The sequence below is a fragment of the Streptopelia decaocto genome, assembly GCF_964273445.1.
Source record: "Streptopelia decaocto genome assembly, chromosome: 6".
NCBI lineage: Eukaryota > Metazoa > Chordata > Aves > Columbiformes > Columbidae > Streptopelia > Streptopelia decaocto.
The window spans coordinates 15978433-16102253 of record NC_138660.1 but is presented as its reverse complement, the minus strand read 5'-3'; the positions used below and the strand labels follow the sequence as shown (position 1 = coordinate 16102253).

At 37.2% G+C, this 123821-nt stretch overlaps 3 protein-coding genes across 7 annotated transcripts; all 3 read right to left on the bottom strand.

Moving 5' to 3' along the window:
* Positions 1 to 4094: 4094 nt before the first annotated feature.
* GK5 (glycerol kinase 5) lies at positions 4095 to 33683 on the bottom strand. 2 transcript variants are annotated; one of them, XM_082054944.1, is made up of 16 exons: positions 32671 to 33683; positions 29344 to 29437; positions 26840 to 26915; positions 26303 to 26396; positions 25224 to 25355; positions 23098 to 23173; positions 22297 to 22358; positions 22136 to 22209; positions 21754 to 21814; positions 20499 to 20625; positions 17134 to 17238; positions 14442 to 14527; positions 9865 to 9968; positions 8817 to 8876; positions 6396 to 6529; positions 4095 to 5113 (listed from the first exon to the last, which is right to left on the bottom strand). In XM_082054944.1, exons 1-16 carry the CDS (start codon positions 32704 to 32706, stop codon positions 4977 to 4979), a joined length of 1458 nt encoding a protein of 485 aa, XP_081911070.1. In that variant the 5' UTR covers positions 32707 to 33683; the 3' UTR covers positions 4095 to 4976. The 2 variants fall into 2 exon arrangements, with proteins under 2 accessions (XP_081911070.1, XP_081911069.1); XM_082054943.1 differs by lacking the exon at positions 32671 to 33683 and adding an exon at positions 30592 to 30819.
* A 2539-nt stretch (positions 33684 to 36222) lies between these two features.
* On the bottom strand, positions 36223 to 70616 carry XRN1 (5'-3' exoribonuclease 1). Of its 4 annotated transcripts, none has more exons than XM_082054939.1 (43): positions 70476 to 70616; positions 67594 to 67826; positions 66196 to 66293; positions 65724 to 65833; positions 65525 to 65635; positions 65171 to 65253; positions 62754 to 62841; positions 62459 to 62627; positions 62188 to 62255; positions 60731 to 60865; positions 59348 to 59411; positions 58492 to 58597; positions 57987 to 58076; positions 57673 to 57829; positions 57220 to 57339; positions 56049 to 56218; positions 55108 to 55228; positions 54912 to 55010; positions 54379 to 54482; positions 53726 to 53857; positions 52799 to 52961; positions 52220 to 52333; positions 51657 to 51755; positions 51385 to 51500; positions 50387 to 50533; positions 49929 to 50018; positions 48804 to 48939; positions 48038 to 48094; positions 47243 to 47375; positions 46057 to 46126; positions 44703 to 44928; positions 44399 to 44500; positions 44002 to 44097; positions 43658 to 43772; positions 43082 to 43146; positions 42571 to 42681; positions 42114 to 42239; positions 41640 to 41796; positions 41158 to 41336; positions 40838 to 40951; positions 40640 to 40757; positions 39480 to 39631; positions 36223 to 39283 (listed from the first exon to the last, which is right to left on the bottom strand). In XM_082054939.1, the coding sequence occupies exons 1-43, from the start codon at positions 70548 to 70550 to the stop codon at positions 38993 to 38995; spliced, it is 5310 nt and encodes a 1769-aa protein (XP_081911065.1). In that variant the 5' UTR covers positions 70551 to 70616; the 3' UTR covers positions 36223 to 38992. The 4 variants fall into 4 exon arrangements, with proteins under 4 accessions (XP_081911065.1, XP_081911066.1, XP_081911067.1 ...); XM_082054940.1 differs by having other exon boundaries at positions 42114 to 42236; XM_082054941.1 differs by having other exon boundaries at positions 48038 to 48091.
* Positions 70617 to 71092: 476 nt separating this feature from the next.
* Positions 71093 to 111969, bottom strand: ATR (ATR checkpoint kinase). The gene is made up of 47 exons (XM_082055107.1): positions 111868 to 111969; positions 110898 to 110989; positions 109441 to 109584; positions 107995 to 108884; positions 106811 to 106998; positions 105602 to 105796; positions 105161 to 105387; positions 104248 to 104400; positions 103896 to 104094; positions 103028 to 103287; positions 102443 to 102633; positions 102223 to 102323; positions 101735 to 101906; positions 100859 to 101026; positions 99801 to 99995; positions 99262 to 99447; positions 98654 to 98746; positions 97148 to 97278; positions 96820 to 96963; positions 96496 to 96589; positions 95608 to 95733; positions 93887 to 94093; positions 93557 to 93670; positions 92545 to 92660; positions 91563 to 91683; positions 90547 to 90684; positions 89289 to 89496; positions 88649 to 88827; positions 87997 to 88161; positions 86727 to 86818; positions 86055 to 86146; positions 85517 to 85694; positions 84126 to 84302; positions 83653 to 83812; positions 82929 to 83108; positions 81473 to 81615; positions 80947 to 81044; positions 79528 to 79760; positions 78601 to 78735; positions 77817 to 78017; positions 77348 to 77491; positions 76469 to 76619; positions 75488 to 75644; positions 75202 to 75355; positions 74124 to 74275; positions 73772 to 73877; positions 71093 to 72386 (listed from the first exon to the last, which is right to left on the bottom strand). The coding sequence occupies exons 1-47, from the start codon at positions 111924 to 111926 to the stop codon at positions 72213 to 72215; spliced, it is 7983 nt and encodes a 2660-aa protein (XP_081911233.1). The 5' UTR covers positions 111927 to 111969; the 3' UTR covers positions 71093 to 72212.
* Positions 111970 to 123821: the final 11852 nt, after the last annotated feature.

The following is a 123821-nucleotide window of genomic DNA, read 5'->3' as shown; positions in this document are numbered from 1 at the left end:
TTTCAGTTTTCTAAAGCACAAAGTCACTTTAATGCCACTGAGCAAGCTGAGCAAAACAAGGTTTATGTGGATGCAGAAACACGTTTTAGAAACCTCTAGACCATACATAGAGTAGACCAAACATGTTAAAACTACTAAAACCCATGTAACTATTACATTTATAGGGTCCTAAAATTACATTTGGCCCTTTGAAGGCAACTGCGAGGCTGATGTGGCCCCCGGTGAAAATGAGTTTGACACCCCTGCTCTAGAAAGGCATCCTATCTCCTTTACTAAAAAAGGAAAGAAACATCAAAAACAGACGTTGAACCTCTAAAATAGTTATTAAACAAAGGACTAAGGCAAAAATTAGTGAGCAAGAACTGTATGTTTACTTCAGTGGGATAGCTCACAACAGAAAATTACCATGTGCCCAGGAATTTGCTGACTTTGTGGTTTTAGTTTCTCTTCATCCAAAAAATACCTTCATCACATGCAACAAGACCTTTACCAATATTTGCAGTGTTATGTAACGTACTTTCGTGACAGCATTTTAAATAAAGCAAACTATTATGTATTCTCCTGGAGAGCCCCCTCAACAGGTACAATCACAACAGGCAACTGAAGCGTGCTCTGACAGAGGCAGCGGAGGCATGTGCCGCCTTAGAAAAGGAAGCAAACCAGAAGCAAACCAGGGTGGCTGGTTTATTGCACTATTCAGTACTTTAGCTCGCACTGAGCAAAACAAATACTTGAACTCAAACCCAGCCTAAATAAAGGCACTTAGGCTTCAAATATCTTTTTTAGTTCATTCATTTATTTACTCTTGTCCAAGAAACACTGATGAACTGAAGTCAGATATAGTAACGGATTATGAACATGGAAAACAGGCGTTTTAGCCATTAAAGAGAGAAACAGAGAAAGGTCACTGTTGTAGTTTCCATTTGCTTTCAACAGCAAACTGCAGAATGAGATGACTATAGATATATACCAGTCAGCTGCTGAAACAATGATCAGTTTCCATGAGGGTAAGTATGCTACTTCTGCAACACTGTAAACTAATACCTAGTCTTTCAGAACTTATGTAAATCCCAAACTTATCCCAGAATGCAGGCCACAGTGAAGAACATCTTGAATTGTTTTATTAGACATGCTAAAGCATGAGTTTAGCGGCTACTTATAGTAAAACTTGCACTGCAGGAAGTTCTCATGTCTCCCTCTGGAACAGTCAGTGGTATCCCAGCCTTAGAACAAGGTCTTGCTCCATCTGGCTGGTCAGATCCCTTTCAGATCCCTCACCTTACCTGTTCACATGTTACTTCTAAACCTTTGCTAGTTGCATTGCTTTCCTGCTAGCAGGCAACTGTAGCTGTGCTAATCTACATAAGCACCAACCAAAACCAGCCCCCCCACGTCTTTTCTAGTGCTGAACTTGCCCCTACTCCCTGTAAAACCTTGAACTAAAATGCTGTCCAACTTCTGGATTAGAGCACTACCACATTCCCTGATTCAACCTGCAGTACTGACATACCTGTTTGTTTGAAGAGGTGATCACAACCTTGTCCCTACTTTTTGGCTTGGACCAGTAAGCACAAAACCCCCGCTATTCCATGCCACACTGACTGGCAAGAAATGGTTGATACCTTTTTCCACCATGCTGCTGTTCAACTGGTGAGGCTCTGTGCTGTGCCCTGAGCCTGGAAATGGGGGAAGTTGAAGGATCTTGCTGCAGAGATGACAGAAAAAGCAGCTAGCTGGCTGAAACTGCAACTCAGTATTTTCCTTTTTCACCTTCTGACAGGGAAGCAAGTACAAATGCTCTTGTCAAAAACAGATGAGAGTAACTGAATTAATTTTCATAAAATTAGCTGTTACAGGAGAGACGAAAACACTGCTTAAAAGAAAAGAGTACCCCAAAATATTGGTAAAGTTCATTAAAGCAAGATTTAAAACATAGCTGACTTGATTATTTTTTTACTTATGTAAGAACACACATAGGTTGTCTGCTCAGTATTTTCAACTATCTGAAGACTACTTCATCTGCCCTTTCTCTTGCATGCAGTAATTAATCCAGTAGTAGTGAGATTCCTCTGTCAATAGAGGGATTTTTCATGCTGTGTAGTCCCTACATATATATAGGACTATATGTTGTTCCGAATGATAGAATTGCCAAAGTGGGATGAAATTACTGTTGGCACCCTGTGTATCTGGGGAGGCAGGATGCCCAGAGATCATTAACATTTCTCTCAACTGAATTTCCAACCTTCACATGCCTGATGAGGTGCATCACTACCCAATTCTAAGTAAAACATTCACACTCTCAACATGGTGTATCTCTTATAAAGATACAAACTAGTTAACATTTACAATTTTTATATTTTTACCTTTACTATAAAAAGTAAAGTATTTTTACCTTTACTTACTCAGTGGATAGCAAATGTAAAATTGCATATATTTTTCAAATTGATAAAAACCACTCCTGAGGCCTCCACTCTTCATTTCAAATTCGTTATGAATTAACAGGTACCACTTTAAGATATCAGTGCATTAAACATCTCCTGGGAAGACACAATAAATATTTCTCATAACAGATAAGCAAAAGAGGCTTATTGATCAGCAACCAAATTTCTTCAAGATGTCTATTAGTCTGTTCAGTCTTTGGGCAACTACACATCACAAGCTGTGGCAAATGCTCTGACCTCCACAGGCTGCTCTATCTTGGTAGACTTAAAGATACCTGGTTTGTTTGAGAAACTCACTACTTTGAACCTCACCACAATAGAACAAACAACTTGGCAGATAATTTGAAAGGCTCAGGTGGTGAATATAGTGAGGCCTTTTGGCATCCTTAATTTGCAGTGAAATTTCTCTTGGCTAGTGGAAGGAGAACAGGTTGAATTTCCCATTTCAAATTAAATGGTGACAGTGGTAATCAGTTCTCCAGAATAGGTCCTCTGGGATACTACCTGGAGCAAGAGGACTACATAATGTCTTGGTTATCTTCTATCCTTCTAGCTGTGCTATGGCCAGGATGAAAATCACCAGTATATAAAGGTGCAGTATAAAGCATGTGGCTGAGTTACCTTCAGCAAAGTGATTTGAAAAGAATCAAGATCCAGCTCCCTTTAGAGCTTCATCTGGAAGCATCACAGGAATCCTAATAAAACCCAGCAAAACCATAAAATTAGGTGAACAGAAGTCAAGGAGCCTTCGTCAAGAGGGTAGCAGTAGACATTATCCCTAGGCAGACTTCCAAGTGAACTTCAGTGAGAACAAAGTGTAGAATGTCAGTGACTGAGGCCACAAACTTCTGCTCAAAGTGCCAGACTCAAAGCCTTTCTGTTTGGCCCAGTGTTATAGAACCTTCTTTAGCAGTGAGGTTGAGATGACAGAGAAAGTCACAAGCTGAACACAGGGGTTGAAGCAAAGCAACTGTTGCACGTATCCTGTAACTGCAGGTTCTTACCTTACAGCTGGAGGAGTGGAGAGAACCTCATCAATGGATTTTATATTAGTCTTGGCACCTGGAAAGCCATGTTTTATGGTCCAAAAAGAAAAACCAAAAGTATCTATAGAGCTATCAACAACATAGGTCATACAGTCTGCCATATTACTAGAAATCAGCAAATGAACCTGTTTCCCATTAAAGTAGGTTTAGGAGAAAATGGTCTCTGCAACTTGAAAAATACCCAGAGGAAAAAAAAAAAAATGTGCCAAGATATAGCACAGCTTGAGGGACAGAAAGTGGCAGAAGAATAAGAAAAACAGTACATAAAGCTAAGTGAGACAGGCAAATGAGGTCTAGACTGAAGAAGAACACAGCTAGAATAGATGTTCCAACTCATGGTAGATAACTGCAAAAGAAATTGAGGGTATGTTGTATGATTTGGCCTTCTGTGTTTCAGCATGAGAAAAAGTGAATTTTAGTTCTTTGGCCCTCCTCAATAACGTTATATCTATAAACGTTTCTTGTCTCCAGTATCTGGGGACCACAATCACCCACAGCTTGAATTTGATACTATTCTGAAATGAAAACGTTAATTTGACATTTTTGAAACTGACTTACACACACTCCTGAGAAAATTATAATTTAAGTTTAGTGATAAACAAATACATAAGATTAACTAGATATTTATTTAATTATAATTTGTTTAAAAATATAAAAGTAATTCATAGCTTCAAAAATAGACTTTTGACACCCTTTTAGCAAATAATAATAGGACTTAACAATGGGCTTGAAAATACTAATGTTACAGATTTTTACAAGTAAGAATACTTGTAACTACTTTTAATGTCTTTGTATTAGGCATGTCAGGTAATATAGCTTTTTGATCTTTATAAAATTAAAAAAAATTGAGCTACAAACTAGATAGGAACCATCAGCTACCAAAATCCTGGATTTTTTTTTTTTTTTTTTTAATGGAGTACTGAAAGCCTGCTTGCTTTTGTATTTCATCTTAATTTAGTGCACAAACACATGATCACAGAGCTGGGTCAAATGCTTCCTTACAAAGTCAACCAAAAGGTGGTAACAGGCTACTAATAACAAAATATCTTTGTAGACAATCAAGTTCATCACAACCCCCTTCCCAACAATCATTTTATTTTTCTTAGAAATGCCTAGGGAGGTATATGTGCCTTTTACTCTTCCTTAATGATTAACATATAAAAATTTTAAAGATCAGAAGGAACACTAGTTCCTCAGCAGAAAACAGTCCCCATCTCTAGTACATGGTAGGATTCAAGGAGCTGGGCCACCCAAAGGAGGTCACTGAAGGGACACAAACGCTGCAGCTGGAGTACAGCTGTCACAGGGACGGTATGAAGGTTCGCTGTGGTGTGGTAAGTAGTCTGGCAGCAGGGGGGTAACTGAAGTACCGTATAACTTTATATATACACCATCACAAATTTTAGTTATGGCTTTTACGGCCCTGTTAAGGTCAAGATTATAAATATGAATTAAAAAAATAATTCTTCTATAATTAAAATGCCAACTTCTACCAGCGGAGGGAGCGCTTCATTGCTTGTAGCCAGGTATCCATAGCAGGTTTGTATTCCTCAGAGTCCTTCTGGGGCTCAAAAACAGCTTCTATCCGCCTTAGCTTCTTTAGTTGTTCTTTGTCAGACCAAAATCCTAAAACCAGAAAGTTCATTCTCAATCTCAACTGCAAGTATGTTATTTTTGAGTTGTTCTAATTTATTTCCAAGGGATCCAAAGCAGAAACACAGTAAGAACTCATGACAGCTCTTCTTTACTCAGTCAACAACTTTCTCAGAGGGAAGCATACTTTTAACATGTGAAACTCTTTTCCACTAGCATCCACTTGTTTGGAATCCTGACAAGAGCACATCTGCTGAACTGGGACCGTTTCCAAGGAACAGCTCTGCTACACTCACATCCCCTTAGGTTTCGTCCACACTGATCTTTCGGCTGCAGGTCCCTCCCAACAAAGAAGCGCCACAGAAACAAAAACTTAGCACTAGTTGCTTTCTAGTGTCTTAACAACTGCATAAATGGCAGAAAAAATGCTGGTGTTATGTACTGAGATTAATTTATGCTATTGAATCATTCTTGTCTATCAAGGGCTGCAGCTTTCTTATAGTTCTAATTGCTGAGTAAGTCTTACCTCAGTATATAGTTTTTATCATACAGATATTTATGTATCAAAACGACTGAATGAATTTAATATCCACCTACAAAACACACTTCCATTCAGCAAAACCATTGCCAGTTTGTAGTTTTAAGTCTGGTTAACTATATACAATTCCTTGTGAATAGAGCTGCATTTTTTCCCTGTTAATAGTTTATTTTTTACTTCCATTGTGAAAACCCCAAAGAATAAAGACTCGGTTCACAGATGAGAGGGCACAGCTTCAGTATGAGTGACAGGGCTGCACGTTAGCACAGCAGTTTGTTACGTGATCCACCCCCACCGGGCACCATTCCAGACACTGCAAACATGGGAGGGGATGCAGTGTCCAGGTCAAGAAAAAGGGAGGGTCACCTCTTTCTTCTCCAGCAGTATATCCTTCTAAATGTAAATTAATCTTACAAACACATATGCAGATACTTTTCACATTAAACTCATTGTCACTATTCATTTATGTAAAACCAACCAAGCATGCGACTGCTCAGTGAATTGGGACATTGTGTTAGAAATACAAATACGGTCCTTCATTTGGTTTATGTATGACTATCATCTGTTTCTTTAGTACATCAAATACAAGTACATGGGTACAAAGAACTACACAGAGAAACATAAACACTGCTTACCCTGGATTCCCACAACAATGGCTAAAGTTTGGGGAGGTTTTACAATTATTTGAAGTTATGAACTTTTTTTCTGATTTTTTTCCTTTATTCACAAATGTGCATTATGAAGGGGAAAACAAAACCCCTTTGAAGGTATACATACCTGAAGCAAGGCCTGCTAGAAAAGCTGCACCAAGACTAGACATGTCTGCATTTGCAGGTTTTTCTATTTTCTTATTAATTAAATCTGAAGTCATCTGCATGACAAAACTATTATTACTGACACCTCCATCAGCTCTATAGTGAGAAGGGAAGAAAAAGTAAAAAAAAAAAAAAGTGTTTAGTTCAAATGCTTATTGACAACATTTCAGAAAACAACTTCTGGCGTTTCATACCCATGCGTAAATCTTCCTGTCACTCATGCACAAATGCATTTCCATTTCATGGGCAAATTTAGAGGCCTGCACAAGGTGCCTATAAACTGGGGGCAGAACAGTAGACAGACACAGGCCAGACACATTATCAAAATATATGAAAGCTCTGTCTTCTAAAACTACATCAACCTGGTTGAAATGTTGGGGTTCAGAACAGAACCTTTACATGGGTATCACCACATGACAAGAGTCAAACTCATTACATTAAACAAACCATTTCAAGTGTTCTCAGACCTAGAAAATACTTCTTTCATTACTACCAAATCTTTGTAGTAGTTCGTTAAAATACTTCACAGTTGCTTCTTTTTATGAGGAATATGAGAACGAGGCATCTATTTTCCTAATTACATCATGAAGACCCTTGTAATGGATAAAACTAGAACTTATCAATGCTGATCTTTAATCATTTGATTACTAGTGGTGCAAAATAATCACTCTTGCAAACAAAAACCAACTATAACAGAAAGCAATCTTTGAATTGTCACTGACTGGTTGGTTATGCTGTTGGACTCCAACAGCAGCCAGGTACAGAGCTGTTGTTCTATCAACTGTGGTGCTGTAAAGACATCTACTGTTTATTCTTAGTATAGAAAGTGTTGGGTAATAAAACTTAACAGTTGCTTAAAAATCTTCATTTATGCCAGCTGAAATCTTCTCTGTGACGTGATGCCTCAGAAAACTTTTGCATAAATGTTTTGGCTGTTTTTGAAAGTAAAATCAGGAGACACTGCCCGATCAGTGATGGTACGTGGTTTTGCTTCTTTGTACATACAGTTAAGAAGGGTTACCACCTGTACGCTATGGCATAAAAACCTTTAACTGGCAAGCTCACTTCCTTAATGCCAGTGACATGCATTTTCCTTTGTCTGTAAAAATAAGACAACCTACAACACAGGACACGAGGACTAAAACTGAGGGTTCCTTCCTTGATGGTGTTGAGACAAGCAAAGAAAAGGAACAGGAATGTAGAGGGCTAATGAAAACAACTTTGTAGGAGCCAGAGACTGAGAAGAAAGGAAAGATACAGGAAAAGAGATAAAAAGAGAATGAACATATTTCTGGGATAAAAACGATTAAAAAAATCAAAGGTAACGGACAGATACTAAAGATGTGTGGACAAAAGCACGGGAGAGCAGTTAACAACCCTACTGGAAAACCCTTTAAGTGTATCTCAGTATCTCCTAATGCTTAATCCAGAAGCTGAATTGCTACTGATCATATTTAACTATCACAGTCAGTATATCAAACAGCAATTTCATATTAATGAGTAAAACAGAACATGATCATACAATTTAAAGTTTACATTACAAGGTAAATGGGTTCAGAATTCTCATGTTCCCTAAGCAGCACCTCCATACTTCCCATTTTTCAGTTCGCAGTCTTAATATGACTTCTCAAATTTTTGATGCAATTTTCTATGTAAAAAAGCTTCCTAAGGAATCAAAGATTCCAATACTTCTCAAATTTTCCTCGTAATTAAAACCCCAAGCCTGGATGTTCCTCATCTTTGCCTATTCTGTTCCAGTACATGATGTAAGGCAGAAACTTTTACCTCCCCCCACTTTGTACTATCATTTTTTTTCCACTTCTCAAAAGTCTGATTTCTCAACGTGCCCACCAGTCTAAATCCTTTGCATGGGCATCAGGAAAAAAGCTGGAAGAGGGACAGGAAGACTCTCCTCTCTGTTCTTGACCATGGTATCATGGTGACCCCTGGCTGCCAGGAGAAATGTTGGAGAGCTTTCTCAGCATGAGAAACAATTCAGCTAAATTTTTCCAACACTTGTGAAAAGTGTATACTAGGGATCACAGTTACCTTACTAAATTTCATGTGCTTCTTTAAAGACTGAATCAAAACCAATGTATTCACAATTGAATTGCAAAAATATTCTTCCTCTTTCCTTCATGAATAGATCCAGTTTTAACTAACGTCTTCACAAAATCATGTCAGTTGAAGAGACCCTCAGGGTCACTGAGTCCAACCATAACCTAATCTAACTCTGGCACTAACCCATGTCCCTAAGAACCTCACCTAAATGCCTTTTAAACCCCTCCAGGGATGGTGACAGTAAAATAAAATGCGTAATAAAGTTCACACCTATTTAATTCAAATTCCCACGTATCAAAGTTAAAAGTTACATAGAACTTACCGAATATTTTGAAGAGGAATGCGTACGTCCTTCACAATGATATCATAAAGCTGCTTGTTTCTTCAAAAAAAAAAATAATTAGTTGAATTAAGCATTATATATTCCATAAAGTGTTTCCAGTATCTACATAGTCAGAAAATAAAATACAAGGCAAAAAAGGCCTCAGTTGTGTGAGAAATGCTGCATTAGCTACAAGTTTCAAAACTGCATTAAAAAAAAAAAAAAGGACTAAATCCCAGCCCATTCTGTAACAAGTCCCTGTAGAAGGTACATTTATTCCCACCTGAAAGTGATGATGGGTTTCTACAGATATGATGGAGTTGTTGATGAAACAAGTGGTTTAGAATGAGGAAAGCAGACTGACAGTGTTCATCAGAGTTCATCCAGCTGTTCTTTAAAGAGAACCTCCAAAGGCTGTAAGTTTGATTTGTTCTGAAACCATTTCATTTAATAGGAGAAAATCTACACACAAAGGATCTCTACCCTTCTCTAGTCACGTATTTGAATAAAATTAGTTTCTCAACATGCCTGTTTTCAAGAGACCTGTGCTTCAGTTCAGGAATTATTGCATGTCATGTTTCTCTTACAGTGCAGAAAAAAAATGTTGTTGTCCATTCACATCTTTAAAGATGCCTATTACCATGTTTTATAACATACCAAAAATTCAGACTTTACCCACAGAACTAACATAAAAATTTCAGCTTCAGGGATACTTTAAACAGAGCCGGACTGGGCTACAGCTTCTGACAAAACACTGTCAGGACAAATGTTAAACAGAAAACATTCTTAGAACATACAGAAAACAATAATTAAGTAATGATATAAGAGTTTTTCAATTATAAAAATGACCTAACAAATACATATGAGTTTATTTGTAAAGTGTGAAAAGAAAAAAAGGGAAGCAGCTAAAACTTTTAAATGTAACAGTAATGAATTACTACACTTTATATTTTACAAACTGCAGAAGTCCATGCATCCATTTAACACTGCTGATCAAAATAAAAGTAACTGTAGGAAAATAAAAGCAAGGTAATTAACAAAGTAGTACCTGAAAGCTACAGATTCCAATATAGCTCGTACAAGATGGTTTCTGGTAGTGGAAGGTTTCAGCCCCATGAAAGAAGCACATAAATATGGGTCATTCACAGAAACCTGCAGAAAAGATGTCACCGTGAGTTCGGTGAATTGTATTTGTTGGCTTTTGAGAAAGAAGTCAAAGAGTAAGAAAAAAAATAACTTACGACAATTACAGGCAGCATAATGAAAGAAGAAAATTGAAAACAATATGTAAGAGGTATATAGTGTTATTTTAGCTAACTCAGTGAACAGTTTAAATAGCTTTTTTCAACAGGTAAAAGGTTTAAGTGACTTCTTCCAAATTTGACATACTAACACCCAGTAATCTGCACGACTTCTCTTTAAAATACATATAGTGTACACTTTAGGTGTGTAGGACAGGGCACACTGGTATTGCTGTTCTCTAGGAAGGTTTCGCACACACACTTTTTTTTTTAAACACTTCTGAACTGCTGAAAGATAAACTGAGTTTTAAAAGTAACACTGAAAAGGATGGTCATACTTGGTTATTTTATACTACAGCCTGTTTTCAGTGACACTGCTAAAGAGTTCAGCTAAAATTCTAATGATCACTGTCTTCTTTTTGCAGAACTGGAGGACTGATTGATAATCTCCTCTTCACCCCTTCGATGAACTTTATCACAAAATATGAGTTTGCTGGCCCATACCTGGTTTGTGACAATGGTACATCTTATTTTCATAGTAGACAGTAATTTTTAAATTGAAACAATCCTGTCCAGTTGTGTTGTGCTAAATATCAATTATGACAACACTTACGAGAAGTTTGAATTTCATGCTTATAGAATACGTACACACGTATTTAAAAATTAAGAAACTGCTAACATATGTAAAAAAAACCAAAACCAACCAAACCCACACACAACAAAAACCAACAAGAACACGTATGGATAGGTACACACAGCCTAAAGGAAAAACTGGAATTTTGCAAAAGTTCCTAAATAGAAGAAACTTAAAGTAAAAGAAAATACTGCTTTTTTTCCATGTATAACTACCTTTCCCATTCTAAGAATGGAACTACTTGTCCATCCCAGTAGCACAATAAGGATCCATGGCTTCCAAGTTTGCTGATTTTCATATAAAAAGATAATAAACTAAAAAGTGCAGGCTCATATTCTATGTAAGGGTGAGCATCCTGAAAGAATCAATCATAAAAAAAAAAAAAAGATAAAAAAGTAGCAGTGCATAATATCTGCATACACTCCAATGAAGAGTCCTAAGTTTTTGGTGTTACTACTCACCACAGCAAATTAACCCTGGAAACACCTATTTCTAGCAGAATAAGTGGAAAAATGATTGAAGCACATATTAACTTTAAATACACTTTCACAATGATGCTCCTCTCTACGCTGCATCACAGCAGTGGAATTCGGTAAAAAACAAACTTGTTCTTATTGCCTTAATACGGACAAGTACAGAAACATTTTACTCTGTAGGAAACCAACATGTAGGCTTCACAAGAACCCTCCCCAACCACTGTCATTTTAAGGTCTAAGAAACACGACCATACAATCACTTTGTGTTACCACCTGGCCATGAAGCTAAGCAGACACGTTACAGTCCCAGGAATGTTCAGCTCTGTTCATGTCCCTTTTCACACTGTTTTTACTCCACTCAGTTTCTAAATTGACACAGATTCTGTTACTGTGTTCAACTGAAATACACAGGGCTTTTCAAAAGCAAAGAAATCCAGATTGGTGGATACTGTTAGGTAACTAGATGTCACAGCTGAAGAGAAATCCATTCAGTTTTCTAAATACAGATTCTAAAGTTGGACTAGGAATATTAGAATTGGGTGAAAAAAGACTGAATCAATGTTTACCAAGAAGCCAGCTCAGGTTTCTTCTGGAGACAGTGTCAAGAAAGCAAGGGAGAGACAAACCCGCAAAGCAAAACAAAAACCAGCCAAACAAAAGAGAGGTTTTACCAGCATCTGTAGAACTTGAATATTAATAGGATTAAGAGTTCAAAAAAGATTCAGACTAACATTTGTCCACCTCAGGATTCCTGTTTGCAAATATTGAAATTCGGTGTGGCTCAACATTTACTTATCCACAGCAGAATTACTCAGAGTAAATGCTAAATGGAAGCATCTCCACATAATCAAGTTTTATACCCTTAAAAATAAATGTAAATGATTAGGTCGGCTGGTTGAAAGAAAGTAGCTGAGCTACCAGCAGCAGAAGTGAAATTTTGCTTTGCTTTGTTCCATTACCATACAGGACTTACACAAAGGTAAGGTTAAAGATGCTAAGTTTCTTTAGGAAAAAACCACTAGTCCTGGGAACAATCAAACCAAGCATGGTAGACCAGTGAAGATCAAAATTAAATGTACTTTTCGACCCACACAGAGACATAAGCTGTCACAAACATGCCATGTAGCTCTAAAATATATGTATTCAAACTAACACATTCCTATCTAAGACTTCTAAGAGAAAATAGAAGACAGTGATTTTTGAGCAAAACCCAGAATACTGTTTTTATCTTAATGGTTTTTCTTTGTTTGCTAGAGCCACAAAGATAATTAAGGGAGTAGAGCATCTCCCTTATGAGGAAAGGCTGAGGGAGCTGGGTCTCTTTAGCTTGGAGGAGACTGAGGGGTGACCTCATTAATGTTTACAAATATATAAAGGATGACTGTCAGGAGAATGGAGCCAGGCTCTTCTCAGTGACAACCAATGATAAGACAAGGGGTAATGGGTACAAACTGGAACACAGGAGGTTCCACTTAAATATGAGAAGAAACGTCTTCCCAGTGAGGGTGATGGGGCCTGAAATGGGCTGCCCAGGGAGGTTGTGGAGTCTCCTACTCTGGAGACATTCAAACTGCCTGGGTGTTCCTGCTCCAGTGGGGGGATTGGACTAGGCGATCTTTTGAGGTTCCTTCCAATCTCTGACATTCTGTGATTCTCTTTGGGCAGCACAGTGGCACCTGACAGGTTCAAACATCAGCTGTCTATGCATTGAAGAACCAGGTGATGACAGACCTTACTCAACTCCCAGAGCACAGCAACAGCTTTCCCTTCATCTTGCCTGGTCCATCTGTCCAATACAGTTTATAATGCTAATATTCCAAATGACAAGTTGAAGACCAGGGCTACAGCACAGAGTCTTTCCTATACAGCAACACTGATTAGCAAGACAACGTTTTGTGGAGACGTTGGGTATTTTTATGTTGACAAACCAAAAATGTAGAAACAGCTATGCTGCTGAACACGGGCTTTCAGTCAGATTGTCTCATACTGCTTAGGAAAGTGGCATAAGCAGATAAGGTTTCGGGGCTCTGCACAGTCCCCAAGCTAGCAATGGCTATATTAGCAAAATCTGTTTATTTTCATTCTGTATGAAGGTTTGTCCAAGAGCTCTGACTTGCAGCTCTGTCACACTTTGTGGTAACAAATTAGAAACTATTATTAGAAACTATTATTACCAACTGTCAAACATATACTAGAAGCAACTGCTTTGTAGCTGAACAGACAGTATGTCAGCTCCTCTGCTATCACAATTTGCCATTTAATGTAATGTATTCACTGGAACTCTCATCAATTCTAATCTAGACTAATATGCTAGACTGAACTGCGGTATCAGTATCACCCTTGTCGCTGCCTCTGCACAGAGACAGGAATTCATACCTGTAATGAAACTCAAGAGGGATCACAAATCAGAGGTAGAAAGGACAGATATGAGGATACATAAGTCTCTCGCACAAATGGAAAGCAAGCAAAAAGAACTCAGAGCTTGTGACCCAGAGGGCATCAAGTAATTGCAGGAAGTTCCTCAAATAGAGAGGAAGGTGAAAACAAGCTACTGGGAAAAAGAAGGGACAAAGTGAAGAACAAATATCAGGAGCTCCTTATGACACATTGTGCTCAGCAACAAGGCACAAACTTTAAAATAAAGGGAAAAATCTAATACAGACTGAAATCTGCATATCAAAGAAGTGTCTAAATATTACTGTCTATGCCTTTTGTAACACCAGGACACGGCAGTCTTGCTCATATTTAAGTATTAATTAATTGCAATCTACATGTTTAAAACAGGCAGAATAAAATGAATTATTTTAGAACAGCGATTAGAAGTATTGTCTCGATGAAGGCTTTGCGTGAGGCAGAAAGGCTATGGGATCGGTTTTCATCTCTGCAGGAACTGCCCGAGCTACCGTAGGCAAGTCATTTAGTTTATCTCTCCCTCAAGTCTCCATCTGAAAAATGGAAGTAATTTTCTTGTTTCACAGGGTTTTTCTCATGGGGGGGGTGGTGTTTAAGCATTCTCATGGGACAATGATCTCTATATATTGTGGTAAGGGACAGAGAATAAGAACCTGAGTAGTATAGAATGAATCATAGGATACCAGGTTGGAAGGGACCATAAGGATCATCTGGTCCAACCATTCTTGGCAAAAGCACCATCTAGACAAGATGGCCCAGCTGTGGGAAGATGAAAGTTACTACATTTAAACATGTAAAGGTTAAAATTTTAACTGGGTTATTAAAAATATATTCTCAATTATATCAAGAATAATATTTTTACCTGAAAACCTGGAACAAAACAAACGCCTTGAGAATCAACAACACTCCGTGCCATTTTTTCTGTTTCATCTACATTGGTGAAAAGATCTGTAAAGATGCATAAGTCATATGCTTTTATTATTCACTTCAATTTCTTCATGTATTACTAAGAGACAAAAATCTAGAGTTAGACTATTTCTTTGTGTAATATTCTTAAAATATATATTCCAAGGGAAATAATCACTTCTGTATTTCATGGCTATCAGTCACATTAAAAAAAAGTCCTATTCAGATGAAGACTAAATTCAAAAGGATTCTCTCATCTCCATTATGCTATAGCCTTTTAACTTCCAGATCTTGTAAGAGGTCATTAGCTTTCCAAACAGACATGAGAATTGAGAACACTAACAGTGGCACCCTATGTATGCTAAAAACCAAAACCAAAAAACCTGGTTTTCTCCCCAAAGATGTTGTTATTGTCAGCCCAAGCACCAAATGACTACAGAGACAGTCCTTAATACCCGTCATATTTTCTCAGCACCCTTAATATTTTTACAAGTGACTGAGGTCCTAATATCACCTGTTTGATAGACACTACTTTCATTGCCTTGCATAGCTGGATGTCTCCTTTCACAACTCTATCGACATCCCTCTTCAGCTTGTTCTTTACCCACATGCAGTTCTTGTACTAACACCCATCTTCTGTAGTTTTAACTAATTATGTCTTATGTAGCCACATAACGTATTTTTACAGAAGACTAGATATCTGCTGTAAATGAGAGCTATTGCTTTTTCTTGTCTGAAAAAGAAAATTTTCCCAATCAAAGACAAATTAGATTAATCTAGCTCAATTTATCTTCGAAAAACCCATCTTGGTAACTTGCCAGGAGTTTCAATTTACCTTTGTAACCTTCATAAATTTCTTTGAAAGCTTTGGATTCTATTGTGCCCAGACTAATAAGCCTAAATCACATTGTTTCCTTCCTGTTTTATTTGCTGTTACTGAACTACATATAGTACCTCTATGTCACGACAGAGAACAAAAATGTTAAGTAAGGTTTACTTCACCTTGAAATTCCACATACTATTTTTTCAAAATTCTTGGAAGTGATCTTATCCCACTAAAAGAAGCCCATTAAACTAAGGTTGTCTTGCTGCAGACATTCCTATTTCCAAACTTTTACCACTATTCTATGTCTCATCTTCATCCACACTGAGTCTCACCATCCTTACTGAGGCCATTAGTTTACCTTGTGTTTCAGCCCAATTCCTTCTGTAGAGCAGTTTTACCCTTCTCTTTATTTGTAAAGCTGATAAAAGTTTCTGAATTCTGCTTATCTGAAATAATATTTCCAGTAAATACAGGTCTTGCTTATGAGAGAGTTTATAGCAGCATGCCTATTTTTTTATCTCCCTCTAAAACTTTCCCAATTTTTGCCTGTGGTAACAATTATAGGTCATATCCATTCCACTACTGGCTGGCTAAAAAATCTCTTATACTATTCCTCTGCATATACCAACAATAACCATTTTAAGTATGGATAAATTCTATATGGATATGTATCAATTTTAAGCATGTAATTGGAAGTAGCAAGCTTATATATGTACCACTGATACTTTCATCTGCAGCACTGAACCGTGTGATGAAGTGAGTTACTGCCTCAGAACACCAGTGGCTGTTACTCTCTACGCTCAGACAAAGACACGAGGACCAATCTGAGTCACAACTAATCCTTAAGGGCACATATGTGAGCAGTATATGCACATATGCACCAGAAATGGACAACTTCAAGAAACTTGGAATTTTGTGGTCAGCTACACTTCAGGAAGACCTTTTCCAGACAACCTAAAGTTTGAGGCAGTAATTCCTTTTTCTGCACCCCAGTAAAGGTGTACTAAATTTATAAGTAAGCAAAGTAAATAGTTTATTAGAACACTCAGGAAAGTTATCCTACAAACAATCAGTGGCTTTGGATATCAACTACCATAGAGCTAGTATTTTTCTTAGTCTTTTATTAATCTGGAATGCAAATCTTGTCATTACATAGTAGCCATAGTCCAAAGGCATATTACTTCTATGCGAAGCAACATACACACCACTGTTACTTTCAGAAATGAAGTTCTTCACTTCATTTTCATGTAACTCAAATCTGTTGTTAATTCTGAGAGGTACAGCTAAAGATCTCTCAGAAGCATTAAAACAACTGTTTGTGGAATACTGGATTTACAACCATGCTACCTAGACTGAATCAGTAGGCAATTTCTGTGCTTCTCCTCAACTGAAAACTCAAGTTCAAATACCCTAAACCAGAACACCTGTAACTTTACACAGGTCTCCTTTACACTATTTCTATTCGAGTCTGGATACCAGGTTAAAAAAAAAAAGCGCAGGCATCTGGAAGTTTGTCATGCTCAAGAGAAAGCAAGTGAGGAATCAAATGTTTCAGGAAAATCAAAGCCTACACAGGTAGGAGGGTGTGAGAGGCAGAGTCTGATGAGGAGATGACTGTGCGAACCAGACTCCCCGCAGTAAACACGCTGGGCAGAGAACTCACTAACGAGACAAAACATTTTGCACTGTCCAAGACATGTAGTCTGGTTTCTTCAATTGTGGATAACAAAGCCAAGCCAAATAACATAACTAAAGCCCTATAAAACGTTTTCTTGAAAGTAGTAATGTATTTTACCTTCTATAAAATTAAAGAATTACTTACTTATATCCTGAGCCCATTTTATGGCAGTGCCAACGTCAGACATACAGCCTTCAGTTAAGTAAACAACTTCTTCCCCAATCTTCCAACCAATGAGTGGATACAGACCTTAATAATTTTCCATTAAACAAAACACTTAGTTAAATTAAATGTTTCCGGACAATAATCCAAATTAAAAAAAGTAGTTTTTATTCAATTCTTTTGCAGAATTCAATCTAAAAAAGTGTTACTGATAGAGGTTAAATTGTTTAAAAATTAATGATGGAATTACAGGAGACTTAAACAATAGTTTGTTAAAACAAAGTTAACCTAACAAAAACCCACTATCAAATCACAAAAAAAAAAAAAAAAACAAACAAAAAACCACACCTAAAAACCACAACTCTCTTTAAGGTAAAGAGAAGAGCTATCTGCACTTAAAAAAATATAAGAGATTCTATGTACTACCATAAAAAAATAAAAATGTTCTCCTATTTGTTTTCAAGCTATATAATTTTCCCCAATGGTTTCTAAAATATCAGAATTTACTTCCTCAAAACATAAAACATGAATGCTGGGCTTTCAGATGGAAAGCACAAATACTAAACCAGACATATACACACAAAAAAACCCCAAACTATACAAAGCTAGAACATGGATCTTATTCATAGAACTGGATGAAAAAGCTAATACTGTTTTAGTCCTTTTTCAATATGCAGTGCTTCCTCACACAGAAAGCAAACAGAGCAAGCTAGTTTCACAATTTCCCCACCCTTGTCCCCAATAAAGGCTTCCATCAGTTAACTATAGCATTTTACCTGTACATTTGCCTAATATAAACAACAAAAGCAACATCCAAACTCATTAAAAATATTTGGCAACATACTTTGTCTATAACTGCTAAAGATTAGCACTTCTAGGCTTCAGATGATTGGATCTGCAGGAAGTTACAATTGATTTCCACCAAATAGTTTTGACTTGGCAGTGACTCAAAAAAAAAATAATGACTCTGAAATTTTTTGTTTTCCTTATCCCTCCGAAGAAAGGCAGAAAAGCATACGGCAAACACTGTTAGTTGATTTGATAACACAGTTATGAAAGAGCCGTCTGCCTGAAGATACTATTACATCAGAAATCAATAGTGAACAATGAAGATAAACCTGACAATTTGTTTTCCCCTTCCCCCCTCAATATGTTGAAACTTTGACAAAGACAAGAGAAACATACTATTAAAAATTGTCAGTGTGAACCCAAAGACCTTCTTATCTGATATCTGTATTAGTAAGGACATAACACAAAAGTCCTGCAGAATTCTGCTTGTATGCTAAAGCAAAAAGACTTCGTTATCTGGCTGAATAGAACATGTTCTCCAGCACTGCAGCTGGACAAACAGTTTTCAGGCCACTCGATAAGGACCTAAGCATTCAGTGGCCACTGCAATAAAAACTTCACCCAAGCCAAGTGCTGTAACTGCTGGAGTGAAGAAAGCACCCAGACCTTGTGGGACCCTGCAGAGGGTTCGGAGATCATGAGTAACGCAACTAAAGTAAATGACTCCCAGTCATTTACCAGAAAAGCATCAGAAGGATCTAAGGATAATATCTACTTTCTCAAGGTGACTTTGCTGATATACAAGTATCTCTCACTGAATCATCTCCAGTTCACTTGCCTGTGTCCAAAAGAGTGGCACGGTAATATCAGTGCAATTGCAGAAACTGGTTTACTGCTGGAGGCACTCTGGTGCTTACAAGGAAAAACAATTAGCAGTACCTGCTTAAAGTTTTGTCTCTTGAAAGGAAAAGGTGATATACATATCTCCAGACCCTTGGTGCAGGTCTCCCTTATAATCTTTATTTTGTACCAAAGGTGAAGCTGCAGAGCAGCAAGAGCAAACAATGCATTGAGGCAAAAGTCCTAGAGAAAGACAGCTAACGAGGGCCAGAGAAGGCCGTCAGGTAGCCTTCCTGATGCCACTCACCCCAGAATCGTTGGTAATGTAAGATCATCTACGTCCAGAGAACGGATTGACATGACGCTTGGCCATGACCACAGCTACTAAGATCTAACAGACTACCAGAGAGGTAGATTTAGAATCTATACAACATGCTTCCATCATTGAATTGTGAGAAGTGCTTTCTCAAAGGAACTATTTTTTTTTTAAACTGTTATATATAGCAACTAAATGTAGATCAGAAACTAGACCAGCAGCTAATTAATAGCTTGCTCAAGGATACTGTAGGGATTCATCTTGCAGTCTTAAATACATATGTCAACTTTAAAGATTGAACACATTACATTTCATGGCCAGGGCACTGAGAAAGCTAGGCAACTAACTTGTCCTACTAACTGTACCACAGACAGCCAAAGAACATAGAGAAAATAATTTTAACATAAACAACAGCCTAAACAACAGCCTAAAGCAGTATGTTTCAACTCCTGTCAGGTCACAACAGCCATATATTTTTTTAAAAGAAAACAAAATGGAAAAACCTCACAGCATGTTTTTGCTATTATGTTTGCACAGATCACATACATTTGATTCCCTAAGTAAAAGTATCATTGCAATGACATCATTAATTAGCCTAAATGCATTTGTATTCATAGGGAACTCAATGTCCCTGCTATTCAGTTCCGACACAACTCCTGTATTTGCCAAGCTCCTTCCTGACTTTAGCTGGTGAAAGTCTCCTTGGGACACCACTGTCCTCCTCCCCAGCCCCACCCTCCCATTTTAAATTGCAGGCTTCCTGAAATTAGTAACCATGGAAAAATATGACAGAGACTGTGCAGGCAAATTTACTTTAGTATCATCTGTTGCTTTCTTGACAAATGGCCATCTATGACAAACTAACACGCTTGACAGACCACAAATGTTCAAAACAATGAAGTTTTAAACACTAGAAACACACTGGGGAGCCCCTTTCCGGTATTTTAAAAGAAAAGTAGTAATTGCTAATCCTGCACTACCTCAACTGCAGGTACTTCAAAACATAAGGGCTCAAGAGGAGGAAATTACAATGATCCACTGAACATTTTGATCTGAGAAACCAGAGGATGAACCCCTTTTTTCTCCATTCCTGGACTGTATAATATGACTATCAAGAAGAATAGGTGAAGGAAAATTAAAAAAAAAAGTAAGTATGCAAGCGGTAGAAATAATCATTAGTGATATTACTTAAATTCTCTCTTTGAGAATCATATTTCAGGATAACTAAGATCTACATTTTTCTAATTAAAACTTTCCGCAGCTCTGAAAACACTTTCAAGCTGTTTTTCTACAACTGAAGACAGAAGAAAAGCATAACCCTTTTTATCTCTTTTTGTCTCCTTATCATCAACAGCTGTCAAGTAAAGTGAAATACTCTACAAGTAAAATTTCACTAGCTTACCTCTCTGTGATGCAAAGAGACGCTCTCCAGTATTCACACTCCAGAAACCACCTGTTCCCATGGTCAGTTTGGCATCTCCTGGGTGAAAGCAGCATTCTCCAAACATGGCTGACTGCTGGTCAGCCACCTGTCGCACCAACAAACACACAGCTCAGCTGCCAACCACCAGCCTACAATCCTGCTGCAGTTTAAAATATCTATGCAAACAGAGTTCTGACTACAAATGACCACTCAGAAGGGAACTGAGCATTAAGAGAGGATTCTCATACAATTTCTGAAGGATCTGCAGACCATTTTGACAGACGGATTTATCGCTAGAATCAAATCACACCAGGTTTGGACACAACGTGAATGCCTGTAGTATTACTTGCAAGACTGAAAAATATGTTATGGGAACAGAATAAATATTTTCTGTTTTAGTATTTGATAAGGATAAACAGGGCAACTGCAATGCCAAGGAGCAGAACAGAGTAGCTTGGCTTGAATTCCCCTTCCCCCAAGAGAAGCTGAAGTTTTGAGGTCTCACCTTTCTTTTTCCCCTGCTACTTTCTCCTGTACCACATTATTCCATGCTTAATTTTTATTAAGTGTATTTACTTATGTTTGTGCCTTGGTAAAAAAGTTAATTTACAGAGAAATTGAGTCTACATGTCTTTAAAAACAGCAAGGGAAAGTAATGTTAGATAGATGACTTTTTCCATATACCTGAATTCCAGCAGATTTTTCTACATGTCATCACTTTACAAAAATAATGGGGTTTTCTTATCCAAATCCTAACTGCTGAGGTGAGAACATGTAGTTCTCCATTATTTTTACTGAAAAAAAAAATAAAAGGCACCACAAGTGAACCTATTAACAAATACTGCTACATTTGTGTAGAGTCTTACTGAAGTCAAGCCAGGATGGACCCCATTGTGCAACTTTATACAGAACAACTGATTACTTGCCAGAGACATCAGCACAGCCTGGAGCAGAACCCAGCTCTGCTCAGTCCTCCATTCAGTCCTTAATCATTCGGCCATCTGACCTTCACGGACCTCAACCTCTACAAACCCCTTCCTGTTCCTCTCTCCTCCTTTGCCCCTAAGGTCAAAAACTGAGTTTTTGGAGAAAAATTGAACAGCCAATTCTACCGCAGTTAAGTCAGAGAAGGAATAGAGAACACTCTCCAAACAAGGAAGTATTAAATCAAAGCTAAATAAACAGAATACAGGTACAAATGGGCAGATTTATCTACAAAAATATTTTCACTCACCATTGCCATTATTGGAATAGGTGCCCCAAATATTTCAGAGTCAGCTGATCCAAAGTTGAAGCTTAAAACAAATGTTATGGAGAAACATCACAACACTAAATTGAACGTTTTGTTAAAATGAAATCTAGGCATATAAGGCCCAAGTCTGAATCACATATGAAAGGGAATGCTACCAATTTATGTTAAAGAAAGCATTAGAACTATCACTTTCAGAAACACTGATAATAAAAATAAAGTTTCGGATGTTGTGTTAAAAAAGTAAATCTGTATATTAAAATATTTTTGTGTGTAGCTGTGTATTACTTTGTGCAGATTATTTAGCATTTTTCTAAAGGCCATTAATTCAACAGGTATATTCTTTTAAATATGCCTTCACAGTTACCTTGTGTCTTTCACTGAAGGATAAATAGATGTTGGAATGGAAAGTAAGCTACACAAAGTTGGGTTCCAACATTTCTGAAATAATACGGAAAAAGTAAAAATGTCAGCAACTCTCTCATAAATACGATATATAGAAACAACATTTTGTGGAGCAGCACATACCGTATAGGGTTCAAAAATGCCTGTAGCACTGGCATTTGAGTAATCTGTAGCATACACAGAACCTACCATTAAAAAAAAAAAGAAGTAAGATTTTAGATATCCAAATATTTAAACATACTTCTTCTTTAAACATCTCTTGAGATATAAACTGAGTGTCTATAGGAAAAGTCATGATGAGACAACTGAGCACACAAACTTTACCTGCCGCTCACTATAATGTGTATATATTAATTACCTTATTTTACCCTCATGAAACTGGCTAGAAGAGAGTTGGTACTTTTGACACTGTGTACAACACTGACTGCATCACTGTCAATCATAACCCATCCAATTGCTCAGACACTGGCCCACAGGACAGACAGTTGTGATTCTTTCACATTTGTAACAATTCTTTGTTCTTTTCTCCCCCGCCCCGCACAGGTACTTTTCTCCAACCAATGCCAATTAGTTCTGGTAGTCCTCTTTAAATCTGAAATGCTTGAAAGGTTGATTACACTAAGTCCTTTCTGATTACACTAAGTCCTTTCTGACTACCTTTCCAGGCAGGCCCAAAGAATAATTAATTCAGAAGTTTAGTGGGTTTTCTGTTTGTTTGTTTCTAGGTGTTTGTGGGGTTTTTTGGCTGTGGTTTTCTGTTTGTTTTGTAAACAGTAAATATACTACAATATTCATCAATTATTAAAAAAGCAAAAATTGTCAAAGAAGTCTTTGAACTCTAGAAGATATCAATGACAGTTATGAATGTCATTAACCAGATTCCAGTATGTTTTATTCATACTTAAGAGAAAATGCAACATTCACCTTTAGTCAATCTATAGAGTAACCACGTGTCAATTGTTCCAAAGCAGCAGTTGTTTTTTTTTGCAGCTTCTTCTGCCTGAGAACAAATATACATTTAAAAAAAAAAAAAAAGTAGTATTAACAACTGGGTACAATAAAGAGGAATGTACTTCCTGATTCCTTTTTTCATTCTCTTCATGGTTAATGATAATGCCCCCAGAAAATAAGTCTGTGATTGACAACGTTTCTTCTAAAATAGAGTGAGTCAGCTTTATAAGTAATGTTATCCTACGGTTCATGCTCCTAGAAGAGGATAAGCACAGTTTCTTACAGTTGCTGCTAAAGAAAGAAAAGCAATTAATCTCCTACTAGAGTGGCATCAGAGACTTAAGAAGGGAAACTTTGTAGTCACAATTGTAACAGTGGTGAAGGAGCGGTGAGAAAACAAGGTCCTGCACACTGCGCTTAAATAAAAAATCAACAGAAATAGAAGAAACCAGTGTATTTTTAAACATGTGCTTGACAAAATACAGAGACATCATTTTCTGGTTTATGTAATCTGTAAAGAGTTCAAAATATTATTTTCCTTGGGATTTTTTTCTCCCTTAAAACAGGAAATTCAGGTTTCATCTAATTACTATTAACCAATGCTGTGCATAACTACAGAATTCAGAAAAAGAACACGCAAAGTAGTTCACTCAAAACATGACTGAATATATTACTCTCTGTAATTAAGAGCCTTGAAATTTTGAGCTTCTTGGTTTGATAGTCACATATTTTAGGTATCAGTGCCTGACAAAATGTGGAAGAACGTTCATCTCACAATGAAAGCTCAGCAGCTGCGTAACTTTCAATTCTATAATCCTCCAAATTCACACCTTACATTTTCAACAGGTTCAACCAAAACATGCCAGTAAAAAAATTCTACTTGACCTTCTCAACGGTTAGTTTTGTGACAGAAAACATCAGATAAAATTCAAAAGATTTTGGGGTTTCCTTACACAGAGTAGAAAATCAATTATAACCATGTTCTTCAAAAATAACTTGAAAATTAACATAGAAAATAAGATGACTGAAGTCAGAAATACAATAGGAAGAAACAAGACAATTCATAAGGATTAGAACAAAAAAATAGAAAAAATATTTGTTAAATAGCTCATTAGCCCATTAGATTATTCCAGCATAACTTATTTTACATGTAGTTTTGAATTTACACTACAACAAAATGCAAAATAAATTGCAGTGTTTGATTGCTCAGCACAACATTATTTGTGAAACTGTCAACACTGGAATAATGCTGAGTGGAAAGATGGGAGTGCCAGTTGAAAATAAATACAATTGCCATGCAAAACTAGAGTGCAAACAGCTTTAAAACAAATTACTATTACAAATTGTGTAATTGTATGAAGTGAAGTAAGGTGTGGGAATAGCAAGAAGTGCGGTTTCAGGGACCTGGATCATAAAGGAAGATCAATACTAACGTGACCATCCGGATAGCCAAAGAAGAAATAATACTAAAATAATTAAATCACATCAATTTGTCAAAACATAAAGGGCCTTGGACAGATTGTTCTGAAGTATGTTTTTCATAACTGTAAGGAGTGACAGCCCAGGCTCATGGTATCTTGGGCTGGAAAACCGCCCCCAAGTATATGTGACGTGTGAATGTTGTTGGGGCTGGTCTGGGAACGTGACTGAAACAGACACAACACGAGTGTGGTGTGTTTGGAATAACAATAACTGAAAAAACATCCTGTCTAACCTCTTAGTCCAGGCCCATATCTGTAAACATATAAACTGTGAATGATTAATAAAGAGAGCCTCAGCCTGGCTCAGCACCCCCTCCTGAACATGACCTCTGCCTGTGTGCACGTCGTTCCTCATCGCATAAGGTGATTTGATTATGTTTCTTATGCATGAAGAAAACTTATTACTACATGTTTTGAGAATCAGAGGAAAAATTTGTACAAACATGAGCAGATATTAAGGTACACAGGCTTCAAACATTAACATGGATGAAAGTCTTTCATTCTGGTTCTTCTGAGGAAAATAACAAGCAAGACAAAACTGAAGAGGTTACAACCAACCTAAGTCACTAGCCGTTATTATGACTTAAGAAAGGTATTATTTTTCCCTTTCCAACTTACCTCGTATATGTTTTTAAAGACCCATGACAACTTCATAGAAGCTTGTTGTGTTGAAAAAGTAAGAAAACTTGGTGCCAAATATCGATCATTCCCAGTCAAAAAATGAAGTATTGTAAAAATAACATGGACTACCTGTTTCAAAAGAAAACAGTTACCTAATTTTTAACCTCCCCCTTTAAAGGTTTCTGATCAAATATCTTTAAAGGATGACAATACAGATGAGAGCTGCTGACAGGAGATTAGATTCAGAAAGGTAAAATTCTGTTAGGGAGTCTTTACATAGGATTTCACCAGGCAGCCTTCCCACAACAAATACCACAGGAAAGATCAACTGCACGAAATCAGTCTGTTTTCCTTACTTCTGCTGGCAAATTTAGAGAGACAGCTCGGCATTATGAGGGCAAGTCACCTACATGAGCCCAATGCCTGACCTGATGGACTGCATTACAGTTATTACAGTGCAAGCTATCCTGCAGTAAACAGGCTTACTCATGTTAATAAAATGTAATAATTAATCAAGTTTTCATTCACAAAAGATATCGGTGGCAAACCGTAGAATTTAACTTCTTATTGGGTGTGTGCTAGGCAGTTTCCACTTACAGGAAAAATAACTTGTTTTCCCTCTTAGAGCAAACCTTTCTCTTCTAAAGGTATGCAGCACAAGGTATGAGCAGCGTAAGCGTACCTTCTGTACATAATCTGAGCAAAGAGTACATTAAAAAAAACACAGGCAAAACCCACTACCAATGAAAAACTGCCTATATCCAAAAAATAAGCTGTAGCAGTGTTAACATGCAACATCTTAATATAACAAAGAGACCAAAAAGTAAAAAAATGCATGCTAGACCGAGGGGTATCTTTTCCCATAATTAATTACCTTCAGGCCATCAGTGCTACATTTTTCCTGGTACTATCTTCCATGTTGATCTTGCTCAGGTAAATGTTTTTAGGTCACAGTACCTCATAGTAACATGTTAACAGGACACTTACAGTATTTCATATATTGCCCTAGTCTTCATAAAAATGAAAAAGTTCCAATATGCCATGTCCAAGCAGTATCTAGCTCAGCACAGTATTACCTTCAGCAGAAGGGACTTATTCCAGGAATTCACAAGTTCAGCACTTCTTGAGTCTTGCCAACTTATGAAATTATGAAAAGGTTTCCCTGTCCTCCTGAAAAACAATATTTGAACATTCCCATTTAAAACTACAGAACATACACTGCCCCCAAAATTCAACATCATTCACCATTTCCAGTCAGGACATTTAACACTAGGTCTGTTCCTAAAATAAGTGCATGTCCTCCTGGTGGATTTGAGGAATTACTAATAGGCATGTGGAGACTTTGGGTGTGAGGCTTCTCACCAGAATTACAAAAGAAAAGTATATATTCATCTCTTCCAAAGTACTAAGAACAAAACAAGAATGACACACATCACTTATAAACCATTCTGAACTACTATAAGGTATGGCTGTGCAAATACAAAAGAACAGGAGTGACTGACATTCGTTGCTTTCAGGTTGTGACTTCACTGAGTTCAACGTTTCTTTCTACAGCTTGTTTCCATACAGTCCATGAACACAAATTCATTTTAAACAACACACAATATACATACTTGTGCCATGTAATGAAAGTTCCTCTCTGCGTTGAGATGCCAAGACCGGCAATTTGCCTCATGTGAAGACCTGCCACTAAAAAAAGCAAACCATATACACAAAAACAAAGAAGAAACAAACAAAACTACAACTTTTCCAATATAACTGTAAAACCTGTGGAATATTAAAAAAATAATTTAAGAGAATATAAACCTCTACAGACTGGCTAACTTAGCTTCCCAAGTACCTCCATGCATGCTTCCAGAAGCAAAATTATGTGGAAAAAAAAATCCCATTAGGAAAAGTCACCTAACTGATAGACTACCTATTTTGTCCAAAGTACTGTTACTCTGAAGGGCTCTCAATCCCACTATTTGAACAAATCACAGGTTAAGCAGGTTCTTCTCATACATGTTCTTATGTTAACTTTCATGTGCAAAGTTACTCATTTGCATAAGGATATTCTACAGCCCACAACTGCCAGCCACCAAAGGGGTTTCACAGACAAAGGGCACGCCTTGTTCTGCCAACCTTGACACGTGCTTCTGCACCTTCTCTTACCCCGGTCCTCGCATGCATGCAGGCAGTGCTATTGAGGCCCTCAATCAGCTGAAAATTAAATCTGTGCTTTTGCAAAGCCACCTGCTCCAGCTGCCCGCACAAGTGCTGCTGGTAGCGGGAGCGTACAGGAGGAGGACTGGGGAGCAGGTGGCTTGACAACAGCAATTTTTCTTTTTCAGTAGCAGCTGGGTGTAAACTGAAGGCAAGACCATGCCAGTGCTACCCCAGCTCATTAGTGGCATGTGTTACTCCTCCCCATCTCCACAACCTACAAGCTCCCACCAATTTCACAGTGTCAACCATCATGCTCTCTAAATGTCTATGTGAGCAGAGCTAACTTCCATTATAGAGAAAAGTAAAACAGAAAACACAGATGATCTTCAGCTAAGCCGCCTCCTGGAAGGACTGGACTAGTTTCAGAGTGAAAGAAGGCTGGGGCCACACAGCCACGTGCAGTTTCCACCCTGAGGTAGTACTGAACTACATCAGCTTATCCACCTGTGCATGGAATCCCATGTTTTAGCTCCACAAACCCTGTAAACTGAAGTGCTCCTATGCCTTCTTTCTGCTTCCAGACAGCTATTCCTGCCCATTACCACACCCTCCCTTGTGCTGGCACAAATATTCATGAAGCTTTGCTGGCATAAACAACCAACTGCACAGTGATTTGTCCCAGGAAACTGCTCTGGACTTGAAACAACCCTGCGGAAAGGAGGGTGGAACTGCTTCTTTTGACAGCAGTGTGGGCTCACTTACATTACACAACCACTTAAAAAATGACTTGCCAACAGTGCACACAGCTTGGCCACAAGAAAAGCTTCCCATTTTAAAACTAACTGAAAACTCTTGCTTCCTGATTCGCCCTACAGAGTGGGAGTGGAGAAAGCTAGATAGGCATTTAGGGGATGAGGTGGCATTGCTATTCTTGTGACAGAACAGTTGTGGCCGCTGAGAAAACAACAAGAGCCCAAAATAATCAGCTGCAGCTTACAACTGGTAATGGTTCCTTTCCCTGTCCCCTAGGCTGCCTTCCAAAGGAAGAGACCAGAGCACCTTTGCCTTGATCCAAGCTTGGAGGCAGAGCAGCACTTGGAGACCAAACTGCCAGAGGAGTTGAGCAGAAGGAACTTCAGGCACTGTACGAAAGAGTATGATGCACACACATGTGACAAGGAGGCTGAGGCACAGTGACAACATGAGCTGGGGTGCAGCTGACAGGTCCAAGGCACCAGCATGGCACAGAAGGTGATCCATGCTGCACAGCAGAATGCCAGAGCTGGCACAATGGGAAACACGTGGGAGTTGCGGAGAGTAAGTGCATAGTTAGATCAGCATCCAAAAAAGTGGGTTGGGTGGGAATCAGAAGTTTGGGAGAACAGGGAATTGTTTGTGTTTAGTGCACATAGTGAATACTAGGAAATTTTAGGCTAAAGTACAAATACAAACCAACAAGAAAACAGAAATCAGATGGTAAGAACTGTCTGCAGTTTGAATGGGGAAAGCAGGAGTATCAGGTTGTAATTGAGCAAGTGTAACTATGCAGCATGCTGCTTCCATTCTCTCCTACAATCACATACACACACAAGTGGCAGTAGAACAATGGGGCATTGCAAAAGCAAACAAGTCTACTCTGTTTCTGGAGAGGCATCTGGAGGAAGGGAGACAGGCACTGGGGAAGGATACATACACAGAACACTGGAACAAGGCTGTCACTGATGTGTACACTGACTAAGCACCTTGCTTCTAGTTCTACTCTAATCCTAACCTGACCCCACTGAAAGAAGTAATTGAAGTGTCCTATTTACACAATGACTCAGGAGGCCTTAAAGCATGTTGTAGACCTGCGCTTAGTGATGAATTTTCAGTACTTCAAAAAATAGATAAAACAAGCCTTATTATCTAATTAACTACAGTAATTTTGACAAAAAATGAATTAGCTTCTCCAACTTTTAGAACACATTACCTTGTACAGCCTCTTTTATTACACCAACAAACTGACTCCATAGCACTTCAGGATCTAATTCAACCCAGCCAGGACGAGGATAAATTGATTCCACCTGTTCACAAAGACACACAGCACTGTTATAATCCCTAGTACACAGGAACCAGCATGCTTATCAAAGTTTGTGTAAATACATTTGGGTTTATTTTTTATTGTTCTTAATTTCCTGAATCTACTGCAAGAGGAGAAACAACAGTGTTTGTCACTTTTGAAACACAGTCGAACATGGGTGCGTGTCCTCTAGAAGACTCCCTCAGTCCAGAGGTGATACAGAAACCCAAAGCCCCAGGGACTGGGGAGCCTGTAAACCCCTTTGGGGGCTCCAAACTGGAAAGGAGGTTTCTCAGAGAGCCTTTTGGCTTTGCTGCTGAACTCGGATGTCGCTGCCCCTGAGCAGCTGCTGGCAGTGCAGCACAGACCTGGGCGCACCCCATGATGGGCTACTAGTGAGAGGGAGGGTCAGCTCCACTGACCAGCCCCTTCCATCTCTGAAAATCAATCACATTTCTTAAGCTTCCCCTTGCTGCAGTTTTTTTTTACTATACCAGCTAACAATTAAAAAAAAAAAGTTAATTCTATAGATCGTCTTTGATCCTAAAATTATGAGCTATGTAAACCAAAAGCAGCCTGAAATCCGTGTTTGAAAGCTCACGCTTTCTCACACGGCACTGTTATGCAATGGGACGTGTGTAAATACAAGTTCTACCCAAGTCTCAGCCAGGCGCTACCAACAAAGGCTGTTTTGTTTGAGGAGGGATCCGTGCACAAGCGACTAAAGCAAAAGGAACAAGGAAAGGTGGGCGGAGCAAACGCTGAGAGGTGCCGGGGGGAGCGCAATGGAGGTGGCCCCGGGGTCTCCGCCGGACCGGGGTTCCATTTCCCACGGGAAGCCGTCCCGTCCCCACCCGGCTCAGGAATGCCCGTGCACTGGAAAAGCCAAGCGGGGTGAGCGCCTGTGGGCGCTGCCCACGCCGAGCCCCGACCCGCGCCCCGCCTGGGCAACCGGCCGCCTCCTGGGAGCCCACGGATGAGGGACCCGGAGACCCGAAGGCCAAAGCCGCCGTCGCTCGGGGGAGAGCGGGCACGCTCGATCCCGCCCGCGGGCAACAGCCCATGAAGTAAATACCGCCCGGGGCCGCCCTCGCCCGTGAAGGGCCCGGGCCAGCCCGCTCGTGTGGTGAGGGCGCCGCCCCGCCGACCCGGACTCACCCTCCTGCAGCTGGAGCCTCTGACCGCGGCCGCCCGGTCATAGACGTGGCATTTCACCACGGTGCTGCCCACGTCCACCCCCACCACGTACCGCGCGGGGGGGGCGCCGCTCTCCTGCTGCTCGCACGGCATCGCCCGCCCCGGCCGGGCGCGCAGGGAGCGCGGAGTGCGCCCGGGACGCGCCCGCCCGAGAACCGCCGCGGGGCGGGCGCCCCGCCGGCCTATGGGCGCGGGAGCGCGGGGCGGGAGGCGGGTCACGCCACCGCGGTGCCGCCAGGCTGACAGGTGGCGCCCGCCGCCTCCAGGACGGAACTCGGCGCGACCTCCGCCCTCCCCGGCCCTGCGGCGGAGACCAGCGCGGGGCGGGTGTCCTGGCAGCCACGGCACCTTCTCGGGGGGGCCGGGCCCTCGGCAGCGGGATCCCACACACCGACCAAACCACCAACACAAACCCCGTATTTAGTGTGTGCAAGTTCTAGATGAATTTACCAAACGCACGTGAAAGGCTTTTAATTAAAACACCACATATTACAAGGTTTCTGAAAGGCAGAATTCAGCGAGTACCACTGGGTGCTAATCCTGACCCTAAGGGAAATGCGCTGCCTGAACCCATTCCTCCTGCAGCTGCACCAGGGGGAAACTCTGCTAGGAGCTGCTGCTTGGTAAACAACTACTGACCTACTGGAGGTACCGAGCATCTGTAATTACAGGAAACCACATTTAAAATTACTATTGGAACAGAGTTAGTGACAGAAGTGTTCCTGTACTGTCCTTAGATGGGTGGTAGTTTTAAAACAGGAACAACCTGAAATATTCTCAGTTAAGCAATAAAGTTCAGAATGCTCAACCCTAAACTAGTATCAGTACAATTTAGTTTTAACCCCAATTTAATTAGAAGAATTAGTAAGCTTTAACTCATTTAATTAGAGCAAGAAAAGCAAAACATACATAGAACATATTTTCCCTTTGCTCTTCTGTTTGGTCTCTTACAAAAAGTTGCACTATGAACAAAAGGATATTATGTGGGATGAGGCTCTTACGTTACTGGATCTTTAAACCAGGAACACCAAAGACAGCGAAAGCCACATGAGGAGCAGCAGCTTCCAGCTCGCCTGGGCAGTTGTAGAGGTCACTGGGACAAAGGTTGGGAACACTGGGAACCAAAGGGACATGAAACAGAAAGGCAAGAAAGAGCTGCTTTACCTTTATTTAGAACTCCTGAAGAAGGCTCCCTAAATAAGATTCAACGTATGTAACTGGTATAAAAGGCTAAAGCCTCTCCCCAAACATTCAAAAACTAGGAAGCCTTAAGTAAAATTAGGAAAATGTATCTAGACATCCCTTCATGTTTTTACAGAATCAAAACAGGTGGGGCCCATCTCACTGCAAGATGAAGCAAAAGTTCAAAAAAAAAAAATGAAGGTGCTGGTTACTTTTTTGTTTTACAAGCTCTTAATGGAACAAATACATACCCCTCTGATGCACTGCATGGCATGCAAGTGACCATAAGCCAATTTCTTCACTCAAATCTTAAACTCTGTCTAATATGCTAATAAGAACTTAGATGCATCATGAACACCTATATACATTAGAAAAAGAGAACATGAACGAACTTGCATAGTTGCAGTCCATACATAATCTCAGGTATACAGCATGTATTGGAATTGCTCAATTTATGAGAGGCGTATGAAATACAAATTTTATATTATTGTTCTGTTTGCATTGTGATAAAAACAATGCCATAAAGGAGGCAACAGGTTTTCAGACACGCATAGCTTGTCCATACATGACTTATCTGGCATGAGCTTATGTTATTTTGTCATAAATACCATCCCCACACAGGCACTCTGTCTGTTCAGAACCTCTGTCACCCTCAGAGAAAAATCTTATTACAGCATGGGTAAAAGCCCCAAGTTCATCTTAGCGCACACAACACCCTCCTCTGGCACAGCACTGCAGTGCTGATTACAAACCTGTGTAACTTTTACTGACCGCCGCAGTCTTCCTGCCGCAGCAAGAGCAGCGGGTGCCAGTGCCCCTTTCAGAGGGCAGAGAATTCACACACCTGGGGTCACATACCAATTCCCGCAGCAACTGTGTCCTGTACTTCTGCATCTTCTCTGCTGAAATCCTCCATTTACTTGGTCTCTGGTCTTATCTTTTACTGGACTACCAAATCACATGAAGGAGTGGAGGCACCCCAGGGGCCTGTCCAGTGCTGTAGCAAAGGAAAGAGTTACTAAATAAAACCAACCAAATAGCAGAGCATCAGGCACAAGAAGGTCCTCCATCACTGCAGCATTTTCTAGGACTAGATTATTCATTAAGATTTCCAAATTATTAATTAAACTGTATTTGGAATAGGTAAGTTATTTTTTCTTTTAAATAGAGCTACTCTCAGGTGCATTTCTGTTGTGCCGCTGATCCCTAGGAGCCACTTCGCGCAGCCCAGGCTTCCAGTATGAATCAAAACCTGCCATTGCAGCACTGCAGTGCTAACGGGATTCCAGCTACTGGAATCTAGGAGAGCAAGACCCAAAACTTATAATGCATGTTTTTTTTCTTTAACTTCCCTTCCTTAGCTGTCTTTTGTCAAGATGCATCTACCTTTCTACTGCCTCATCAAACTCTTATTTACTGTTTTACTCATTTTTTGGCTCTACAATTTTAACAATTTTTAACATTATGAAAGCATTGACCTCAAGGTGCTCAGTAAGTTTTCATTTAAATAAGAGCTCACTAATTTCTATTGCTCCATTTGGTTGGTACAGCCCACCTAAAACATTCATTAAGCCTTGCCTGGAAACTTAACAGACAACCCAAAATTCTGGCAAATTTTGCTGCAATAATTTACCATATGACCATTCGCAGCAGTTCCTCCTGCACACCTGCTAGAATTTACCACTCTCCTTGATGTCAACAGATAGAACTACATACAACGACATCAGTTAATCTAGCATGCCAGATTTGTGGGTGATTTTAGGTAGTGATGGGATGTTTCTCAGGCAGTTCCACTCTTGCTAAATCATGCCACCCTCACACGGCATAGCAACACAGCTGTTCCTCTGGCTCCCCAGAGAACTATCAGGCTGAAAAATAACATGGACGATAGAGCTTCAATCAAATTAATTCCTTGATATGGTTCATAATGTGGCAATACAAACAGTTTGGTATGATCCATTGGAAACAGACAATAAGAGACTGGCTAAGCCAACATTTTCCCTAGAAAATTACCCATCAAAACTGTGCCCACATCCATGAGGTTTTGCACTGTGTCTGGGGCGTGAGCGGTCCTTCCTTTCTGCCAGCTCTGCGACAGAAGTAACCTTTGACAGAGAATGAGGTGGACTTTAGGATAATCAAGTTTTAAGCCAAGAAGTTATCTACCAAAGCAAGTGAAGTGAAAACTGGTGTACTTATTCAGTTAATGTCTAGTTGTCCATGCTTTTAACCCATCCTAAGTAGTATCTGTATTTGGAGATGTGCAATGTGTATATATGAGATAATGTCCATCATCCTCTGGTGTTTCTTAAGGAATTATGATGTGGACTAAAAATAACAGACAACTATGAACAACTTTGAGGAAATAAGAGATTAAGTCCCATATCTGTGTATATATGTGTGTGTGTACATGTGATGAGCAGTTATTTGTACCTACAAAATCCGGGGCTGAACAGCTCTTTAAAAGAACATTGATTTCAAAGTCTGGAAATTCACGGGAAAAAAAATCTAGAAATAAAGAGAGGAAAATGGTCATCAATGAAGCTTAAGTAGAAGAACAAGAGAAAGGATATACGAGAGGCTAAAGGGATTATAAAGCACTTAAAAACTATTGTTTCAATAAGATCTGAGGACTTAAAAAAAAGGAATTAAAAAAAAAAGCAAGAAGAAGGAAACAGAAAACATTTAAACACAGAAAAGTCTAGAAAAAGAACTAATCATCTCAGTACAGGCTCAGTAAACTCAGAGGTTCCAGCAGCCTGCACTACTCTCCACTTACCCTGCTGGGTTAGGTTTCAATAACTGACAAAGCATTTCACCTCTTTCAAAGAAATATGTACAGAAAGAAACATCAAGAGCTAATAGTAAATGTCACATTCTAACCCAAATTAGTACTAAATCTAAAACATACATTGCTTACTCTGAAATAGATCACTTACTTGCACTGGAATCGCCATTCTTGCTTCACCCCATACTCTCAACGTGCCAAAAGTGGATGACTTAGACTTTTATTGCTATTGTTACTTGCACAGAAATTACATTTTGGCTTTTGATTGCCAGGTTTTGTCTTTCTTGCAGTTACAGAAGAAACAGGACTAAGGGTGATTATCAACTTTCATGAAGCACTGCTGATGCAGTAACTCTTACTGACCAAGTTTTACCAGAAAAATTCAGTTTCAATGAAAAACACTTTATCTTGTCTTTTCAAATATCAGGAATCAGGTTTACTGTTTGCACTTGATGGCATCACAGCTCCTTCTGTTCTCTTTACTTGTATTGTCTTTCAAAGCAGAAATGAAACAGGAAATTTGTAAATTACAGAAAAATAACAGTAAATAAATACCCCATCAAAAATTGGCAGCAATAAGGAACTGTTGTTGGAACCACAGATTGTTTTGTTAATAAACAACAGCTACTTACCTCATGATATCCAATTCTTCAAAATATGTATCAGTTACAATCTCAATATTCATGGATCCTCATGCACCTGAATTTGGATTCTTTTGGCCAAGAGTGTGTATTCAGACTGCCCTTATGCCCTTGGTGTCACTGTGTCCCCTTTCCAGAGACAGAAAGAGAAGAACATAACTGTCTCTCAGTAGTAAGGAAGGCTGATTATGGAATACATATGGAGGTCACATCTCAAATAAAAAGAATAAAGAGATCTCTTACTGTAAGTAACCATTCCTTCTTTGAGATTCCTCACTCTCAGGGGTCATCTATATAGTAGTTCAGATGAAATAAACTACATTGAACAGAGGTCACTTAATTTTGAAGTAATTCCTTTTCTTAATTTGTTTTAGGGGATGCGGAAACCTAATCACGAAGTGTAATTTGCCATTTGTCTCTTAAAGAAATTCAGACACATTACACTGGTTTTAGTGCAGTTTGTCATTATGCTTCACTCAGAAGCCTCCTTACAAATGAGGTAACTATTCTTGCTCTGGCAAGAATCTCAGCACAATGTTTTGCTCCAGGTGCAGAAAAAGGGCATCAAATATTTCCATGCACTCACAGCTCCTCCTGCTTTTCAGCCATCAGCTGGTTTTGGACCTTATTAAGAATCACTAGGAATGAACTTGCTGGAAAGCAATCTTACTGCCTGTTCTATAGCTTGCTTTTTCCTCCTTAAATATCTAAAAGGTGACAGAAGCCAAAGAAATTTTGGAAGATCAGTATCTAGTTAAATGCTTTTAATGGCAAGGTGACCAACAGCCTTTTTAACAAACTTTGTATCTGTAACTGAGGAGTAGTTGAAAGCTGTCAAGAAACAGCTCAGAGATGGGCAGTCGCTGCTTCTGAGAATCACAGAAATTTGGCTTAATGAGATTTAATTTATATCTTAAAATCTTGGTTTGGAGCGTACAGAAGTTCCCATGTAGTATGTGGTAATAAAACAGTGAAAATAAGTAATGTTTCTTGTTTCAGTATTTAATCCAAGCAGACACAGACACAGTTTATAAAATTATTCTATCGCATTAAAGTTTCATATAGCGTTTAACTTTCATGAATGTTTTTCCTTCAGTGTATCATATATTCATATTTTAAAATATCTTTGCACACTCCTTTGTGCAACTACATGCTAAAAATCTGCAAATGCACACTTAACACTAAACAGCACCAAAAAATACATTCTGTATCCATTCATATGCAAATTTTAAACATTTCACTTGGCAGATAAACAATGGAAAGTTATTTTAAAAAAATCAGAAACTACAAAAATGCACACATAAAAGTCTTCCCTTTTGGATTTTTAGTAAAATACTGCTCTGTATAAGATCTAATGAAAAACCTCCAGTGCTTACAAAATACTTTATATCTATGAGAAAAACAAATGCTTAAATTTATATCTGTATGAATTAAACACAATCATCTTGTTGAAGTATAAAACTGAAATAATAGGGGGCATGGCATAGGTCAATGCAGATGTCACATCTACCGGGACATGTAAAACTGTAATTAACTGGGCACCAGGCAGTCAGTAGCAGAGAATATTTAAAATTAAAAACCAGGGACTAATACAATATGCAGTAGCTACAGAAGAAAGTGTTTAACCAGCTGTATATACTAAATATAGCAATTCTCCTTGAAGAGGGAGAGGAAGTCTTAGTCTGCAGTAATTAATAAAAAAACTGCTGTGTTTAATGGTGTTAAGAGCATAGTGTCCTTCATAACTTTGTTCCTAAAAAATCTGCATAAATTGGCTATCCAGATACATCAAAATTATGTGATATAAGAATCTAACATCGCCTCATCTCCATCACAGGGATTTCTAAACGGATCTTTTCTCTGATGATCAGATAATTCATATAGGATATAGGGGACTAACATCTGTGTCTCATAACTAAATTTCACATAAACACATCTAAAATATTTGCCTGTCAGCATCGTGTCAGTTTCATGTTGCTTATAGCAATAAACCACCAAAACGCACAACTTTCCTTTCCCAGAATATGGCTTCAAACATATTCTTGAGACTAGATGGCTCTAAAGAGAACAAAACCAATGTATTTTAAGACTGTATATAGACTATTCTACAAGGTTCGTGATACTAAGTAAAATGAAATAAAATTTCTTAACCTTGCTTTTACTTCTCTGACCTTTTTATAGGGCTTGCTGTTAGCCTTCAGATAGTGTTTGAAGCAACAACTGTTTTGGAAAAATCAATGTAGAAAAATCCTATAACATAGTAACTATGTGAAACTTGGTACTACACCAAGAAATGCAGGCAAAGTCTACAGACTTGCAGATCCAACATGAAACCTGTTTGGAGACAACCAAATTCATCACTGAAGTATGCTTTATGTCTAAGCTTTCCAGGCCTTAGAGGAAAAATATTTATTCTAGAACAAATTAGAATAAAAAAGAAAATATAAATTTAGTCAACATCAGTAAACAGGACCAATTGAGGTTTCAAATTTTCTTGTAGACTGAAGATTTCTTATTAATGTCAATAAAAATGGTACATGTGGGTTAAAAATAGTACAGGGACCTTTGAGCCTTCTTTTTTTCCTATATGAACCAAGAACGATGGAGTTACTTCCTTTACAACATAGCTGCCTCCAAAGAGACAAGTCAACTTTTTGTCTCAATATTCTTAGGGAACCAGCAATCACAGTTCCTGATAATTTAATTTTGTTACATGGAACTTCTATCACAAAACTAAAAAGTAAATATTAAAAGACACTAGCAACAAAAAAATAACCTACCATAGAGAAGGTTTCAGGGTGCAGACTGTTAGCAGGAGAAATGGACTCCAAGTAAATAAACGTAACTCTGACAGCCATATTACACAAAGGGACGTGTTTAAACTCTGGCCACTTTTATAACTTAGAAAAAAAAAAAAAATCAGCATATCACTAGCATTTAAGGAGGCTACGCAGATCTGTAGTAGATATCTATGTTATTTTATCATCAGAAAACAATGAAATTAATAATGCTGCTAGATTAAAAAAATTAAATGTACTTTACCAAAGAGGTCTCTACTTTGCAATTTTTTTTTTCATTCAATACATCCTATAAATTAATCTCCTGGAACAGATTCTGCATCAGCAACCACTTTTTGCCACTCTGTGGCTAGAGATACAATAATATCTATATTTTGAAAGCTGTACAGTTCTTGTACCTAGCGGTTCCTAGTTAAAATAAATTTGGCAGTTCCACTGTAGTTAAGTTTTAGTCACACCGATTCAACTCAGAAGGACCTGGAGAGCCAATATAAAAGCTGCACATAAATAGTTTTTCCTTAGTGTCTCATCACACTATTTAAAAATAAGCTGGAATACAAAATGTCACACTAAGCAATGTTAGATGCCCAACTTATTACCGCTCCATATCCCTCCCCAAAAGCACAGCAATTCTGAATTAAGGTTGCCACTGTTATTGCTGCTTACCCGGTACAGTCCGTAAGCCACTGTTTAAGAAACCTAGGCACAAGGGATGGCATGGGAACCTTAACTCAGCATTTCCTGGCTTTTGCTGATTTAAGTCAAAATAATTAATTTTAACATAATTTTTATAGATTTCATAACAAACTGAAAATAATAGCAAATAAAATGTTTTTCATTCTATATTATACTTAAAGTGGCTGGTCTTTTTAATAGAGCTTTCTGATTTTTTTAAATGGTGGAACATAACAGTGGGGGAAGAGTTAAAGATAAAATACACCTAGCTACCATATTTATTCTGAAGATTTTGGTGCGCCAAAATTGACAGCCAGCTTTCTTGGCTTTCGCTTGCTGGAAGTGTTTGGTGTTGATTTGTTATGAGGAACGCTTGGAGTAGCCACATTGTCTTGAAATGAAACAGTGGATTGAGCAGCTTGAGGAGATTTTAAAGGAGCTGAAGAACTATCTCGCTGAATGTGGTCAGAAGACACTGGCTGTTCATTCTTTAGTGGTGCAGCTTGAGGGGAACTCTGAAACTCCTTGAGCTCAAAGTTTTTCTTGCTAGCAGCCCTTTTTTTAGTTACCTTTAAATTAAATAAATATTATTTAACAGAATGCATTCTCAAAACCTGTAAATATTCCACTTTTATAAAACATGCATACAATTTTTTACAATAATTTTCTAATACTAAATAGCACTTCACAGTGGGGGTGTTGCATTCATCCCATAGGCACATTTTTTACAAAACTAGAATATGAAGACAAACCTGCCAATCTTACCTGCAGGGGTATAAACTGGTTGTGAGAACCGACTGGTATAGCTCCCCCAAGAGATACATTTCCTGGATAGGCGCCAGGATAATAATGTTTAGACACCGGAGTTCCCCAGGACACTGGACCAAACACGTGAGATGATGGAGGCATTATATTAGCTGTGAAAATAAGTAACTTTTAGCTCTTTTTAGCTCAGAAAGAGGATACCAACTCCCCAAGACTCCAAAAGTACCCCAGCCACATCTGTCTGCGTGCTGTTTCTCTTTCCAATAAAGCCTCATATTCTTTGCATTTACTTGAAAATGGATAAGTATTTATTTATCATCAAAAAAGTCCCAGAAAAGCAGTTCTGCTGTTTCAGAATTACACCTAGATGACAGCAGAGTTGAGACCACTACGCCATGGCAGCTGCACTTCATAGCGCACATAACTTGGGATCTTCGCACCCTTAGCTGAGTGAACTGTATTAGCAGGAGGTCGCAAGTTCAGGCCATCCTTTTGAAACGAGCCAACAATATAGAAACCCTGGGGAACAGAGATGCAGCAGCTGCTGTATGGGTTACTAGGATGCCGCAGTGGTGCTGGCTCACTAATTACTAGCTGTGAACGTGAGCTTTAGTAGAATGAAAAAATAGATGGGAACCAGAAACGCCACCAGGATTTTTAGCAATTTTTGGGTGGTTATTTAAAATGCTAATGTTTGGCAGTGTTTCTCAGTGAAAGTTGTTTACAAACAAATAAAACCACTAATGCATGGATAACCATTGGCTATACAGGGCGGGGGGAAATCCATGTAGAAAATCAAATAAGAGATTTTTTTACAAATTCTGGACAGGACCTATCAGCTTTGAACTATTGTTTCGAAGGAAAAAAAACACAAACAACAAGACACCAACACACACACACAAAACCACAACCAAAATCCCAATTAAGACTGAAAGGACAAATACATCCTTGAGGAAAAGAAACGGTTCTTTGTATTGAATTGATTTGCATATTGATGAGAAGAGGTTAATGAACTGTTTTCAAAGCAGTTCAGACATACAACTACATACATGAAGAACAAAACTGGAACTTTCCAGAAGGCATTCATTTTCATATAAAGAACTATTAAAATTATAGGATATCATGACAATATCTGAAATGTGCACTAGTCAAATACTTACCAGGGGGTTGTGCAAATACAGGAGGAATGGACCCAGGTGGTACAGGAACTCCCAGCGGCTGATAATTTGGAAACACTGGGGGAGGTGGAGGCAAAGGGAAGTTTACTCCTATAGAACCCTAGGAAGAGGGAAAGGGAGGATTACAAACAGACATGATGCAATAGAGACAAAGATTTAAAAGACTCTCTGCATACTCACCAGACGCTGTAAAGCAAAAAGTGCTGCTTTCTCCTTTGCTTCAGCTTCAGAATGACACTGTGGTCCATGAACCAACAAACCATTCGATAATTTTATGTGACAAACTGTCATGGTCTAGAAAAATGAGGTAAGATTTTTGAGAGAATTTGTATTGCTGGCAAACTGTGAGACAGAAATACTGAATTTGTTTGTTTTGAAAAAGGTAACAAAAGGAGCTAAGGTTTATTTTTAGATGGATTTCAGTGCCCAGACCAAATGTCTACTATAAGATAGCTGAAACAAAGCTGAGAACTTTAACTTTTGCAGAAAAAGGTTTTTACCTGTGGTGTTTTTAGGAAAGAGAAATCTGGTTGTGACATTCCAAGAAGAGAACAAATACGAGAAAGTTCAGAAACAGTAGACGGTACAGGCTGTGGACAAGGGAAAGGGTGACCTCCTGTTTCAACTGCTGGTGTGTTCTGGGGGCCTCCAGTGCTGTGAGGCTTGTTCATATAAGCAGCTGACCAAAAAAAAAAAAAAAAAAGGAAGTGATATCACAAGCATTTTGTGCACTGAAAAGATAGCAACTTTGTTATTAGCAGAACAAAAAGCATTAGTTGATTTTTTTCTGGTATTTTCATATCCGATTAACAAAACCCAGGAAACTATATATAAAGAGATTTTTAGATCTAAATAAAGAAGCAGAACTAAAAAAGAGACATTTTATTACTATATCTTGAAAATAAGTACTATACTGTTAGCTATGTTCTAAAATGTCACTACAAGGGGAAACTCTGAACTAGGAGCTGATGTCTAAACATACCCATTTTTTTTGTTTGTCTATATGGCAAGGGAGCTCCATGGCAATCCTGTCTACTAGGGGGAGCAGGAACATCATTTACTTGGGATTTCACTTCATTTTTTGTTTCCAGGTCAGAGCCATCTATCTTCAAAATCTCTTTGAGCATCTGTGTTCCTTTCTTTAAAAATAAAAAAAAAACATTCAGGGACATGATGACATTCAGATAACAATACCTTCTTACTTAATTCTGAATTCTTAATTGGTAACAAAATCTGAATTCTTGTCCTCCTGTCAGCTACATTTTATCAAAGCACAGATAACAACATCTCAGCATAAACAAACGTGTTTGTTAATTTTCTTTGAGAATAGCTAATTAAAACCTCATCAGTGTTTAAAAGGCAGCATGAGGTTTCATGGAGTTTCTTTAAATAGAAGCACTGATGCTAAGATAGCAGACACTACACTGCAATGTAATGATTACTGCAGTATACGAACCATAGCAAATGATTGTGGTGACAGATGTTCTTCATTTGTAGCTGTTGCTTCCTTGGAATAAGTCTGCACTTCATTTTCTTTGGAAATTTTCAAAGAAGCTAGAAGACTTTCAAGTTCATTGCCCTTCTTAAAACAAATTTTAAAAAAAAGTACGTCAACTTAGCACATTACAAGCAGATGCAAAAGGAAAGGTATATTAGTTTGAGATTAATTTCATCCTCATTCAGGATAGTTTTAGCTTAGGCAAATCAGAGTCTGCTCAGAGTGTGAACAGATATCCACAGACCGCATCAAGTTTTGCATACTAAAAAGATGGAAGTATCGACCAACAGAGAATTGATTTAAAGAATGATCAAGGTTATATTGGTTTGCCTTGTGTCTGTTATGAATTTGCACACAAGTGACCAGGAATAACTGGCACAGAAGAGCACAAGAAATTCAACAATCTATATCCTACCTTTCCACCTGTACAAGGACCATCAACTGCTGCTTTCTGACTTGCAGGCATGTTGGGACTTTCATTCCTCTTCAAAAGTTTGACATTGTACTTATTCACACCTGCAAAATTCTGAAATAAACTGCAGCATTTATTATTGAATACTAATACTCCATTACTCATTATAAAACAATCATATTAAAAATGCATCTGCCAATAGCTTTCACAAGCTAATATTCTTGAAGATTTCAGCTTACTGAAAACCCAGCATTTGTGTCCTCCCATTACAGCATAGCTTTTAGAGTCTGAGAGGAATAGGAAAATCATTTGGTATCATCATTACACATCTTAAGCACTTTCTCTCATTTACTGTCTATAAAAAATCTCTAGAGAAAAAAAATCCTCCAAAATAAAATTTACCTAGTAAAAGAATCAACTAATATACCAGTTAAAGAGAAATCTGTAAAATGATGCATCAGATTAGAGTAAGGGAAAAGAAAAAAATACATTTAGTCAGTACAGAAGAAATTACCTGTTTGTTTGATACTTTGTTATGTGGCTGACTTTCACCCCTTGTGACTTTGGAATCTTCTTTAACTACAAGAGAATGCAATCTTTTGAAATGCTTTAAAAAACCTTAATAACAATCAAGACTCAAAAAAAATTCACAGCTCCATACAAGCACACAGCATTGCATTAATTTGATGGTTGCATCTAGCGTTTAATTCATACTTCATATGCTGTTGTATGCTTTCCTTGTAGGATAAAATGAAGTATATGCAATTAGAGAACTAATTTTATATTCTACAAATATGATCACAAGCAAATTTTCAAAGCCAAGTTGTAGGGTTATTTTGTTTTGGTTTTATATCAGATGTGTGGAAAGGCAACATAATGCAGAACAGCTTGATTAAAAGGTTCAAGATTAAGTGTGGAATAACCTAATACGCACACCATGGACATTATTTGACAATAACAAGTGCAATGTAGTGTTCATATAACTATAACATACTCTGTCAATAACTACAAAAATCTCAACAGGCATTTCAGTGAAGATCAGATAAAGCAGGTAGTCTTCCTAAACAAAGTTTCTAATGATAGTACTTACATTTTTTATATGGCTCCTGTTTTCTTTGCTGACCTTTAAAGCTGCCATCATTGAATCCTGGCTTATAGAACTGACTGCCAGTTCCCAGCTTGATATCCTGAGGTAGAACTGCACCCTAGAATTTCAAACATCAAACCTTAACCAGAAAACCAGGTATCTATCATTTACATAGTAGTTCCATATAATTAACTTTTTCCAGAGCTACGGGTACCCTGTGTAGGAACACTTTTATCCAGAGGATTTGTTTGTAACAGTAACTACAAACCTTTTTCTCATGTAACCAACTGATATATAAAATTGAGTATCTTCATATTTTGAACCCAGGAATCTGTTTACATACTAACCTTCTCATGCATGTTTTGCTGAATGTGGTGAGACTTCCCAGAACTCTGTAATGATTGCCATATGCTGCAGAATTCATCTTCTTGCTTACTCTGTGCCTGACAAAATAAGAAACAACATCCCCCAACAAATTCAGCAGTTATAAAATCAACTTTGGAACAGCTAGTCGTATACAAAGACATTCTGAAAATTGTCAAGTTTAACAGTGCTCATATTACAGAAATTTTCATGCTGAGACACGGGATATTACACTCATTCAAGAACTGCGACAAGTTCTGCTCTAGTCTGTATCTGGACTAAAAACATCTAATGTACAAAAACACTGCTCTCTCTTAATCATGAGAAATGGAAACCTACTCTAACTATTGGGTCCAATACTAAATGAACCAGAACACTCACTTTATTTTTCTGATTGCCACTCACAAATGATCCTTTCTGGGGTGAGTTAGAGTTGCCCTGATTTTCAGCCCTGAGATTGTAATGCTGTCTTCCATTCAGTTGCTAAATTGTAGAGAGAAAAAAAAATCAGAAGTGTTTCATTGCCTTAGATTTTCTTCTGGAAAGCAGTTTTTCTTGTATAGACTTAAAAACATGAGACAATTCTTCTACAACACACCTACAGCAACATGAAGTTACCCATTAAGCTATCATAATTCAGCTTCTATGGAAAAACATTTTTGTGCAAACAAAAGAAAAGTCTTACTTGAGTAGGAACAAAAAGGGAGCGAGGAGAATGGTTGAGGCCTCCCAGATGCACCTTTTGTGAGCACACAGATGACTGATCAGATGCATATGAACTGTAGTTATTTGCAGCTGGCTGAGGTTTAACTATGGCCGTCAGTTTTTGATTCCCCATTTCTGACCGACTACCATGAGACAGGTTAATTAAGGCACTTGATGGCAGACGATAACCTCTGGCAGGTGAGCATCTTAAGAAAAGTGAATTACACAGTTATTTCATGTAGTTTAATTGCTCACATTTCAACATATCTGACTTAACAATACTGTTGCCTCTATGGCAGGAGATAATGACTCAAGTTTGAACAGCAGAGGTTGAAAACTGTATCCAATATTGATATCTAGTACCTTTACACACAATATTAACGCCCCCTTGTGCTCTCCTTTGGCCTCCAGTCATCAAAACCAGAAAACAGCAGTAATTACTACTACTCTGAGTTTATATTGTGCCTTTCAGTGCTGAGCTCAAAGAAATTTTGAAGATGGGTGAATTGTTACAGCATAGTTCTGCAGTAAATACTTATGTAAAAAATTAAGAACCTGAGATGAAAACTGAAGCCAGTAGCAGAATTATAAATGGAAGTTAGGCAGCATTTAGTGAGTTTTATATCTTCCTTTATAATTCTGAACACTGAAGATTATCTGTGTTACTGGACATGTTCTTGCAAGGGGTAGCATTGTGTTATGCTTGCTGAATGCAGGGAACAGGTAAGATTTTCCTCTAAATTCTGTCATAAAACAATTTATATAAGGACAACAGTGAAATGAAGCCTGTTGGGTAAATTAGTGCACTTTGAAGTTTACTTGCTTACTTAAATACAGAAGAGTTATCACACTTTTTAAAAGAAAGGCATTAACCATGCCTGCACCTCCTGATAAGCAGTTTAGGTTTTTAATGGTGGTTACAATTTAGTTCCTAAGTATAAATTATTGATAGTTTAGAGTCCCTCCTTCAAAGGATCAGATGTTCACTGTTTTTTTCAATCTATAGGTTAAAAAACATACTGATAACCTGTTTTCTACATATTTGATTTAGAAAGTGATTTGGATTTAGTGGTTTACTCTGCTGGTTCATATTTGCTTTCTAAAACCAGAAGCTTCTAAATATGTAAAAAAAGCCTAAGGAGCATTTCCAAAATATAACATGCTTCATAAAAATTAGCCCTACTCAAAGAGAAAAAACACACAAAATAAATAAAAACTGTTGAGAAACAAAGTTCTAAAAAGAGGAATTAAAAATATTTGACCAAACCAATGGCAACAATTTCATGCCATCTATACCAGCAGCATGAAATTACTATGAAACCCCCTGCACAAACCTTATAGTTAGGCCTCCAAGGAATTCTTCATCAAACAGAACTTCAAAGAGTACATCTGTTTCTCTACTGGCTGTAGAAAACAAAGTAAAATACCATCCTATGTATGTTTTCAACTACATTATATAAATATCTATATTAGTTATGCAATAAATAATGAAAAGATCAAATCCTAACTCATTAGCAACAACAACAACACCACCACCATTATTCTTTAAATGAGTGATTTCATTAACAGCAATTTGGAAATGCTCCTCAAAGCTATATATGACTGTCATTTTAGATATACTTCCAACAGAAATGTACCATGCATAACAATTTAGCAACCTGCATTAATAGAGCTGCTATTTATAGCAGCATGTCACAGTTGTCAGAAACAGCCAGAAAAGAGATGCAAGCCATCTTCACATTCAGACAGTTGGAACCAACTGCGTTAACACTACCTTGCTGCACAATGATGGACTAATATTTCTTTAAAATTACACGAGTATATAATCATTACGGAGAAAAGAACACCTCTTTAAAAAAGCTGCACTCAAGTCTAGTCTACTCAAGACTCTCTTGGATGCAAATTGAATGAGAAAGCAACTACTTAACTGCCAGGTAAAAAAATAATTTCTATTACTAGATCTCAAACTGCTACACCTGATGTGATGTAGTAAATCCTTTTGTTTACCTGGAACAGATTTATGGATAATCTTGTCAAAGAAGGTATAAATCCATGCCACTTAATAGAACTAGAGTATCACAGAGTAGAAACCTAATTCCAAATAATTTGAGACAAATAATATTTGATTAAATGTTCAATGAAACGATTAAGGCTAATACTTGTTTTTATTGCTACTTCTCTTTGCTCATATCTTCCCATAACTTCATTTTGTTCGTTGTTTGCAGCCTGTGTTATCTGTCTTTCTGCCTTCTTCATACGAATAAAGAAAAAAGGCTAAGTAATTTTGTATTCAAAATACAGCTGTGAAACATAAGAAATGAAAATAGTATGCCTGCAGGTTTAATTAAAAAAAAAACAAAAAACAACCTCATTAGTGCCTTCAAGGTGTATACACTTCATAGGCGAGAAATTTCTGTGCATTCATAACCATTATACAAAACACTTTTCTGAAGCCTGCTTTCACATCACCAGCTGTAGGGTTCTTTAGCTATAACACTACAAGTATGAAGAAAATATTACCTCCTTTGATTCCTATAACGGTACCTCGAAGGCCAACCGGAACGGAAAAGTTCTCTCTCACATTGACAACACGGTCAAACAGCCTATACTCTGCATCTCGGTCTGGAACAACCCCATTCTGTTGTTCTAATGGCTGACAATAATCAAAAGATTGTGTTAATGTTTGCAAAAAAATAGAGATTACAATCAAAATGCTTGTATAACAATATCTGAAAAACACTATAAAGCAAACTTTCTGAAAAGAAAATTGTTTAACACCATAGAACCTTCCCTCCCCAGACACAAAGCAAACTTTCATTTTTTTCTTGCAACTCTAACTGCTTCTGCCTGAGAAACAGCAGCGCTCTACATGGCCCAAGGCAGACCAAGGGGATCAAGACAAAATAAAACCATCAAGTGTAACCTGCCTGTATCAGTACCATGGGTATCTGCGAAATACCAGGTAAGATAAGCCGTTGGTCCTATGTCAAGAACTGAACAAAAAGCAAAAGAGGGAAGAAGAGACAAATGGGAAGTACTTTCTATTTTGCCTTTGTTACGTAGCCAATAAGAACTGGAGAAGTAGGAAGGACAGAAGGTGGAAAAGAACTGAAAGTCAGTTCGAAGTCAGTAGAAACTCCTTCTAGGCACAGACTACCATTCTCAAATTGATTTTCTAGAAGGCATCATAAAATTTTTCTTCCATCAATACTGTCATAAAATTCCACTCTGAAAGGTGGTAAGCCTTGGTAGAATAAATACAATCTGGACAACTTAAGTTTAAAAAAAAAACCAAAACATTTTCACATCACTTACTCTGTACAGCAAATGGGGTTTCACAGTTACTCGCACCTTCTTGTTGCTCTTTCTCTGCTAAAGGAAAGGCATAGAAAGTCATTACAAACTAGTGTAGGAACCAACACTGGATCTCAGGTACAACAAAACACCTGAAAAGATAAAGCAGTATTCTTTTGTTTACTTTAGACAAAGGTAAACTGCTTTCATTAAGTCTTTAGGATGACTAAGTCCAGTTTTTAAAACATGACTGATTTCTTACTAAAGCTTTTGCATTGTTTGGTTAATTCCATAATCTGCACCAATTTTATTACATGTCCTTACAAGTAATTTCAAAGAAACTAGACCATTATCTCATGTGGCTTTGCCTTTAGCTTTTGCTTTAGTAATTTCTTTAGCCCTTTTTTTGATCTGTGGCATTCAGAAAACAACTAATTTTCCTCAGACCAAAAAGAAAATGCAAGGGAAGAACAGCTCAATCGCACTTAGAAACAGCACTTCAGTAGCTGAGAATAGATACTAACACCTGTTCCTTTCTGAAATCACAAAAGGCAGAGGTTCAGAGCATGGCCTAATGCTGCTGAATCACCTCAAAAATAGTCAATTTAAAACATCAATAATGAGCTGGGACAATTTATATTATAAATTCAGATATTACATTACGTTACATTCTGTATTTTTCTTTCAAGTGACAAGTAACCTTCCATCTTCTAATTCAAGAAATTGGAAAATAATGAGCAGCTGCTTTTTGGTTCATCCCCACTCACCATGCTGTCAAGCTGCATACCTTGCATTTCTCTATTTCTTCTTCAATTTTCTCAACAATGGCTGCATCCAAAATTTGCAAGTCACAAGATGAGCGAGACAAAGCAGACACAGGATGTGCCTTTAACCAGGCAACAATTTCTTGAACTTTCTCAGCTCTAAATAAAAGACAACATGAATTATAACTTTTAACTGCACAAACTAAGCATTTTACCCCAATTTAATCGGCCAAGTATTATCATATAGGCATAATACTTGTATACACTCATAAAGTAACAGAATGTAAGAGTTCTGTATGAGTTTACTATAGAGGTTAAAAAAAAAATCTCAAATCATGTAACACTGTTTCAAAACTATAACCTGGAGTTGTGTCTCAGAAAAAAAAAAATAATGTAAAAGTAATCAGTAAATTATGTTTGCATCCAACCAACTAACCATGTCCAGCTGTGATTAAAGGTTCTGTGACCAGCTGTTTCTTATAGCACAGTAAGAAAGAACTTCAGTACATGCCTCTCTAGTAAAATGGAGCACAAACCTGAGATTCTTATATTAATAACAGAAGAGTCCCACAATGGTACATCTGCCTGTTAAGAGTCCTGTGGAGCGCAGCATCATGCAAACTTACCAACTCAAGCACGTGAATAGGGCTTACTAGCTAATAATGAAAGCTTTTTCAATGTTACTACACTGTATCTGGAACCAAGGTTGCTCCTTGTGTCCCATGAAACTGACTGAATGTATACTAAAAACGTGCTTTAAATTCTGTACATTATTTTTCAAATTCAAAGTGATCTTCAGCAATTACAATAATTATTGCTTGTTTTCCAAAAGTGATCTTTTGCTGACTTTGTGACTCTTCATAACTCTGCTTACTGAAAGTTACTTTAAAAGCAAGAGTTATGAAGTAGCCATCAAAAATTACATTTCTCACTTATTGGACTTGAGATAAGAGTCTGACAGACACTTGGACTGCACAACTGGAATGTAGACATTCTGATAATTTTTGAGTCATCACTGAACATGCTACTCAAGGAACAGCAAAGTTCCAGTTACATACCAGCCACTATATGATCACCACCAATTTAACAATGTTGTCAGCTTTTATTTTACTTATTCTAGAAAAAAATAAAGGAGAAAGATGGCTTACCCATTCTCATCCTCTCCAGGCCAAATGTCATCTTCATAGAAGATATCTTCCTGGCTGTTCTTGGCTATGTAAGTAAATAGTTCAGGAACCCTAAAAAATGAAAAAAAAAAACAACAAAACGGAAGACAACTTTAGTTTCACATCAGCAAAGGCCACAAAAAAAGCCTCATCAAAACAAACTTTGATGAGCTTTTTCTTATTTTCTTATTTTTTAGTTAATCTAGCATCATGCTGTTCATTTGCCAAGGTTAAGCTGCTGACAAAATTACTCTATCCTAAAATAAGCTTCTCCTTGGAAGGAAAGACTGCTGGAAGGAGAATATTGGAATAAAAGAAATTTCATCAAGCAATCTCCAACAGTAAACTCGTGTTTTTAGAAGATCTGTGTCCAGAGGACAAAATCCAAAAGACTGATGCAAAGGTGGATAATTTGGATGAAATTCATATCCAATATTTACCTTTCTAAATACTCAGCAAGTAGTTGTTCTACCGCAGAAGAATACATCCATTCATTTCCAACTTTCTTAGTATAGCCAGGAACTTCTTCATTTTTCTTATTGAACTTCAGGTTTAGCCCCACATTTGCTCTGTGATCTCCATGAGGACTGAAAATAAGAAAAAGCTTACTAACTTGCAATAACATATATGTGTGTGTGTACATACATTAAAAAACAAGTAAACATACATCCTCAGCCTTAAATCACAGAAAAAACTAAATTAATTGTATTGTCTACTTGTTAACACCATGATAGCTGTAAATGCTGCAGGACATCAGCTGTGCTATGGTCGCTGTCCACACGCATGCCCACACCATATTGCAAACAAGGACAGGGAATATTTTACCCTTCCTCCTTAATTGAGATCTAATCTACCTGGTATCTACCAAGATGTACAAGGATGTCCCCAAAAAAATCAGTGGGGAATAAATGTACATGTTAAATCACAAGAAGATGCTCATGCACCAACCACTTTAGTGAACTGTACCAGGAAACCACAATTCTGACATTCACAGAACTATAGGGATTTCCTTCCTTGCAGATTTTAAGCAGTTTTAGCGTTCACCGGTTCTTAAAAATGTTACAGGTACAATTATTATCCCTTTATACTAACAGTAATGGTAAGTACAATGAAATCAGATCCCGATTCCACTTTTTATTCTCAGTGTGGCAAAGTCAGTCCAAACTCCTGCTTCAATTCTGCAAATAGCTAACCAGGAGTGTCAATGTATGTCTTTTTACAACACTAAAACAAACAGAACAACTCTCCAGTAAACAAAAATTAAAAATGTGTTTAAGATAGGAGAGAAAAACACCACATATGAATGGAATTTACAGCTTCACATCACAAAACAGTTATACACTTGGTAAGAACAGCACTTAAACATAGCAGAAATTCTGTAGAGATGCATTAGAACTTAGAAGCTTCTCCACAAGCAACATTCGCAGAGAAAACTTACTTTTTCTTCGATCCTCTTCCAATAAAGATACTCCCTGTAAATCTGGAGACAAGATATCCACTTACTCCAAGACGGCTGGCCAAAATATATGCAGGATTGTATTTCACAGAATATTTCTTTAAAACAAACAAACAAAAAATAATGGCAATTCTCAAAGGATTTTTATACAAATGGCAAATTAATAACAATGGAAGGATCCCTTAAGGACATATACCATGGCAAAATATTCGGCACATTGTTTAAGCTTTTACTAGAAAAGCAGAAGCACTTACATGCTGGTTCTGTATTAAAGGATCAAGCTGGGGTTCACATGGAATATTGAAAACTACACGAATTCTACCTTCTGCGATCACATCACGTGAGTCTTGAACCTTGGAGAGAAACACAATACATTAAAAACGTTATTTAAAAACAGCGGTCTTTTGATACTAGACCTCATAGTTTAGCATTTTATTGCAGTTGGCACAGAGATACTTTGGGATTAACCATCTTGCCTTGACTTGTACACTGCTTCCTCATAGACGCAATCAAACAGTATCATTTCAGAGGAATCCATAACTGAAAAATAGTCCAAAATGGGAACTCTGTATTGCAAATTCTCCCAAATACTTAGTAAAAATAAGTCTGCATTCAAGCAATGCTACCTTTTTCTTGTTATGCCAGCAACAGTGATAGCGGAAGCAGAAGAACCCCCTCGTCCTCCAACTAAAGCATCAGGGAACCTTTAAAATTCTGGCTAGCAAATCACCACTACTGCCACACAACACCTTCGATTATTTTAGGCTTGTAAATAAAGAAATCTAGGGGAAAAATATATGACATTATTGGAACTAACTTCTCCCATGCAGCCATAGTAAGGAGATCCCAGCATAAAGGCTGTAATTCCAGGAGGAAACAAGTCATCCAGAGTTTTGATGTTCGAAAACCGAGAGTCAAAGGCTTTGATATCCTACATGAAAAAGACAAATTTGATAATGTTAAATATCACTCAGTTCCAGTAGAATAATTACAAAGTTTATATAAATAGATGCTTATTCTAAAACATCACCTGAGTCTCAAATCATTCATTGAAGACAAAGAAGTTAATGCTATATTGCAAATGTTGTTACACAAGCAACCATGCTACCCTGCAGAACACCACTACTGTACTTCATTCCAAATATCACCAGTAAAAAGATGACAAAAGCCATTTATTCTGTAAGATCTCTAAACTGTGCAACATGGCCCCAAATTTTGTGACAAAATACTTCTCTAAGCACATTACGATTTCTATACAATAAATTACACTACTTTAAGATGCTATTTTTGTTCACCCTTTTGTTTTAAAGAAGCAGGCACTCCTTCCTCCACGCACTCCTTTACCCCAATGAAGTAAGGAGCTGTGTGCAAGAAAATAGAGAACTTCTGTATTTACCTTGACAACAGTTTGGTAAACAAAAGGAAGAACTTGTTTGGACCACTGCTTCTCCAAGTAAACTTCTCCATTTTGCTTTAGTTGATATCTATTACCAGTGAGTAACTGAGCATATACAACTATTGATGTTTCATGAATAATTATTCCTTTTCTTCTCTGGTACCTGAATACAAAGTAGAACATGTAATTTGATTACAATAAATGGAACTGAACCAAGAGGGTGGAATTCATTTCTTGAAAACAAAACAAAAAACAAAACACAAACCAAACTCTATCCAAAAGGATTCTAATACTCTGTTTCCTGTTTTATAAAAAAATACCTACAATAAATGGATTAACCAACTGAGTATCCATTGTTGCACAGCCATCACTACATAGCTAAGTGTGTTAATTTAAACACATTTTACATTTATAGTGGAAAGGGTTAGATGTAATTAAGGAAGTTAGCTCAAATGACACATAATAGAACGGCAAGACACTGTAACTCAGTCGAGTTTCACTGGGCAGCCACATTCTAGGAGAGGAAGAGCTGTATTCAAATTTAGCAGTTCTAAGCTTTGAAGTTCTTACTTGATACTGCATGACTCCATTCTATATACTTCCTACAGCTGAAGATTACTAAGACCAGAACAGAAAATTGAGTGGGAGAGTAAATACTCTTCATTTGAGAGTTCTTTTGTAACAGCATCTAACTTTAAATACTTAGGGACTAACTCCGTATATTCTGAAATTTCAACATAAGCTCTTTGAGGTTTGTTTGTGGGGCTTTTATTATTTTTTTTTAGATTTTTAATTTCAGCAGACTCATTAACCTTCATGATCAAGTATGTAGCAGCTCTTCTCTGCTACTTAGGCCTGTGATATAACAAAAAAATATAGCTCAGCTATAAAACGCAAAGTTACACTTTAATTTTCAAAGTTACTTACTGCTCTGAAATGCCTTGAACTTCTTTTACCCACGTGCTTTGTTCCTTATCTCCAACGTATGCTACTTTAGTTGGGGGCACTGCATTTCCCATGTAAAGCTTCTGTGTGCCATGTGGTTCTTCCAAATAAAACCTTGAGAATATTATGACACGTATTAATTTAACCAAGTAAGATTAATCTAGACATAACCATGAGTAAAACCTAAAATAGTTAGAAATTGCTTGTTAAGGACATGGAAAACTTTCAACATAGTTTTCTCTACCCCTTTCACAACAGGCCACACAGTATATTTTTTATAAACAAATATCAGTGCATGTGCTGAAAGGAAGACTTTATAGAAATGTTATCTTTTATACTTTTCTGGGTGGATTTCTGTGCATGTATTTTTCCCTCAAAGAAAAGTTAAAAATGTTAAAATTTAAAAACAAGCTCTCCCAAACTATTCCATCTGTAGCAAATACCAAAGGACTAGACTTAGAGATAACCAAACCTCAGAACAATGTTAAACAAAGGTTATTCCACCACGCAGCCTTTGATACGTTTGGACTATTTGCTGTTCTCAAGCATCATAATAAAACCAAAATTTTTTTACAGCCTAAGGAACTTACTTCGAATAAAAATGACAAGCAACTATCTAATGAAATATCTCTTACTTGGTTTCTCCATCTGACACAGCAACAACTCTGGCTTCTTCGAGGTGTGGCCAGTTAACAAAAACACGCTTTCCAAGTACCGAACTGGCAACATTTTCTATCATCTGAAAAAAACCCAGAAGTTACTATAAGTAATTGTTTAACATATTAAAAGACTTTTCTTACAAAATTTTCAAACTGATTTTGCAATAAATACTTTTCTAGTTAAAGAATAGGTTTTCTTGCAAAATACATCGCTCATTTAAACTTCAGTTATATTTTGATACATATTTTTAAATAGTTAAAAAAATCTAAATATATAATTTTATAATAACTATTCAATATATTTCACTATTATTTTAAAAAAATGCTTAGGTTTTAATTTTTTTTTACTTTTTCAGTACTACTCTATAAATGTTTTTCTTCTGTAATACAATATTGAGAAGACATAAATAACCAACTTTTCATCTGACTATTTAACAAATTCACTATTTTTAGGACACATTTTTTTGTCTGTTTTGTTAGTTTGTTTTTGTTAAAAACGGAATGCTTACCTGTTCTTTTGAGTTCTTATCAGCTAGGATTTCTAACATCATGTTTTCTCCATGGCTGCTTTGCTGAAACACTTGTACGCCACTTTTTCTAAGATAGAACTGGGTAAAAACAAAACAGCATATAAAATTTACCTGAACTATTACATAGTTACATATTAAATACGATTAAAAATGTCAGAAGAAATAAATCTTTTACCTTATGTTTAATGTGCTTTAAAGTAGGAAATCCACAAAAATACAATGCGCTCTTGTTGATTTTAGTTATCTTATTGTGCGTTATTTCTACATGCCAAGAATCCAAAGGTATTGTTTTATATCTGGAAATTAAGTTGCACAACATTTGCTCACACAGATTGACCTTTGGCTCTAGAAACTCTCATTACCCATTCAGCTACTCATTAATTGACAAACCCTTTGACTTCCCTGTAAGGTGGCAATTACTTTAAGTCAGTTGGAATCTATACAAAGGACTATAAAACCCCATGCTATTGCTACAAAGAGACTACTCATTACAAAAAGACAAAACTTCAAGCCATGGTATGTCCCAATCTCATTATTTTAATTCATTGTTATTATCAAATTCTAAACTAGTAATGGTTCCATATGCTATTATTTGACTCCACAACTATTCATTCTTCACTGAGTGTAATCCTCCTCTAGTTGCTTTAAGTTCGACTACTATTAAGGTTATGTTTCTGTTTAATCTTGTAGCCTGAGCCTGTGTTAAATAAAGCTGGCTATTTTCAGTGAGAGAAAAATGAAAAACACACTTGTGTTCAACTCCCTGCACTTGATCCAAAGACTTATATTCTTTTAGAAGTGGTCTGGAATTACCGTGATGATGAATCACCACCATTATCAGATATTTGTACCAGTCTTTCACCCTCTGTGTCATAAAAAGTTTAGTAATTCTCTAGAGTGTTCTTGCTGACTTAGGCATTGGTTCATCTGTTTTGCAAATTAACATCTGAAGAAAAGGGACAAATACTTCTATTGTGCCACCCACAACAAGTAGCATCTAGTTCAACATTTTACATTTTTCAGTGAATATTTGTCATATACAAGCTTTAGTTAAAATGCCAATAAACGTATTCTAATTACTTTTAGTCTACTTTAAAATAGTCACACCAGTGTTACCTTGTATGACATCTTTCTATTGCAGGGAATTTCTCTGGCCATGGTGACATGTACTGGAACTCTGCATCTTTGTCATACCAGTACATTAAGCAAGCACTGTGAGTATTTCTTCGTTTCTCCTCTTCTTTTAGGCACTTATTACAGGACTCCATGGCGTGCAGCAGTCGTTTCTAAATTTTAGAGAAATTAGCATACATGAACGTGGCAACAAAAAGTGACATGGAAACATCTACACTGGGAAAGTGGGTATCTGCACTTTTCTGGTTAATGTGTTTGATTTTTAATTGTAGCCTCACCCTTCCTCATGTCGCAGCTCTCTGATAAAAATAGGACAATTATAATAGAATGGCTTTGGAGAATAAAGATTACTCTTTTGCAAATACGTTTCCAAAGGTTAGCTGTATTTTGCCTTTTATGTTTAACATACAAAGAAATATTGAAAATATTTTAGATGTTATAACAGAATTCTGCAAAACAACTACTGAAAAAGCTTCAAAACCTTATGGGTCATTCAAGCAGCAACTGTTGTCTTTTGTGAGAAGACGAAGTCCTGCCAACCTTCCACTGCAAACTATAGAAATAATTCATAGGCACATGTCACCACCTGTATGTATCTTAATGTCTAATCTGCATTTTTACTTTCATCCACTCTTTGATATGCCCAAATTTAATTCAATAAAAGATATTACAACAACATATATAGCACTTTTTCCTATATGCAAAGGGAAAATATTACTATTTTATTCTTCTCCATTAATGTTTTACTGTTAGATTTGTACTTAAAGGCTTGTACCAATTACTGGTGTTCATGTGAGGAGATTTTCAGTAAAAGGATTTTTGTTAATAAATGTTTATTTTACCTACAGACTTTCTGTATTTTTGTATGTATATAGGAACAGGTTTAAACTAAATATTTGAATAGCTGATTGAAAACACTAAGAAATGACAAGAAGTCCACATCCCTTACTTAATACTTCTGTCACTTGAAGCTAAGTTGGCTTGTGGTAACTTAAACTAGCCTTGCTCCCCAGGCAGCAAACATTTATCTCTTCCTGTGGTCTTATCAAGTGTTAAACTTCTATCTAATTGTGTATCTAACTGCTGATGAATTAAGAAGTCTAGCAGATTTGTTATGAAGCTTTTATAGCCAGCAGACATTGAAGGAACTTACCTCATCAATAAATGGGATTAATACTACAGCTTCCCATTCTTGCTGTTTTCCATTTAGGTCAGTTTTAAAATCTGGGGGATAATATTCTATAATAGGAGAGTCTTGACTAATCATCAAATGCTATGAAAATACAATAGAGGAATTAAACAATATAACAGACAATTTAGCACTAATTCTAGGAAGAGACAGAGGAAGGCTGGTATTAAAACTAATCCAGGGCTGAACAGGAATTCAACATTTAACTGTCCTAGTCTAAAATAGCTTAGCAAATGCAAACATTTGTATTTATTACTAACTTTACAACATACTAAGAATACTAGGAAGTATTTAACCATAGACCTAAAATTTAGAGGTAGATTAAAACTAAGAAGGCATGCAAAAATATCAAGAAGAAAGTTACTTTGACATAAAGCAGTAAGCAACAGATAAATGCAATTTAATTCTATATCCTACCTGGTAGCATTTAGGTAGCAAATCTTTGCTAGCTGCTGGAAGTACAGCAAGAAGCTGTTCAAATGGCATGAAAGGCTTTCCCAGTTCAAATTTGATTTTGAGTTCGCCAATGTTGCGAATATCTGACAGATAAGGTGCATAATGATAAGGATAATACCTGCAGCGAAAAAAGCCCTCTTAAGTTACTTGACTTAATTATAGCACAGCAATGTCCACAGATCAAAACCAAACAGAACTACATTCAATGCTCCCAGCATACAAAGTGAAATATCACTCCATCTTTAAGCAATTTCTCATTTGATAATTTTTCTTACCAGCTCCACGATTGAACTCCATGGTAATAATAATGCAAAATCCACTGTATTGCTTGGACGTAACATTCAGCTTGATCTGCCAGGAAGTCACTTAAAAGAAAGATGCTTATTAGTTTTTTCCAATTTTCACTGGTATACAAAAATTACTTAGCGCCTTGTACATAGGAATGAAGACAGAGCATTTTGGGAACCTAATAAGACCATAGTTTTCTAGATTCATTTAATACTAATAGATTTTTGTTCTCTCTGGTCCTCAAATACTTATTACAGAAAACCTGACTTTCAGCTTTCTTGTGTTAGCCAAAAGCATCACTGCTGCAGTACGATGCTGTCATGTGTTCTGTGCTTTTCACATGGATGAATATTCTGCTTGTTTCAGACATATGCAAAGACCTGTCTTGGGGGTTTTTTGCGTGCGTGGGGGGGGGTTGGTTGTTTGTTTATTTTGTTTTGACTTTTTTTCGTTTTGTTTTTAAAAAGAAAAAAAGAAAAACTATACACTTACTCGGAAACTACTTCTACACCCATTTTAGTCATGTAGTAAGTTCTTTTGTATTGCCTAAACTCCGTTTCAAACAGATCATCATCTTCTGGTTCATCTTCCAATACAGCTGAAAAAGCAGTCATGGAAAAAAAAAAATACTAACATTCACTTCACTTCTCTACTACAATAGGTTTGAAGCCATTCAGTTTTGACTAAATGCCTTAACTTTGCTCCTCAATTCACAGTTATATATGCTCATACCTTCCTTGCACTGAAAATAACCTAAAACAATCAAACAAAATCTTTACCCAGAAAGAGTCTGGAAACCCATTTTATAGTCCAATTAAAAGAACAGAGAAGAGAATGTAAGCCACCAGAAAATAATTTAAGAAAACATTAAAATAAAATTTAATCTTTTTTCAGCAACATCATCTTATATCCTGGAGTAATATGCATACATTTTTGACATTAAATTTCAAAACATGAGCAAAAGACATTTCCTACAAGTGGAATGAGTTTAAAAAAATGATCAACACAAGCAAAAACCCCAACGCCATATAAAACTCTGTTCACTTGTCCTCGCCTATAACAAAATACCTAAACATACAATTATAAAAAACGTAATGCTGAATGTTGAAGATTTGCTCGTTCATTCTTTTAAATCATCATGGAAATACTGGTCAGGTAAGAGTCACTTCAAAAGCTTTAGCCCCACTCCCTCTCACCACAAGCCAGTGATGTGCAGTTCCATTTCCCAACAACCCACTCCCTAACTCTTTCATTCAGATTAGGGTCATGTCTGACATGAAATTCTTGCAGATCTTCCAAATCTACACACAAATTAACAAGATTTTTTTGTTATATTATTTGCACTTACTTTTAGGGGTCACTTCACCTTCGTTTTTTTCTAAAGCAGCCAAACATATAGAATTTTCCTGAGCCTATTAAATTAATATTTGAGATAAAGTAAAAATACAGAATAATATTCACATACATCATTCACATCCATATAATCTGCAACTCAAAATGCTATCATCAAGGTGTATACAAAACCCACCACATTTCCTTCTCTTGTAATAGCCTTGGGAAAATGATTTTATTCATACAGATCAGACAAGGGACCAGTCTCAAATAAAATCTCAACCACCTTTAAAAAATACCTGAATATTTGTTTTCCAAAATACAACTATTTCCAAAACTGTGCAGCACTTGTGCTACAGAACTGGAATGCAGTCAAATTTTTCATCATTAAATTTTTAAGAGTTCAAATTACTTTTGTGGGAAGGATACAAGAAACTGTGTTTTAGAGAGTCAAACAAGCCAAACATTCACTTCATTCTCACACTACACAGTGTCTTTTGTGTACAGCACTGAGTAGCTGTCAATAAGCAGATCATGAAGCTGGCCCTCTGCCCCTGTACCTGGGATACGCAAGCTCCTGACTGTCACTGCCATTCAAAGGATCAGCCAGGCTGGCTAGCTAACACTACACAGCTGCTCCAAACTTCTGTGGCAAATAAGAAAACAACCACAAATAAAGCATACCTTATTAAAGCAAGAGCTAACATCTTGTTCTTACAAACCACAAACTGCACTACGGAACAGGATAACAATATACAGTGACAGATTAAACTCGAAGGAATTTCCTGTCACTACTCTACACTCCGCTCAAGGTGTATATTGAAGAACAGCCAATGAGGGGTGGTGGGTAACACGGCAGCGGAGGAGAGTCAAGATACAGAGAAGGGTGCTGTTCCTTATTAATTAGTTCTATCTAGAATTGCATGTTTAATAACTAATCTGAGATAAATAACAATTTCATTGGTGTGAGCTATTTATTCACTGTGAAACAGTTGGGCAATACCAAGACAAGCATGACTGATCTATCAATATATCTGACATGTATAAAACTTCCAGCAGGCTACCTATTGAAAAGTAAAATTACAAAGCACAGCAAGTTTGACCATAACTGACCTAGAAGTAGGTTTTGCTGTTGCTGAGGAAGAGGTAAATTGACATAAAACACTGTTACAGGCTTACAAGATTTCAAAAATCAGGAGAACCTAACCTTGCCTTACCCATTTCATCACACACAACCAGCAATGTATACAGGCAGTTCCTCAAATGGTACAATTATCTTTTTTTATCTCAAGAAAATCTCAAAACAAAGGCTTATGCCATTGAATTTTTCTAAGATCAAATTCTTTATTTTCTAAAATTAACATACTTATCTGCAAAATTACATATGTAAAACACTAACCTTTTGTTTCTTTTGTTTATTTTTTCTGGCTTCCTCTGCTGCGATACCAGCTGCCTCGTTGAGGTATTTATTGCCTACTTTACTTTCAAACCATTTGAGGTCTACAAAGACTTCACTGAAGTGTTCACGATCAAACTGTGCAGAAAGATTGAAGTAAGTTTAGAAATACTTGAGGGACGTGCCACGGTTGAGATGGACAAACGACATAGACCAAGTTCTTCCATGATGAAAGCAGTAAATGCCATTTATTGCCACAAGTGCATTTTTATACAGTTTTACCAATTCATGTGTCTCTTCACTACTGGTTACAAGTTATAGCAGTAACATCTCATTGGCTATTTTTGCTGTCATCAATGTTACTCCCTTCTCTCTCACGGGTACATCCTTAACATCTCCGGATACTCCTTTACTCCCACCTTTCTCATGGGCAGGCCTTAGTATCTTCAAGGCTAATTTCTGTTGCCATGCCCTCCATCAGGGAACTCAAGGACCCACCATAGTCCCCCACAGGGACGTCAAATTTAGTGTGCTAACAGGCAACACCTTTTTAGTACGTGTATAACACTATATCTAGAGTCACTCATACATAAACATCTTGCCCTAGAGCTACAACTAATAGATTAACGTTAGAGATCTTTTGTCTTACCAATATATAACATATACACAGGCCATATTTTGTTTTCTTTCAGTAAGGGGTAACAAAAAGAGTTAGATAACTTCCACACTTCACTATCAACTCTAGAAGTAGAAGTATATAGGGTCTGGGTAATATAGTCTTGTGCTGCACACTCAACACTTCCATAGTTCTACCCAAGAACCAGAAGACAGTGCTGAAGCAGGGACAGCACACGAACTCCCTCCTTCTGAGTTCAGTAGAAGGCTGACACCTTTCCATGTCTATATGGCCTATCCCTCTTCTCACCTCTAGGCTGGATTACTGCAGTAGCACTTAACAGGATTGCCTCCTGTACCCCAGTTAGCTCATGAAGAATACTGATGCCTGCCTCTGAACAAGGTTTTTTTATGAAGATCATTGATAAAGAACAAAGAAACATACAAAAAATCTTGCTCTCCAAGATCTTCAGACACAGCTTACCCCCAAAGAAACTGACCAGCAGGGGAAGCACAGAACATTGATTGCTGCCTGCAGCACACGCTTTGCCCACTACTGCTGCCCACTGCTCAGTGAGAACTGAGCATCAGGATTCTACTGATGAGACCTCTATGCTAAACCACAGATCAAATGATTCCATCTTTTTCCTCTTATGTTATGGTAAGATCACACAACAACTGATTGGATCCCATCAGTTACTTTAAAAACAGCTGACTGAACCACTTGTAAAACAGTCATTTAACGGTTCATTAAAAATACAGCATGGTGTATTTTAGGGCACTACATTGAGGTTATATTCAAAACACTATACCGTTCTACACAATTCAATTTCAGAATTACTCACATCTGACAATTTCGTGAGATACTTCTCAAAGCGTTTTAAATTCAGATGCCCATTTTCATTTATGTAACCTATTGGGAAAATAAAGTACGTTTTTTAAATAATTTTAAAATTTTAATTTAAATGCTCCATAGATAATAGAATGGAATCTTGCTGGCTGTCTACAGAATGTATACTAAATGCTAAACATTCTAACATAACTAAAATAATCAATAAGCATTAATGCAGGAAAGTTAGTATTTCTACTTTCCACAACTGAACTTGGTGTTCTTACCTCCCAGTTCTGGCAAGATAGCCATGTATGTTCTATAAAGTAGCGGCAGTGCATCGTGATTAATGTGTAAATGAGGTAGATGAGGAATGAAATCATTTCCTACAAGGAAACCCATTAAGATCCAATCATCTATTATCCTTTCAATATCATACTCAAAGGAAATCTTGTCCTGGGGGGGAAAACAAAACATAACAAAAAAAACAACACAAAACCACACAGAAGTATAATTTTTATTCCCACGTTTGCATAATAAGACCTCACACATTTTTTCAGTCACAGCTCCATTAGAACTTACTTTTACTGGTGAAAATTCATAATCAATATATTCTCTCATCAGTGATAAGTGCAGTAAATGAAATGTGGTTTCCTCTGGCGCACATGCTCTGTAAATTATTCAAAACATTAAATTAATTATTTATAAACACACTTTCAACATGAATATTTAATAAGTCCAAGGTTACCTAAAAGCAAGTAATCTTACTAAGATTATATCTTTGCAGAAGAAATAATGTATAAACATTTCTTTGAATCTATTTTAGGATTCATCTGGCTTGAATCTATAAAATTCCGCAGTAGCACCTTCTAAACAGGAGATGCGACTGCACCGTAGGGAAAACAGCTAGCTTAGAGAAAGTGGGGCAGCTTTGTGGAGTTCCATGTTGCATCAACTATTTTCTAAGTAATTATCCCATTGTCCAAAAAAGGGACAACGCAACTTTGCACCAAACCAAATAAATTTTAAGGTATTTTAGAACTAGTCTGAGTACACAGAGAGTACACAGATTCATGTGTAAACTGGCTGGGTTACATTTGCAGTCATTCAAAATGCTTCTTGTAAGAAAATAATATGCTCAACTTGAAAATATGTTCCATATGTATTATCTAGGGCTTCAACACAGCACCAAAAAACGACCAACCTACTGTTTGTTTATGGCATAAATTAGTCAACATCTCTTCTGCCTTCTCTCCCTCTCTTCACTAAGATTACTTAAGATCCAAGCCAACATTAGGCCAAATCAGTTAATACCTACACCAAAAGATTAACGAGCTAAAGACTGATGTATTTTAAATTTGTAAAGGACTATTTCAACTTGTAGATACTGTAACTAGCTGGGACCGTCTCCAATGACAAACCAGCATAAACACATGGGCATTCACCCAGACAGTAGATTTTGGCCAAAATCCTCTGAGGAAGGTGTGGGTGATACACAAGCTTGTACAAAGACCACTAAGACGAACTCTGAGCTACATTTGGCTGCACAGAACTTCAGACCAAATTCTGTCATTTTTTAAATTAAATTTTCATATTGGCAAATCCAGATTGATGCTCTAAGACTCTACAAACATTCTGCCCCTTATTCTTCATTGCACTGGACTTGAAAATCGTGTTAAAACAAACACTTTACTTGAATCAAGAAATTGCTGACAGATATTAATTTGTACATATTTTTAGTATTTCCAAATTTACAACTGTAATTACTCATAAAAGTCACAATATTGACAGAAAATAATTCCTGTAACTTCCAACAGTCAATTCCTGTAATGACCAATTAATGACCAATATTACCCTGAAATTACAGGAGTCATATATGGAACAATGCTTGAGGGAAAAAGGAAAAAAGACACCTTGCCTTTTGATTTCATACTTTATTTAATCCCTCAAAAGGCCATTAAACTTTTATTTTATTTTATTTTTAAAAGGAAAAATGACTTTTCTGTGATTAGACTTAAGGTCTTTTAAAAAGACCTTAAGACCATGAGACATGACAAGGGGGGGGTGGGAAAGAGAGAGAGGGCGAAAGAGAGAGGGCGAAAGAGAGAGGGCGAAAGAGAGAGGGCGAAAGAGAGAGGGCGAAAGAGAGAGAGAAAGAAAGAAATGTTACATGTCAACATTATCAACAGAATAAGTATTAGTGAAAAGTCGACTGTAGAAGACTATGAAAAGAATAATTATTTTTGATGTTTATCATGTTGTCCCTCGCAACAGAAACAACTTTATTAGCAAAACCAACGCATTTATCTAAACGTTTACGTGACTTATCGCTGTATTATCCAAAATCCCTTCTGTATTAAAAAAAAAAGTCTATTTCTCTCCTCCCTATATCCACCAAATGCTTAAGATCCTTCAAAGAAGGAACCGAGACGCAGAACAAACCTGGCCACAGTAAGAGTTATAAAATTATTTTTTCTGTTACTTCAAAATAGCTCCATGTACATGCACAGTTGTGGAACAAATCGCCTTTTTCTGAGTGACTGTAGCCCACAGGATAGTTCAAATGGGCAAATCCATAATAAGAGCATCCAGTCAGGCACTTTAAGAGAGATTGTTTTAGTAATTATTCTAGTAATTTCCTTACATGTACAAAACCTGAGTTATAAATACATTTTTAAAAGTCAATACCTGCATAAGACAATGATGGGAACAATGTCAAGAGAGCCTGGGCTGCTCCACTCATAAAATGAAGGAAGAAGCACAACACATCAAAGCTCTAAGTATTTTTTTTAATCAACTGTCCTGACAACATACATTTTTCCTGTGTAAACTAATTCAAATGCACAATTTAACAAGTTGATTTCTCTAATTTTGTGTACCAACATAAAAATAAGCTAAGATTGTATTAATTTAGCATACAATCAATAAACGGTTTTAGTGACCCAGTATGTTTTGGTTTAATTTCATCACATATCAAGATTAAAGTTAAATCATTTCACCTTTGAGACTTTTTACCACCAAATCTGACTTCTTCTCTTAAGAGTGCAAAGTGTGCCTCATGACTCGTTAATCCCAGCATAATCTGTTAGAAAGAGATATTAGAAAGGTCTTACTTCATTATTTTTTTTAAAATTTTTAAATTTTTAAATTTTTAAATTTTAAATTTAACTGTTACACAAGATTTAATCTGTAACAAGAAATTTTGCTGTTATGTTTCATTACAAATTCAAAAGTTAGCAGGAATACATAATTATATTATTGTTTAATAACATTTTAAAACCCTGTTTGCTTAGGAAGACATTAGACACGCACACTTTATAAACTTGTGTTTGTTTTATTTTAACTGCACGTACCAAGTCAGCATCTAAGCCATAGAGACAATGTCTTGTGTTTGGATCATGATGAGGCTTTGCTTTTTCTGATCTGATGAACTCCATAATTTTATGCTCACCTTCCCCTGGAGTCTGCACAAATAAAACCAAAAATCATCAATAAGATTTTTCTGTAAGATAAAAAAATTATTTAAAATACATATTAACAAAATACAATAACCTCATGGCCTGATAAGTAGACTGTTACTCCTTGCCAGGATTTGTCTGTGGAAATCTTCATATTTACAAAATATTTAAGATGTTCATGCAATCTGGCCATGAATTCCGTTCCTGAAAACAGAAATCTAAATTAAACACAAAGCTTTTCACTAGACATTCAAATTGCAGTTACATCTCAAAAGTGTTAATGAAAAAAACAAGTAAAAATTTTGCAAGAGATGAGGGGGGCAGCTGGTTCCCCTCCCTCCCCAAAGAGGTTTCATTTTTTCCACAGCAATCTAAAAAACTTTTAAAATAAGACAGTATTCCAATCCTACTAAAACTTACTAAAACTTGTGTTCCCAACTTGAGCCTTTGTTAACTCTGTCTTCCAATTAAATAAAATGCCTTAGGATAGGAAAAAAGTACCAAAACATAGATGCAAAGATATACATTCAAACACTTAAATGTAAATAATTAACAAATTATCTTACCTGGTGTAATACAGTTGGAGTCAAATCTGGCTTCTGTAGGGAGAGTTTCTCCCTTTTCTAATGCCTTTTTTATTTTGTCCTCTGCCTCTTTTGCTGATCTAAACCAAAAAAAACATGGTTGGAGAGAAGGAACAGAGAAAGATTCATTCTATTCAAATGTTAATATCCTAAGTACATCTTCACTGACAAAATACATATAGTTGATTTTTAAAAGAGCGTTCAAAAAAAATACAAGGGGGAGGGAGGAGAGAAATTTAGCTCCTGAACAGAGTTTGAACTTGTATCTCATATAACTGGAAGGCTTAATACTAGCTTCTTTTCTTTTTTTTTTTTTTGCTAGCAATGACGACAATCTGTCATTACTCAGATACAGTTAATATTTAGGCTACCAGGATTACCATTCAATGGCTGTTCACAATAAAAGCAAATTAATGTTGAAAAATGTTGAAATAATAGGAATACTCAGTATCTATACATCTGAAAACGCTATTTCGGAACGAGAAAGGTAACATAGTTAAACACAGCAGCAAGTTTGGAATACCAACAGGGTAGGAGGGATGAACTGACTTTTTACAGTCACTAGTAACAGAGAAACAAATGTCTTAGCCCTTTCACCCAGAAAAAGAGAAGCCACCAATGTCTTAGATTTTTGTCCTTTGCTCGATTCTACTCCAATTTTCTGTTTAGAACTCTTTCTTAATCTTTTCCTTTCAGCTCCCTTTTTCCCTTAAAAAATACCCCAAACCAAACCCCAGTAGCTTGAAAACATTTTGTTTTATACCTTTCCCCCAGTTTGTTTCTGCTGTATTTCACTCACCATCCCTGTACCATCTGACCACTGGCTTTCTTCCCTTACAGCAGTCTTTAAAGAAGCTTCCACATCCATCTCCCAAAACATGAAAATAATTCTTAACACTGTGAAATCTACTTGCAGCTCTGTATTTGAGCTTGGATGCTAACTGGTATCAAAAGAAAACCAGAGTTTCATTAGAAACTGCATTTCTTCTATGACTGTCAAAGACCATTCCATTAACATTACCAAAAAGGGGTATATAGAATTAGCATTCGCAAATACCAAAGGCTCTCACAGCTTACGAAGCCATTGGAGACACCTGTAAAAGCTCCACTGCAGATTTATTTCACAGAAAATTTCCTAGGAAAAAAGCTCCTCCAGCCCCCAAGTTCCACATTCACAAAGAAAAATCTAAGTAACAAGCAAATTTTCCCTTTTGGAATCCTGATTTTATGTATTAACATTTTACACTCATTTAGCTAAAAATTAAAGCTACTGTCAAAGGCAGGACCATTTATATTTTCCTTTTAATTGCATACATTTAGGTAAATATTTTTTTTAAGTGTTTACTATCCTAAAGGCACAGCAAGAACAAATATTCTCACCTAAAACGTCTCCCACGCTGCTGATTCATTTTTGCTCTTGGAGCTACTCCATCAACTGCCATGAAGAAAACCTTCCTTGGTTTAATAATACGAAACAGTACTTCCAAATAGTGAAAAATATCAGCAAAAATCTTATCTTCTGAGATTCTGAAGTGAACATCATCATCATTTGGATGTGAACACTGATGTATAATGCCATTCATGTCCAGGTATAAGTTGTCAAATTCTGGAATCTACAAAAGCCACAGTTAGTACGCACTGGTGACGGCTGAAGCGGTGCAACCACTGCCCAAGGTGCGGCTGAGAGTAACAACCCCTGGAAGGAGCTGGGGTGGGAAGAGCTCCCTGGAAGCTGCTGCACACCAATGGGCCAACAGCATCTTAACTGGTTACGGGTTTGTGCTTGCAATCCGCTATTATTATTTTCCCAGTGAAGTCAGCTGAACAGATACCTGCCCTATCCTGACTGTTGCTGGTATATCAGGACTTCCACCCCCTGTGCTTGGCCAATTTTCTACATTGTATAAGGGAAAAGTAAATAAAATTACACTATTCAGGAAGTGATTTTTTTTTTTTTTTTTAATACGTATAACCCCCCTCATTTCACTGATTCAATCTTCTATAGCTGCAGCATAAACAACAAAAAGCAACCACACAGAGTACACGGTTTCCAACAGTATTTGAAAAGCAAAACCAGCTGAAGCGCTTTAGGGCTCTCCCCTGTTAATGAGGTTCTACCATGCACACTGCACGCTGCCTCCTCAGCCATGCTAAGAGCCACCTGCAAGTCTAGAGAGTGGCAATTACCAGCAAAAGCAGTAGAATTATCAATAATAGCATAAATTTCTTTCCCACATTTTCCAAACATGTTTTTTCTGTCTAGTTCTCTGCTCTGATAACAGCCTTATCTGTAGCAGTCCAGCTTTCTTTTAAAGAAAAAACCCTCCCCTTAATGTACACAAGCAACATACAGAGCATAAACACTCTCAAACAGATGAATCAAAGGGTCCGTTATCTACCTTCTTGTTACCAAAACCCACCAAACTTGCACAAGAGCAATTTGCAATAAACAATTCTATTCTTTAATCCACCGATACAACTGCTCATAAAAATCCTTCTGTCATTGCAACTGGAAAAAGGCACTACTATGTTTTCATGAATTTCTGCAGCATTGCTGCTGACAAATCTTTACATAACTTTGAAAGGCATGTTGTTGGACATGTATTTATCATCCAGACACAAAAGAAACATAACTCTGTTTCAGGAAGAGGAACAAGGAAGAGAAGAAACAAGGGGCAGGATCCGGAAGGATCTCCATTCACCTGCAATAACTAGTCTTCTGCTGTGCATAATGATCTTCAGTACAGTTAAATTCAGTAATTAAACGGCTCTCAACATGCACAGACACCACATCATCCACACAGGCACCCTTTTCAGCTAAGAAGAGAGAGAGGCACTGCACAGGCAGCATTCTAAAGAGATGAAAACTAAAGCTTTTATAGGGAAGCAGCATACATAAGGAAAACAGATGGCCTTTTAAGAAGCACAGCTATAATATGATACTTTTAAAATGATGTTTTTTATATAGGAATTGCCTTTTATTCTGGGTAGTTTTTCCATAGTAGCAAACAACAATCCCATTCTAGATGGTGTATGTGTCAGTCTATATATTCAAGTGGCCTGGCAGAGAAAAGGAAGAATGGAGATATATGCTACTGCTGAAACTTAATATTACAGATAATAATCTAGACATTTTCTTCTCTCTTTTATACAGAATATGTATTCTACCTAAACCAAGAACATAATCTAATCTTTAGAAATACTAACTAGAGAACGACAACAGCATGCTTAAGGCTGAGTTGTACTTTCGGTTTCTCTTCAGAACTCTAACAGCCTCTTTCAGAAAGCGCCCGGGCCCTGCCCCTGCTGCCATCCCGCCGGTCAGAGCAGGCACAGGCTGACTGCCCAGCTTGCCACAGCTCACGGTTCTTCAACACAAGTTTAAAGCTGCCAGAAACCACAGTGAGCAGCCCGCGCTTTTAACAGAAGAGCTGAAAAGCCAGCATATGCTGCTGCTGCTGCCTTGCCACACAGTGTAAGGCACTGTTGAGAAATCCAGCAAATCATAAGCAAAGATGTAAGCCTTGAAAATTACTTTAAAACTAGAAAAACGGGTCAAAGTTAAGAACTTGTGTCTAACAGGTCCCAAACATGATTTCTCTGTAAACAAGACTTTTTGCCCAACTGCTAAAAGCACTATTTGTAGCTTTACTTTTTCAAGCTTTAACATACTTTTCAGTTTTCCAACTAACGCACACTGTCCGACACACGCAACAACAAGGAAACGCAGCAGAGCTGTGAAACCTGCCCCTCGTCGTTCCTGTGCACTGGCCGTCAGCAGCAGGAACTTTCCTGAACCCAGTAACCGGGAACTCCGACCCGCTGGTCCCCGGTGGGGGCGAAGGGCCGCCCGGTGCCGGGGAAGCTCCGCGGGCTTTTTGGGGCACCGCGGCCGGAGAAACAGAAGCGAACGGAGCGAGCCCGGCCGGCGGGCCGGGACGGCCGCGGCTGAGGAACCGCTCCGGGCCGGCACTGCCCGGGAACTGCAGGGCACTCACGGCGGCCTCGGGTCGGAGACTAAGGCTTTTGGAGGGGCTCCGAAAGCTTCGCCTGCTCCCCAGCGGCCGCACGCCACCATCCCGCCACTTTCGTCCGCTTCGAGCCGCCCCGTGTCTCTGCGAGCGGGCCCCAGCTCCGGCTCAGCCCTGCCAGCCCGGCCGGGCCCAGGCCCGGTCCCGCGCCCCGCCGACGGGCCGCTCAGGACCCCCCTGCTCCGCGGAGAAGGGCCCTTGGCAGGCAGCGGCGCCTCGCTCCCGGCTCACCTGATGCTCCTTCAGCACCTGGCTGAGGCAGGGGTACCTCTCCGAGATCCACCGGTAGAACTTGGGGACCCCCATGGCCACCGCTCACGGCCCCGCCGGACCCAAACAACCGCGGGCCGCGCTCCGCCCTCCTTCCGGCGCGCCGCGCTGACAGCCGCGCCAACCACAGAGAGCGGCGGATAGAGCGGCGCTGCCGACGCGAGGCGGGGCGGGGTCGTCCGGCAGCGGCGGAAACGCCGACCCGGCGCGTCCGGCCCGGCAAGGCCTGAGCAGCCGCCGGTCACGATCAAAGCGGGGAGCGTCGCTTCTCGCCCTTTCCTCCGCCGGCTCCCACAGGAACTCCCAGGACGCGCCTCAGCACCCCACTCCCTGGGCAATCGGTAACTGCCGCAGCGGGGCCCGGTGCCACAGTTCTCGGTGAGGTTCTGTCCACTCTGATAGAACAATAAAGCCCATGAAAGGTCACGTAACCCCGATACTGCCACATACTGCAAAGATCATGGTAGAATCCAAAGATCTTACTTGGAAAATTGTTCAGATTTATGAGGCAGTGACAGTGCTTTTGGAAGATTACCCACTAGTTCCCCAGAGAAACAAAACCACTATAAACATTGTAAATTCAATATTTAAATTTACTCTCCAGTGTCCAGATTTCAGCTGAACTATGACTTGAGTCACATGAGATGGCATTACTGTGTTCAAACACTCATGGCATTGGCCCTCGGAATAGCAGAAACAAAAATACTATACAAAAATTCCAATTATATCCCATTGTATGGTAAAAGGGTATAATTTTCTCTGTTTCCCCCCCTCAATTCCCTACAGTTTGAATGCCTAGAGAGACATTACTCTATGCTTACATATTTGGTCTACTCTTGTCCATACCAAAACACTTTTCCTGAAATGGGAGTCTGAGAAACACTCACTATAGCCACAGGTTTACAAGGGAGGGAGGAGACAGCCTGTCCAGAACCTTTTTTAAAATGTGTGTTAAAGTCACTGACACAGTTCGCTGCCTGCTGCGCAGGTCACAGCCACGCTGCCAGGGTTCCCGAACTGGCTGCGCTGTGTCATCTCCTTCAGAAGGGTTCCAGCACAGCAGGAAAGGGCTAAGGAAACAGTTTCAGAATATTTTAACACTTTACCAGTTTCTGCATGGTGAGATTTAAGATCCCAAATGCTTTTCTAAACATAACCAGGCCACGTCAAAGGAAACCAAAATTCAAGATGTACTGCTGAAAAGAAATATTCATTATTTTTAGAAAGCTCTTCTGAAGTAGATGTAGCAAAAGTTGAAAGAACCGCTTTACATAATATCAGTATAAAACTTCAATGTCAGATTTTCTGATCTATAAATAAACTTGAATGAGAAAAATCTTTACAAAAATATACAGTACCTGATAGAATGCATTCTTTCAACACTGCAAAAATTTTTCATATATGTCCATAAGGAACTTGCAGAAACTTGCACAGTCTAATTTTTAAGTAGTTCCTATGTACTGCCTTCTATATGTATACAAAACATAAGTCATAACACCTTACACATCTGTAAGTGTATTCATAACATACTTGCAAATAAATTGTATATTTTACGTAGACTTTGGGTTGATTATGAGACTTTTCTGGTGCTTACAATCACAAATCAACAGAAGTAACCAGTTATCACTGATTAATACCTTCTCAAGAATACTATAGCTACACCACTTGTGAATGGTATCATTCCAAAGTGAACAAATTTCACATATATGGAGCCCAGCCCATATACATCTGGCAGAGCAGGTTGTCGTCACTTGCTTCTTGAATGAGGTAATGAACATGCCCTTCAATAGATAAGGGTAGGCCTTTTATTCTGTTTCTAGTCTTAATGACACCTTGCAGCCTTTGTTCTATATCAAGGACATGGGTTTTGGCCTGGAAACAAAAAAAAAGGAGGAAAAAAAAAAAAAGAATTGTGTTACTATCCATGAAATTCCACTTCTTAAAATGCAAAAGCATTTATTAGGACATGTTTGTCTTCTATATGCTAGTTTAACACAAAACCCAAATGTCTACACCACTTACTTTGAAAATAAAGGATAGTCACTTTTAAAAATAATTCTTTAAAGTGGACAGATTATTGGTCAAGTTATAACTTTTGCTTTACATTTTTACAGATAAATTTTTTGGAGAAGAGTGAAAAAGCTATCCATATGTAGTTGAAAACGCTGAAATGCTTTATGTTTCGTACAATTACTTTGGAATAAATGCAGTTTTTTCCCAGCCTTTTTCTTGGAATTCTGGATGATATTAAAGAACGTACCTAGCCTGTAAATTTTAGGCCAAAATTATGAGCAACTGAAAATGAGGAAGTCTAATAACAGGTTATGCTGAGCAACTCAAAAAGAACGTAGCTAGGTCATACCGATTACACATTTTCTTTTAAAGCTCAAGCATAACATTGGCACCAATCCAGAACAAACAGTTAACATCTACAGCTCTGTGTGTGGTCCTGTAACTAAAAGAAAGGTTATGTAGACACAGCATGGTTAAGTAATGGTTTGAAGACCAGAAGAATCTCTGTGCTTAAACAGCTCAGCCACGTTCTTTGTTAAAATACAGCTTCAGTACTGTAGTTTGCCCTTATCCCCAACTGCTGTGTTTATCACTGCTCTGTTAAGTTTTATCTGCTATTTCACATAATTGTTAAGAGAGAAATAAGAATTTTTTTCAAAGAGGAAAGAGAATAAATACTACATGTTGTGCAAGCTGTATTTTGGATGAACAATCAAGTATTTATCAGCAGCTACAAAAGAAACAGTACATATGAAATCCTTTTTAACCAAATTTCAAAAATTTAACCAAATTTTTAAACCAAATTTTAACCAAGTATTCCTTGACATGTAACAAGGCACATATTTATTCAGTAATAAACATCCACTCATGAAAAGCACAAAAACATGCATAGAAAGGACTCCAGATGTTACCATCACTGTAAGTCTGGAGAACTGTGCAACAGTCAGAGTGAGGGGAAGGAGGAGCCTCCTCTCTCATACTGACTGTTTCTGTTGATCTTGTCCTACTAAGAGAATAACAGGCTTTGTTTTGTTTGGTTCTTTAGTAGATCAGTTACATTTTCTATCAATAAAAATAGTCTATGGATAAAAATTATGAACACAGATAATAAAGAAGAAACAACCAGAGGAATATTTAAATTAAAGAAAAAAAACCAAGAAAGGTAAGGTTTCAATTAGAAAATACAGAACTTGGAACCAGAACCGACATTTGAATATCTTATGCTATGCTTGTTTTCAACTAACCTTTTCATTGACAACTTCTCCAGTTTCGTTCACCTGTGCTTTTGTATTCCCTTTAACAGGCTTACTCCATTCCACAAGAGGATCATGGAGAAAAGTCTTTAAGACACTAAAAAAAAATTTTAAAAGGATAAGATACATATAATACATGTAATTTTCAAACCAAGAACACTGACAGGAGTCTAAAGTTAGCGCTGAATATTTATATTGTTTTATATTTAACTGCATGCCATGGTAAGACTGAGCTGCATGACAGGCATATGCTGGAACTGGCGTATTCGCCAGCAGTTACTGTTTCAGATGTTCACACCACAGAGAGCCTTTCCGGAGTTCGTAGCAAAACTAATTGCAGTACCTCATTAGGGGCTCCCTTTGGTCTCGCATGAGCCTCATTGTGACTTCACAAGCTCTTCGGAAGAGACCTTCTGTTCCCATTGGACCCATTCCATTAACCATGTTGTGAGTGAGACGAAAAGGAACAATTTCCGGAACTTCAAAAGTTTCTCCCTTTATATTGATAAAGAAGAGTATACCCTAAGCATTTTAAGCATTATTAAGGAGTAACATTTGCATCGTTTTTAGGTTTTTTTCACCATCTTTGTCACTGGCAGTTTTCTAGCTGACAAGAGATGTTTGCTCACACCACAGTCCTCAGCTGTTAAAGAGAAATTACAGTGAATAAAGGATACCAACATCCAAATAACCTTTTTCCCTGCTTTACTACGCTAATACGGGTATAAAATTTTGTACAGCTGCTCTGTAGTCTCATGCAAAACGCTAACCTTTATAATATGCAAGTTACCTCAAAAACATTTTTTTTTTTTTTAAATAAGGGTTATGCAGGGCAATTTAGGTTTACTAAAAAGAAAGCAGGAGAAATAAACTAACAATATCTCTGCCTCACTTATCTGAATTAAAGAGAGCACATATTCCACACCAAAAGCATCTTTCAACAGAAACACCAAAATTCCAAATCCCACTCCAGCCACAATTCCTGCTGTTCATTTTTACAGACCCACTGGATATTTTTGTGCTGAATTTGTGTAAAAAACCAAACAAACTCTTCACAGTAGAATTCTGAATGTAGTAATTGCAGCTTTGTTTGGAGGGTGGCAGTGGAGAGAGGAGAGCCACAAAATACAAACACACAAAAATTTGGGCTATTTTTCAGTGTATCCACATGAGCTCATCTGATACTGGCTAAATAAAAAAGCTCGCTTTCATTAGTGCAGTATACAGAACAATCACGTACTCTTTACATACCCTAGTCTATTTGTCTGATATAAATAAGAAACAAAGTGAGAGACAGAACATTAGATATGTTAAAGTAAAAAAAAGTGGGGGAAAAAAAAAACCAACACAAGACGACAACAGAAATTTATAACTTACATGCATGTAAAACAAAGAGCAGGTTCAGGAGTGGCACTTCTCACCTTATTGAAAAGGCAGTTGAAATCCACATGCACACATTCGCCAGTTAGAGAATCAAACAGGATGTTCTCACCATGACGGTCTCCCAGGCCGAGTATGTAACCAACCATGGACATGACTGCCACAGAGCGACAATAGGCTGACCTACTGTTGTACCTGTGGAAATAAGAATCAGATATGTCGAAGTCACTGCCTTGGGTTATCTGTCTTTTTTCTAGCAGTATCATTAATGTTTAGTGAAAGACACCAAGTAGATATTCCTGAGCTAGCCCAACCCCGGCCACTCACCAGGAAGTAGGATCAGGAAACGTTCTAAGGAACCATTCATGAAAGAGAGGAGGGTGACGAGGCAGAAGGACTTCTTTGAACATTTTCAGCTTTTCAGACAAAGGTGCTGACTTCGGAAGCATATGCTGACGCAATTCTTTTCCAGTCATATAGATACCTGTAATAGACCTCCTCAATTAGACTAGAAAAAAACCCAAATATAAAGCCTTATACATACCATTACAGTGTTTATTTTAGAGAAGATAACCACCTGCATAAAGTTGAAATAAATAAACAAATGGAAAATAACACATAGAACGTGGTGGTGGTGGTGGGTTACTGGAAAGTAAATAACAAATCATAATGTTAACTGAAAGAGAAACAAGAAACCCCACCCTCACAAAGCTGAGATGTTTGGAGTCCCAGACTCCCAGATGACTGCATACATCCAGACAAAGCATGACATTTCCTCCCAAAGTGTTATTGCACTGACCAGGAAGTTGCTGTGTTAACAAGAAATTCAAAAGCAATCTGATCTTTTCCCTGGAAAGTTGCTGTACCCTCAACCTTGATTCAATTATATCTTAATCATCTCACACAAATGTAACAGAAATGAAAAAATCTAAAGAAAAAATCCACAGTCCTTTCTGTTACTCAGTGCTGCACATACATTGCCATGCTGTTGCACTGCAGCTGAAATTATATACATCATTGTATAAAAGAATGCATTAAGAAGGTTGTGTTATCAGTTCTCATAAGGAACTCATTTATTGCAAACACCAATTGTCTTTCATTTAAACGTCTACCACACATATAAATAATTATATATTACAGATAGATAATTATATATCACAGATACATAATTATATATTGCAGATAGTTAAAAATACACGTGACTGCATCTTCCTAGAATTTAGTCTTTGCTGTTTGTCTCATTTAATAATAAAGATACAATGCCTTTAAAAAATTAAAATATGACTATAGTCTAATATATTTCTTTACCTTTCTCCTTGTAAAGTTTTATCAGGATATTTCTTAAACCAGCAGTATTGTTCACCCATTCAATTATGCCACATTCATCATTTAATGGAATAACTGCATAGGTTCGAATATGGAGTTCTCGCCTACGTGACTCTGCATCTTTTCTTAAGCACTATTCATAAAAGAATAACAAGATTAACAGATAACATAGATATGATCAAAATGTATCAATAACATTAACCATTATATCTATTTTCCAGTCACAAGATTTAGAACTTAAAATTTGCTGTCTGCAGTAGGTCAAATGCAAGCAAAATGCTCATCTGTTCTCCAAAGTAAATTTAAAAAGATAATTTTGCAATAAAATTGTCAAACTGCATAACTTGTACCTACCTTAAATCCCTTAAAAGCAATATTTGAAATAAGTGTTTTAGTGCTTCAGAGACACTATCATTTGCTCTAACCTCATGGAAGACATAGTACCTTAACCTTATTGCCAAGAAGTAAAACGTAACTAAAATAATTAGTATGGCAACACTTTTAGTATGAAAACATGAGTTTACCTATTTCTCATAAAAATATAAGAAAATACTGAATAAGAAATATGAAGCATGACAGCAGAAAGTTTGCAGTTATTTATTTACTGTAAATAACCTTTCCTGCGTATTTTTGCTGGAATAAGTGATTGTTTTGGCAAAATGTTCTATTTTATTGTTGTTATCATAAGCCTGTAAGAAGTTACACATTATCAATTGCTATTGATTTCTGCTGAAATAAGGTATTTTGCAACAGTTTAAGCTTTATCTCAAGGTAAGAGTGTGGGGGTTTTTTTGTTAAGACAGTTCAGCATTTTGTTCTGGTCAATAAGTACAATGCACCTGATTGTCTAACTCATCAAACCTTATTAATAAGGGAGTTGAATTCCATGAGCCGACAGTCTTTCCTTAGATCATCTTTTGGCTTACACATCATAATGTAAGATTTCCCATCTGAGCCTTTCAAGGTGATCTTTTTTGGCTTTTGAAGTGAGGCAAGAATTTCCACCTAAGGAAAAATAATAATTCTTTATTAATACCTGTATCATATCATACAAACTGAAGTGTCTAACTGTAAAAAAACCCACAAACATTGCAACCAATCACATTAGCACTTCCATGGTGCTACAACATATTAACCTCAGGTCAAAACTTTATCTAAGTACCAAGAGACCACATATCTGTCTCAGGTTGTTATGACAGAAGCCACTCAGTGTCCATGAAAGTAATTATGAAGTTTCCTACTCACTCCTCCATTTCTAGGGAACCAAGACACATTTGCAGCTACATCTGTTGACATGAACTTTGAAATGAGGTGACAACTAGAGGCTCACCGTATCATCAAAGCCTGCAATGTAGGCCCAGCATCCAGGGAAAGGGTCGTGGTTGGCGTGTGTTCCAGGAACTGAAGGAAGAGTTGGTATCATTACAGATTGTAAGGGAATGAGAATTTCACTAAAAGTTTGCTCTTCTACTAATCTCTTAAGTGTTTTGAAATGAATATTCATGCTTAATGTTGAGCTGTTTCCATCAACCTTGAAAAAAAATAAGAGTTGTTCAAAAGTTAGCAATAAACACTGTAAATATTACCGTTATTTCACATTAACTAATAAATATAACAATCATAAACACTTATAGTAATAAGAAAAATGGCAATTTATATTTCAAATTAAAAGGGAGTGGCCACAAGTAAATATATCTGGCCTTTATGGCACATGTATTTTTCACTCTGAATCTAAATACAGAATAATGAAATAATTTGTTTCATTTTACCTTTACTATAAAGTTAATTTGTTCATGAAACACAACCAGCCTGTTTTTATAATAAAACTCTGTGAAAGTTATTGGGTAAGAATCAGACATGAAAGCACAAACCAATGGAAAGCCCATACACTGTGAAAAGTTCCAGTAGGTACTGAAATATTTTGCAATGTGCTCAATTTAGAGCTATTTTCTACTTTTTGGGGATTATTTTTATCAAGTAAAAAAAATCATTTATGATCTGTTCAATTGCAGTAATGTAATGAATTGGCTAATAAGAGCTATCAGAAGAAGCTTTTGTATAACATTTTTGAATAATCCTATTAGGTGCATTAATTTGTTTATTTTTGTAAGTACCGGTTTGTTGCATAGTTCCAATAGCTTATCTGTAAGGCGTGTTGCATCTCCAATAAATTTTCCTAGAGATTCCTTCATGTGAATAGCTTTGTTCAGAATTTCCTTACATCTATTAACACGCATAGGGTAAGAGGACTGGAAAAAAAAAAAAAGAAAATTAAAGTTTATTAAACAAGTCAAATCAATTGAAGAATCTTAAGAAAAAAATGCAACAAACACAGTAATTAATATATAGTTTTCTCTACTTGTTGCTTGTCATATTTAATATCTGGACAAGCACGTTCTCCAATTGAAATCTGGTACCTGAACAAGTACTAACGTGGTACAGTTGGGGTGTTTGTATGTGTGTGGGGGGGTTACTTTCTGAATTTTTCTTGGTAGTCCCATAATATAAAGGCCAATATTCAAGAATATGCCACTGTATCCTGAATGTTATTTCACTAGCCTTAAAGAAATAGTGTGCACCACGCTTTCCACTTTGCTTTGGAATGACCTTACAACCAGGGAAGTATTAGGGCAAAGTGGTATTATCCATCTCATTTTAATCAAGGCACAAAGCTGATTTTTTGATTATAAAACTGGAAGTACTATTACAATTACTACACCAAACAAAATCTGTTTTCCATCACTACCTAATTCATCAGCTATTTGTTATCCAAACTTCCTTTCCTAATACATCATACAAGTCAGAATGCATGTTAGCATTCTAATTTGGTACATTTAAACTGTAAAATCTGAACTTTAGACTGCAATAAAATCTTTTGCAGTGATGGCATTGATACCTTGTTCCACAACACTGTATCACAGCAAATGAAACTCTCAATTCCTTCTTAGCATCCTAAAGTAAAATAGGTTATGTTCACATTTATCTCTGATGAAAACAGTTTTACAAACCTAATAAAGATGTAGCTATACATGTTAAGGTACCTTGGACACAGCAGTCATCATCCACATTGCTTGCTGTGGATAGGCTAAAAACACTTTAGCAACAATCACCATCAGAACTGCAAAGACTTCATCATGAGAATGGCAGATTCGGGAGATTAACTGAGAAAAAGCTGTCAGAAACTGGTAAGGTGCCAGGTGATTTGTGTGCTCTGTAATCACCTTATTTATTTTAGCTAAGTCATTTTTCATTTGAACACGTTCTGAACGACTAGCTGAAAAACACAAGATGACAAGATTATGTTCCTTTTTTTTCCATTGGAAATGAAAAGTCATTTCAATCAAGCTTAAAGAAACATTTTTTGCTGGTAATTTTCATAAGTCAAAAAACCTCAAGGATAAGGAAAGTCTTCTACTGTAAAGTTCTTTTTAACATAACATACAGTGACTTAATACATATACTATTAAATACTAAGCAATAAACAAACACAGACAACAGGAGCAGACAATAGTGGAAAAGCTCGCACTATGCTCTTAAAGCATTTATTACTCCTCCTACGTTGATACAGTCCTAAAATTACATGCAGCCCTTTGAGGGCAACCGCAAGGCTGATGTGGCCCCTGGTGAAAATGAGTTTGACATCCCTGCTCTAAAGCGATGCAATGGCATAAAACAAAAACATCCCATATATTTCCCTGGTAAAAGGATTCCAATGTTTAGTGGAGAGGACACAAAGAAAGTCTTTACAAGGGATGAAATTAGCACATCTGCTCCTATCTCCACCCCTGCACCTGAGGACCCGGTATGAGTAGCACATCAAAACCAGCGGAAGCAGCATCTGACGTGCCTGCAGCCAAATTCAGTTGACCTAAGCATACAGAACCAGGTCAAGATCAAGGAGCCAGAACTCTCTGCTTCAGTCTAGACCTGCAGGCAATATTTGCAATTTTCACTTGTACAAAAATCTCCCACCCAAATCACATCTATGGCAGTAGTTTCAAATGCCCCAATGCTGCCCACAGGATTCTTTTTCCCCTGTTTAAATGTCAGTAAAATTTCTTCAACAATGGGAACCAAGACAAATTGGAAAAAAGCCCTAAAGCCTAACGCTTTACTGTATCAAGTGTATACAAAACCACTACTCATTATTCATGAGGCAACTTAGAAGAGGTGACAGGTAACATGCAAGGATCTTCCCCAAATCTCTTTATCGACTTAAGTTATCTGAGGACCAATGCTATCTCATTCTATATTTTTTTAAAAAGTTCTAGAGGGTTTAATTAAAATAATTAATACTCTCCTGCATATTAACATCTTGTAATTTAAAAGACTGATAGTACTTTCTTGTCTCCATGTGTTCTTAAGTCTAAACAAAGAACTGTAAATATACTTTTGAATATATAACTGAAAGAGCCGTGAAGTATGACACAGGAAGTATGTACTGGGAAAAAATGTTCCACCTTTATCACATTCATATGCTTTTGCCCCGAAGTCCAGCCACAAAGACAGCATTCTTGGCATTGACTGATAGATGAATTGGTTTCCATACTGGAGAGACCTGTGATTACATGTTTAAATCACAGCACGTTAATTATTTGTATCAGAAGCATTACAAAGTTTACCTCCTCAGTTGTTTCATATTCCATTCTAGACTTCAGAAATTTATGCTCAGCCTTTTAATATATCTGCAATAACTAAAAGCTTACTAATATACAGAGGTTTTGTTTTTATTAATCACAACTGCAGATGAAATAATTAACTATCTTACACAAGACACAGACAACACTTGCTTAGGCAGAAGTAAAAGCAATTAGGTACGAAAACAAACGAAAGCATCCAGTATTTTGTTTTACAATACTGCATAAAATTGAAGTCAGTCTGAAATGCTGAAAGACAATAAACTCCTATTTTTTTTTATTTTTTTTTTTTCCAGTATAATAGCCATCCTTCTATAGAAACTAAGCAAAGTTCCCGCTAGGGTCTAACCTCCCAAAATGGTGAACGATGTATCTAATCAGATCTCCTTGTTTTTCCATCTTGTTGTCAGTTACCATCGGCATTAGTTTGTCGTAGTATTTAGCAAGATAAAAATGTCCATCTTCCCATTCTGGCAAGAAAACTGTAACATCCTGCAACAAAATCAAAAAGAAATAATTGCTTTTAAGAGGATGGTAAAAGGAAAATAAAAAGGATCCCAAGCAGCAAGAATCTTGTATTAGTTACCTTCATGCAAAGTACATGCAAAAAAGTATTAATTGCAACTTTGTAGCTCCAAAATTTTAATTTTGCGCCAAGATAAATACCTGTACAAATTAGAAGTCTGCTTTTAAAATACCTTTTGGATTTGGACACAGGAAGATAATTTAAGAGAAGATGATATAGGATACCTCAACTACGAAAAATTTTAGTTTCATTAAAAACATTATAATCAAGTTCCTAATCCTGGTAACTCAATACTGAGTTTCTCTCACGCTTTTGAAAAGTGAAACAGCAGGATGGTTTTCACATCTCTGTTTTCCTTATAACAGCACGACATTTAAAAGAATAACAAAAAATGGCATGACATATATTAGAAAAGAAATAACTCAGCAAGTGGCATATCCATTCTCTAATAACACTGGCTTGTTTCCAGTGCCAATATTTAGACAGTACAGAATTCTAAGTGTTAGCATTTTAATATAGTCCATCAAAACTGCACGAGTTTCTGCTATTTCAACCTTCCTTGATTTGGTACATGCATTAGATCCATTATATCCATAAATGACTGTTACAGAAGTATCTTAATTAGTAAGACAGCAGTAAGTATTAACAGCATCAAATGCCAAAACTTGTATAGGAGACACACTACTTTTAAGGAAGCACAGAGATCTGTGTCTACGTTAGGAGGCAATATTAATCAATGCCAAAACAGTATTTCAGAGGCATAACAAGATGAAGCAATGTAATACTGTATTGGTGAAGAAAAACATACCAGTTGCCTCTTTTCCTAGCTTTTCAGCAACTGGCAGCATAGTTAAAGCACAGATATATGTCGCTACCAGAGAGAGAAGCAACACTGCAGAGCAGCGCAATGTGTCAAGTTATCTCACTATTTCAAGTAGCCCACATTTTAGTGAGGAATTTTAATTTGTGCATGCGTAAGAAAAAAGCCATGCTCCTGTAATTTTATTTTTTTTTTTTACTTTAAAAGAGCTACATTTGGTATTCTTAGCTGCCACTGTTGGGAACTGTAGACTTCTGTGTTTCAATGTGTTATACTAAAAGTAATTCAGACAGTTACATCTTTACAAGAAGAACTACTTCCCTCCTACGCATTGATACACTGTTTAATCCCACTGATGTTATCCTTGGTTGACATCATCCGTAACATAAGAATAGTTTACTTAAGGAATATATTATTATTAAAAACTACTGTACTGTTAACACTACTCAATCAAATTACCTTATACTTTTTCATAACTGCATTGCTTTCAAAGTTAGCGGTTTCTTCCATAAATCTGCCCACTAGCAGCATTGCCCGGCCATGGATGAGCTGATTTTTGGTATTGCACGGTGCTTTATTTTCAGGGAAACATAAATCAACCCCCTTCTGGAGAACAATGAGTGCTTGATGAACCTCACCCTAAGCGAAAGAGGAAAACATTTTATATACTTCAAACAAGAGAGATGTCAAACTTCCACCTTACAGTTATTATTAAGGCAAAGCTTCATCCCTGGGTGTGTTCTAGACCGTTCTGGCTGTGTGGTCACTGAATATTACTGACTTCAAATGCTTCTTATATTCCCTTGTTATCTCAGCACTGTCGTCCCTATAGGTTTGCCGCAATAATTGCTCCCATATTTGCAGCCTAACTCTGTTAGTTAAAAGAATACAAATTAAGGGAAGGTCTACTATGAAGATATTTTAAATTTGCCTGTGTTGCTTTGACAGAGACAGGTAATCCACCAGTTCTATACACAGCTGCCAGAAAAGCCAATGGATACATAAAAGGTCTGACTAGCAGCTGGAGGTAAAACTTCTGTGGCTCAGCCACAATCAGAATGTGTTAACAGTCTCAGCTGACATATTTTGTTCTATGTACACTGATTATGTGCCTTTTTTTTCTTGAAGAAAACTAATGATTATTTTCTTGCATGTAAGAAAGTTCCATTTTCGTTTCCTTTACCTTGGACCAGAGCCACTTTGCTCTTTCTACATAAAGTTCTGAGAGCGCAGATTCCCCAGCATTCAGAAGAGCATTATAGGCAGTCTGGTGATGACCAGCTTTTCTTGCAACTCTGGCACTCTGGAGCCAACACTGACCAAGCAGCTCACTGTAATCCTGGCTGCAGAGATATAATACAATTTCCTCAATAAGCTACATACTACATAGTGATCACTTAAAATTATTTGTAATATATCTGTTTCACCTTTTTTCCATTTGCTAGAAACAAATACTCATTCCCCATTTCTCCCTTACTTTTCCTATAGACATCACTTCTAAATTCTGTTTTGAAGGTACATAATATTGGAGAGGACTGCTTTTGTCCACAACATAAATTTCCACAGTTTTGTCTTCTGTCTTCTAACAGGCATATGGAAAACCAGGATATTACTGAGAATACAACATAGAGAGACAAGAACTAAACATGTCCTCACCTTTTACTGAGACTAAGCAAAGCCCTCCTCAGTGCTAAAATGGGCTCTTTGGCTCTATAAGAGTTCTGGGTCATTTCAATACGAGCACACCAATTCAGGGAATCTCTTCCATGATCACCAGCTGGTTGCTGAAACATTGGCCCAATACTATGTTCCAACTCGCACAGCATATGCAACCTGTGTTAGCAAAATCGAGGCAAAAATTGTTGAAAATTAGTTGCTGTTTGAGATACATACAAGTTTGACATAGCTTTTACCATTTTCTTTCTAAAAGCTGGACATGTAAGTAACTCCAAATAGTATTACTTCTTTTAAAAGCAAAAATGCAGCAAAACCAAGCACACAAAATTAAGGAATTTGTGAACTAATTAGTTATTTTCTCACTATCCCTTTGCCAAGCTGCTGAACACAGACAATGAAGATGACTTGGAGAGGAAGTCAATCTTCAGAAAGATGTTTTCTATCCTTTCTTTTAGCAATAATTCTTAAAAAGCCTAATATTTTCAACAAATAACGTTTTAAAGGCAATATACTATTACTTAAACACCTACATTACAATAAAGTTAGTCCATTTATTTAAAAATATGATTATTATTAGTTGTCGCTGTAAAGCTGCAAAGTTGAGAGCTTGTAACCACCTCCGTTCTTATTGACAGAATCTAAGTGTAGAGGGTATGTCTGACACAGAAACAGTGACTGCTCAAAGGCTTATGAATAGCCCAGATCAATGGCTAAATCTATTTGGAAACACTTCTGTCTCAATACTCAAGCTTCATTTCCTAAACAAAACACTGAAAAAATTACCAATGCAAAATAGAATGAAGAAGTAATTAAGAAATATATACTTCAACTGGCTAGTTTCATGCACTATCTTGCCATAATGATGCATTTACGGTGGAAAAGTATTAAGGCTTTTTCATTAAAATAAGGCTACTCACTTCTTAGTCTACTAAAGCCAGCTGCAAATTTTATTAAAAAAAGTAAAACTACTGAATGGAATGGGTTTTGATTTTTACTGCTTTTTTTTTTTTTTGATATAAGAAAGAAGTGCTTTTAGGCCACCATACAAACTAAAAGCAACACTCTTAATGGAGTTACTGGCCTAAACGCACTACTTTAAGCACATAATTAAATTATTGATTTTTATTACCTGATGTTTACATAAACTTGCTGATTTTGAAACACTACATCCAACAGTTTCACTATTAACATTTTTCATGGGGGACAAATATAAATTCAAAAAAAACCCCATGGTTTCCAGTTGAGTAAATATAAAAAAAAAAGTGACAAAATGCAGATCAGTACCATTTATTGCGGAAACTGAAAATTATTGCTGCATACTTGATTACGTGATTTCTGGATTTCAAAATAGTGACATGAAAATCAGAAACCTGATAATGTGTTCATATCCTCGCTGATAGGATCCTCTTTCAAAGCTCGCTGCTGAAAGGGGTACAATCTGTTCTGCTCGAACAACTTTGAGTGTTTCATAAAAAGCTGCTTCATTTTTCTTCTTGGCTGATAATAATAAATGTCCTAGTCTGACACTCCAAGTAGTGGACTTCGCATCTTTGGGGAGAAAAAAACAACAACTTCCAAATTCTGTTCCTTTAAGCAGCTGAATCTGAACATGCTAATTTGTCTTAACATACTACTGGAAAAACAAAAACTCAGAACTAATTAATAGAATTATAGAAATACTGTCTAATTCCACCCCAAAATACACCTCCCCCAAACAACTCCAGAAGAAACTTGGCCTTACATTCGCTTGCAATTTCTACTCAAAGACTAAATAGTTTACAATCAAATACATTCACAAGACTAAAAAAATAACAATAGCTGCCCCTTGATTCAGGATGATTAGACTAAAACATACACTTGTTCAGAAATGCAAGGAAGTATTCATATTTTGGTATCATGATAACTTACCGGAAGCCAAATAATTTTCCAGTAAATCCCATCGTGACAGTTTCCAGGCTGCTTCCACTCTGTAAGTGTTCAACTCAGAAATCCATTCAGACCTATTAAAAGAAAATGAAGGCAAGAAAAGCTTGTGCTGCAGTCAATTTCTTTCCCTTCCCCCACCCCCCAGTATGTTAGCTCTACATTATATTAGCAAACATTCTCTATATGAAACTGCTCTTACTTGAAAAGAAGCACAGTAAGTTTGATTCTAATAAAATTCAGTAAAAAAAAGGCTAGGCATTGATAAAAAAAATAATAGCTGTACAACATGATCCCACAAACTAAATTTCCAAGCAGTGTATTTAACTTCTATGGCACATTTTAAAAGTTATCATCTTCCATTCCATTTATGCTATTAGGCTACAGAATAGCTACGGAACAAGTAACATGCAAGACAATGAATGAAAGATTCTATTTAATAAATTAAAGCACATATCAACACTGTAAACAGTGCAGACAAGAGCACTGACATTTTGGCAGGTCTTGAAATTAATTTATAGATAAAGCACTTAGTTTTCTAGCTTCACACGCTGACTGCATATGCTTGATAATGCACAAAAATGGCTACTGAGACACAGGTGCGGCACAAGAGCTTTGAATTACTCAAATAAACTTTGTATTAGATGCTTAAAGTACCTGTTCGCAAGCACTCCATTGACCTGAGTAATTACAGTAGATAACTGACCAAGGCCTAACATGGACTTCACTACACCATGATAATGAATAATCTAGAAATAGGGAAAACAAAACAATGAAAAAAAAAAAAAATCCACACATCAATGAAATTCATGGCAGCCTGAAGGAGGAGATTTGCATGCCTTTCACAATATGAAAACGCATAAACAATTGCACCATAAGTGAAGATTCAAAATTAAATATAAATAAGTCTACAATTACCAAATAACTTAAATCACCAAAGGCCATTTTTTAAATGTGCTTCACCACAATGTGATTTGATGTTAATTTATGAATATCCATATCAGAGCTGTGAATAAAAATTTGATTTAAAGAAATGAACAACAACAAGAAGGAAACCGTCACAAGAAGGAAATAATCCCAAAACCCAAAGCAATTTCACTCCTCATAAAAATATTTTTCATACTCTGGGAATGAAGTAGGGCCATCAAAACTCTCTATTTACTATACCTGTTACCAGCTGTGCTAGATAACCTCTGCTTTGTAGAGAAGTGAAAGGAAAACCATAGGGATATCCTAGCCTGGGAAACTTTTTACCAATTTCCATTGGAAAACTACTTCAAATATAGAAAGGGTAATACATATCTTCAACTTTTTGCATGTATCACTGCATCTCTGGATATTCACTTTGGGATATCAAAAGCATGATGGTTTTCCAGTACTGCTCAGTTTTACGGTGCCTTATTTGTTCCAAATAAAGAAAGGGATATGGGAAAGGAAGACAAATAACTATGTCGTCTTTACTAATTTTCCAGTTGCTCTTATATTATGAACATTTTCTCTGGAAGTCAATAATCAAAAATAGTACCTCAGAATGACTTCGAATAAAGCCTGCGGTAACTTAGTTTAATAGTTCTCTTGGCATGTATAAGTACTGGTTGACACTTAAGCAATCCAATTCCAGGCCTTCCCAAGCAACGGCTGAACTGTACTTGCTAAGCTGTCCTCACAAAAACCTGGACATAAGCATCCAACTACTAACCCAAGCCTGCAAATTACAGTATAAACCCAGTAAGAGATTTGTTTCAGTTCATAAGACGCTTCCAGTAGCAATAATTATTCAGAAATTGCCACAGTAAACTCTTATGTTCCCGTTTTACTTAAATATTCTGAGGAAGTATTTTTGGCTTAGTCTTGTGTTCATTACGAAGATTTAAAAAATTATTATATATATTTTTAAAAATACATAAGGAATTTGTCTTGTATTTACCTGGTCAGGTTCCAGTTGGATAGCCCTATCATAACAGGCTGTCGCATCTCTTAACAAGCCAATACTTTCATGTTCAAGAATTTGTTCTTTGAGAGATGGTTCTGCTTTCCGAATGGCACTCACCCCAGCTACTCCATCTGGCTCATGCATAGCAGCATACAATTTCTATATTCAAACAGAATTGGAAATGGACATTAAAAAGAACTTCCAGACAATAAGAAGATATTGGATATATAACATGCTCAGAATCATACATCTTCTTGAAAATGGAGAACAAGCTACCCAGTAGGACTTCTGGCATTAAGCTTTCATGGAAAATGTCCGTTTTGCTGGGCTGCTTCCAAAGCTGAGCCTTACTTTTGCTTAGCGTATTATTATACTCCTGATCTCATACTATAGAAAGAATAAGAAATAACACATCAAGTCACTGGAAACAATCTGTGTAAAGGGTAAAATAAATATCCTCTTATTACATGATAAAGTTTTATAATACGAAGCTGCAGACTATTTAAGGTGGAAAAGCAACATACTATTTTTTTCAAATTTGAAACATCACTGAGGAATATAAACCATAAGGAACCGAAGCTTTATTAATCTATGCCTAAATTCATTTTAAAATAAAACAAGCAAAACTCAAAAAGAACTTCAGAACCTGAAGAAATCCAAGATGCTCCTGAATATTTTGTTTCTTCTCTGTGATGAATGATTCAAAGTGCATCACAGCCCTTGTGTAAGCCTTGGAGCGAAAGGAAGCCACAGCCAGTGTATCCTGAGGTATGAGGTCTAGAAAACGTGTCACATTTTGATATTCTCCATGGTCCTCACTTGATGCTATATAAAACAAAACAAAAAAAACTGTCCATTGAAGTTTCATTTCTAAGAATTACCTTATGCATCAAAATTCAGTTAATTCATTTCACAATTTAGTGAGATAATCTGTTTATTTTAAGAACATGTTTTTCTCTTCTGTCAACAATAATTTATTTAAAACAATCCTGGTGACCTTCCTACATTTTGCAAGACAGCACAAAATACGTTAAACTGAACCTTTAGAAAACTATCAAGAAATTAACATTTTATTTTTTTATTATGAATTTGTATTTCTTACAATAGGCATTCAAAACAACGGATTTAGGGGGATCGAAATCACAACATGATAGTAAGTAATCATAAAGTGGACTACCGTATTACACTAATATTGCATTCTTAAATGGTCATAATGTGAAGTGGCAAATCTAAATACTTATTTGAAGAATGTAAATGTCACTTGAAATAAAATAAGCATCACTCACTTTTTAGATCAGCTCTGTCTTTGCTAGACTTGCTAGTGTTTTTCTCGGCAATAAGCATTTGAAACTTATGTCTAGCCCACTGAGTGAGATGATCAAGCATGGAGAACACTGTCTGCATGCTCAGCTGACTGAGATCAGATGCGCTGTCTTCAAGTCTCCTAGTAGACTGGTCATCGTGTTTCAGAACAGCCATAATCTCCACGTAAACCTACACAAAAATTAGTATGATAAAAGACAGAAGTGTCATAAAGGCATCAAAATAGTAGGAAACAGCAACTAACGTGAAAATCAAACTAAAATACTAGATATTTTAATTGTATATTTTAGTAATTTGGGGCTTATTTGCAAGCTCTGGTTGTCCCATGATTTTAAGAAGAAATGGCAAACAAAGCAGCAGTTGTTGTCAGGAGATTCCATACAGGGAGAGAGCTTTTGAAAAGCAAACCCTTGGATTCAGAGTAACCATCACAATTACTGGAATTTTAAGTTTCAAAACATAAAGAATGCTATTGCACTTCTGCTGCAAATACTTCAAGTATTATACTGAAGCAAGTACTTCAAGATCTGATAAAAGTCAAGTTATCTACTGGCTACCAGATCACAGATCTACTTTTTGCTTAGATTTAAGTAAATATCATGCTAAGACCTGCTTCCTGTTTTGCTCAACAGAGTATGAGATAACACACATAACAGACACCTATTGTGGATGTACTTGTCCACACAAGAAAAACCATCACACACCTCTACACACCCACAAAGTTTAAACACAGATATCTCAGCTGCAAAATTTCAAATTAATAGAATGTAAGTTATATTTTTAAGTCTCTTTAACTTCTACTGAAGCAAATGGAAGCAAAGCAGAATGGATGATTCTTTCCTATTCCTGCTTTGCTGCAAGACATCTATGGATAATGCTCTGTATGAATCTTGTAGCTAAATAGTTTTTCCACTTAAACTGTAAGTGTATGCAAGGGATAGAAAAAATTAGGGGTCTGAATTATTGGAAGTATATGATTTCAATTTACTTCTTGTGCATTGCACTCTCTCTCTTTCCACCACTCCAGCTCTTGATGTTACTGCAATCATAATTAACTGCATAGTATCTTGTCCTTAGGCAATTATTAATAGATGAAAAGGAGTTTAACACCTATACCATTTTTTCATGCAGCTCTACGGTAATTCTGCAGAGCTGAACAGTTCTCGGGAAGAACAGCCCCTCCGCATTCCCACGGAGAACGCTACCTTTTATACATCTCACCTCTTGTTGATCCTCTTGACTGCATCCCAACAGAACATAGACAAGGATGTGTGGAAGCAGATAAATTGTCACTTTATAGTCATTCTTCATCATAATACTGCAGCAATCAAAAACTTTTCTGGCAAGATCATGTCGTACCTATAGAAAAATATTTCCAGGAAAAGCACCGTTACAAAGTGCAAATGCCTGAGCAATTAATATGTTTCTTTTAGTTGACAAATACAAATTAAATTCAACCAAATAATTTTAAGATACTTGGCTCCTACAGAAGGTTCAGACTTAAACTTACAACAGGGATGTTACAACAGGCAGCTACTATTACATGTATCAATTGTTGATACCACAAAAAGACCGGCAAGCATTGCTCACGTGTTCCACTTTTCCACGTGAACTTGCACTGCCCATAGAAAAAAACCTTAAGGCCAAGAGTCTACTACTGCATCAGCCTCTCTTCTGCCCTTAAAAGCCTGCAAAAAGGAAGAAATTTTGAAGACATTCAAGTCTTCTCTGTCTGAAACAGAAAAAGTACAATGTAGCTACTGAACTACTGTGATTAAATTCACTTCTCAAAGTGGTTAATTTGAAAGTGAAATTTTCAGTGAGTCACATGTTGAAAAGGGTAAAGGAAAGGAAGGAAGAGACAAATACTTCTTATGTGCCGGGACTGTGAAGTTATACGGACACATGAAAGAAATCCTTTAGAAACTGAGAAGGTAAATTTGAGGTTTTCCAGAAGCGCTTCAGATACTCTTCAGCAGCATTTGTCAAGTACCTTCAGCTGTACAAGAGTCTCTGGACAAGGGCAAACCTGCTACACTTTTGGCTTTGACACCAGCTGTGAAGCCGAGCCAGGAAGCAGCAATGCTGGGACAGGTGCACGGTCTTTAGGCATGTGCTTTCACAGGCCTGTGCACAACAGGCATATTCCCCCATCCATCCCTGACTTTCAAAAATCAAAATGTAGTTCAAGAACTGTGTTGTATATACCAATATAGACAGCAGATTTATTCTCTTACCTTTGTTATAAGATAACCTGCCCAAGTTGCTGACCACTCTGCAAAATTATCACCTAATTTGCTTAAGTAAATTGGCTTCTTCATCTTAGACCAATTTACAGCCTTTTGATAACTCTTGTACCTGCAATTTAAAAATATCCTTTCAATAAAACTAACTTTAAATGAAAAAAACAAACAATAGCACATCACTAATTATAAGGTGCCCTAACTGGAACCATACTAGGTTTCATCTTCTGAATATTGTAAAAAGAATTAAGAAAATACTTTCAGAAGTCAACTCTAAAGCTTCTTAAAATGCAACATGAAATACAAACAATGTAACATGTTACCACAATTCTTAAATACGCTTTGAAGTGCTGTTCAAATCAGCTTGAGTACTATTTTTTTGACAGGAAAAACCCATAACATATATGAAAGACAAGAAATGCCAAAAAGTTTTGGTTTTTTTTCTAAAATGGTAAAACCTAACACAAATTAGCATGATGGTCTTCCTGAGGAAACAGAGAGGAAACAGTTGATTATTTCAAACTAGGGTGCACACATAATTTAAAGTTTTCTTCGCATTATTTTTTTCATTAAGTCATCAAAATAAAAAGTCAAATTAAAACCTAATGAGCTCCTCCTACTTCTATAAAGGGTAGTAGTGAAAGGGTAGTAATGGATTTAAGCACAAACTAAAATGCTACTGAGAATTTGTACACAGGAAAGAAAACAGAAATAAAAGCTTCAAAACATCCTATAAGAAAGACAATGCTCTAGGGACAAAAAGGCAGATCTGGGAAAGTATGAGCTCAGACTTCTACTCTTGATTTACAGAGAATTACATTCAAAAAATTCTAATTCAGCTTTATGTAGAAAGACCTTATTTGAATTTTGTATATACATGTATCACTCTTCACAGAAGAGTAACAATCACAAAACCAAATGAAGTTATTGCTAGCCTGGAGAAAACCAAGTTTTTAAAGCTGTTCTTGTCATATACCGTGTATTTAAGTGAGGTTCCAAGATCTCCTGCACGTGCTCAGGAAACCTCCTCCAAAGCCTGGAGCCTGGGCAGTCAGTGTTTGTCTCTCTACAGTCATAGATAGACAACAGCTCCTGAAAAGTTACCGTTTACATGACCAAGTTAGCACTGAAAATATTTAATTACCATGACAGTAACAAAAACCGGCGTATACACAAAGTAATGAGATAGAAATTATAGAATATTTAATTCAGAAGTTATAACTGCAAAACTTTCATCCAACTTTGTTAACCCCCTATTACTAGGCAGTGTTGGATTCCAACTAACTATTGAGTGTCCAGATTCTCCAGTTGGTGTTTTGACCATGTTATCCTGTATTCTTCACATCTGCCAATAAACCAGGACTAGAAGCTAGTCTGATTCCTCCTTGTGCACACGTTAATGAAATTCCATTATTCCGCTGACTACATGGGGACACTTATTTTCTCCTGGAGCAAAGAATTGCCCTGATAAGATATTAACAACAACAAAAGAGTTGGCAAACTAGCACAAAAGACTAGAATCTGAAAGTAAAGACAGGCTCGCTTTCAGTTGCTTCTTAAAAGTAAAAAGCAGAAACCCCCTCAGGAATAATTACTGCTTTTAATTTTTGGCTATACGTAACCTGCACCATTTCTAAGTCAGTCTCAGGATTACTGCTCAAATCACTATGTATGGACTGTTATTTACCCCTGAAACATCAGATTTCTCCTAAACTATCATGACACAAAAGCAAAGAAATCTTTGTTTATTCGATAACTCCCCAGAATTCCAAGTGAGCGCTGAGGAGTTTTGTGGGTTTGTTTGTTTTTTTAAAAAATCACTACCCTCAATATCCTTCTTTTACCTTGTAATTTAAAGCTGTACAGGATGAAGCTTCAAATACTTAAAATCTGTACTTAAAAATGTACACTTCTATTGCATAATTCTCCATTCAGTGTGACAGGAAACAATTTGTGAAGAAAAAGTAGAATTTAAGCCCACGTCTTACCTGAATTGCATATGCTGCAGAATCCTGAGCACGAACATTATCAGCATAAGCAAGGAATGCTCTGGTCAGTTCCATTAATAACCCATAGGCAAAATTTGGATCCTCCACACCAGCCTCAATCACAAACAGAATACCAGCTTTATTAAACCAAACAGAGAAATAGCTGTATCTTTAATCTCCAAATCATCACTTTGAAGCCTGACTCTAAACTGCTTTAAGGAGAAAGTAAGCATAGACTTTTGAAGGGTCTAAAGATAAGAGGTTTTCTAATCCCAAATACTTTTAGAAAACCCTTAATGCTAAACAAAACACTATAGCAATACTTCTTACCACAAATGTAAAATGTTTTCCTTGAGTTTCACTTGTTGAAAAATCCAGCCTGCCAGGATCTATGGCTCCCAGTTCACCTAAACATTCTCCACAAAGCAATCGGGCTTGAGAATTTGCATCCTGGCAGCCGATGAGAAGCACAGTTACCAACTGGGAGATGACTGGCTCCACAGTTTCACTGTCTGTTACATACTTTATCAATTTTTCCTAGGAAGTTAAAAAATAAATATGAGTATGGTACATCTATGGTAAATATTCTTGGAAATTTTCCATCTGTAACTCACTCTTACTTCATATTTCATTTATCCATGACTTTAGGTTAGCGATGCAAACACTGCCATTTTGTAACTGTAGTTCAGTTGCCCTAAATTGCTTGTTACACTAGGAAGGACTAAACAAATGAACACGAATAAGGGACTTGGGCATCAATCAATAATGCTGCCATGAGCAATATTGTATTTCATTATCAGACACCTCTCTACTAGCTGCTGCTTCTTTTCTTGTCTTATCAAGAACACCTCTTCTTTTCTACATTAATCTTTTTCACTTATTTCTCCCTTTTCCTTATGTGTTCTGATACTTGCATTCAAATTCTTTCATGCAGCTGTTGTCATTCCTTCTGGTTTTGCTGCCATTTGTATCCTTATTACTTCCCATTTGTTCATCTTTTCTTCACCCTCAGACCCTGCAAAGCCCAGGGTATCAAATCCTTTAATCAATGCTCATCATTTTAATTGGATTTCTCTTCCTTTTCATTTTGGCCCAGCTTTTATTCACCACTTCCACATTTAGTCCAAATGCAGAAATAAAATTATCTTAATAATGTGAAGATGTTTGCCATTGTTATGTTCAATGAAAACTGAAATCACAGCCAACATGAAGAGAAAATAGTTCCACAACTTGTGGAAATAATTAAGTTCAATTTTCCTCAATTATTTTCTAGACTTCTAACTAAGCAAGTCATGCTGAGATTTTGCTGACCTGAGCTGCAAGAATTACTAATTGGCCAGCAATATGTATAAGGACCATTTGTTCTTTTAGCCAGGTTTTTAAAAAATTTCTGACTGTAAAGTGTCCCACAATCTTACAGCTACTAAGAGGACAGATTTTTTTTTTTTTTTTTTTTTTAATAGATCACATACACCTTTTTGGGCTAATAACCACAGAGATTTATAAAGCAGTACCGTGGCAACTTGTACTGGCTATAAAATTTATTTGAATATGATACAATTTTTCAGGGTGGAAGGCAAAAAAGGAAGAAAAAAAATAAATCAAAGGTGTGAAGTGGTCATGTACATCTTAGTTCTTTCAGATATTACACTGACACACAAAAAAGCTGGCCTTAATGTATTAGTCTCCTGATGTAAAAACGACACATGGTCTAACAGAGAACAAGCCCACACAATAGATTGTGGAAATGGACTTCTTAGATACATCTTTCCTAGATACGTCCTTCCTCAGGGTTGAAAGAGATAAGAAATATACCACTAGCTGTGCTGCATCAGCATCACACAGATTAGAAAGATTTGAAAATCCTCTCACAAGCAGACACGATGAAAAAGAATCCCTTCGCCTCATTATACTAAGAAATGGCTAGCTTAATAAATTGTGAAGAATAAGACAGTTCATGTGAATGCCCAGTAACAGTAGGGAGTTTTAGATTATTGGTCCAGATGCTACTTTGATTTATTTTTAATTCTACTGAAAGAGGTTTTCTATACCTGATTTCTATATAACGTTTCTTTCAGGCTGGTAAGTGCATGAATACGAACATCCACATTCTCATGCTGAATAGCTCTCATAGACAGCTTCAGTGTTGTCTGCAAGTCAGTGCTTTTGGAGGATTCCTGAACAAGACATGACATAAGAAGGTCAAGTTAAGTATAACAGGAACACGTTTAAGCAGCATCTCAAAGAACACAAGTGATAACACATACAATCAACTTCCTTTCTGCTTACATTCTCACCTACAAGCTTATACCACTGTCTTCCTGTATATTTTTTAAAATGGTTTCCTCTAAAAGGTGCTATATTTACAATTTTGTGTAAATATGATTGTCTAAATAAAAATTATTAAATCAGAAGCAAATGCTTTGCTTTGAGCACCTCTTCATCTAAAATCAAATCAATTTTTACTCATTACCTTATTGCCACTAAATAATTGCCGCTTCCCATCTATTCCCTAACCATTTTGAGAGCAAGCGAAAGAAATGGACCATGGGCTACTCCTGAAAAAGACAAACTGTTACCTTCAGAGAGAATACCAAAGAGGGTTCAAATTAAAAGTATCTTCTCTTGTAACACATTGTAACACATTGCCACGGGTAATAGCGCTGACATTTAATCTTATAATCTCTTTAGTCTCAAGGCAGAAATGTCAGCGTTCAGAAGACACTTCAGAAACAAGCATGTTAATTGTGAGCGTATTTCACTCCTAAGAAAGAATCAGAACTCGCTTCAAGGTATTCCTGCAATACACAAATTCTGTTTTGTTGCGGAGGCAGATAAATACTATTTCCGCTTAAAAAAACACTTCACATGTTTTCTTCACTTGTCACTAATTCATTTGATGCATTAAAAAAAAAATAAATAAATAAAATAAGCTGTACTTTTCTGTATTCCTGAAGGACGACTTGAATTTCTTTTAGTTCTGGAAGGTCAGGCAGAAAATATATTTCATGTAAAAAGTCTCGTACTGCGTCCCTAATAGGTACAAAAAATATTGCAAAGAACATAACAAACATTACTTGGATCAGAAAAATCTTAAAAACCCATCACAAGAAAGCAGTGAAACGTAATGACTAGAAGAACAAAGGCTTGAAAAGCAGGAGAAAAGTAAGTTCAATTTTAAAAAAAACCAACTTCAATTTAGGGTTATCCCCATTCCTATTACAGGGTTTAATCCATATAACTGATAATATTTTGTACGGTACCTGTTCTCAACTATGAGAAAGTAAAATACTGCTGTAGTTTCCTTTGGTTGGATATGTATAAGGGGCAATAATGCCACTATCACATGACTAAGCAAGGAGCCAAGGTATGAGTGATCCAGACTTCGAACAAAACAATCCCAGGCTCTAAACAAGAAAAGACAACAAAACAATCGTAATCAGGGATTCTTCTCTCCATAAGGACATTTTAGGTGAATCATGAGAAGCATCTGAAGTTATTTCAGCTCTGTAGTTTAGATTATTGTCTAGAACAAAACAGTGTATTCACAGACAAAAATGGCACATGTCACTGGGTACAATATCAGTTCACCTGCAACACAGTTCTGGAAAGTCATCCTTGTATCTTAGAGCTGTTCTCAGTGTAGTCATCATCTTCACTCTTACTGAACTGATGTGCTTGGAACCCATGAGCTTCATTAAAGACATAAGACTGTTTAAAGCCTAGACAGAGAGAAAAGTCATTTTAGTGTATTAGGTGCTCAGCAAAACATATAAGACATGTTTTCCGAAAAAAAAGTTAGGCTACCCTGGCTTCAGAAATCATACCCTATAAGACAGCAAATGCAGTTTGATATTTCAATAAAGACTCATTATTCAGGTTGTTCACAGATTGATTAGAGAACTGTGGACACCAAAGAAGTTAATGGTTACAGAAGTCTGCTATAAAGCACATTTTACTATATGTCTGAAGTTTTAGAAGCTGAAAAGCTGGGATTTGAAAACACAGAGAAAATAAACTTGTGTTAAAAACCCCAAAACAAGCCCCACCAAAACAAAAACCCAACCTCTAACTGCACCAACAACAGAATTGACATAGAGCTTCCAGCAGACATGGTTGGTCAGCTTCAGGGAACACACAACTCAGCTGTCAATGGGACTGATGAAAGACATACTGAGATGCAGAAAAAGCAGGAGATATTTCAGTCACAGTAACACTGTACCAAACAAGGTAATACAATGTCCAGCATGACAGATCAGTAGCACAAGAAGAAACCTGAGCTTGATGAAAGGTCATGGAAAGGGAAACTCACCAAGAACAAAAAAAAGAGAACAAGAAAGAAACAATAGCAGGTGCATCAGAAGAAATGCTACACAAATGAAGACACTCAGAAAGCATGAAGACATGCGGCTATGAAAATGAGAGCATCTCAGTGTGACTATCTGAGAAGCAAAAAGCTTGAGAGAACCCCAGAGTAAATACAGTCCGTCAGTGTAAAGGATATATACATTCTAGCACTGAAGAATTCCCTATAGAAGTCATCTGCACTGCCTCTCTGAGGTGGCTAAATGCCTTGTTTTGTGTCTAGAAGCACCGCCACAGCAGAGGTGTGAGCTCCAATTTCTCTAAATGCTCTCTACTGTAAAGCTGAAAGGAGCTGTTCCATGAGAAGCAAAACCAATAGCACCCAGTTTCTCTTGGATTTGCATCTTGTTTTCTTTAGCTTTGCTCTTAGTGACCCTGTAAGCCCTGTTCCCTGCAGTAACTCGTTTTCTCCCATATTCTCTCATCCTCCTCTTTGTTTCACACATATAAAACATACTCTTGGATTCCTTCTCTATAATTACTGTTTGAGTGCCTTGTTACATATACCATGTTTGACTGAAATATGTACATTCTTTGACCATTAAAGAAACAAACTTCCAAGCTTACACAGAGGTCCTACCAACAGTGACACCAACAGTTTTCAAGAATCATGTGGGAAGCTTAGTATCTTTGAATCTTCAGTTACAGTTGCACAAATACGTAACTAAGTCTGGAATACTTAAATAGCCCTTGCTTATTTTTTTTTAAATATTAAAAATTAAATTTACGCACCATTTTTTTATCCTCAATGCCCACACTAGAACTCAGTAACTGCATGTTAAAAAAAGCCAAGATACCAAGCAATTTAGGTTGCAGATAATCAGCCTGTGAAGGGGAGAGGGAAGGAGAAGAAAAAGAAAAGTTAAAAGTAAATAATCTTACTCTTAACACATTCCTAAGCTTAATAAATTAAAAAGCAGGTATGAAATGCTAATTCTGAAAGGCAAGTGAGAAGCATCCCAAATATATACACTGCTTCTTAAAAAAAATATCGGTGTTAATGAAAGACATTCCCACTGGGCTGTAGGGTTTTTTGTTTAAGTAGGATTTGGTAACGTGTGTGTTTGTGTATGTGGGAGGTTGGTTTGTTTGTTTGGTGGGGGTTTTTTCGGTTGTTTGTATTTTGTTTCAGGTTTTTTTGGGGGGGTTGGTTGGTTGTTTTTAGTGCATACTTGGTACGTATCTCCCTATTACAGGAACACTTAGTATGAAACGTCAGACTTTCCTCTAATTTTTGCCTCGAGTAAGTGATGTTCAGAGAATGTCAAGTTGTCTTCACTCTCAAGCTGGAGACAAAAATAATTGAACAAATCTGAACATTAATATTTTTATGTCCTTACCATTTGTTCAGGTGATGTTATTTCTCTAGGTCCCTGATAAGGATCATCATGAGATGCAAATGAAGCCAATATTGACAAACCATTGAAGACCTGTTGATAGTGTTCTCCTATACGCAGCAATAATTCATTATGCAGTCCTTGGTAGTCCTGTCTCAGCAAGCTGCCCAGCTCTATCTCAGTTTCATTCTGTAATCAAATAGCAAACAGAAACAAAGTCTTCATTTCATAACAATGAAATTAGTACACAGAGAGACAGTAAGCTTTAGACTCCAATTTACCATAGAAATAAAAGGAAAACCTTCCCATAAGCTCAAGGTTAGATAAACTAAGTTTTCAGAGTTTTTAAGTTCATAAAATATCTTACAACAGTTCCTCAGAGCCAATAGAAAAGATTACAAATACTAGCAAAAAGAAACTTCTGCATATACAATTTCCCTACCTATGCTTTGCAAGACCTTAACTCAAAGAAAGCAGAAAGCTCATTATTCATCAATTGCTGCTCCTAATCTGCATGTGTAATAGAGCAAATGCCAATTTACCTTGAGGTAATGAAGCGCCCGCTCAAGCTCATCCTTGGAGCACGAACAGACCAAATGGGAGAAGATGTATTTGAAGTTATTGATTAAAATCTCTCTTCGGTTTACATTCAGCTGTTTTGCTATGGTTCGAATAAGTGTGGAGGCTGCAGGACTAGCCTTGGCTGCAAGGTCAGGAAGCAAAACTTGTAGGGTCCGCTGATAAATTAAGAACAAGACTTAATGGAAAAAACAAACAAACAAAATCCCTCCAGAAACCCAGGGTTCAGCTTTGTTCCATTCGTGTCAGTGCAACAATACACATCTCTGGTCAAATATATGACCACAGGTATGAATAAATAACAACTTTAATAAAATAGAAATACCTAGTAAAAATGCTGCTAAAATAAAAATAATTACTTAAGGGGGTGCTTCATCTAATTAATACTCAGAAACATGCAAACAAAAAGTGAGCTAGCATTTTCTGTGTCTATCCAGATTCTCCAAAAAAGAAAATCTTAAAATAAAACAAAACAAACACAAAAAAAACCCACAACCACACACACCACCACCAACCCAACGTCAACTAGAACACTGCTTACTCAACAGTTGTGCATTTCCCATCTACCAACAAGCAAATGACAAACACGAGTATAGACCTACTTAGGCTTCAAGTAAAACAGATACCTAACCAGATCAAGAAGAGATGTATCCACAGAACAACAGCTTTCTTCACTTGAAACAAGAAAGCAGATACTATGCAAAAATCACACCTTACAAAGCATCACTCAAAGTGCACTAAATCATTAATGTAGATATACTCAAGCAGTACTCGACCTTAGTTCATCACCTGTCATACTTGAATTAGCACTGTAGCCATCACTGTAACTCATTGATAAAACTGTTCCTCTATATTTGAGCTCCCAGCTGCAGCAATCCCAAAGTATACTATCTTACAATAAACAACAGAAACTAGAGAAAATAGATTCAGATCTCTGAAATTCACAGAAAAATGTGGACCCAAATAGAAATCCACAAGCACACACACAAATATCTAGAGTAAAATGATCTGACCAACTTACTGAGAGAAAGCGATTTAGATCTGGAAAATCAAATACATTGGCGACATCAGATAACATGTCCAGAGCCATTTCTCTCTGGTGGGCAGCTGTTTGTTTCTGTAGCTCATTACCCTGGCACAGAGCACTTGATACTGCCATCTGGCTGGAGTGCAGAGATTCCACTAGAAACTAGGCATGAAGAAATACACAGTTAGTATTATTTTCCCCTTTTTTCACTCCCTAAAAATAAACACAAGGGTTTTGCTTCTCTTTCTATGAATCTGTTTTTCTTTCCCATTTATCATTTGTTGCACACAGATCTATGATTATTACTTTGCGATAGAACTGGACTATCACCCACTTAATAATTGCATTTAATTTTGCAACCCTGGATTCAGACATTGCATTATTAAAAAAATATGCAAAATTAGAAAAGTCTGCTTTTGATAATTTTCTTTTAAACAGAACTTCTGTCTTTAGGTACTGGTTATAACAAAAGAACAAATCACTCATGTCAGTATTATGCCTGTAAAATGTTGACTTTAGTTCCAATTTTAAATCATAGCCTCTTGTGGCAATGGTACCACATAATGCAAGAAACAATATAGTTCTTTTATTTCAGAATGACAGCACCTAGGGAAAAAAAAAACCACAAACACATAAACCACAACAACCAGTACTGTTGAGGGGAGAAGACCATGATAAAGTCAAAGATTTTCCATTCCTTCCTGAATGTTTGTAAAGGGTTTCTGTTGTTTTGTTTTAAATCACCTCTTTCTTGTCCTCTGAGATTTCACCTTGTAGAATACGGTAATTTTTACCTTGAAGACCATTTTCAAAATACACAAAAAGAACCTAAACATATGCCTTTCTAACCTGACAGATAGGTTTTCTTACCTGACAGATAGGCTTCTTGTACTGACTGAAAAATGCTTGCAGCTTTACGGACTTAGCAGCTGCCAAGGATCGAATTTCTGTGTATGCTGCTCCAGCCACAGAAGCTGACTTGGACAACAAACAGTGTAACAAATGCAAGAGGGCAAATGGTACCAAATCCCCTTTTGATGCCCTTAGAAAGTAAGTACAAGAAAAAGAATCAAAAAGGAAAAAAGAATCATTGCATTAATAAAAGGACTAAAGAATATACAATTATCATAATGCAAAATGACTCATAATTGTATTTGCATAGTTTAGCTGTACTTCCTATGACAGGGCAGAAGAAAATTAGGAATATGAATCCACAGCTTAGTACAGTTGCAAAGGACTCTGGACAAAGGCTGACCTTGAAATAAGTAGTTTAATTTTACATTTACACTTGAACAAAAAGTTACTTTGCATCGCAAACTGACACTACTTTGTAATTTTCAAGGTACTAACAAAAATACCTTCCAATATCTCCTGTTGTGAGAATCAAGGTATCTTTAAGCTCGTTATTTCTTGATATTTTGGCCTTTGTATAGGCTTCTTTCATTCTTGAAACAAACAGCTGGAACACAGGAAAATTAAAAAAAAAACACAAAAAAACATTTTGGAGTGTTTGACATTAGTGAAACAAAAACCATGGTTAAGTTAGGAATAACAACAACAACAAAAATATGATTTCACCTCTTTTATGAATCCTTCTTCAGAGTCTAAGGATTCTAGTATGTTCTTTATGCAGTCACTGAAAGCCACTCTTACGTCTTTGTCTGGATCTTCCATTAGATTTAATAAAGACCCAACAAGAATCTTCACACTGGACTCATCAGTGTTAAAATCCAGATGTTTGCAAAGATGAGGTATATTTTCTATAAATGCTGGGTGGCATGGGTTGAAGGAAGAAAGGAAAGATATTTTTAATGCTTTTAAAAATATATTCAAATGCACAAAACAGTGATGCAAATAAGCCAGAAAGCACTTCATGTTTGTTTTGTTTTTTTAAATCAAAAGAGTAAATATTTTCAAGCCAGACAAGCTACTTAAAACTCAGATTTTATCAAGTATTGCTTTTCTAGATTTAGCCACAGATCAAAATTAAGCCAGGGTAGTTCAAGAAGAATATCAATAACAACATCAAACATTACCAGTGACACCAACCAAAATACCACATTTCAAGCACTCTTATGGTTATAAAAAAAAGGAATGGAGAAAGAAGTAGTGACTTAGTACCTCATATAGAAGTGCAAAATGCCAATAAAGGCAGTCACATACCTAGCTTTACTGAACTAGATACTCCATTCTCAAGGAGAATAAGAAATGGCTTGAAAACACAGGCTTGCACAGAACAAGTTTTTTCATGAGAAGAAGTCACAGTAAGGCTGCTACATAAAATATCACAGGTAACATGCTTAATAGCAGAGTCTGCTAAGGAAGGTCGCACACTGAATGTACCAGCAAGACAGCAAGATAATTTCCCAATTACAGCAGCACAAGCCTCCTTCACTAGCTCAGACTCATCTTTGATTTGATTTCTGAAATGGAAACAAACATAAAACCACTTTAACAGATCATTTACGTAGAAATTTGTGTTTTTATTTTGTTTTCTTAACTATACTGAAAGTACTATTAGGAGAACTTAAGGATCTGTCACACTAAATTATCTTTTTCCTTTTCATATTATCCTCAACTTCTGTGAAATGTGTGAAGTAACAATGGGCATGGTGAGTATGGCATGTTATAAAGAAACTGAAGACTAGACGCAATAGGACAGAAGACAACAAGATGAATATAAAAAAGGCAGAGAAACTGGAAAGATTTTAAGAGACATAGGGACAAATATAAAGTAAATTTAACTGAGAAAGATATCTCCTTTCCCCTCCTCAGTTTAAATGTGTTAATGAGAAATGGAGTCTTCAACTAGTGAAGTAACTTGTATACTGACATGGTAAGTGAACATTATTCTATCATACAAACATCGCCACTTACACCTATCCTGTTGATATCCCACAACTTCTGAAATCGAGATCTAGCAAATTCTAGTTGAAATAGAAATAAATACTTATTTTTCTTCTTATAATACATTTCTTATTTGTGTGTTTTTCTTCTTGCATGAAGACAGAAAAGCAGCATTAATACATACAAAAGAGATCTGGGAATCATATTGGAGGACTGCACACTTGATGGATGAAGCAGGAGAGAGAATCCTTTAACACAAGCAGCTCGAATTACTTCATGGGGACTTTGTAGTGCCCAATGATAAATGGATTTTCTCCAATCCAGATAAATCTTTCTTGGGAAGAGAGACAGAAGGAATGCACAGTGTGATTGTGCTTGGGGTGCTAAAGAGAAAAAATATAAATAAATAAAGCAGATAATTACTTGATTTAAACTTTTAACATCATCAATCATCATAAGATGGCAAAGAAAATAATTTCACTTTAGAACAATCATTCCAGAGAAATATTAGGTTTTACATACTTCCACATACTTACAGAAACTCTTTGCAGTTTTTTGACTCAAAGCTAGAGGATCAAACTCAAAAGCAGATGGCTTAAAAGAAGAATCATCAGGATGGCTGTAAATCCAGGGCAGAGACAGTAATCCACATAAGTTATCAAGAATCTGATCACTCAGTGGAATTTTCACTAAAGGGAAAAAATAATAATAATAAAAAATAAACAAATTTTATACTTATACAGCTCTGTATAGTTTATAAAACAAATGCACATTTTTTCTATCTCCTACCTTTTAGACACATAATAAAAAAATTATATAGTGTTGCATCAAAATAATATAAAAATTTCATTAAACAGTTGACAGCATGTAATACATAAGCAGCAGAATTAACACAACTTCAGTATCTCTGGATTTGTGTGAAGACTCAGGTGGATTTTGGGATGGCAAGTAAGCTGAACTCATAGCACCACTTCAGTCTTGGTAGAGTCTGACCTCCATCCTACCAGTTACTTTAAAAACAAACATGCAAATACTTAATATTTTTGGTACACTTCCTGCCTGCCACATTTGCTGATGCTGGTCAGAAGCTTTGAAAACTTTTGAGTGAAACAGACAGTAAGACACACTGTCTCTATGTATTTTAAAAAGAAAACTGCTAAAACTTGATTTCTTTCTTAAATATATTCACTATCCCCATGTATTCTCTCATTCAGATAAAATCAATAGAAATACAAAGACTAGTAAATCCTGTTCAAAAAGGAAAGCAAAGAAAGCTCTCTAAACAGAGAGAAATGATCTCTTTTTTTATTCAACCTTTTTTGTACAGGAATTGTAGTTCTAACACAAGATCCAAATTTCAGTACCTCTACCACAACAGACCAATTTAGTCAGATGCATTCCTAATTTATAAATTCAATAAGAGACACACTAGCTTAAAGGATTTCTCACCTTGTGCATACAGCAAAGCATCAAAGATTCTCACGATTCTGTCAATCACATGTTCTGAGTTAACAATCTGTGTAGCAGCCTCTAACAGGTTTCTGCAGACTTTCACTACTCTTGTGATAAAATCAGAGGAAATCCATGTGAACTGTATGTTCACCACTGCATCTGAGGAGCTCAGAGTATTCTTACACATGTCAGAGTTGCATGGATGAGTTACTTTGTGATCTATGCTGTTAAAACAGAAATCATATGATCAGTGCAAGAGACGACAAACATTTAATAGTGCTTCTAAGCAAAGTTATATGAAAATGTACTACTTCAAAACATACAGGATTTACCCAATATTTGTTCCAATACATGGACAAATATTAAAGTAATCTACACAAATCATAATAACAGTCACAAGAAACTATTGGCCTCATAATTTCACCTTGGTGCCTTTACCTGGTAGAATTTGTTGGGGGAGAACAATGAACTATGCACAAAGCAGCTAGTCGCAGAATTACAGCAATCCCTTCTACAGTCTGAAGAATATCCGCTGTCAGAATTTCTTTCTCAAGGACAGATATTAAGGAGGCAGCTTTCTTTGAGATGGCATTCCACAGAGTGTTCTTCAATTTCATGTTTACAGGACTAAATCTGTAATTTGACCATAAATAATATATGACCATAAATAATTCTTTTCCAACACATACTTTTTTTTTTTTCAGAAAAGATAAATCATCACAGTAAAAACAGAGCTAATCCATATTGGATACAGGATTATGAAAATATCAAAGGAAGCTTTAGTTTAAATGTGCACTTTGGGAGAACACGATACTAACTCTGAAGTTAAGCATGATGCTATAATCAGCCAGACTAATGTGATTCCTTTCTACCACGAGACAGGTGGCTCTGTAGATAAAATGAGAGCTACTTATTCAGAGGACCTCAACTGACTGGAAACCTGACTGACAAGAACCTCATGAAGGTCAACAGAGGCACATGAAAAGTCCTGCAACTGCACAAAAAACCCCATGCAACAGAACAGGCTGATGGCTGACTGGCTAGCAAGAAGCTTTGGAGAAAATGACCCAGAGGACTTACGGATAAGTTGAATGTAAGAGCAGTTGTTGCAAAGAAGGTCAACTACATACTGGGTTGTATTATCAAGAGTGAAGGCTGATCGTGAGCCCACACCTGGAGAACACCGTGCTGGAGCCCGTTTTGAGTGCTCAAATACAAGAAAGAGATCAACATCCTGGAACAAGTCCAAGATAATCAGGGAGCTGAAGCACAGCACAAGCTGAAGCTCAGAAAACTGGCTTTGTTCACCTGAGAACAACCTGACTTAACTAGACCTGCTTTAAGCACATCCAGTGCAACAGCATAGGCACATACGATTCTGTCATTCTATATGTATTCTCTCCACTTTTCCATTTCAGTGTGTAAAAATGAAAATAATTTGCATTGAACATATTAAACATACAGCCTCTCTAACTAAAGTTTGGCTTAAAAATCATCTATGGATTCTGATTCTTTAAAATATCATTTAGATATTTTCCTAAAAGATCTTTTAATGTGACTGTTATGAAGCAACTGCCTAAAAAAAGTTGTCAGTTATTATCCAATGGCCAAATTACTATAAAAGTAATTATCGAGTAAGCGTCATACATTACTGGTGTAGGCGATTTCTTTGGATGCTTTGTTGCTAGGCTTAGTCGTTGTCTTTTTGGCGGGACTTCATCACTGCTGCTGCTCCACCCATCAGTATCAGAAGTATCTAGCTGATTCCGATGAAGCTCCTGAAGAATTTCTTCTGTTTGTGTTTTTAATGCTGTATAAAGTGGGCTCACTAGATACTGGAACAGACAAACGACAGAGGTACCATGATGTATGCTATGCCTTACTTCGCAGATAGATGTTGTTATTGTTTCTGCCTTAAAATATAAAATTTCAAATTATGATAACAAAGTTCTTAAAAACCTTTATGTTCAAAAATGTTAACTACAAGATGAAAACTCTCATAAGCAATGAAGTTTCCTGTGTTCCTACCCGTGACAATGCAGCTTGTACTGCTGTTTCCTAGTTCTTGCCACAATACCTTGCTACCAAAGCCATCAAGACAGACAACACGAAGCTTAAGAGACAACAGATATGATACACATGTGGGTGTACAGGGTAGAGGGAACACTCAGCATATCAACACTTCGTTATCGTTTTAAACTAAAAGCATGTAGATTTAGATTGGACACAAGGAAGACATTTTTTACATGATGAAACACTGGCCCAAGGTTGACTGGAGAGGTGGTGAATGCCCCATCCCTGGAAACATTCAAGGGCAGGCTGGACCGGGCTCTGAGCAACGTGACCTAGTTGAAGATGTCCCTGCTCATGGCAGGGTGTTGGACTAAATGACCCTTCCAACCCAAACTATTCTATTATTTATTTTAATTCAAACCTTTCTGTTTGCCTGTCCCAAACAAATATGACTAAAAGCATATGGTTAGAAAGTAAGAGCAGCTCAGATGAGGGGAAATTACTTGTAAAGTTGCCCTTATATGAGTGTACTCTGTGCCTTACCGTCATTTTATAGTACGATTATAGACAGACCCTTGTGCCTGCATAGCTTCTCAAGTTTAATATATCTAAAAAACAAAGTCCAGCTACATCCACCTAATTAAAGTCCAGCTACATCCACCTGATCTCTACAAATATGTGAAACAGTTGAGAAACAAGGAGTATCAACTGAATTATACAACTAAAGCCAGTAATTTCTAGATTTTCTTCTTTGCACAGATACAGGATTTGTACGTGATCTAGTCACATGATAAACACAGTTTTTAAAGTTAACCTACCTCTTGTTCTTCCTGAGTTCCAAGCACACTCACAAAAATGCCACATATGGTGCTGATATGGACTTTTCTTACTTGTAAGGCAGATTCATAGCCAGCTGGAACAAACTCCAGAAAATACTGCAGTATATGGCAAAAAGCAGCTTTCAGCTTTTCAGACTGAAGACATCTAAACACATCACCTTCAAACAACGCACAGAGCTTCTCTAGTAGCATATTCAAGTAGACAGGTTCAATATTTTTGTAAGAATCTGCTTCAAAAGGCAACAATGCCCTCACCAACAGTAAGAGTGGTTCTCCAAAGAGTTCTGATTCTTCAGTATCCATTTCAAGTGCTGACTGGAGAATTCCAAAAAAGACTGTAAAGAAAACACTAGCCAGCTGGTCCGGAGGTCCTCCTAAATTAATTAATTTTACTAAAAACTTCACTGCCAAAGCTTTAACTTTTGGACTGCCATACTCCAACAGGGAGCAGCCTATCCCCCACAGAACAGTATCTTGTCTTACAAAAAACACATCTGCAACAATATCTGTCAGAACAGACATTAATATAACTTCCAAACATTCCAGATAGGGCATACCCATCAGCTGTAATGGTGCTAATCTTAAATATCCCACGTTGTCACTTGTATTGCTTGAAAATCTCTTTACAGTCACTGGCCAGAGCAACGCATCTCCCCAGAGATGCTTTTGTGCATCTCTTTCATGCAGGAAGATTAAGTCTTGGAAAAGCTGTAGCAAGTCTTTTGTTAGTACTTCAAAAATGGAGCAACTCTTCATTTTAAACAGACAAAGTAAAGAGCAAATAACATCACAAATGTTCTTGTGCAACATGTTGCAGTTTGGAGTTGCAGCAATTCGGAGAAGCCTTGTTATGATCCAGTTACTAAATTCTAGGACAATAAAAAAGAAACAGCAAACAGAAAATTATTAAGATAAAAAACAAATCATCCTATTATGAGCAGGTTGCTCATCAGTAAAACAAAAGAAAACTCCTTGACATAAATGAATGTAGGCTTAGTAAACAGAGAGCCTTTACTGGAACACTTCTTCAGCAGATCTTATTGAAAAAGAGTGGGGAGAGGGGAATGCACACAGGAGGAAAAAAAAATTTAAAAGATATTTTACACTGGGTAGTTCCAGACATTTTCCTCAGGCAATGAATACGTGTACAGGGTATCTCGTCAACATGAACAGGGTAATATCATTAAGCAATGGTAATAATGGTAATAAAGTCAAACTCTGTCCTGTTAAATTTCCATTAGCACAAGTACAAAACAATTCACAACACTAAAAGTCTATGATAATATTCACTTACTTACAAATAAGTAACACTAAACTTACAAGTAGGCCTTTTTCCCATTTTTGTTATTTTGTATGATCCCATTGTCAAAAAATCTATATCCTGAAAATATTAAGCTTCAGCATAAACATTTCCAACAAACTCACCAATGCAACTGCATTCAGTTTCCTCCTGATTTCCATGCACATTTACAAACATAAGTGGGGAAGATTTCACGATGTATTGAATAAAATCAAGCAACATTACAGAACTTGGCTGTGAATCTGATTTCTTAACCAGTTCCAAAGCAACTTTAAAAAAAAAAAAAAGACACATTTCTGAATTAGCATTGCAATAAATCAATCTCTCAAATTTTGTTCACACCTAAAGAGAAAGAAAAAATTCATTATATAAAATACTATGAGATGGTATTACACCTGCATAATTATCAATTTCTTTAACAATAAAGATGATTTTGTGCATATTGTAAATTCTCTATGTGACAAGAAACTGTATGAAGAAACATATACATTAATCAGCTTAAATATTATTAACAGTACAGGCATTAACATTTAGTTAGTATATTTAACAGTTTAATAAGTGAAGAAGAGCAAGTAGCTAACACGTTAGGTTTTAATCATAGAACGTTCCCCAGATATATGATCTTGGTAGGAAAAAAAACTGTAAGAATTGTTCTAAATCTCCAAGAAACATAAGCTATAAAATAGTAAATTCAATTTACTGAATCAGAAAATTTAGCAAAATACTAAACATATGTAATGGTTCTGTATAGCTCCATTGAAACAGGCATCTGAATCACATCAGATTTATCCAAATACCACATAGTTAGTTAGTACAAGAAGAAAACTATCAGATAGCAATTAACCAGAAAATTTACACGGTAATGATAAAATACAACACTCATTTATTCAAAAGCAGTATCTAAAGCAGATTGGCTTTTTGTTTTTATACTCTTCCCTTCCAGGACTATAAGAGCATTAACAGATACTTAAATTGATCGATTCGCTACACAAATGATCAGTCTTCCTGAGATAGCCACATGAATTATACCTTGGAATCAGTAAGTTACCCTTATTGTGACTCTCCTTGGTGCAAATATACAGATAACTACAAATGACAATTTTGTAGTATATGTTTTTCATAATTACCAAAATGTTTTTAATGTACTGTAATAATTAGAACCTTAATGTGATTTAAGGAATAATAAAATAAGGCTTTGTTAGAATCCAAAAATTAAAAATAAGGCTGTTTACATCAAAGCATTTCAATTCTGAAAGACCCTGTGAGTATGAAGACTTGCAAGCTATATTACTCAATGAACAATGACATTACATGATACTCCTGATTTTCAGTGTTGTAAGCAATTATATTCATATAACCTCGCACTGCATTCTCTCCCCCCCCCCTTATTTTTTACTTAAGTTACTTCACATCATAATAGCAAGTACTTCATTATGGCACTTATTGAAAAATAACTCATAAATGGTATTCCATTCAACTACTAATTCTTTGTGGAAATGAGAGTTGTAACTTCTTTTTTTGGCAGGAATTACTTAACTCATAAAGCAGATAATCATTTCAAAAGAAGGGATGTAATACTTACCAACGTCTACATCTGTAAGAATTCTGTCAATGAACTGGCAGAGTATTTGTCTTGGTTTCTGCACAACTGTATTGTAATCTTCTGGACTAGCACTAAAATTAAAACCACATTATTTTGACATTATCTATTTTAAAATACAAAATAAATATTCAAAGTCTATCTCAACAACATGTTAAACACTGGGTTTTTTTTCCCCTTCCAGAAGTCTCCAAAAAGAAATAAAAATTGATTTTCTGCTTTAGTGACCAACATCATCCCTATTCTTCTTTCTCTTCATTCTTCAGTAGTACAGTTTTATGAAGTGCTGAAGACTGTTCAATTTTGTTACACATTTATGTTTGAAATATATTAAATCCACATCTGGCTGATTAAGGGATTTATCCACATGCTACTACCAAGCAATAAATCAGCTTTGGTGCCAAGAAAAATAAAATTAAGAACCCGTTTAACTTCTGGAATCAATCAAAATTATTCAAGTAATTAACCACCAATACCCTGGCTAAGAAGTGTCAATATCAACTGCTCAGGTGACTAAGACAAAAGTTACCTCTTGTCAGTTCAAATCTTCAACATACAATTGTACCTCCGTGTCAACTATCTGCCTACCACAAAACAAAGCTGCAGTCTTGATGCTGCCATCAAAACTTTAGAGCCAAACGTTTTCAAGGTCTCTTAACTCTCAGTGAAACCACACCACAAACACAAGAGGCGTCCCCAGGACGCGGGGTGCTGTGCAAGCCAACATGCCTCTCCCATCAGGTTCGACCAGCACCGACCGTGAGGGAGAGGAGCAGCCCCGGCAGGTGGGGGGAGGCGGCGGCCAGGGTGAGGGGATGGCGCAGGCCCAGTCCCCCGACCTCACTCATCAGTGGGGAAGGAACCTATTTTTCCACCTCCCCACGCTACACACGGATGCCGAGGCCGGCCATGCTTGCCCCCGGACACCCGGCGGGGGCTGGGTCCGTCCTACCTGGCCAGCTCCCGCAGCGCGGGGATCACGGAGGCCATCTCCAGGCCCTGCTCCGCCATAGCTCCCGCTTTGAAACGGGCCGCGCGCCGCCGAGGCGGGAACTGCGTGACGGCGTCCGGCAGGACCCAAAACTCCCGCGGCGTCGAAAGGGCGGCTGCGCGCCCCGGCGGCGCTGCGGAAGTTTAACCGGTTCGTCACTAGGCGGGAGCGTGGGCACGGCGGCTTAGTGCCGATTTCCAAGGGGCTCCCTGGGACGCACGCTGCCCGGGCAGGGATCTCTGCTGCAGCGCACAGACAGCTAACAACGGGCCGAGCGCACTCCGCAGGGTGTAGCCCTTTCCCAGCGTGGGCACTGAGGAGCTGCCGGGACCGCCGGGCGGGATCCGGCCACGGCGGGCGTCTCAGTGGAGGATAGACAGCGGGTCCTCGGGACTCACAGCGCACAGCGGGGGTGGGAAATGCCACAGTCCTGAGGGTGACTTAAAGCAGTGGGGGGAGATGCTGGGTAGGAAGCCCCCGCTAGAGCGCTCCCTGCAGCACACAGTTCCCCCGGGCCCGCCATGGCGGGGCTCTCAGAGTGCCCCGGCGCATTGCAGCCCCGAGCTTGGCCTCCGGTCCTCAGGTATGAGGCGAGTGCCTCAGGCTGCAGAGAACGGCCCCGAGCGGCCCTCGGCCCGCCCCTGCCGCTTTGCCATTGGCTGCCGGCGCTGCCCGTCTGTCCGCCTGCCGGCAGCAGGTGGCCGTGGGCCGGGGCGGGTGCCGCGCACTGCGGGAGGTGGCGGCGGGCGGGCGGGCAGGTAGGGAGCGAGAGAGAGAGCGGGACGTGGGTGGCCGGTTTTTGGTGTCACTTCTTCACGGACCGAGCCCGGGGGAGGTGGGTGGAAGGAACGAGCCCGGCACGCTTGGCGGCGGGAGGACGCGTTCTGGCAAGTGTGGGGGCTCGGTGCCCGCCGGCCCAGCGTGTTCCTCCCGGTAGGTAGCGGTGAGAAGCGTACTTAATATTTGAAATGTTGCTAGTTTGGGTTGGTTTTTTTTTTTCAGGTTTTAGCGTATGTTGCTTTTTGTTTATGTTCCTTTGAGGGAGTGAGCGCGTTTAAATGCATAAAACACGAAAGGTCTTGTGGAAAAGCCCGAAGGGCAACTCAGCCCCCCGCAGTGTGTGGGACTGAGGGCGGGAGGCGCTGGTCAGCGTAGCCCTGTGACCCGGCCTGTGAGCTCTGAAGGAGCAGCAGGGCTGCGCGACTTCAAAGTGTGGAAGGGTAAAATAAGAGGGTTTATGTATAAGTAGGAATAGCAGGGAGACTATGTGAGGGGAAATTAAATTTTGAGCTTTGTTCTTCTCATTAGGAAATATAACTCTTTCTGCATTTGTTTATGAACTTAGTGTTATTTCTGGGCTGAAATAAAATCCTCTTGGAGGCTTCTGATTCTGTTGTGTGTTTGCACTATGTGAGGGCTATGTGTCTTGCATGTAAAACAGTCCACAAAGTGAGTGCATGTATGTTTTTCAATTACTGGTTAATTTCTGATGGATGCTTTCTGTGGAACCCATTACTAACTTTTTTATTAATAGATATTTTTTTTTTTGTCTCGTAACATGTATGTATGCCTGCTGAACTTTCAAAGTTTGCTAGCATGGGAAGGATGTGGAATACTTTGAGAAATTTTACAATACATAGCTGGTTTTTATCTTAGTTTGTTTTTCAACACATATTGTAATGTTTTCTACTAGCTGACTTTAAAATGTTAGTATTTCAGGAGTCATTCCTAGAGAGAAAGCAGAAACCACGTAGCTTTGTGTGTTTTGTTAAGTAGAACTATAATGGTCCAGGAAGACCGAGTATGTCTTAGTTTTTGTTTTTTTGGTTTTTTTTATCAGTGTTATTCTGAACACAAAATTTTCTGCATAGTTTCAGTTAAAAAAATCTATTTATTGTGAAAACTGCTTTCTGAGTGTAAGGTTCCAAGCCTGAGACAACAATCACACTAAGAAAGGTGTAAATTACACTACCTGCTAATTTGATGTGCAGTTGAAATTCCTATATCATCCCTGATAAGTAAGATATTTCTTGGGATCTTGAGAGAGTTTGAGCAGGCTATATTATTATTTAGCTTTTGATCCTAAGAAATAGGAGCAATTTATTTAATCATTGTCTGATTTTGTTGTTGTTGGTAAAGCATAAGTGGGGTACGCAAAGTGCTTTGTGGCCGGGGGCGGGGGGAAGATAAGTGCTTTTGCCTAGAAGTCTCCGGAGTTAACAGTGAGATCCTATTAATATAGGTATTGTAGAAGTGCTTCTATTTGTTGTAGGTAGAATGCTATACAAATTTGTGGTGCAGTTTCTTTAAACATTTACCAAGCATGGAATTCAGGCTTTTTATTTTCTGTAATAATTACTTACAGCAGTTCACTAAAGAGAGATCTGCTCCCTATCCTTCACTGAGAGTGAGGTACTCTTAATTATCTTCTTTCATTCTTCCTTATCTCATTATTTTATGCTTTCATGTCTCTTGACCCTCAGGAGAAGGAGCAGGTGTATTATCATCCAGCTGGAGAGAGTGACTCACTACTAATGAAAATACTGTGCTTTGACACTGTTCTATATTTTCCAACGCAGAATTCATATTACTGAAATGAGTCTTAGGTGTGTAGAGCTTGCCACTTGCAGACAGAACTCAGGGACAAATTCATTCAGATAGGTAGAGCCAACTATCAAATCCGGTACATGTGGCAGTACCAAGATTTCTGCTAAAGCTGACATTACTTACTCCCCTCACCCCCACCATGGACAATCCTCTCCACTTTATAGTTGTGTGATTCTTCCACACCCTGGTCTCCATCTTTGGCTTTTGTTGCTTCTTTACCACTTGCCTCTGCAGGTCAGCATACTTTTAAGAGACTGCATGACTTTGCCTTGGACCAGCAGGCTCCAGAGCACAAGAACATGTTAATTGCCCTTTTATGCCCTCTGTTGTTTAATTCTGAGGTAGAATTACTGTTCCTCTTGGGGCTCAGCCACTTTGTGGAGGTATGTGAATGTTACCCAATGCGGTTAGCATGACTGCAGTTAAATCTCAGCTCTCTCTTGCAGGTAGATACAAGTGATTGTGCTAAGATATTTAAACACACATGTGTATTCCTTGATGCCTTTGTGAACTGTGGAATAGGAACCTTATGCAGGCTGATGTGGTGTTCAGAGGAAATGCAGCCAAGATGGTGCATGGGGGTCCACTGAACTGTACTAAGTAGTTTCATGTAGTATCAAGGTGTACTTACAGCTTATTATGACAACCATGCAAATGATAACACTTGATAGTTTGTATGGTTACTTGAGGACTGATTTCCATATATAGTCATGAAAGTAGTTGCTTGACCTTTGAACGCATTGCATTGTTCCCATACACCATAAAAACCTGTGTTCCGGTATGCTCTGTTTTTATCTGTGCGTGTGTTGCTTACCGAAATTGGCTGGAGTGAAAGAGCACAGATTAAAATTATATGTCATCCTGAATATTGGTTTGATGATTAAAAAAAAATAAATAAAAAAGGTGAAGAATCAAAACAGGTGGCAAATGGTGGTAAGCACCACAGGCAAGCCGTCAGCCTAGAAGAGGAATGTGTATGTTCAGCTACTAAGAAAAAAACAGGTGAAAGACGAAAAAAGTGAGGAAAGGAAATATAAAACGTTAAAATCTGATTTTCTCATGTCTTTCTATATGTAATCCAGACAAGTCCTAGTCCTGCTAGCATTTATCCACATTTTTTCTATTAATAAACCTGCTTAAATACTTAAGACTACTGACTATTGATGATGTAAAATTAAACATTTGAGTAATGTGGAGAGATAACATGTTAGATTATACATTCTTTTGCAACCTGGCGTTATTATTTATACAGCAAGCAATGAATCTTTTTTGCTTTTCTACAACTTCTACTATTCAAAATAGTTGACTGTATATAACTTTTTGTTACTTGTTTCTTGCTTTCTAGTATTTCTAGAAAAGTAGTATTCTTGAGGCTAGTAGCTATGGAGGAAACTTGCAGAAATGTATTTACTACCAGGATCAGTGTTATAATTTCAAGACTTGTCGAGTTGATAATTTTTGGATGAGAGTAAAATGCCTGGAATGTAGTTGCCTAAGGCAAAATTTTCAGGATCTCAAATGCTGCTTTTAAAAATAGAAAAAATCCAGAACTAAAGAACAATGCAACTGTGATAATGATTTATTGGGAGAAATTTTTCCATGGTTTAATTTGCTCTGGAAACTACAGGGGTTTTTTGTGGGGTTTGTGGAGGTTTTTTTGTTTGGTCATTTGTTTGTTTTAAACTTGTAGAAACAGTGATGCTTTATTACAACTGCAAAACTCTGTACTAGTCATGCTGGGAGAAAATTGTGCAGTGTTTTAATTAAAAATGTAATTTTAAACTATATTTGAAAGTTCTGGCTGTTGTAACTGCATTTTATTTAAGTATTTTTTCAATGAAAACCTGAATAACTGTACTAGCTACAATTTTCATAGTGGAAAATTGTTTCTGGCAGAGATTTAGTGTGAGGAGAAATAATTTTCCATCTTGTTCTGTGTTCTATTCTCATTAAGACTAAAATAGATTCATAGAATCATTTTGGTTGGAAGAGACCCTCAGGATCATAGAGTCCAACTAGAATTTACTAGAATTGACAGAAGTTCTGCTGAATGTCAGCTTTTCTCATTTCATGGCTTACTGTAGAAACCAACACAATGGAGGAGGGAAAAAGGGGATTAATGAGCTTTGCCCTATTTTTTAAGTCAAATAAATTAAACCTATATATGTTAGAACAGAATTTATTATCCCTTTTAGGAGCATATGTTCCTTGGTGAGTGTTTTCCCAGTTCTTGGAGGTTTTGCTACTCTGTGAGGATTGTGTCAATGGAATGGACATCACCTTAACAGCATGAAATACAGGAATTCCTGAACTAAATAAGATTGTACCAGTATTCTAACATTTAACACTTCACGTAAAGTATGCGTGTAACGTTTAGTTGCCACCCTTATTGCAGTGATTAATTAAATAATCTTAGCATTCACCACAATGTATTAAATACTTCATATCTGTGATTAACTGTTGCCATAAAACCTCCCAAAATCACTAGATCTACATAAATGGGTTAAATAAATGTGGAACAGGAGTACAAGCCAGCAAAAGGATCTGATTCTAGCAAGCAAGTTTATTACTGGAGAAGGCTCCACTGTGTTGTGCCAGACAATAAGGAAACACTAAATTGTAAACGTAGTGCTGGGAAAAGATACTTCGCTGAGCAACTGCAAATGCCTCTGAATCTGAAGCCCAGGCTGTGAGCTCTGCTGACTGAGATGTCTCATTAGTGTGTTTCAGCCTTGACGTTCACTGAGCAAACAGTTAATTGGTGGTCACGTTGTGATATGCAAAGGGATATCAACAATGAAAATGACAACTGACATCAGTCAGATCAAGTTCAATGTGGACTGGGAGTTCCAGGTTACTGATAGAACCAGTTCTGCATTACAGGCATGTAGTGTCTCTATTAAGGGATTTTTAAGCATCACTGTTGCTGCACCTTTAAAAAAGGGCTGCAAAATGAGACTGACTATTCTCTAGTGCATTATGTTTGTGATAAGATTACTAATTACATTATTTCAGCTTTGATTCAGCTGGTTACATGCAGGAAATACTGAATGTCAGTCATTACCTTTGTTTTAGAACTTCTAAATGTAAATTACTTGATTAATTTTTAGATTTTTTTTTTTTTTTTTGTGGGGGTGGGGGGTGTGCTTGCTTAATGCTGTGTCATACAGGTGTCCAAAGAGAATAAAGGTAGAACACCACAATAGCTCATCAGTGAGATTGGTACTGCTAGGCCTTGGAAATAAATTATGCATAAGGCAGATTGTGTGCTTCTACATGCATGCTTCTGGTGAAAAGAGGATTATCAACCTGCTTTCAGGGCTCCCTTGCAGATGTTTCCTTAATAATAATAGGCACTAGCAAAAAAAAAAAAAAAAAAAGAATTAATGCTGGATCCAGCATTGACCAGTTTAATTCACTTAGTGAATGAATCTTTTCATATTGTTAATAATTGTTGGTAGAATGGACTGATTAAAAACATTGACATGTAGGAAGCTGAAATATTGGGCTGCATGTTATCAGCAAGATTGTATTTACTTGACTGCTAATTTAAAGGATTTGTGTCAGTGTGAGCTTCAGGAGCTAGCTGTTTCTTTTCAAACCAAATGTTCCCTCATAGGGTTTTTGATTTCCAAAATTTGTATAGTTTGGAGTGTTGTTGTCTTGCTTATTTACCAAGTTCCACATCCCTTTTCCCCATTTTGTTTCCACATGTTCTACCATTTCTCTTTGCACTGGTTTATTCCCTTATGACAGAAGGATACTAGATTCTGTTCTTTCATATCCTAAAGTTAGGTCAATATGAAGTAGTATTAAGTTCTCCTTTTCCATTGAGCTAAGTATTTCACTTCTGCAATGTGTCTAGCTTTGCCGAACTTCATTTATAGAATCAAGATACATTTAGTTGAAACTAGTGTGGATTTTGCCAGTGATATAGCTGGTATCAGGACGTGACTCTGATTCTAAATCTGTTCTTTTTCCCTTAGGTAACACAATGTATTCGGTCACCAAAAAATTTGTAACTGAAGATATATTTTGCTTTACTTGTCATCACATATATCAGCCACTTAATTGTATGGGGTGGAATTTTTTTCACATCCCAAAGTAGCAAAACGTTATAGCACATAAATAAATTTAAATCTTGTAAATAATTCCATGGATTTAAAATAGTTATCATATGCTTAGAGTTGCATCCACAGGTAACTACTTCATTAATTCAAGGCCTATTGGACAAATCCTTCTAAAGCTGATACCTTGTTCATCTTAATCATTGATATTTATATATCTTCGATCTTTCCAAAGGGATTTTATTGTTCTGGTATTACTGTCTGTCTCCAGACAAAATTTCCCAAGCCTTTGAGGACATCCATTCTGCCGGAAACCCAAACTCCCAGTTGGCTTCTTCAGCATGGGCAAGGTGGTTTGGTCATGTCCTCCCAAAGCTGCTCCCAAGAGAGGCGTGACAGCGACATGAGACTGGTTGTTTGTCATGCCAGAGCAAATCCCTACTTCTGGCAGTCTGTGGTGTGTTTGTTTTCACAAGGTGGCTTGCATTCTGGAGTGGCAGCCCTCCTGTTGTGGTGAAAGACAGCTACTGGGTCAGTCATGCTGGGCTTTTTAATGAAGTTCTGTCTGATAGACTGAGTGCCTTGGGGAAAGCAGAAATTATTATGTGATCTATGGAAACAGATGCATGCATTTCTGTTGCATTCTGAAGTTTCTGCATGCTTTTCATCCTGAAAGAATATTTGTGGTGATTAATCTATGGGATAAACTCTTCTGCCATATAGTTTATTCTTTAAGTTACCATTCTGTTTTTTACTAAGTAAATTAAGATCAAGGCAATTTAACTCAATAGGATTAATCCCTATCAGTCCTTCTCAACCAAATAAGCATATGTTGGATGAGTAATTGGGTGCTGCTGTAGTCTGTGTGCTAAGAAGTACTTCATTAAACTTCATTAAGTTCAGGTGTATTGCTGTCAGCTGGACTCCTCAGCCAGGAGACAGACCAGTCAGAGTGGGAAAGCTTGTCCCTCATGCTTCATGCACAGTGTTTGCTTGCTGATTGATAGTAATAGCACAATAAGTATTTCTGTGCCATGCCTAGAAGTTTAAAAATAGGGATTTATATATGGATGTTTAATGCTCAGGAGCATTAACTTTGGAGAGCTGGAAATACAAGTTATTTTTCATGAATTGTCACTGTACAAAGAGACAGAAAACAATCTGACAGGGTTATTCAGTTTTTGTGAAGGTCAGTGGGAGGAGGATGAGCCCCTTTGTGCGGACTTGTAGCTAACTTAAAATCCAAAATGTTTGCTAATGTAGTTAAAATACTATGTGAAATAAAATATATATCTTGTAAGATTTCCTCCAGAGACCTTTTGCCCTTGTAAAAGAGCTGATTTATCCAAAAACTGGTTTATCTGATACTTGATTATAGTTGATCATTTTCTTATGAAAGAGACAGTTTTTACCTACATGATTTCATTTGCTGAACACATGGAAGCCTGCTCTCAAAGTCCTAACAAGTGTTAGGACTTACAAGTGGTGTAAGAAATAGTAACATTTTATGTTGAAAGTATCATGGTTTGGAAATACTTTGGGCTGTTATCTGGCAGTTTTGGAAGACTGCAGCATTTAATGCAGGCTATGAGAACAAACAGTTGTCATTTTACTGTGAGACATTGTAAAATGGCTAACACAAAGCAAATATAAATACATATTAAATTTAAGAATACTCAGAATTCATGTTTAACAAAGCAAAAAGACTCCTTACAAAGGTAATCTACATCATCAGTTTACAGGGTTTTTCAGTGTAGTAAGTATTGTGCCATATAGTTACTACACTGAAGATAACTATATAAGCATACCTTTCTCACTTTATGGAACTGTAAGTCATTATTTTTAAAGGAACCGGTAATTTTTTTAAAGTATCATTTTTAGGTTTGTAAGGGTTGTTATTAGCCTAGCACTACTTTATAAGATGAATGTTTTTATGATACTTGAAAAAAGGAAACAATATTTCTCGTTAATAAAATCATGCACATCTTTATTCATTGTTTCATGTTGTTTCAATGTATGATTTAAATGCTTAAAGATGTCTGCTTATGTTGCCAGCTCAAACTATGTTTATAAAGTTTTTTTAAATTTTTATTTCCTTTTTTCATAAGAAAGATGGTGAAGTTTTCACCGAAGCATCACAAACAAGTTTATTTTCTTAAATGAAAACTATCTCCTAAACATTTGAATCCTAAGGCTGAGGTTTTGAAAAATTTAATTACAAAAATATATGCTGAGAAATTTCTTTTTCCTCTTCAAAATGTGATTAAAAATGACAGTTGGCAACAACAACTGTAGATGTTTTCTTCTGGCCTAATTATTAAGAACTACAGTAGCAGCAAATTGATTTCATGTGTGCCCCAGATAGTCTCCTAGGGTAGTGGCTACAAACAACTCTCTATTTAGATTTAGTTACTCAGATATACCAGTGTGCTCCTTTTACCCTCAGCACTTCAGCAACCAGAGCTCCTTGGGGCTGTGAACTGGCACAGGGGCAGCGTTTGTCCATCTGTGGACTCCGCACAGACTGAAGGGGTTTGAAATGCTGCCAGTTGCTTTTGCCATGTACTATGGAAGACCCTCCTTTTTCCTCTAGCTTGACCAATGAAAAAAGAAAAACAAAAATAACCTATGAATTTTCCATGACAGAAAATCCTGGCTTGCTTGTAGTATAGTAGCTGCTCAGTCTAATCTTCTAATAATCTTTTGAACCATGTAGAGTTGAACGAGGAATTAGCAGGTGACAGGAGGCCATACTGCCATCTGATAACTAATGAAAACTGAAAAATACTATGGCAATGCACAACTATTTGGAACTATTCAGTAATTGAAATTAGCTGGAATATGAAGAGTATGTGGATGTAAATTAAATTGTTGAAGGCAGGAGAATGAATGTGCATTTCTATTGTTACTCTTAATCTTCACATGATTAACTTCTGGGGTGACCTCAAAACTAAGTTCATTAGTAAGAGCCTGTGACTCCCTCCTAGAGTTTTAGCATTTGTAGCAGCCTGTGGTTTACTACTTCAGACTACCAGTGAGCTGGCATATGGAAAGATAAAGGCGGGAGTTTTCTGGAGTGTTGCAGTCGCACTGTTTTAAGTTCTCCCTCCCCCTCTGCCTCTTTAGTTCTTTGTTCACCGATAACTTAAAAAGCAAAACTCTGAAAAAAGCTATGTGCTAACTAAATGTTGTTTTCACACTTGGAGAAGAGAAAAATGGTTCATAATGTTCCAGTTGGCTTTAAAAAAAGATATTTTTCTGAAGTCATGAGTGCCATAGAAGGATAAATTCCTTAGCAAGGAACACTGAGTACAGTATGTCCTACCTCTCAAGCAGCACTGAATCTGGAAGAAATAGAGGCTTGGGACAAAAACTGAGAGCCTTGCAAAAGATATTGTAAAAGTATCAATGCTATTGTGACAGATTAAACAAATAAAGGTGAGTACACTTTGATTGTAGTAGAAGGAATGCAAAATCCAGCAAACTCTGAAAAATTGTGAAGCATGTAATGTGAAATGGTAATTTGCTAACAGGAGCAGCAGAATTTTGTCTGTGAAATTGGTAATAATAATAATTGCTGTGCTAGAAGCTGGTAGATAGTGAAAAACTGTGCTATTTGTTGTGGCTTAATGTTTCTGATTACTATTTTTTCCTTACTATGAATTCATGCAAGTACTTTAATAGCATTATCACTTTTAGAAACATACTATTTAAATTGTAATTTAGAGTCAGATCAGAAGATGGTGAGTTAGTGACTTCCCAATATCATCACTTCTCATAATTTGACTGAGCTTTCTATAAAAATTGAAGATGATCTCGGAAGTCAGTTTGAGAAATTATGTGAGGAAAGCTTGAAAAGTTAATATGAGAATAATGTGAAGTATCTGAAAACAGAAGGCAAATGTCATCTTGTGTGAGTAATTTTAAAACCCTGTGAGGCTTGCTTTTTTTTTTAATTGGTTAGAGTATGGCATGTGATTGCCTTTTGAAGAGTTTGGGTTATGACTTTTGCTTCTGGTTAACTTTTATGTTTAGTAATTAACTATCGGTGCTATAGTTTAATAAAGAAGTCAAGAATAATTAAAGCATAACCCCAAGTTGTGAATGCTATTTGTAGATTACTAGGACACCCAGAAAACCTGTCTGTGAGATGGGGGTCCCGTCAACACTTCTGCTGTGTGCACGTTTTTGTTGGTTTTTGTTTTTTTTTTTATCCAAATCATAGAGTCACAGAATGTCCTGAGTTGGAAGGACCCACAAGGATCATGGAGTCCAACTCCTGTCCCTGAACAGGACAACCCCGCAGTTCACACCGTGTGGCTGAGGGTATTGTCCAGTCTCTTCTTGAATGCTGTCAGGCTTGGGGCTGAATGTTTCAATAAGGATTTCAGGATTAGTTTCCTAATTAAGATATATATCAGAGAATATTTCTATGGGAATTTCCTATCAAAATAATGCAATTTTTGTTATTGTAGTTGTATGCTAACAAAAGCTGTATGCACATAAACCTAGACAGAGGAAGAAAGACGTTACGTATCATTTGCTGGTGTGTCTTTTAACTCCCTTTCGCTCTTGTAAACTTGATATGTAATGTCAGCCTAGGCACAGAAGAATGGTTTGAGAGTGGAGTCCCTGAATGAACTTGCTTTTATGAGTGTAGCCTTTCCATTTATATTTTATTGTGGTTTGCTTTAATGAAATGTCACTGAGAAACCAAGTTCAGACTTCAAAAAAAATTCTATTCAGAGCAGTGACTGGTAAATAAGTCAAACTGATTTTTATGACTGTTTCCCAGTTTCTCATCAGATTTTCTATATGTTAATGATAGACTCTTTGCATCTGTGTTTGCTTTTTAAAACTGCTATGGTGCTTTGACCTTAGCAGGCATTGGTCTTGCCATAATTTCTGGGTCTGGCACCCTGTGCTATGGTGTCTGTGATGTTGGCTCAGCTTGTATTTTTTCCTTGCTTTTGGTAGCAGCATCTGAGGCACCAGCTTCCAGTGCTAATCGGAAAGCATGGTTCCTGCCAGTTCTGGCCATCCAGAGACTGCCTTTGCCTGAAACCCTGGGTGGTGCATTCAGAAGTGATGATACATGAGCAAAGACTTTAACGTGGGTAAAGGTGGTTGGTTGGTATGGGGACAAGGTCAGTAAGGCAAAGGTAGCCTTGCAGAATAGGAAGAGCTGGAACCTGCAGAAGTTTTCTGGAAAGGAGGGTTTAGCACATCTGTGTATGGGGA

Bases quoted from the DNA above. Each gene is read 5' to 3' on its own strand.
- ATR (XM_082055107.1), bottom strand. From the start codon at position 111,926: ATGGCGGAGCAGGGCCTGGAGATGGCCTCCGTGATCCCCGCGCTGCGG. The intron at 93,671-93,886 runs GTAAGAAGTATT...TTTGTGATTGAG, and splicing joins GAAAACATTTTACATTTGTG to GCTGGTGTGGAGGATCCAAA. The intron at 75,356-75,487 runs GTGAGTGGCCGG...TTATTTCCACAG, and splicing joins TTTCCTGATCCTACTTCCTG to GTACAACAGTAGGTCAGCCT.
- XRN1 (XM_082054939.1), bottom strand. From the start codon at position 70,550: ATGGGGGTCCCCAAGTTCTACCGGTGGATCTCGGAGAGGTACCCCTGC. The intron at 65,636-65,723 runs GTTATTGTATTT...TTATTTGTGCAG, and splicing joins TCTACTTATCAGGCCATGAG to ACTCCAGGGGAAGGTGAGCA. The intron at 59,412-60,730 runs GTTAGTGTTTTA...TTAATTTAATAG, and splicing joins ATAAACAAAAGAAACAAAAG to GCTCAGGAAAATTCTATATG.
- GK5 (XM_082054943.1), bottom strand. From the start codon at position 30,723: ATGCCGTGCGAGCAGCAGGAGAGCGGCGCCCCCCCCGCGCGGTACGTG. The intron at 17,239-20,498 runs GTAAGCTAGTGA...AAAATTATTAAG, and splicing joins TCTCTTTGCATCACAGAGAG to GTCTGTATCCACTCATTGGT. The intron at 14,528-17,133 runs GTAAGTAATTCT...GCATCTTTACAG, and splicing joins AAAATGGGCTCAGGATATAA to ATCTTTTCACCAATGTAGAT.